Source organism: Pecten maximus, chromosome 2 (assembly GCF_902652985.1).
Source record: "Pecten maximus chromosome 2, xPecMax1.1, whole genome shotgun sequence".
Taxonomy (NCBI): domain Eukaryota; kingdom Metazoa; phylum Mollusca; class Bivalvia; order Pectinida; family Pectinidae; genus Pecten; species Pecten maximus.
The window spans coordinates 20403827-20545577 of NC_047016.1; the positions used below are offsets into that span (position 1 = coordinate 20403827).

Genomic DNA, 141751 nt, shown 5'->3' on the forward strand with positions numbered 1-141751 from the left:
CACGACTGATTTACTGTTATATTACACCGTTACATGACTGATATACTGTTATATTACACTGTTACACGACTGATTTACTGTTATAATACACTGTTACACGACTGATTTACTGTTATATTACACCGTTACACGACTGATTTACTGTTATATTACACTGTGACATGACTGATTCACTGTTATATTACACCATTACACGACTGATTTACTGTTATATTACACTGTTATACGACTGATTTACTGTTATATTACACTGTGACATGACTGATTTACTGTTATATTACACTGTTACACGACTGATTTACTGTTATATTACACTGTTACACGACTGATTTACTGTTATATTACACTGTTACACGGCTGATTTACTGGTATATTACACTGTTACACGACTGATTTACTGTTATATTACACTGTTACACGACTGATTTACTGTTATATTACACTGTTACACGACTGATTTACTGTTATATTACACTGTTACACGACTGATTTACTGTTATATTACACTCTGACACGACTGATTTACTGTTATATTACACTGTGACACGACTGATTTACTGGTATATTACACCGTTACACGACTGATTTACTGTTATATTACACTGTTACACGACTGATTTACTGGTATATTACACTGTTACACGACTGATATACTGTTATATTACACTGTTACACGACTGATTTACTGTTATATTACACTGTGACATGACTGATTTACTGTTATATTACACTGTTACACGACTGATTTACTGTTATATAACACTGTTATACGACTGATTTACTGTTATATTACACTGTGACATGACTGATTTACTGTTATATTACACTGTTACACGACTGATTTACTGTTATATTACACTGTTACACGACTGATTTACTGTTATATTACACTGTTACACGACTGATTTACTGGTATATTACACTGTTACACGACTGATTTACTGTTATATTACACTGTTACACGACTGATATACTGTTATATTACACTGTTACACGACTGATATACTGTTATATTACACTGTTACACGACTGATTTACTGTTATATTACACTGTTACACGACTGATTTACTGTTATATTACACTGTTACACGACTGATTTACTGTTATATTACACTGTTACACGACTGATTTACTGTTATATTACACCGTTACACGACTGATTTACTGTTATATTACACTGTTACACGACTGATATACTGTTATATTACACCGTTACACGACTGATTTACTGTTATATTACACTGTTACACGACTGATATACTGTTATATTACACTGTTACACGACTGATATACTGTTATATTACACTGTTACATGACTGATATACTGTTATATTACACCGTTACACGACTGATTTACTGTTATATTACACTGTTACACGACTGATTTACTGTTATATTACACTGTTACACGACTGATATACTGTTATATTACACCGTTACACGACTGATTTACTGTTATATTACACTCTGACACGACTGATTTACTGGTATATTACACTGTTACACGACTGATATACTGTTATATTACACTGTTACACGACTGATATACTGTTATATTACACTGTTACACGACTGATTTACTGTTATATTACACTGTTACACGACTGATTTACTGTTATATTACACTGTTACAGGACTGATTTACTGTTATATTACACTGTTACACGACTGATTTACTGTTATATTACACTGTTACACGACTGATATACTGTTATATTACACCGTTACACGACTGATTTACTGTTATATTACACTGTTACACGACTGATTTACTGTTATATTACACTGTTACATGACTGATTTACTGTTATATTACACTGTTACACGACTGATTTACTGTTATATTACACTGTTACACGACTGATTTACTGTTATATTATACTGTTACACGACTGATTTACTGGTATATTACACTGTTACACGACTGATTTACTGTTATATTACACTCTGACACGACTGATTTACTGTTATATTACACTGTTACATGACTGATTTACTGTTATATTACACCGTTACACGACTGATATACTGTTATATTACACTGTTACACGACTGATATACTGTTATATTACACTGTTACATGACTGATATACTGTTATATTACACTGTTACACGACTGATATACTGTTATATTACACCGTTACACGACTGATATACTGTTATATTACACTGTTACACGACTGATATACTGTTATATTACACTGTTACATGACTGATATACTGTTATATTACACTGTTACACGACTGATATACTGTTATATTACACTGTTACACGACTGATTTACTGTTATATTACACTGTTACACGACTGATTTACTGTTATATTACACTGTTACACGACTGATATACGTTATATTACACTGTTACACGACTGATATACTGTTATATTATACTGTTAAAAGAGGATGAGGGAATAATCGTTGCATGATCCCACACACTGTCTTCCTTTCAGCTCCGACTGCTTCTGGAACATAAGTGATGGTGGTTCGGGACGTGGAGTCATCCTGACGGTGGAATTCGCTTACTTTGGTGCCTCCTGTTTGGAGAACTTAGTAATTACAGGTAATGTTGTTGTTAGAATTATGACAGAAGTATATATTTCTGTCATCTTCCAAAAGATTGTACAAAAGACTAACAAGACTTAAGCGAAACAGATTGAGAGTTAGAGTAGAGCCAAAATGAATTAAACTGCACCGTACAGCTGCTGTATCTTGTGACCCGTCGGTGATGTTAGGAACAACATAAACCTGTTTTGTCCTGTGACTCGTCCGTGATTTAGGGACACCCTACAGCTGTTGTGTCATGTGACTCGAAAGTGACGCTAGGAACACCATACAGGTGCTGTCCTGTGACTCGCCAACGATGTTATTGACACCATATAGGTGTTGTGTCTTGTGACTCGTCAGTGATGTTAGGGACACCATATAGGTGTTCTGTTAAGTGACATGTCAGTGATGTTAGGGACACCATACAGCGGTTTCATACTTCTGCTGTCCTTTGACTCAACATTGATGTTAAGGACACCACACAGCTGCCCTTTGACTCAGCATTGATGTTAAAGACACCATACAGCTGTCCTTTGACTCAACATTGATGTTAAGGACACCACACAGCTGTCCTTTGACTCTGCATTAATGTTAAGGACACCACACAGCTGTCCTTTGACTCAACATTGATGTTAAGGACACCATACAGCTGTCCTTTGACTCAACATTGATGTTTAGGACACCATACAGCTGTCCTTTGACTGACTCAACATTAATGTTAAGGACACCATTCAGCTGTCCTTTGACTCTGCATTGATGTTAAGGACACCATACAGCTGTCCTTTGACTCGTCACTGATGTCAGAGACACCATACCGCTGTTGTGTCCTGTGACTCGTCGACGATGTTAAGGATATCATACAGCTGTCCTTTGACTCGTCACTGATGTTAGGGACACCATACAGCTGTCCTTTGACTCGTCACTGATGTTAGGGACACCATACAGCTGTCATTTGACTCAGCATTGATGTTAGGGACACCATACGGCGGTTGTGTCCTGTGACTCAGTAAAGCTAATGGCCTAAAGTGTTGATACGAAACAACCAAAACAAAACTCAAAATTCAAACAAGGTGCCGACATCTACATGGAGAGGTACTCAAGGTAATACTATGTTTTATTAAGATATCGCGATCTCGCCTTAGAAATACTGCAGAAACCAAGTAATATCTGTGCAGATGTTTTGACAATACAGAATAAAGAGGGCAAACTCGGTTATTGCATTTAAAAATGTGAACGGTAAGCAATATCAATATTTGTATCTCGATATACAAGAATCAGAAGATGTTTGCTACATAGTGTATTTCGGTAGGGAGTCATGCTGTATTGATCAAACGTTAATTGGTTGTTTATCTAAACACGGATTAGATGTTCTCTCAATAAAAATGTAATATATTTTCCATTTCAATCCTATTAATTTGACTGACGTAGAAACACTTACCAGGAAACAAATGTATCTTTTAAATATCCACTGTTATTGTTTAGTCTTCTTAATCATCCTCGACACAGAAAAAAATGGGTTATAGAAAACTCTGTGTCCGTTATCCACTACTCCGTCTGCTCATCGAACTACGTGGTCCTCCTACAACGTTTGTTAGATAAGACATCTTGTTTTAATGCAGTTGTAATCCTACTTTTCGTACCTTAATTGAAATTCCTTTACAGACGATTGCTGTATTCTATAGCGTATGTTGTGTGTCCGCCATTCAGTTAATGCTGTAAAGATTTGAGTACGGTTATATGAATAGTTTATTCCTTGGAAGGTTTCCTTGGCCTCATCAGTATGGCTTGCATACCATTTCTCAAATGGTGATTATGTTTATTTTATTAGTTCGGGCCATTAAGAATATTTTGATTTGGTTTGATCGTCCATTGTCCGCCAACCAATCTGAAACGTTTCATTTGAACGCCGTTTCTTCAAAAGTGCAAGTTGCATAGTCACGAAAAAGTGTACATGTTTCATGCACAGTATAAAATGCGCATATTTTAAAACAATTTTTATCCTTTTCATTGTCGTGGAGTTCTGTCCTGAACCGGCTGAGACATATTGGAATGCTTTTCTATGAACGCAACTTCAGCTAACTGACAAATCCTCATTTCGGATCACTGCTGTTGAAAGGACTAAAACCTCGTTACATCATTCCTTATGCTTCCAAAATTACTGTTTGTTTGTTTTTTGTAGTCGACGATAACATTCCTTATCACCTACCTCGGACGTTGGATATATATTTTCTTACTTCATGATTTTGCTGTATCATATTTCACACGAAGAAATACATTTCCCTTTGCGGAATGAGAGATTAAGTTATACAGAGCGACCGGGATTGTAATATCAATACTCGTCGAGGTTTTAGTGTTGATATCCGTTTTCCTCTTTGTATTTTGATTGGTTCCGTATACCTGTTTATTGCTTTCGTTATCATTAATTTCCTGTTAAATTGATTGGTTGTGTATACCTGTTTATTGCAATCGTTTTCGTTAATTTCCTGTTAAATCGATTGGTTCCGTAAACCTGTTTATTGCTGTAGTCATCGTTAATTTCCTGTAAAATTAATGTGTTGTGTATACCTGTTTATTGCTGTCGTTATCGTTAATTTCCAGTTAAATCGATTGGTTGTGTTTACCTGTTTATTGCTGTCGTTATCGTTAATTTCCTGTTAAATTGATTGGTTGTGTTTACCTGTTTATTGCTGTAGTCATCGTTAATTTCCTGTAAAATTAATTTGTTGTGTATACCTGTTTATTGCTGTCGTTATCGTTAATTTCCAGTTAAATCGATTGGTTGTGTATACCTGTTTATTGCTGTCGTTAATTTCCTGTTAAATTAATTGGTTGTGTAAACCTGTTTATTGCTGTCGGTATCATTAATTTCCTGTTAAATTGATTGGTTGTGTATACCTGTTTATTGCTGTCGTTAATTTCCTGTTAAATTAATTGGTTGTGTAAACCTGTTTATTGCTGTCGTAATCGTTAATTTCCTGTTAAATTGATTGGTTGTGTATACCAGGTTATTGCTGTCGTTTTCGTTAATTTTCTATTAAATTAATTGGTTGTGTATACCTGTTTATTAGCTCACCTGCCCGAAGGGCAAGTGAGCTTATGCCATGGTGCGGCGCCCGTCGTCCATCCGTCCGTCATTCCGGCCGTCCGTCCGGCGTCAACGTTTTGATTTTTAGCACCTTCTTCTCAATAACCAAGAGGCCCAGGCACTTTATATTAGGCCTGTAGCATGCTGGGGTGAAGGGTTACCAAGTTTGATAAAATAAATAACCTTGACCTTCATTCAAGGTCACATGGGTGAAATAGGCTATAATCTTCAAACAACATCTTCTCAATAACCAAGATGCCTAGGGAATTGATATTGGGCCTGTAGCATGCTGGGGTGAAGGGCTACCAAGTTTGTTTAAATAAATGACCTTGACCTTCATTCAAGGTCACATGGGTCAAATAGGTTTTGAACTTCAAACGACTTCTTCTCAATAACCAAGAGGCCCAGGGAATTGATATTGGGCCTGTAGCATGCTGGGTTGAAGGGCTACCAAGTTTGTTCAAATAAATGACCTTGACCTTCATTCAGGGTAACATGGGTCAAATAAGCTATAATCTTCAAACAATTTCTCAATAACCAAGAGACCCAGGGACTTGATATTGGGCCTTTAGTATGCTTGGATGAAGGGCTACCAAGTTTTTTTTAAATAAATGACCTTGACCTTCATTCAAGATCACATGGGTCAAATAAGCTATAATCTTCAAACGACTTCTTCTCAATAACCAAGAGGTCCAGGGACTTGATATTAGGCCTGTAGCATGCTTGTGTGAAGGGCTACCAAGTTAGTTTAAGTAGATGACCTTGACCTTCATTCAAGGTCACATGGGTCAAATGGGTTATAATATTAAAATGACTTCCTCTTAATAACCAAGAGGCCCAGGGACACGATATTGGGCCTGTAGCATGCTTGGGGTGAAGGGCTACCAAGATTGTTCAAATAGATAACCTTAACCTTCATTCAAGGTCACATTGTTCAAATAGGTTAAAATCTTTAAAAGACTTTTTCTCAATAACCAAGAGGCCCAGGGACTTTATATTGGGCCTGTCTGTAGCAAGACAAGAGCTAAGAGGCCAATAGTATGCTGAAATGAAGGACTAAAAAATATATTGACATGAATAAACCTAGCTTACTCTGATATTTGAATTAAGTTGTTATGAGCATAGTATCTGTAGAAATGACCTCAATCAACTGCTAGTTTGCTGTAGAGCCAGGTGAGCGATACAGGGCCATTGGGCCTCTTGTTCCTGTCGTTATCGTTAATTTCCTGTTTAATCAATTGGTTGTGTATACCTGTTTATTGCTGTCGTTATCGTTAATATCCTGTTAAATTAATTGGTTATGTATACCTGTTTATTGCAATCGTTATCGTTAATTTCCTGTTAAATTAATTTGTTGTGTATACCTCTTTATTGCTGTCGTTATCGTTAATTTCCTGTCAAATTATTGAGTCAAAATTATTTTTGTAGGTGATGATTCTTTGCAAACAATTGTGTGCTCTGGAACTTTGGACTTTTCACCCATGGTCATTAAAAATAGTTCTTTCCACATCCAATTAAATACTAGCCAAACATTGATCGAACACGGCTTTTCTATAAGTTATATTCTGGATGCGCCGTGTAAGGGAGCAGTGACTATGATAAAGCCAGAACTACCTATAATGACGATCTCCTCGCCTGGATATCCTTCATCTTATCCCGGGTAAGGCCACTTAATGTTATGTCTTTATGCACAGGTTTCTAGCTGTGAAAGCGAGACTTCAACACTTTACATTTGGCTACATTAATTTTATGTAGAAAACTGTTGTAAAAATTGCCTCGGGCGATGCGAGATGTCATTGATATCGAAAGATATAGAACGTTCATTAATGTAATATGCTAATTATAACAACATTCTTGAGTTATTTTTCATACCAAGTTGTTATTTAAAGACTTAATTGAATATAGTCCCCAGTTCTTTTACCAAAAAATGAAGATAAAGCAACACATGAATCAACAAAGTTTATCAATTCTTAACTACTTAGGGACATAGCTTGGTTAATTTTACTCGCACATACATTTTTTTATAAAAAGAATAAACTTTATATACTAAGGATAAAAAAAAAAAACAGTTTAGCAAAGCTAATCTTCCACAGAGTCCTCTGTTAGTAAAACTGGTTTGTAAAAGACAAGGTAGTATCACCGCAAATGACTGTTCCTAAAATGACAATCACTATTCCTACATTACTATTTAGATACTATTGCATGAAGACATAATTACTGACCTAACTAAAAAACAATTATTAATATCACAGTTGTCAAAGATCATCCAATTAAAAATAACAGACACATAGCTTTTGGTATAATTTGGTCACAGCTTTATATTATGAGGATACCGACCCTAACTAGGGTATATTGGATGCTTCCAATGATATGTGCAATAAATTTAGAAAACCAACAGATCCTTGGAACAGACAAATGAAGCTCCTTTTAAAGTGCGAACTGCGAACACATTATTAAAGAATGTGCGAACTGCACAAATAATTGAAGATAACTTGCGGAATACAAGCACATATAAATTCTTTGCGAAATGCAATTGAAAATAACTAATCAACAATCCAATCGATTATGATAAATACCAATAAGACATAGACATGATAAACCCTTTCAATTGTATTTCCACAGAGTTGGAAGAAGCGGTGGTTATGTCTGTAAGTGGCACATTGAAGCTGAAACCAACGACACAGGAATTCTTATCAAATACGCATTTACTGCACTTCAAGCTGGTGATAATCTGGCTCTGTACGAAGGTACGTATTCTTATTAGGTCATCTTACCCGAAAGGCATGGCAGCAATCTTGAAAAACACATTTAAAAGTTCTTCCCAAGTGCCATTGGGGCCATTGAGTTGGAATTTTGTTAAGAAAGAGGAGCCAAAGTTTTGTTTTTTCTCAGCCTCGTAAAAACTTCGACATGGCTGCCACGGCGGCCATTTTGTTACATGATAGCGCAATCATGGTTTGCCTGAAAAACACATATTTCAAACTTCTTTTTAAGTTTAGCCGGTGGGATTAAGTTCTAACTTACCTGAAATTATACTGAAATGGTTCTGATTAAGTGTTGATATTTTTTGTGTCGGTTCAAAAACCGAGGTGGCCCGCCATGGCAGCCATCTTGAAAAGCACATTTTAAACTTCTTCTGCAGTTCCACCGGTATCATTGAGCTGGAAATCAGTGAGGATGTAAAGGAAGGAGAGGAAACAAAGTTTTGTTATTTTTCAACCTACAATGTTGTTTGAACTTTGACGTTGCAGCCACGGCCGCAATTTTGTAATGTGTTTACACAACCATGGTTCAAACTTCTTCTCAGGTTCGACCAGTTGTATTCAGCTCTTACTTACATGTCGGGTCAGTTCAAAATTCAGGATGGTCACCATGGCCAGTAGTGCCACTTTACTTGCTACAGACAATGTGTACTACAGTAGTAATATCACCGGATATTAACCATTATGTTGAACCGGGTTTTTGTACGTATGGGTTTTTACTGTGGGTGATATGGGAAAAAGTGCTCCGGCTATACATTGTCTTTATTCCAGTAGGTGTCTCCCGGAGAAACAGCTCTATTAATGTGATATATCATAACAACATGACTGTCTGGTACATTTTGCAAATATTATTCAATCCCAGTTTAGTTTGAGATCGCTCGGGAACCCATAGCGATATAATATGAACAGATCGTACTCATTAAAAGCATGAATTCAAAAGAGTGCACAGTTTACGTAGAATTAGCCCCATAGTAATACATTCGTATATTGTAATATCTTATAAGTAATTTATCTTTAATATCGAGTTTTGAATAAAAGGGATACATACAATATAGTCGCCAGACACTGTTACAAACCAGTGTAAGGGGGTTATCCATCCTGCTTCGTCTGTAATTTGTCGTCCGTAAACAATTCTTGTTATTACTATTTAATTTCTTGAGAAGTACTGGTGGAGTATTTCACATACTTTTCATGTAGGTTTACCATTTTCTCTGATCTGGAAAACAAAATAGCAGACTGAAAGTCATTTGGATGTTGACTGTTGAAAGCTATTTTGGATGTTGACTGTTTAGTTATAGTTTTTTTCTTGAGAAGTAGTGGAAGATATTTTCCACCGTTTTCCCTAGTTGTAGCCATTCACTTTTGAATCTGATCGGGAGAACATAATGACCTTCAGGCAACCATCCTTGATTTTGACAATTTTGAATTTTTCACAGAAAGTTTGTTGGATTTCATAATATATAGGTTCCACTTGTTATCAAATGATTTATTGGAAATGAGGGAAAGTAGGACAAATACAAGTCTTTCATAGGACCATTAAAGTTCATTCAATAGCGAGAGCCAAATCATTCTGGCATCTCTTGTAATTTTAGACGAGGGAATGCAACTGAAAACACCAACTTAGCATATTAAGGTTGGAAAGTTCTGAACTGTGTGTCACTGTTTCAAGTGAATTCAGTAAAATTCTAAGGGATCCAGAATAACTAACCATTTGCTGTCACTGATGTCATTAACAATCAATTTAATTACTTATCTAGGTCAACTTACTTCTTGTTACAATCACATTTGAGCGTCATATGTAACTGAGCGAATTACGGGTGAAATGAAGTGGTCAGTTGTTTGAAAACATCAAATGTGTTTTGTTTTCAATGTGTAGGGATTTGTAATAAAAAAAATGAATAAAAATGAATAAAAATAAGTGATCTGAACATTAAGTTATCTTATACCTTTGTAATCCCCTTCTTTTATGTTTGTTTGAAGGATGTGATAACAGTGGAGTACAGAAATCCATACCCAACAACGACATCAGATTTCGACGAAATGGGAATAGTGGCGTGTTATCGTTTATCGGTTCAGCATATATCGAGTTTACTGTGACATCGTCTACTGGTGATTCAGGACTGCAAATGTTTATGACAGCACAAAAACCTAGCGGTAATGTATCAAGAAAATTTGTACCAATCGTCTAACTACAAACAAGTACTACCCAACTACAGATAATATCACAAAATAAAGGGAGTTTCTACAAACCATTTTACGATAACCAAGTACTACCAAACTACAGATAACATCACATAAACCAATCATATAACTACAAACAAAGGAAGGCAAGTTCCAAACTTGATACTCTCGTCATGTTCATTTCTCTTTCCCATTACAATTGAGATGTAACATACTTTGTTATTAAACGGAAAATAAATTATTGTGGAGATCGTTTTGACCTTGCATTGATTACGAACCATGAAGATTTTGGTTATATTTCTTTCCTTTACAGACAACACGGAAGCATGTAGTTCCAATGGTACAGTTGTAGTAGCCACTAAGGATGTCCAATATTTTACCAGTGCAGACTTTCCTAATCAATATAAAAAGTAAGTCACACCAACAGAGAGTGTTGTTAAAGAATGACTTTTTGAATATTTATGTTTTGAAATGAAATATTATTTTAAATTGAGACTTTTATGTTACTATTAAAACACTTGCATTGGCCTCCAAGACATATTATTATCAATATCTATCTAATCTACTTTTCTTAATATCTTTAATTAATAAAATAAATAAATAATGAAAATATTCTAAAACATTAATTTCTCATCATTTATACATAACCCAATATAAAGTATCTATCAACCAAACCAGACGTAAAGAATACTTGGATCAAGATGAAATGAATAACTGAAGATTTAATATTCCTATTAAAGGTATCATCTTCTTTTATATTTAATCACATCGATATTCTATTATACGGTGATTTCCTGAAACGTTAGGTTTTGAAATACCAGTATGGTATTCATCGGGAAAAATACATTTGAGTAAAGAAGTTACTTCAATGCATCAGCATTGTATACCTTTATCACCCACATATCATGTTCAGTGCTCTGTCACTGGGTCATTGACGCAAATATTTTCGGACGGAATAATATATGTATTAGCTTCAGTTTCCAAGGTTCTTCTGATAATTTCTCATTAGTATTGCTCTGTTACAATCTTGTTTGGAACATAACTTTTGAAAAGTTGAAGTTATCATCATAAAAACCTAAACCATATATACATCACTCACAGGAAATGTTCTGTGCTCTTCAATTAAGTAAAAAATAATGTTACCATTAAGAAAACTAAATGTAAGTAAAACCAAATATCTGGTAATATTCTGCTATGTAATGATATTCTGATAAGAATGATATTTACAACAGATATCTTTTAGCATCTTGAACATCTTTGTTGACAGAAACGACAAATGCAAATGGTATATTTCTGGTGGAAATTCCGGAGAAACTGTGATTTTAACTATCGAGTTCTACGACATAGAACATGGACAGCAGTTGTGGCTACGATTACTTAGAGATTGAAGGTATATTCAATATTTATATATTTAACAACGCATACTCTGTTCCTTAACCATGTGAAAATCGCACATTTGATTTATATAGATCCTGTTAATGGACAGAATCGAGATACAACTGGCCTTAACTTGCGTAGTGATATGTTTAAAAAGGATTGTGGAGTTTTACTATAGCATTTATAGGAAAATGTTATTTTTTTGTGTATTTTGTCCATTTACAATTGGAAATAATTAAACTTCCGTGGTTAACTTTGAGAAGCTTGTTAAGTTTCTATAATATGCATATTTTTAGAGTTGCCTTCCCCATGAGATGAGGGGCAGGGGCGAAAAGGGTCAAATATTAAAAATCTTTGGCGCCGTGTATGTATGAAACAACTACTTTTTGTAAGAAGAGTCTCGGGGTGCTTTACCTCTTGTCTTCACATTTACCTCTTCCGGAGGTGATGAAGTTTACTGTAGTTAGTAAAAAATATCTGTATCAATACAGAAACTCGCATTTCCGTTAAAGCGAATGATATCAAATATTTGTGTGCGTTATCACGAAACAGATACCAATTCAGCAAATTTCGCGGTAGCGCTTTAGGAAGGAATAAATAGAAATAGAAAGTTGGTGCTGACGCAAACTGCGCTTAATCAGCTTAAGGTTATTTCGTAATGAAAATCGTTTATTTCAACGCATTAGAAAAGCAAAGAAAACGCTATGAGGTAAGTAGTACCCAAGGTGTATTTTACATTCAATGCATATCAATCATATATGTTATCTACGCAGGTCCAGCAACTACTACCAGAAAAATATGTGGCCAACAGTTTTCTAATCCTCTCATCACATTTAACGATACCAGTTTCAACATCACTTTCTCTTCCGATGATGAGGGGGTACACAATGGATTTGTGTTTAGCGTGGTCCTAGACAAGCCATGCACTGTTGATACTCCAACGATGCTTACAGCCGACACAAATGTGAAAAGTTTCAACTCTATATATTATCCTAACAACTACACGTGGTAAGTTCAGATTGAAAACACTTGTACCTGTGTTGTGTTACACCAAACCTAGACGTTTGTGTTAAAAGACATATTTTGTCAGCTATATATGTGAAATTGCGTTCAGTCGGTTCCTACCTGCTATGCACTGGGATCGTTCTTTGAATGATGAACGTGCAAACAGGATACCAATTTAACCCGAATTTAACTACTAAAGGGGACACTAGGAAATCAGTAGAACCCAAAAGCAGAAATATCGTTCAAACAAACGAGATATATTGACATGAATTCATCACACATCGTCATATATTTCTATTATTCTGTGATTACTATTTTACAGGTCAATGATAAAGTAACCTTCGAATTACAAAAGATTGTACTACACCGGAAACAATAATTTAGAGAACTAATGAGAAATCTATTTCTGTTATTTCACCATTGTCAGTCTTATATTGTTTTATAATCGCGAAGGAACAGACAGACGGGTAACTACACATGTGAATGGCACATTGAGGCTAGTGACGGTATTGCTGGGATTCTATTGTACCTAGACTTAGGCGGACTAAGTAGTGGAACCACTCTAAATGTTTACCAAGGTAAGATAACATTAATACAAACTTCTTAGACCTTCAGGTTAATCTTGACCTATCTGTCTACTCACTTTGGTAGTAGTGTACAGTAAAAATGTAAAAAACTGAAAAATAAAGCAAACATAGCCAGTTATTCCTATAAATTATTTATACAGAAGGTTAAGTTATTTTTTCTCTGATTCTCCAGCCTGTGAAAATCATCATAACCATTTCAGAAAACCCTTAAAAGTTGTGCGTCATGCGTCCGTAAACAATTTACATTTTCGACTTCTCCGAAACCCCTAAACCAAATTCAATGAAATTTGGCAGGACGCTTCAAAATTGTGAATTATATGGTCCCAATCCCCAGGGCCCTGAGGCGCGGCCTGAAAAGTGTCAAATTGACTAAAACTTCAAAAATCTTCTCCTCTACTCTATGATATGTTGGAATCAAATGCTCTTCATAGATGGAAGGGTCTTAAGTTTCTTTATAGAGGGAAATCACATTTTTGACTATGATTTGTTTGATTTCTATTGGAATTCATTCTAACTTTGTTAACATTATCAGCATTGGATGACAGCTTAATGGTATACATATGTTGGCCCTGACTGACCCCAGGGGCTGATGGGTGGGGCCAAAAAGGGTCAATTAAATTAACTGAAATATTTCATATATCAGGTGACCGTTAAGGCCCATGGGCCTCTTGTTTGTATATATCATAAAACAGGAGATATTTGTTTTGCCAAAAAAAAATCGCCCATGGTCAGGCTATTTACTGTGGTCTGCTACCTTATTAAGATCAGTATTGTGCTAGCGATTGCTACCTCAAATCTTTATAGATGGAATTTTAATCGATACCGTTATATGCTTTGTATGTATTACTGCAATGAACTAAAAGTGAATGATATCTGTTCAAGAGGTTTAATGATGTGCAGATTACTTCATGCGTATATATTTTTTTTGAGAGGAACAATACAATAATATGACCGTTAGCCATTTTTAGCTCACCTGCCCGAAGGGCATGCGAGCTTATGACGTGGTGCGGCGTCCGTCCGTCCGTCCGTCCGTCCGGCGTCAACTTTTTCATTTAAACAACTTCTTCTCAATAACCAAGAGGCCCAGGAACTTCATATTGGGCCTGTAGCATGCTGAGGTGAAGGGCTACCAAGTTAGTTAAAATAAATGACCTTGACCTTCATTCAAAGTCACATGGGTCAAATAGGCTATAAACTTCAAACGACTTCTTCTCAATAACAAAGAGGCCCAGAGACTTGATATTGGGCCTGTAGCATGCTGGGGTGAGGGGCTACCAAGTTAGTTCAAATAAATGACCTTGACCTTCATTCAAGGTCACATGGGTCAAATAGGTTATTAGCATGCTGGGGTGAAGGGCTATCAAATAAGTTCAAATGAATGACCTTGACCTTCATTCAAAGTCACATGGGTCAAATAGGCTAAGATCTTTAAAAGACTTCTCAATTACCAAGAGGCCCAGGGACTTGATATTGGGCCTGTCTGTAGCAGGCTTAGAGCTAAGAGCCTTGATATTGGGCCTTTCTGTAGCATGCTTAGAGCCAAGAGTCACAAAGACCCGATCTTAGGCCAATAGTATGCTGGAATGAAGGACTAGAAAATATATTGACATGAATAAACCTAGCTTACTCTGATATTTGAATAAAGTTGTTTTTAGCATAATACCTGTAGAAATGACCTCATTCAACTGCAAATTTGCTGTAGAGCACGGTGAGCAATACAGGCCCATTGGGCCTCTTGTTTTTATTTTCAAAGATTCGTTTTAGATGATATTTTATTCTCCACTTGATTGACTTCACATGTCATCCAGATAAGACAGACATGACGTCATGTTTCACTTTTTACAAAACTGTACGCCATTACTTAAATTATAAAAAAAACTTTTGGTTTTTGCATTTACGAATGTTTACCTATTATAAGCATGCTTCCTTTACGTGCCACCGTGCGACGTACCCAGGAAATCTATGTGAAGCGAGATCAACGTGATCATCCCTAGTACATTACCATGCTTAAGAAGTTTGAACATTTCATGCATAATACGTCTAATATTGGTTAACTATTGATTGCATCGAACATATTGCTTGTCATGATGTAGAAATTAAGCATGTCTACAACCATGTACTACTGGAAGGTCAAATTTATATAGCGCACGTACGGTTTCGGGCAATGATAATATTAACTATGATACGTTTCTTTCATTTTTCATTTCTCCTATTTTCTACACTCCTTCTCCCCGTCCCCCCTAAAAAAGATATTTTCAGGTTTTTATAGTGTGCGTAGGCAATTATATTAGTTTGTTTTAATATGTTTAATTTGTTACTTTCTCTATCAGGATGTGACAATAATGGAGTTAAACTCTATCCCCCGTCTGACGTAGATCCGGATGTGGCAACGCCGCCAGTTCAGAGAGAAGTTGGCACCGGAAATTCAACATTCGTAGAGTTTTCTGTCGGATCGGCAGGAGGACTAGGTTTTCAGATACAGTATTTATCGGTAGCCGCTACTGGTACGTTTATGTTGTTTAGTAAAGCTTTGCCCTCATTGAAAATAGAGAGAGTAATCTTAACTTAACAGGTCTTGGAATTTACGAATATGAATGAAGATTTGCAGAATGACCACAGGGGAAATTCGACCTTCCTCTCCCCAAGACCCCATTAAGTGTAAACATCTCCCCCAAAGAGTAGCTAACACAATACAGTGGATAGTGATATTTTATTGAAATCCGCAATTCATTTATACCAGCACTCCCATCACATCTCAAGACCCTACTCCCAGAACGGCTGGGTGTATCTGATGTAAACGGACTGTAAACGGACAACCAATATTGTATATTTACATTCCTAATGTGGTTTGCTGATATGAACATACCAAGTGAAAACAACAAACATATGACCATGAATACACTATGAAAACCGTATGAAAACAGTGTCTCTCGTGCAAATCACCTGATTATTCGGGTCATATTAATACGCCATCAAAAAAATAGTCCGCCTTTCAATTATGAAAATATTGTGTTTTTGTTGCAATTTGTTCACATAAAATAAATATGATTTGAATTGAATGATTGTATTTAATATTATTTTTACTTTAATACTTCTTTCTTTTTGTTTTATACAAAATTAAACAAAAAAGACCGGAAAATGCGGAACGACATTAAAACAATGGCGTGGTGCATAGGCGGGATCTCCCAGCTGTTCTAATAATTTGGCGTTTCGTCGTATACATGACAAAATTTTCTTTTTAATAAAATTTCTCGTTTTCTCGATATACATTTTTAAAATCAAGGTTATGTAAATATATGAATTGAATAGATTTTTTAATTTTCATTGCAGCTATGAATACCAGTAGCTAGCTACATATCCTCCGAGGCGCGCTACCGCGCGCCACGGGATATGTAGCTAGCTACTGGTATTCATAGCCGCAATGAAAATTTAAAAAAATCTATTCAATCCATATGTACATCAAACGCTGTCTCGATGAAAGATATAGTGTTGGTTTTTAAACATGTAATTCCAGAATAAGTTGTGTATATAGCTGACTTCTCGTTGTATTACTAAATGTATGCAAAGAAATTAAAATCTTCTGTTTACGTCATTCTAGATAATTCGGCAGCGTGCACTGCGTCAGCATCCTCTCCGGCGACTTTAGAGGCAAACGACACGCTTCAGTACCTGACCAGTTCTAATTTCCCAGATGTTTACCCATCGTAAGCTATATTGACATCTATATAAACACTACAGTAAAATGTTGATGTTTTCATATATACTTCCAATGGTATATATAATATGACATACAATACTTAAAACAGAAATACGAAAGGATGTAACGATATTACTTTGTAATTTATCGATATCAAAAAATGTACACTCTATTTACAACAATTGCGAAACGGGCTATATTAACATACACCAATTATTCTTATTGGCCCGGATGGAAGAGAGCGACGCGTCTTACTGTGAGAGGAAACCAGAGAACCGGGACAATTCCACGTCGTTCTATTGTTTACTTTCGCTCATCATTTTCATTGTTTTACAGATCATTGGAATGTCACTGGAACATAACAGATGGCGGTACCAACAGAGGGGTGATTTTGACAGTAGAGTTTAACCACTTTGCTACCTCGTGTCAGGATTATCTAATGATCAGTGGAGGTAAGCGGAGACAAGAAGTTGTGTAATTTGCAAAGCAATACTGGCTAATGATTGGTCAAAAATTGATGATTTGTCCGATTTCGACGAAATTTGTTATGCAGAGGTATTAAGTGATGCTGAACATCACTATATGGGTTTTGTCACCATGACAACCAAGCTGAAGCACAAAGTGGTTTGGATTGGTCGAAATAAAAACCAAATTTGGTGTACAGGGGTATCAGGGGATACCATTCTTTACTGTATAGACTTTGTTGCCATGGCAACCATGCTAAAGCAAAAGCATGGCCTCTGATTTGTTGAAATTTAGATACTGTCCTTAATTCACCTTAATTTGATTTTAGGTGAATTAGAGGTGCCATCTAAATATTGACCCTTGATTGGTATGGAGATTCAGCATGAAAAAAAGGAATGGTATATGTCGAGGAAAACTAGGTTTTACATCAAATATTGAATTCACTGGAACTGAAACTGAAACACTGCGCGGGGTATCAGTTTGCATTTTCAATTTATTGTAAACTTATGACGCCATAATGTAAACTTACAAAGAAAGAAAAGTATATAACAGTCGTGTGAGTATAAAATGACGTAATAGTACGATCTTACATCAGGATATGTATATATATAACATTGATAATGTGTAGTGACGTAGTAATACGATCTTAAATCAGGATACATAACCATGATAATGTATAGTGACGTTATAATACGTTCTTACAAAATGATATATACACTTGAAAGTCGTGTGACTATATAGTGACGTAATTGTATGATCTTACCTAAGGATATATATATAGTAGAAATAATGAAATCAACACGACATTTTCGCTAACGTTTTCAGGCCTTGCTGAATATTTCTACTATTTACACAATGCACAACGTCCTTTAAAGTTTTCATATATACATTGTAACCCTGATAATGTATATTGACGTTATAATACGATATTGCATTAGGATATATAACAACCTTGAGCATTTATAGTGACGTAATTTTAAGAGCTTACATAGGAATTTTTATCTCGCCACTCAATTTAATGAATAGTTGCATAATAATATAAAGGAAATAAGTATATAAATAACATCTGTATTAATCTGTAAGTTTAATAATTTAATGTTGTCTTTCAGGTTCCGATACGACAGGCACTAAAGTGTGTAGCGACAATTTCAATACTTCAGCGATGGTTTTCAAAAACACATCTTTTCAATTAATGTTTAATTCTGATGAATTTAGCAACGCTAGTGGATTTGTATTAAGTTATATCCTTGATGCGCCGTGTAAGGGAGCAGTGACTATGATAAAGCCAGAACTTCCTATAATGACGATCTCCTCGCCTGGATATCCTTCATTTTATCCCGGGTAAGGCCACTCAATGTTATGTCCTTATGTTAAGGTCACTAGCTGTGAAAGCGAACCTTCTAGTTTATATATGTGCTAATATAGCAAAAAGTAAAAATTGACAAAGTTCACTTTAATATAGCGAAAAACCCGAATTTGAAATTGTATTTAAAAGTTATAATAGTAAAAGTCAAAGACAAATAAAATGTATTGTTTATTGATGTTACCAATCATTTTATAGCTCCCTTGTACCCAAACGTTTTTTGGAATAAAATGTGGTACGGCGTTTAGGTACCTCGACATAGTTTTTCGATGCTTATTTTGTGCACGTCTTCATGTTAGGCTTATATCATCGTCTATACTGTATCACCATATATTTCGCTTTAATCTTATTCAGAATCATTTCAGCAGTCTTGAACTTCACTAAGATCAGTTTGGAACCGATAGTGTACAAAAGATATAGAACTTTCAGATGCACTCAGAGCCGAGTCATCGGTATACATATCTGTACCTCATTTTAGCTAAAGATGAGAATAAAAAACATCAGGGGATCTAATGTAGAACCCTATGGAAAACGATGAGTAATTTGATTAATATTAGAAATATATTTAGATACTTAAACTTTTTGAAACCATTGCCAGAGATAGGATTGAAACCAATTCAAAGATAATTTGTTACAATGATATAGGGTTAACGTTTGAATTAAAACCTCACGATCTACCATGTCAAACTTTTTTTTTAATCTATAAAAGTGACACCATTGACAGTTCCATTGTCAATTTGCTTTGCCCATTTATTGGCAATACTGAGTAAGGAACCCTGATTGTAAGGAAAACAAAAAATCATTGTCATTATTATATTCATAAAAACTATTGTGAACATATTTCTTTTGAAGCTTTTTGATAAAACTGGTAAAATGTATACTGGACTTTAATTAAGAACATCATACATTGACCACTTTTATGAACTGGAATCACTTTTGAAATGTTCAATAAATTTTGAAATTTACCTGCGGTGACATTCAAACGTAATAAAAATGTCAGCGAAGATCAAAATTGAGAGCTTGCTACCTTCAACAATCCTACATGTAGAATGGGTGGCGGCTGATGCCGTGAATAAATGTTATTAATACCGCAACTCGAGACTTCAGATAGCCGATATAGGGGGTGTCCTAGTTGGATATAGTATATCAGTTTAAATGCAAGGAGTCATCTACTTCGTTTCATTTCCGCCTCGGTATAGTCTTGATTTCCGAATTAAAACCCCATTTCAATTGTATATCCACAGAGTTGGAAGAAGCGGTGGTTATGTCTGTAAGTGGCACATTGAAGCTGAAACCAACGACACAGGAATTTTAATCAAATACGCATTTGATGCACTTCAAGCTGGTGATAATCTGGCTCTGTACGAAGGTACGTATTCTTATTAGGTCATCTTACCCGAAAGGCATGGCAGCAATCTTGAAAAACACATTTAAAAGTTCTTCCCAAGTTCCATTGGGGCCATTGAGCTGGAATTTTGTGAGGATGTTAAGAAAGAGGAGCCAAAGTTTTGTTTTTTCTCAGCCTCGTAAAAACTTCGACATGGCTGCCACGGCGGCCATTTTGTTACATGATAGCGCAATCATGGTTTGCCTGAAAAACACATATTTCAAACTTCTTTTTAAGTTTAGCCGGTGGGATTAAGTTCTAACTTACCTGAAATTATACTGAAATGGTCCTGATTAAGTGTTGATATTTTTTGTGTCGGTTCAAAAACTGAGGTGGCCCGCCATGACAGCCATCTTGAAAAGCACATTTTAAGGGGAGCAAACAAAGTTTTGTTATTTTTCAACCTACAATGTAGTTTGAACTTTGACGTTGCAGCCACGGCCGCAATTTTGTAATGTGTTTACACAACCATGGTTCAAACTTCTTCTCAGGTTCGACCAGTTGTATTCAGCTCTTACTTACCTGTCGGGTCAGTTCAAAATTCAGGATGGTCACCATGGCCAGCAGTGCCACTTTACTTGCTACAGACAATGTGTACTACAGTAGTATAAGGGTCTTTATAGTCAGATGACCGTTAAGGTCCATAGGCCCATATCACCGGATATTAACCATTATGTTGAACCGGGTGTTAGTACGTATGGGTTTTTACTGTGGGTGATATGGGAAAAAGTGCTCCGGCTATACATTGTCTTTATTCCAGTAGGTGTCTCCCGGAGAAACAGCTCTATTAATGTGATATATCATAACAACATGACTGTCTGGTACATTTTGCAAATATTATTCAATCCCATTTTAGTTTGAGCTCGCTCGGGAACCCATAGCGATATAATATGAACAGATCATACTCATTAAAAGCATGAATTCAAAACAGAGTGCACAGTTTACGTAGAATTAGCCCCATAGTAATACATCCGTATATTGTAATATCTTATAAGTAATTTATCTTTAATATCGAGTTTTGAATAAAAGGGATACATACAATATAGTCGCCAGACACTGTTACAAACCAGTGTAAGTGGGGTTATCCATCCTGCTTCGTCTGTAATCTGTCGTCCGTAAACAATTCTTGTTATTACTATTTAATTTCTTGAGAAGTACTGGTGGAGTATTCCACATACTTTTCATGTAGGTTTACCATTTTCTCTGATCTGGAAAACAAAATAGCAGACTGAAAGTCATTTGGATGTTGACTGTTGAAAGCTATTTTGGATGTTGACTGTTTAGTTATAGTTTTTTTTCTTGAGACGTAGTGGAAGATATTTTCCACCGTTTTCCCTAGTTGTAGCCATTCACTTTTGAATCTGATCGGGAGAACATAATGACCTTCAGGCAACCATCCTTGATTTTGACAATTTTGAATTTTTCACAGAAAGTTTGTTGGATTTCATAATATATAGGTTCCACTTGTTATCAAATGATTTATTGGAAATGAGGGAAAGTAGGACAAATACAAGTCTTTCATAGGACCATTAACGTTCATTCAATAGCGAGAGCCAAAATCATTCTGGCATCTCTTGTAATTTTAGACGAGGGAATGCAACTGAAAACACCCACTTAGCATATTAAGGTTGGAAAGTTCTGAACTGTGTGTCACTGTTTCAAGTGAATTCAGTAAAATTCTAAGGGATCCAGAATAACTAACCATTTGCTGTCACTGATGTCATTAACAATCAATTTAATTACTTATCTAGGTCAACTTACTTCTTGTTACAATCACATTTGAGCGTCATATGTAACTGAGCGAATTACGGGTGAAATGAAGTGGTCAGTTGTTTGAAAACATCAAATGTGTTTTGTTTTCAATGTGTAGGGATTTGTAATAAAAAAAATGAATAAAAATGAATAAAAATAAGTGATCTGAACATTAAGTTATCTTATACCTTTGTAATCCCCTTCTTTTATGTTTGTTTGAAGGATGTGATAACAGTGGAGTACAGAAATCCATACCCAACAACGACATCAGATTTCGACGAAATGGGAATAGTGGCGTGTTATCGTTTATCGGTTCAGCATATATCGAGTTTACTGTGACATCGTCTACTGGTGATTCAGGACTGCAAATGTTTATGACAGCACAAAAACCTAGCGGTAATGTATCAAGAAAATTTGTACCAATCGTCTAACTACAAACAAGTACTACCCAACTACAGATAATATCACAAAATAAAGGGAGTTTCTACAAACCATTTTACGATAACCAAGTACTACCAAACTACAGATAACATCACATAAACCAATCATATAACTACAAACAAAGGAAGGCAAGTTCCAAACTTGATACTCTCGTCATGTTCATTTCTCTTTCCCATTACAATTGAGATGTAACATACTATGTTATTAAACGGAAAATAAATTATTGTGGAGATCGTTTTGACCTTGCATTGATTACGAACCATGAAGATTTTGGTTATATTTCTTTCCTTTACAGACAACACGGAAGCATGTAGTTCCAATGGTACAGTTGTAGTAGCCACTAAGGATGTCCAATATTTTACCAGTGCAGACTTTCCTAATCAATATAAAAAGTAAGTCACACTAACAGAGAGTGTTGTTAAAGAATGACTTTTTGAATATTTATGTTTTGAAATGAAATATTATTTTAAATTGAGACTTTTATGTTACTATTAAAACACTTGCATTGGCCTCCAAGACATATTATTATCAATATCTATCTAATCTACTTTTCTTAATATCTTTAATTAATAAAATAAATAAATAATGAAAATATTCTAAAACATTAATTTCTCATCATTTATACATAACCCAATATAAAGTATCTATCAACCAAACCAGACGTAAAGAATACTTGGATCAAGATGAAATGAATAACTGAAGATTTAATATTCCTATTAAAGGTATCATCTTCTTTTATATTCAATCACATCGATATTCTATTATACGGTGATTTCCTGAAACGTTAGGTTTTGAAATACCAGTATGGTATTCATCGGGAAAAATACATTTGAGTAAAGAAGTTACTTCAATGCATCAGCATTGTATACCTTTATCACCCACATATCATGTCCAGTGCTCTGTCACTGGGTCATTGACGCAAATATTTTCGGACGGAATAATATATGTATTAGCTTCAGTTTCCAAGGTTCTTCTGATAATTTCTCATTAGTATTGCTCTGTTACAATCTTGTTTGGAACATAACTTTTGAAAAGTTGAAGTTATCATCATAAAAACCTAAACCATATATACATCACTCACAGGAAATGTTCTGTGCACTTTAATTAGGCTATTGCAATATTGATTTTTAAGACAAAGGTCAATTAAGTAAAAAATAATGTTACCAGTAAGAAAACTAAATGTAAGTAAAACCAAATATCTGGTAATATTCTGCTATGTAATGATATTCTGATAAGAATGATATTTACAACAGATATCTTTTAGCATCTTGAACATCTTTGTTGACAGAAACGACAAATGCAAATGGTATATTTCTGGTGGAAATTCCGGAGAAACTGTGATTTTAACTATCGAGTTCTACGACATAGAACATGACAGCAGTTGTGGCTACGATTACTTAGAGATTGAAGGTATATTCAATATTTATATATTTAACAACGACATACTCTGTTCCTTAACCATGTGAAAATCGCACATTTGATTTATATAGATCCTGTTAATAGACAGAATCGAGATACAACTGGCCTTAACTTGCGTAGTGATATGTTTAAAAAGGATTGTGGAGTTTTACTATAGCATTTATAGGAAAATGTTATTTTTTTGTGTATTTTGTCCATTTACAATTGGAAATAATTAAACTTCCGTGGTTAACTTTGAGAAGCTTGTTAAGTTTCTATAATATGCATATTTTTAGAGTTGCCTTCCCCATGAGATGAGGGGCAGGGGCGAAAAGGGTCAAATATTAAAAATCTTTGGCGCCGTGTATGTATGAAACAACTACTTTTTGTAAGAAGAGTCTCGGGGTGCTTTACCTCTTGTCTTCACATTTACTCTTCCGGAGGTGATGAAGTTTACTGTAGTTAGTAAAAAATATCTGTATCAATACAGAAACTCGCATTTCCGTTAAAGCGAATGATATCAAATATTTGTGTGCGTTATCACGAAACAGATACCAATTCAGCAAATTTCGCGGTAGCGCTTTAGGAAGGAATAAATAGAAATAGAAAGTTGGTGCTGACGCAAACTGCGCTTAATCAGCTTAAGGTTATTTCGTAATGAAAATCGTTTATTTCAACGCATTAGAAAAGCAAAGAAAACGCTATGAGGTAAGTAGTACCCAAGGTGTATTTTACATTCAATGCATATCAATCATATATGTTATCTACGCAGGTCCAGCAACTACTACCAGAAAAATATGTGGCCAACAGTTTTCTAATCCTCTCATCACATTTAACGATACCAGTTTCAACATCACTTTCTCTTCCGATGATGAGGGGGTACACAATGGATTTGTGTTTAGCGTGGTCCTAGACAAGCCATGCACTGTTGATACTCCAACGATGCTTACAGCCGACACAAATGTGAAAAGTTTCAACTCTATATATTATCCTAACAACTACACGTGGTAAGTTCAGATTGAAAACACTTGTACCTGTGTTGTGTTACACCAAACCTAGACGTTTGTGTTAAAAGACATATTTTGTCAGCTATATATGTGAAATTGCGTTCAGTCGGTTCCTACCTGCTATGCACTGGGATCGTTCTTTGAATGATGAACGTGCAAACAGGATACCAATTTAACCCGAATTTAACTACTAAAGGGGACACTAGGAAATCAGTAGAACCCAAAAGCAGAAATATCGTTCAAACAAACGAGATATATTGACATGAATTCATCACACATCGTCATATATTTCTATTATTCTGTGATTACTATTTTACAGGTCAATGATAAAGTAACCTTCGAATTACAAAAGATTGTACTACACCGGAAACAATAATTTAGAGAACTAATGAGAAATCTATTTCTGTTATTTCACCATTGTCAGTCTTATATTGTTTTATAATCGCGAAGGAACATCAGTCTGGCTTTACACCCAATGACTCTACTGTAAATCAATTATTGTCTATCTACCATACCATTGTTAAATGTCTTGATCAAAACAAAGAAATTAGATACATATTTTGCGATATTAGTAAGGCATTTGACAGGGTTTGGCATGATGGTCTGGTTTACAAGCTGGAGTTATATGGTATTAAAGGTAATCTTTTAAACTGGTTTAAAAATTTTTTATTACACAGAAAACAGAGAGTTCAAACTGAATGTTTTGTATCGACATTTGACCCTGTTCAAGCTGGGGTTCCTCAAGGCTCAGTCCTCGGACCACTGATGTTTTTAATCTATATTAATGATATTGTTGACTGTGTTTCTAATAAGATAAAACTGTTTGCAGATGACACCTCTCTGTATGGTATATGTGATAATAACCCCATTGAAATAGCTCAAAGTCTCACTAATGATCTAATTAATATCAAACAATGGGCTAATAAATGGGATATTAAATTTAATCCTGCTAAGACAGAATCAGTTATATTTTCTAGAAAAAATAATAAAGATCACCCTGCTGTAAATTTTTATGATGAACCAGTTACTGAAAATAAATTACATACACACCTTGGTCTAACACTCAGTGATGATGCCAAGTGGAACCAACACATTTCTAATATATATGATAAAGCTTCAAAAAGAATAAACATTTTAAGATTATTAAAAACTAAAATTGATAGGAAGTCTCTAACAACCATATATACATCCTACATTAGGCCAATTATTGAATATGCTGATGTTGTTTGGGATAACTGTTCACAAATACAAAAAAATCTCTTAGAATCAATTCAATTAGATGCTGCTAGATTAATTACTGGTTTACGCAAAGGTACTTCACATGAAAAACTATATACAGAATTAGGGTGGGAATCATTGAGTTGCAGAAGGCAAAAACACAAACTTATCTTAATGTTCAAAATATTAAATAATGAAACCCCAGATTACTTAAGAGAAATTATTGAACCATATATTCATGATGAAACCTTATTTAGATATTCACTCCGTACAGTTCGATTATTTGACCCCCCTTTATGTCGTACAGTAACTTATTTTGAAAGTTTTTTCCCATCCGTGTTAAATGAAATGAATAGACTCGCTCCTGAAATCAGTAATATTCACTCCACTAATCAATTTAAAAAACTTTTAAATAACAATCACCATATTATATCCACTACAACTGATGTATTTAAATATTCCGGCCGGCGTGATATAAACATTATTCTATGCCAATTAAGAAACAACGTAAGTAATCTAAATTACGACCGTTTTAATGATCATCTAATTGAATCTCCAATGTGTCAATGCAATCAATCTGTTGAAACTATATCACATTATTTCTTTGAATGTAATTTATATCAAAATCCTCGTCTAGTACTTATACAACATTTAAATCATCCACATCATAATCATTTATGTACCAATGTCATTGTCAATGGATGTACTCTTTGTAATAATATTCAAAATTTTAGCATCTTGACACATGTCTCAAATTTCATCCTGCAATCAAAGAGATTTTGAAATCATGTCTGATGTATAATGATCTAATATTTTTAATATTTCTTTTTAACCCCTGGTGACTCCAATTATACAGCAATATAATTAAATAATTAAATAGACATCTAAATACATGTTTAGAATATGTAATATGAAATTGAGTGAACAATGTCTATTTATTATTGATTACCAAATATACTTGATTAATGTAATAATGAACTCTGGGCAGTCTATTAACAACTTATCTTCTGTTAATCTATTTTATCTATAACCTTATTTGTTTGTGCTTATATGTAAGTGAGGTAATTCCTATAAAGGTCTTTTTGAAACAATCATTTTATTTTCAAGAGTTGGTGTAACTCTACTAACTTAATATGTTTCTATGGGTTGAAATTGAATTTTGATCCTCTTCAGTGGATGGCTTGTGTGTTAAACATATGGACTTTATGGCCTGTATCTGTTGGGGGAATAAACTCAATATCATCATATAGATACACCTAATTTACAAAATACACTCTGTTTGAATATTCATTTAGTAAATAATAAAGCAATTAGCTAAACTAAATATCCTAAGGGTTACTATTTAATGTTAAAATTAATAAATCCTTGTAATTATTAAGGAATTACCTCCCCTGATACCCTCACCAACCTTCCATATATGTATATAGGTCTGTGTTTGTTTACCATCTATTAAATATAAGGAAAGGACTAAGATAGGCTATGCCTGATGTCCAATCCTATTGACTTAACATCATGTCAATAAAATATGTTGAAATTGAAATTGAAACAAACGAGATATATTGACATGAATTCATCACACATCGTCATATATTTCTATTATTCTGTGATTACTATTTTACAGGTCAATGATAAAGTAACCTTCGAATTACAAAAGATTGTACTACACCGGAAACAATAATTTAGAGAACTAATGAGAAATCTATTTCTGTTATTTCACCATTGTCAGTCTTATATTGTTTTATAATCGCGAAGGAACAGACAGACGGGTAACTACACATGTGAATGGCACATTGAGGCTAATGACGGTATTGCTGGGATTCTATTGTACCTAGACTTAGGCGGACTAAGTAGTGGAACCACTCTAAATGTTTACCAAGGTAAGATGACATTAATACAAACTTCTTAGACCTTCAGGTTAATCTTGACCTATCTGTCTACTCACTTTGGTAGTAGTGTACAGTAAAAATGTAAAAAAATGAAAAATAAAGCAAACATAACCAGTTATTCCTATATATTATTTATACAGAAGGTTAAGTTATTTTTTCTCTGATTTTCCAGCCTGTGAAAATCATCATAACCATTTCAGAAAACCCTTAAAATTTGTGCGTCATGCGTCCGTAAACAATTTAGATTTTCGACTTCTTCTCCGAAACCCCTAAACCAAATTCAATGAAATTTGGCAGGACGCTTCAAAATTGTGAATTATATGGTCCCAATCCCCAGGGGCCTGAGGGGCGGGGCTGAAAAGTGTCAAATTGACTAAAACTTCAAAAATCTTCTCCTCTACTCTATGATATGTTGGAATCAAATGCTCTTCATAGATGGAAGGGTCTTAAGTTTCTTTATAGAGGGAAATCACATTTTTGACTATAATTTGTTTGATTTCTATTGGAATTCATTCTAACTTTGTTAACATTATCAGCATTGGATGACAGCTTAATGGTATACATATGTTGGCCCTGACTGACCCCAGGGGCTGATGGGTGGGGCCAAAAAGGGTCAATTAAATTAACTGAAATATTTCATATATCAGGTGACCGTTAAAGCCCATGGGCCTCTTGTTTGTATATATCATAAAACAGGAGATATTTGTTTTGCCAAAAAAAAATCGCCCATGGTCAGGCTATTTACTGTGGTCTGCTACCTTATTAAGATCAGTATTGTGCTAGGCGATTGCTACCTCAAATCTTTATAGATGGAATTTTAATCGATACCGTTATATGCTTTGTATGTATTACTGCAATGAACTAAAAGTGAATGATATCTGTTCAAGAGGTTTAATGATGTGCAGATTACTTCATGCGTTTATATTTGTTTTGAGAGGAACAATACAATAATATGACCGTTAGCCATTTTTAGCTCACCTGCCCGAAGGGCATGTGAGCTGATGCCGTGGTGCGGCGTCCGTCCGTCCGTCCGTCCGGCGTCAACTTTTTCATTTAAACAACTTCTTCTCAATAACCAAGAGGCTTAGGAACTTCATATTGGGCCTGTAGCATGCTGGGGTGAAGGGCTACCAAGTTTGTTCAAATAAATGACCTTGACCTTCATTCAAGGTCACATGGGTCAAATAGACTATAATCTTCAAACGACTTTTTCTCAATAACCAAGAGGCCCAGAGACTTGGTATTGGGCCTGTAGCATGCTGGAGTGAAGGGCTATCAAATAAGTTCAAATGAATGACCTTGACCTTCATTCAAAGTCACATGGGTCAAATAGGCTAAGATCTTTAAAAGACTTCTCAATTACCAAGAGGCCCAGGGACTTGATATTGGGCCTGTCTGTAGCAGGCTTAGAGCTAAGAGCCTTGATATTGGGCCTTTCTGTAGCATGCTTAGAGCCAAGAGTCACAAAGACCCGATCTTAGGCCAATAGTATGCTGGAATGAAGGACTAGAAAATATATTGACATGAATAAACCTAGCTTACTCTGATATTTGAATAAAGTTGTTTTTAGCATAATACCTGTATAAATGACCTCATTCAACTGCAAATTTGCTGTAGAGCCAGGTGAGCGATACAGGCCCATTGGGCCTCTTGTTTTTATTTTCAAAGATTCGTTTTAGATGATATTTTATTCTCCACTTGATTGACTTCACATGTCATCCAGATAAGACAGACATGACGTCATGTTTCACTTTTTACAAAACTCTACGCCATTACTTAAATTATAAAAAAACTTTTGGTTTTTGCATTTACGATGTTTACCTATTATAAGCATGCTTCCTTTACGTGCCACCGTGCGACGTACCCAGGAAATCTATGTGAAGCGAGATCAACGTGATCATCCCTAGTACATTACCATGCTTAAGAAGTTTGAACATTTCATGCATAATACGTCTAACATTGGTTAACTATTGATTGCATCGAACATATTGCTTGTCATGATGTAGAAATTAAGCATGTCTACAACCATGTACTACTGGAAGGTCAAATTTATATAGCGCACGTACGGTTTCGGGCAATGATAATATTAACTATGATACGTTTCTTTCATTTTTCATTTCTCCTATTTTCTACACTCCTTCTCCCCGTCCCCCCTAAAAAAGATATTTTCAGGTTTTTATAGTGTGTGTAGGCAATTATATTAGTTTTTTTAATATGTTTAATTTGTTACTTTCTCTATCAGGATGTGACAATAATGGAGTTAAACTCTATCCCCCGTCTGACGTAGATCCGGATGTGGCAACGCCGCCAGTTCAGAGAGAAGTTGGCACCGGGAATTCAACATTCGTAGAGTTTTCTGTCGGATCGGCAGGAGGACTAGGTTTTCAGATACAGTATTTATCGGTAGCCGCTACTGGTACGTTTATGTTGTTTAGTAAAGCTTTGCCCTCATTGAAAATAGATAGAGTAATCTTAACTTAACAGGTCTTGGAATTTACGAATATGAATGAAGATTTGCAGAATGACCACAGGGGAAATTCGACCTTCCTCTCCCCAAGACCCCATTAAGTGTAAACATCTCCCCCAAAGAGTAGCTAACACAATACAGTGGATAGTGATATTTTATTGAAAATCCGCAATTCATTTATACCAGCACTCCCATCACATCTCAAGACCCTACTCCCAGAACGGCTGGGTGTATCTGGTGTAAACGGACTGTAAACAGACAACCAATATTGTATATTTACATTCCTAATGTGGTTTGCTGATATGAACATACCAAGTGAAAACAACAAACATATGACCATGAATACACTATGAAAACCGTATGAAAACAGTGTCTCTCGTGCAAATCACCTGATTATTCGGGTCATATTAATACGCCATCAAAAAAATAGTCCGCCTTTCAATTATGAAAATATTGTGTTTTTGTTGCAATTTGTTCACATAAAATAAATATGATTTGAATTGAATGATTGTATTTAATATTATTTTTACTTTAATACTTCTTTCTTTTTGTTTTATACAAAATTAAGCAAAAAAGACCGGAAAATGCGGAACGACATTAAAACAATGGCGTGGTGCATAGGCGGGATCTCCCAGCTGTTCTAATAATTTGGCGTTTCGTCGTATACATGACAAAATTTTCTTTTTAATAAAATTTCTCGTTTTCTCGATATACATTTTTAAAATCAAGGTTATGTAAATATATGAATTGAATAGATTTTTTAATTTTCATTGCGGCTATGAATACCAGTAGCTAGCTACATATCCTCGGGATATGTAGCTAGCTACTGGTATTCATAGCCGCAATGAAAATTTAAAAAAATCTATTCAATCCATATGTACATCAAACGCTGTCTCGATGAAAGATATAGTGTTGGTTTTTAAACATGTAATTCCAGAATAAGTTGTGTATATAGCTGACTTCTCGTTGTATAACTAAATGTATGCAAAGAAATTAAAATCTTCTGTTTACGTCATTCTAGATAATTCGGCAGCGTGCACTGCGTCAGCATCCTCTCCGGCGACTTTAGAGGCAAACGACACGCTTCAGTACCTGACCAGTTCTAATTTCCCAGATGTTTACCCATCGTAAGCTATATTGACATCTATATAAACACTACAGTAAAATGTTGATGTTTTCATATATACTTCCAATGGTATACAGTCGAATCTGTATTAAGCGACCACTCAAGGGAAGTTGAAAACGGTCTCTTAATGGAGAGTGGTCTCTTAATAGAGATGGTATCTTAAATTTAATAAATGTTCATAAGCTTTTTATTTGCTTTATAAATTGGCAATAATGATTTATAATATATATGAAAAATGAACCACCACTTTGAATAAAACAAAACAATTTTTTTTTTTTTTTTTTTTTGTGTATTTTTTTTTAATAATTATTACTGTGCTAATTTTTCATCACTATGTATTTTTTGAAATTCTTTCAGCATAGCAAAATACATAGATTTAACATGAGAAATATATTTCATTGGTTAATTAGATTACTTTCAAATTATTTATATATATTTTTTTAATTCCTGAAATCTTGGTCCGGATTTCCGCTCCGATTATTATTTACGTTCCTGCATTTCCTACTTTAAAAACGGCGACTTTTTCACTGGCAAATATCTGTTTTAATGTCTCAAAAAGATAACAAATCATGATTTAACAGTAAGTTAACTGTTTATGCATTCCTTTATTGTTATATTTCGCATGCAAATTGATATATCGTATATAAAACGTCTGAAAATCGTCAGAATTCCAGACGGTCACTTTGCCTCATCTCCCGTCCTTTTGCACGAAAAGTAAAAATACTTGGGTGTTATTAAGGCGAAAATGGTAATGTAAGGCATTTTGGAGACTTCTGGTCGCTTATTGGAGAGTTATTTTTATCACGGGAACGAAAAATTGTGGTCGCTGGTCGCGTAAAGAGAGGGTCGCTTAATAGAGTTAAAATATATAGCGAAAACGCTCGGGAGGAATTGAAATGGTCGCTTAGAACAGAGGGTCGCTAAATAGAGATGGTCGCTTGGACAGATTCGACTGTATGTAATATGACATACAATACTTAAAACAGAAATACGAAAGGATGTAACGATATTACTTTGTAATTTATCGATATCAAAAAATGTACACTCTATTTACAACAATTGCGAAACGGGCTATATTAACATACACCAATTATTCTTATTGGCCCGGATGGAAGAGAGCGACGCGTCTTACTGTGAGAGGAAACCAGAGAACCGGGACAATTCCACGCCGTTCTATTGTTTACTTTCGCTCATCATTTTCATTGTTTTACAGATCATTGGAATGTCACTGGAACATAACAGATGGCGGTACCAACAGAGGGGTGATTTTGACAGTAGAGTTTAACCACTTTGCTACCTCGTGTCAGGATTATCTAATGATCAGTGGAGGTAAGTGGAGACAAGAAGTTGTGTAATTTGCAAAGCAATACTGGCTAATGATTGGTCAAAAATTGATGATTTGTCCGATTTCGACGAAATTTGTTATGCAGAGGTATTAAGTGATGCTGAACATCACTATATGGGTTTTGTCACCATGGCAACCAAGCTGAAGCACAAAGTGGTTTGGATTGGTCGAAATAAAGACCAAATTTGGTGTACAGGGGTATTAGGGGATACCATACTTTACTGTATAGACTTTGTTGCCATGGCAACCATGCTCAAGCAAAAGCATGGCCTCTGATTTGTTGAAATTTAGATACTGTCCTTAATTCACCTTAATTTGATTTTAGGTGAATTAGAGGTGCCATCTAAATATTGACCCTTGATTGGTATGGAGATTCAGCATGGAAAAAGGAATGGTATATGTCGAGGAAAACTGTAGGTTTTACATCAAATATTGAATTCACTGGAACTGAAACTGAAACACTGCGCGGGGTATCAGTTTGCATTTTCAATTTATCGTGAACTTATGACGCCATAATGTAAACTTACAAAGAAAGAAAAGGTATATAACAGTCGTGTGAGTATAAAATGACGTAATAGTACGATCTTACATCAAGATATGTATATATATAACATTGATAATGTGTAGTGACGTAGTAATGCGATCTTAAATCAGGATACATAACCATGCTAATGTATAGTGACGTTATAATACGTTCTTACAAAATGATATATAAACTTGAAAGTCGTGTGACTATATAGTGACGTAATTGTATGATCTTACCTAAGGATGTATATATAATAGAAATAATGAAATCAACATGACATTTTCGCTAACGTTTTCAGGCCTTGCTGAATATTTCTACTATTTACACAACGTCCTTTAAAGTTTTCATATATGCGCGACGAAAGCGCTAACGGAGAGTTGTTTTTTAGTCCCCTGCCGTTTGAAAAACGGGGGGACTATAGAATTACCGTCCGTCCGTCCGTCCGTCCGTCCGTCTGTCTGTCCGTCTGTCTGTCTGTCACGCAGTAGTTGTCCGGACAACTCCTTCTAAAGTACTGCTCCGATTTTAATGAAACTTGGTATACATGATCAGTATAACATGTAGTTGTGCATCCCACATTTTTTTTTTTTCGAAAAACCAATTTTCAAAATGGCCGCCGACTTCTCATTGGTTGAGACTTGTCCGGACAACTCCTCCTAAAGTACTACTCCGATTTTAACGAAACTTGGTATACATGATCAGTATAACATGTAGTTGTGCATCCCACATTTTTTTTTCAAAAACTCATTTTCAAAATGGCTGCCGGCTTCTCATTGGTTGAGGCTTGTCCGGACAACTCCTCCTAAAGTACTACTCCGATTTTAACGAAACTTGGTATACATGATCAGTATAACATGTAGTTGTGCATCCCACATTTTTTTTTTTCAAAACTTCATTTTTCAAAATGGCTGCCGGCTTCTCATTAGGTTGAGGATTTGTCCGGACAACTCCTCCTAAAGTACTACTCCGATTTTAACGAAACTTGGTATACATGATCAGTATAACATGTAGTTGTGCATCCCACATTTCTTTTTTCAAAAATTCATTTTTCAAAATGGCTGCCGGCTTCTCATTGGTTGAGGCTCCGGACAACTCCTCCTAAAGTACTACTCCGATTTTAACGAAACTTGGTATACATGATCAGTATAACATGTAGTTGTGCATCCCACATTTTTTTTTTTTCAAAAATTCATTTTTCAAAATGGCTGCCGGCTTCTCATTGGTTGAGGCTCCGGACAACTCCTCCTAAAGTACTACTCCGATTTTAACGAAACTTGGTATACATGATCAGTATAACATGTAGTTGTGCATCCCACATTTCTTTTTTCAAAAATTCATTTTTCAAAATGGCTGCCGGCTTCTCATTGGTTGAGGCTCCGGACAACTCCTCCTAAAGTACTACTCCGATTTTAACGAAACTTGGTATACATGATCAGTATAACATGTAGTTGTGCATCCCACATGTTTTTTCTTCAAAAATTCATTTTTCAAAATGGCTGCCGGCTTCTCATTGGTTGAGGCTTGTCCGGACAACTCCTCCTAAAGTACTACTCCGATTTTAACGAAACTTGGTATACATGATCAGTATAACATGTAGTTGTGCATCCCATATTTTTTTCTTCAAAAAACCAATTTTCAAAATGGCCGCCGACTTCTCATTGGTTGAGACTTGTTCGGACAACTCCTCCTAAAGTACTACTCCGATTTTAACGAAACTTGGTATACATGATCAGTATAACATGTAGTTGTGCATCCCACATTTTTTTTTTCAAAAATTCATTTTTCAAAATGGCTGACGGCTTCTCATTGGTTGAGGCTTGTCCGGACAACTCCTCCTAAAGTACTACTCCGATTTTAACGAAACCTGGTATACATGATCAGTACAACATGTAGTTGTGCATCCCACATTTCTTTTTCAAAAAAAAAAAAACAATTTTCAAAATGGCCGGCGACTTCTCATTGGTTGAGGCGTGTCCAGACAATCCTAAAGTACTACTCCGATTTTATTGAAACTTGGTATACGTGATCAGTATAACACGTAGCTTAAAAAATGGAAAATAAATAGTTGCACTCCTGGTTCAGGCAGGGAACTTTGTATTGCTGTTGCAATACTATCCATCCTTGTTTTATTTTACTTTTATAATTCGAGTAATATGAACAGTATAATCCAGATAACACTGGATTCTCACATAAATGTATGGAGGATAGGAATTACTTGTAATGGTTATATGGGGCAAAGAAGTAATTCAAAAAAAAAAAAAAAATAAAAAAAAATAACAAATACAATCACATAATATATATAAGAAGTACTGGAAATACAATAAAATACAATAAGAATAATGTTTTAGTAACTGGAGAAACCACAATGAACCCTTCGGCAAACGTGGGCCGAAGGCGGATACTAGCGTGACTGCATCATGTTCAACACTAGAACGCTATGCGACCAACGGCAGAGATATTTTGAATTCCCCCGCACGTGAACATGATGCAGTCACGCTAGTATCCGCCTTCGGCCCACGTTTGCCGAAGGGTTCATTGTGGTTTCTCCAGTTACTAAAACATTATTCTTATTGATAGATCACGCAAACACGTTCCATCCAACAATCAAATTCACTGCAGAGGTCTCCACGGAAACTAACACATTTCTAGACACCAGTTCAACCTTACTTGACGGAAAAATAAACACAGACCTCTATTCCAAACCAACGGACACGCACCAGTATCTCCGCCCTGTCCAGCTGTCATCCCTCGCACACAACGAAGAGCATTCCCTATTCCCAAGCTCTACGTATCCGACGGATAGTGTCCGATGATACAGTCTTCGAACGTCGATGCTCAGAACTTAAATCACACCTTCTTGCTAGAGGATATAAATCTACTTTGATAGATCAGGAACTAGAAAAAGTCAGGGTACTTGACAGAGCCAGCCTTCTAGAATACAAAGTCAGAACTCCGACACAAAGGGTCCCTTGTGTTGTCACGTTCCATCCTAACTTGCCGTCAATTTCTTCCTTATTTTACATAATCATTGGCGCATCATTGAGTCGCCAGCTGCACTCAAACGGATCTTTCCAGAACCACCGTTATTGGCCTATCGTAGACCAAAAAATGTAAGAGATCTGGTGGTGAGCAGCAAATTACATTCATCTGTCGTTACAACAGGCTCCTTCAACACATGCAGCAAAAAAACGTGCAAATTGTGCCCATACACTGAGTCCACAGACACGTTTAAATGTGTAATAAACAACCGTGTTTATCACATTTTACAAACACTGAAATGCACATCAGCCAATGTTGTATATCTCCTCTCCTGCAAAAAATGCAAAATGCAGTATGTTGGAGAAACCAGCACAAAGCTCAACATCAGAATCAACAATCACCGTTGCTCCATCAAGCAAAACAGACCAGACTTTCCTGTGGCAAGGCATTTCAGTTTACCTAGTTACAGTTGGAAGGATATGCAGGTGGTCGCCATTGATCACTGTCCTACCTGGAATGAAACGAAGCGTCGTTCCAGAGAAAGATACTGGATTACCAATCTCCAAACCTGCTACCCTCGGGGTTTGAACGAACGTTAAAGACGTCTTCTGGATGTACTCTCCATCTGACCATTATATTTGACTATTCATGTAGTTAATTATTCAATTTGTTAAAATTTTCATAATTGCTGTACTTTTTGGGGCATCTATTCATTGTTGCTCTTTGAGACTCACATTTAGTCGCCTCCCGCCGTATTTTTTTCACACCACTCTCTATAATTCTAATGATCTGAAACATGTTTTTCTAAAGTTTTTCAGACTTTGTACACGATATTTAATCAATCACTGTAGAGACGATAATGCAATATTTTTTATTCTGAAATCTGATATCAATGCAATGTCGTCCACTAGCAGTATTTAGGGACGAATCGTCTTTGAACTCTTCGATATACTTTCACGTGCGGGGGAATTCAAAATATCTCTGCCGTTGGTCGCATAGCGTTCTAGTGTTGAACATGATGCAGTCACGTTAGTATCCGCCTTCGGCCCACGTTTGCCGAAGGGTTCATTGTGGTTTCTCCAGTTACTAAAACCTTATTCTTAATGTATTTTATTGTATTTCCAGTACTTCTTATATATATCATGTGATTGTATTTGTAATATTTTGTGTTTTGATAAAGGGACGGATTGCCTCGAAAATTTAACAAGCCTTATTGTTCACACTGTTTGAATTACTTCTTTGCCCCATATATATATATATATATACATTGTAACCCTGATAATGTATATTGACGTTATAATACGATATTGCATTAGGATATATAACAACCTTGAGCATTTATAGTGACGTAATTTTAAGAGCTTACATAGGAATTTTTATCTCGCCACTCATGTTAATTAATAGTTGCATAATAATATAAAGGAAATAAGTATATAAATAACATCTGTATTAATCTGTTTGTTTAATAATTTAATGTTGTCTTTCAGGTTCCGATACGACAGGCACTAAAGTGTGTAGCGACAATTTCAATACTTCAGCGATGGTTTTCAACAACACATCTTTTCAATTAATGTTTAATTCTGATGAATTTAGCAACGCTAGTGGATTTGTATTAAGTTATATCCTTGATGCGCCGTGTAAGGGAGCAGTGACTATGATAAAGCCAGAACTTCCTATAATGACGATCTCCTCGCCTGGATATCCTTCATTTTATCCCGGGTAAGGCCACTCAATGTTATGTCCTTATGTTAAGGTCACTAGCTGTGAAAGCGAATCTTCTAGTTTATATATGTGCTAATATAGCAAAAGGTAAACATTGACAAAGTTCACTTTAATATAGCGAAAAACCCCAATTTGAAATTGTACTTAAAAGTTATAATAGTAAAAGTCAAAGACAAATAAACTGCATTGTTTATTGATGTTACCAATCATTTTATAGCTCCCTTGAACCCAAACGTTTTTTGGAATAAAATGTGGTACGGCGTTTAGGTACCTCGACATAGTTTTTCGATGCTTATTTTGTGCACGTCTTCATGTTAGGCTTATATCATCGTCTATACTGTATCACCATATATTTCGCTTTAATCTTATTCAGAATCATTTCAGAATCATTTTAGCAGTCTTGAACTTCACTAAGATCAGTTTGTAACCGATAGTGTACAAAAGATATAGAACTTTCAGATGCACTCAGAGCCGAGTCATCGCTATACATATCTATACCTCATTTTAGCTAAAGAGGAGAATAAAAAACATCAGGGGATCTAATGTAGAACCCTATGGAAAACGATGAGTAATTTGATTAATATTAGAAATATATTTAGATACTTCAACTTTTTGAAACCATTGCCAGAGATAGGATTGAAACCAATTCAAAGATAATTTGTTACAATGATATAGGGTTAACGTTTGAATTAAAACCTCACGATCTACCATGTCAAACTTTGTTTTTTAATCTATTAAAGTAACACCATTGACAGTTCCATTGTCAATTTGCTTTGCCCACTTATTGGCAATACTGAGTAAGGAACCCTGATTGTAAGGAAAACAGAAAATCATTGTCATTATAATATGCATAAAAACTATTGTGAACATATTTCTTTTGAAGCTTTTTGATAAAACTGGTAAAATGTATACTGGACTTTAATTAAGAACATCATACATTGATCCACTTTTATGAACTGGAATCACTTTTGAAATGTTCAATAAATTTTGAAATTTACCTGCGGTGACATTCAAACCTAATAAAAATGTCAGCGAAGATCAAAATTGAGAGCTTGCTACCTTCAACAATCCTACATGTAGAATGGGTGGCGGCTGATGCCGTGAATAAATGTTATCAATACCGCAACTCGAGACTTCAGATAGCCGATATAGGGGGTGTCCTAGTTGGATATAGTATATCAGTTTAAATGCAAGGAATCATCTACTTCGTTTCATTTCCGCCTCGGTATAGTCTTGATTTCCGAATTAAAACCCCATTTCAATTGTTTATCCACAGAGTTGGAAGAAGCGGTGGTTATGTCTGTAAGTGGCACATTGAAGCTGAAACCAACGACACAGGAATTCTAATCAAATACGCATTTGATGCACTTCAAGCTGGTGATAATCTCGCTATGTACGAAGGTACGTATTCTTATTTATTTTACTGTTCATGTATACAATTAAACTTTACATTACATCATTAATATCGAGTTTTGAATAAAAAGGGATACATACACTATAGTCGCCAAATTCTGCTACAAACCAGTGTAAGGGGGTACCCGTCCGCTTTTAAAATCACCCCGCTGCGTCTGTAATCTGTCGTCCGTAAACAATTCTTGTTATCACTATTTCATTTCTTGAAAAGTACTGATGGGGTATATAGGTTCCTCTTGTCTCTGACCTGCAAAACGAAATGGCAGACTGAAAGCCATTTTGGGTGTTGACTGTTGAAGTTTGTTATAGCTATTTCTTTTGTATCAGATAAGGAAATCAAAATGACCTACAGGAAACCATCCTACATTTTAACAATAATACATTTCTCAGACAGTTCTTATTAGATCTTTCTTGGATTTTACAATATATAGGTTTCACTTACTATCAAACGATTTAAGGGAAAAGGATGAAAGTAGAGAAATATGTCTTTCAAGCTCATTCAATAGCTAGCGCCAAGATCCTTTCGGGATCTCTTGTAATTCATATAAAGGAACACAACTGAAAACACGAACTTAAGCATATTTTGGTTGGATATTTCAGATTTGTGTGTCACTGTTTCGAATTGAGATCAGTAAAATCCAGAATTAAACTACCATGTGATGCTCATACTAGTGATGGCATTATAAATCAACTTAATGACTTGTCTGAGTCTGCCTTCTTTTTTGTCAATTACAATCGAACGTCAAATGTAACTGAGCGAATTGCAGGTGAAGTGTATTGGTCATTTGCTTGAAAACATGTCAGTTGTTAACCCATCAAATATGTTTTGTGTTCAATGAGTTGATATTTGTAATCATAAAAAAGAGATCTGAACATTAAGTTATCTTTTACCTAGTAGCCCCTTGTTTTGTTTGTTTGAAGGATGTGATAACAGTGGAGTACAGAAATCCATACCCAACAACGACATCAGATTTCGACGAAATGGGAATAGTGGCGTGTTATCGTTTATCGGTTCAGCATATATCGAGTTTAATGTGACATCGTCTACTGGTGATTCAGGACTGCAAATGTTTATGACAGCACAAAAACCTAGCGGTAATGTATCAAGAAAGTTTGTACCAATCATCTAATCACAAACAAGAACAAATCAACGATAGATAATACAAAAATGTATCTGGAGTTTGTATACTGTAAAAGTGGAAATGTTCGCGGCGTGGAAATTTTCGCTTATTTCGCGACCATTAATTCTCCGCGAAATTGTCCACACGTGAACATAATAAAAGATTGACACGCGAATAATTCAACCAAATAAACTAAATACCATAAAATCCTAAATGCAAGTTCCTAGTGGTATACCATTTGTCGGCATTCAAACGCCATATCATCCGTGATGTGTACCGTTGTCATAGTCGGTCAAGAGACATGCATGGCTATACTAATTTAACTAATGTGTAAAATGATAGCATTGTATTTAATTCAATGTTTATTTATCATCATTTTTTCTTAATTTCGTGATAATTATGATCGTTACTACATTAACGTTACTGTACAGATTAATCCCGGAGCTGCTTGGCCATTTTGTAGCTATAGGCCCCAAAGTAGCGCAGGTTTCATTTGTTACACAAAAGACAAAATAACTTAATATAGAAACGCAAAGCCTTTGCTTGGTAGTATGTATTATTTGAATCAGAAACTATCGATACATTATTTTAATAAATGACCGGTTTAATATATTGAAAATATAGTATTCATAAGCTGTTGTGTTTCAAAAGGGCTACTGTAGAAATAGGTATATGTTGGAGATTTAGGTCAGAACATAAATATGTCTGCTTTTAAATTGCCATGTCGGATTTAGATATCTACCAAAATTATCTCATACCTACAAAATTAACCATCGGTAATTGCGTATCACGTCACTCAGCATGACCGGCCGTTGATCCTCGCTTAGCGTGAGGGAGCAGGTTTACAGATAATCCATAATTGAAAATAATTAAGAGCTGTTCAGGCGCAATTAAATAGTCAAAATACTAAGTTAACACTGTATTTGACAATGCATGCCTAATTTCTTAATTAGTTTGCCATACATTACGAGTACTGATATCGTATACATATATCGCTTTACATTGTTGGGCCTAAAGTTGCAATCAGCTGTCTCGTGCGTGGTGTATTTTTCAACGCAAAAAAACATAATATACGCTAAAATATGTGACATATATGCTTTTTGTGTCACAAACGTGCTGCAATGATCACACCTTGAACAAATTAACATGTTGATCAAAGTATTGGCAATCTTGCTGGGCCGATCGGAGCGCGCTTTCAATGGAGTTTCCTGCAGAAATAAATCTTACTTTACGTACATGCCCAATGACATCGCAGCGCGAAAATATAGTTTCATCATGACTGACAGCGCGAAATATCCACACCGCGAACAGTTTGAAAGCTGACTAAGCAAACATTTCAACGCGCGAAAATATCCACTTTTACAGTAAATCATTTTACCATAACCAAGTACTACCCAACTACAGATAACATCACAAAAACAATCATCTAACTATAAACAAAGGATGGCAAGTACCAAACTTGATTATCTCGTGATGTTCATTTCTCTTTCCCATTACAATCCAGATGTGAAATACTATGTTATTAAGCTGAAAATAAACTATGATTGAGGTCGTTTTAACCATGCATTGATTATGAACCGTTAACCTTTTTTATTTCTTTTCTTCACAGACAACACGGAAGCATGTAGTTCCAGTGGTACAGTGGTAGTAGCCACTAAGGATGTCCAATATTTTACCAGTACAGATTTTCCTAATCAATATAAAAAGTAAGTCACACCAACAGAGAGTGTTGTTAAAGGACTTTTTAAATATTTATGCTTTGAAATGAAATATTATTTAAAATTGAGACATTCATGTAACTATTGAAATCATTCACCTCGAAGACATATTATAAATAACTATCTGATCTATCTATCTAAATATCTATATTTAATAAAATAAACACATTATGAAAAGATTCTTAAACATTGATTTATCATCATTTATACGTATACCAACAACATTATTTATCAACCAACCCAGACGTAATGAATACTGCGATCAAGATGAAATGTATAACTGAAGATTTAGTTATCCTATTATAGGTATCATCCTGTTTTTTATTACATTTTTACCAGTGAAATATCAAAAATTATTCATTCTATAAAAGTGATATCATATTTTTCATCATATTTTTATCACTTTTGCTGATTTGACCAATCAAATTAATGATTAGAAAATACCAAAATAATTGACCAATCAGAAAGCCCGACATATATGTCAGCACATGGACAGGGGGAACTATTTTCTTTGTTTACAAATTATCGCTGTAGGCTTAGTTAGCATACGGGGTACGTTTTTCGTTGATAATAAATGTAATAAACAGAATATCTCGTGCAGCACGAGTGAAACATATCAAAATATTAGCCACACGAGTGAACTATATTTGGTATTACTGAAGACACTGTTAGATATCCTCTTTATATACGTAGATTCACTTAAAGGATAGCTAGGATTTAAAATACCAGTATGCTATTCATAGGAACAAATAAATAAAGAAGTTATTTCACAGATGATGTCTAGTGCTCGGTCATTGGGTCATGTCATTGCGACTAATAATTTCGGATGGATTAATATATGTATTAGTTTCAGTTCCTCTGGTTCTTTTAATGATTTCTCGTTAGTGTTGCTCTATTACAATCTTGTTTGGGTCATACTTTTTGAACAGTTAAAGATATCTTCGTGAAACTTAAAACATATATACATCACTCACAGGAAATGTTCTGTGTACTATACTTAGGCTTTTGCAATCTGCAGTCGATTAACCAAAAAAATAGTCAATGTTACTGGTGAGCAAACTAAAAATAATGAAAACCAAATATCTTGACATATTCTGATGATATTCTTATTTGTAATATTATTCTGATATGTAATGATATTCTGATTAGTAATGATATTAACACCAGATATCTATTAGCATCTTGAACATCTTTATTGACAGAAACGAAGACTGCAAGTGGTATATTACTGGTGGAAATTCCGGAGAAACTGTTATTTTAACGATCGAGTTCTACGACATAGAGCGTGACAGCAGTTGTGGCTACGATTACTTAAAGATTGAAGGTATAATTGTATTTATAACAAAGACATACTATGTTCCTTAACAACGTGAAATTCGCAAATTCGATACATAGATCATGTAAAGGGACATATAGATAAAACTGACATTTATCTACTTGGTGATATGTTTACATACCGACTTTAGATGACCTAATTGAAAGGAAGGTTGTTGCTATATGAAAGATCATTGCATCGTTCGAAATCGATATAGATGTATTTAATATGATAATGAGATCAGGCTTTGGTCGGTAAACAGAAAAATGATATTTTAAAGTTTTTATGTGACCTGAGAAATCCCGGGTGATTTATTCTAATGACCCTTTTCCGTCGATGGACGTCGCCCGCTGTACATGTACCTCTGTAAACAATTGATTTTTGCGGCTTCTCAGGAACCCCTTAACTTATTTCAATGCATTTTGTGGTAACATTACATACATAGTCCACCAAATTTGTGAAATATATTACCGATTACCCATGGGCTCTGTGGGGCAGGGTCACAAATGGCACAATTGGCAAAACTTTGGTTATCTTCCAAAGACCCAGATATAGTGGAAGCAACTACTGAGTGAAATGTATTAGTTCATGTCTTCAAATTTGTCAAAAAGGATTGGGGAGCTTTACTACATTGTATATAGGGAAATGTTATTTTTGGTTCTTCGTAGTTAACCTTGAGACGATAGTTAAGTTCGATTCTATGCTCTGTTTTGAAAGTGGTCTTCCAAAGGCGCTCAGGGACAGGGTCAAAGGTGTTCAAAATAAAAAACCTTCAGTGCAATATGTGCTTGAAACAAATAGTTATTGTTAAAAGGGTCTCGAGGTGATTTATCAAGTTTGTGAATTGCTCATTTTGATACCGAAACTCGTATGAACCTAAAAGCGTACGATACAAAATAGGATGCGTGTGTTATAACGAAACAGACACCAATTCAGAAAAAAAATCTGCGGAAGCGCTGTGGGTAGGAGTGAATAGAAGAAACATTACTCGCATTAAATTCATTGCAATATTTATCAGATCATCTACACAAATAATTACAACCTAAAATTCTCTCGACGTTGAAATAGCGGAATAGCCCATAGAACGTGCTCTTTTTCACGAGTTTAACTCCTGGAACGGAGACTTTGAAAGAAAGTCCCTGAAACACAGCTATCATAAGAAGTATTTTTCATGAATCAGATCAGTTTTTAAAAGAACAGTTCAATAACGCTTAAAATATTGTCATTATTGTAAATGACCCAATAATGTTGATGTTTGTATAGATGGACATTTATACAGCATGAGAACACGAATGTATGCATTATAAAACTCTTAAAATCTAAAACGCGGTACAATACAGTGCCTACTTTTTTTTTTATAAATTCTCGTCGAAACGAGAGTCAAGTGTGACTTTTTAACATTATTCGTACGTTTGCACTCAATTTGGTTATTACTATGTTTACAAAATGACACCGCAGACCGAAATAGGATCAACGTTTGACGTACTAAATGACGCGGACAACTATATCTGCTACGGATGTATTGAGATAAACTTTCTGTTTGGAAACAAATATGTCACACCTTATCATATTCTGAATACTGAAACAACGGTATTATTCCCTCCATTTTAAATGTAATCAGTAAATCTAAAAATTATTATTAGTTTTCATTTTTAATTCGTGATAATTGTGTGGAGTATGTTGACTTTGACCTGTTGCTATTCTCTTGTTGCCTTGTTGCTGACCCAAACTGAACTCCTTGAGCTGGAGATGATATCGTAATAAACGTTGTTTTCTCTTTTGAAAAGAATCTATTTCAACGCATCAGAAAAGAAGAGAAATGCCATAAGGTAAGTAGTACTCAACTTGCATTTTTGTTCAATGTTTATCATCAATATATGTTATTTCCGCAGGTCCAGCAACTAAAACCGAAACAATATGTGGCCAACAGTTTTCTAATCCTCTCATCACATTTAACGATACCAGTTTCAACATCACTTTCTCTTCCGATGATGAGGGGGTACACAATGGATTTGTGTTTAGCGTGGTCCTAGACAAACCATGCACAGCCGATACTCCAACGATGCTTACAGCGGACATAAATGTGAAAAGTTTCAACTCTATATATTATCCTGACAGCTACACATGGTAAGTAAAGGTTGGCCGGGGGTCTCATACATCAGACTGTGACATAAGATATCAGAGATGCCTTTCTATTGCTGTTGTTTGAGACAAACCAATTCTGATCAAAGATTTATTTCGGAAGAAGTACTTGGCAATCTAGCCGTAAAAACGGGAAGCTTTTGAATAAGATAATTCGTGATTTCAGGAGGATAAATTGTTGACTTTTTTATCTTCCGCTTAAAAAATACATTGAATTTCAACATTTCTCTATTTTCTAGTAACGATAGCATAACATATTCGCGACACCAACTCGACTATAATGTCCTAATGTATTTTGCTGTTTTTGGTTTGATGTATTTGTAATTCAAACGCTGATAAGGTATATGTTCACAATTCTTATTAATATTTCTGCTTATTACTATTTGTATATAGTGTTATTCTATCCGATATTGTTGCAGAAAATAATGTATTCCGGCGGTAAATGTGACTTGATGTATCTACATTTGTGCTGCATTATCACTATGTAAACATAGCAGGTGCCGTGTTGAGTTATCTAAGCAATGAACAGTGGTTTCAATGTTGTTTTAGTAAATAGGACAGCAAGATGTATGGGGGCAAATGCATTTGCCCACCAAACAGCTTAATGTCATTCGACTATAATAAAATTATAACCACTGAGCAATACTTTTATTTACATTGTCTTCCCATTTCGAACCAAAATGAACAAATCATGTCACATGACTCGCTGGGTGTTATAGCCCGAGGCACTGGGTGTTATAGGTGGTAAATACCTCTTAGCATTGTGTCAATGGGAAAATGCGGGGCAAAAGTAGATATAGATCTGTGAGGGGGCGTGAGAGTAATGCAAGCAAACAATGCAAGTAGCACTAACAGAAACTATAGAAAACGGAACGTCGTAGCTTTAATTACTCCCTGAAAATCACCACATGAACTCGCTTTTTGTTTCAAATAATCCTGTTTGAAAATTGAAAAAGTAAGAGCATATTTAAAAGCATTTAATCAAACATTGTCCGCCATATAGGCCCTGTGATTGTCGGAAACAATGTCCACTATCGTTTCGGTACCGTCAGAAATGTAAGTATTGTTATCAAGAGACATAATATCCTGAAAGAGAATATTCAGTCCTCTATAAACAATGTAGTCGACAAACAATAACGTGCATTAGGGTTTCCATATGACGTAATAAACAACGGTTTCATTTATAATAATGAGAGTGAGCAGGCGTTTTGGGTGCTTCCGGCCATTTATCACGATAGAGGCTTGTGGGGATGAATATAATTTTTTGGATAAACAGCGGTAAAGGGTTGTAATGTAAGCATTAGTATTAAACTGCATTCCGTGGTTCGGGTTTTGGACCATATTTATGAACATCCACTGTATGACAGGAAAATTAATCATTAACAGAACATCCGCGCGGTGCATGTTCTTTTCTTGTGATGCAGTGGGCGTTCGTAGGTGCAAAGTAAAACAACTAAAATTCCAAACAAACGAGAGCGATATATTTGTGACTAAACTGACTATTTTCATATATTAAGTCAACCCCGATATCAAAATATGTAGTTTCAAGGTGTTGTTTGTCGTATCCCTAGGTGGCATTCCACAAGCGTCAATGCTGATAACGGCATCATTCTATTTTACTCACAAACGTTCTGTTATAATGTAACTAACTATATGACATACTTAACATTCCTAATTTACAATCGTGAAGGAACAGACAGACAGGAAACTACAAATGTGAATGGCACATTGAGGCTGGTGACGGCGCGGCTGGGATCTTACTTGACGTAGACATGGGAGGACTAAGTATCGGCACACATCTAAACATACATGAAGGTGAGAACGGGTGTGGTGCTCGATTGGACGTCCTTGCTGTTCCGCTTATTTTGATAAATGAATTTGCATTTTTCCTGTCGATTGTTACGCTATGTTTTTCGATGTTGAAATGAAACATTGATTTTACAGAATATATAATAATTCTATTCTTCTGCAACACGAAATAGCGAGATTGTATAAGACCTGATATTCTTTGATATTATCAGGATGCGGCAACACTGGAACGAGGCTCTATCCGGCTGCAAATGCACAAGTTACAACAGCAGAGCGGATACAGATCGCCACAGGGAACTCTACATTCATTGAATTCATTGTCGGATCAGCAGGAGGTCAAGGGTTTCAGATAAAATATCTGTCAATTACTGCTACTGGTACGTTGTAGCAACATTTATAGCGCCTCTCAAAACTTGTGTTGTCACCCCATCGTCAGCATTGGTTTCTTTATGATAAGGTGTTGGTGTAAGTGTTGATAAGCATCAGTAAACTACTTTATGATTCCTACTAGGGCACTGATATTTCGTTTTTAAGGTGATACTCTATAACCTTCTTAGAATATTCAATACATCAAAATATGTTTGATTATTCCCTGATAAAATTGCAGGTGACAAACCCACCACATTAAGCTACTGTGTGGTTTAGTGATGAACAATGTGAGACGAACTTTTGTTTACTTGGCAGTATTCTTGTTTTGTTAGTATTAATGTTCTTGATAGCATTTTCTGTCACTTCTTTGTACGTCTATCTTCACGCTGCCTGTGTGACCTTGCAAAACAGTGAGTTACAACAAGTATTTATATACCATTGTATGAAGGTTAACAAAGGAGAGCTGATGCTAACACCAGAGAATAATTATCATACATACGATGGTATTCAGGTTAACACTTTGGTATACCAAGTTAACCCAGCAAAACAGGTGTTTACTCCAGTGAACAAGTTTCTATATATCATGGTATGAAGGTTGACACATGATAGCAAAACAGGTCAAACAAATACTACAATGTCAAGATATAATAGCAGATTAAATTTCTACTTTAATTTATATTGTATTTTTGAATACAATGTACAAATATTTATTTTGTCATATTTTAGATAATAGCGTAGCATGTTCTGGTATCGCTGTCGGCAAATTAAACGCAACAGACTCTTTACAATACATTACAAGCAGTGATTTCCCTCAACTGTATCCTAGGTAAGTGATTTTTTTTTAAAACTGAATGCAATGTTGTACTAGGAGAGTGGCGTGTTCGTTACATTCATTGATATGTTTATATCACGAATCCATGTTGTGCGTGATTCATTCACTGATTTAATTATGATACGAATCCACGTCCGCGTGTTACATTCAGTATTTAATTTTAATAAGAATCTGCGCCGTACGGGTTATATGCAGTGATATGATTAGATAACGAATCCGTGTTGTACTAGTTCCAGACAGTGATATAATCATATGACGAGTCTGTGTCGTGCGGGTTATATTGATTGATATAAGTATATTATAAAACCATGTCGTGCGTATTACATTCATATTATATAACGAATCAGTGTCGTGCGTGTTATGTTCAGAGATAAAATTATAGTAGGATTTAATGTAGGGCACGTTTCATTCCGTAATATAATTATACTAAATCTCGGTGTCAAGCTATTACAATCAGTGAGGTAATTATTGTTTTCATATTGATGATCATCGCCATGACATTAAAACATTAGCGCCATACTTTATCATCACATACATCAATAATTCATCACCATTATATACACTACTTCTTTACCAACACTTTAGGATTTAATGTATCCTCATAATACTTTATCATCATCACAACATCATTACAATCATGTTGATTGAAACTGTATGTATTTTGAAACTCAAAATGACATTACTAATGGGATTCTTCTGCTTCCAGAGACTTATCCTGCAAATGGGAAATCAACGATGGAGCCTCTGGTAGGGGTGTTTTCCTTAACCTCCTTCTGTACCACATTGAGTGTGCGAATGACAAACTGGATTTAACAGGTGAGAATTACATAATCAAATGTTTCTATCAACTGTATGTTATAATACATCAAATTTTGATATTTACTAAATAAGACTAAATGAAAAGCTAATTCAAATGTTGAATTCCACTACCTCGTTTGTCATATCCCGTCCTTATTTCGTGAAATCGAACTTTATCTTATAGATGGCGATGGGACGACAACAACAAAGTGTAGCGACGAGCTCATTTTGTCTCCTGAGAATTTTACAAGTAGTAGTTTTGTTTTGGATTTCCTTTCCAACGCTGCTGTACAAAAACATGGATTTGTTTTAAGTTACATACTAGGCCCGCCATGCACTGGAAATGAAATCCGGCTGGTGGCAAGTGAAAACATCCAGGAATTTTCCTCCCCTTTGTATCCAGTCAATTATCCAAGGTAAGCGTTTATAGAATAACCACATGTGTGTGACAGAGTGAAAATAAAACAACAACTTATACAGTATATAACATAGTAACACAAATGACAAAGGAATACACTTTATGGCTTGTGCCCTAACCGGGCCTCGAATTCACGATCTACGGCACCCAATCGCCTGGCTAGATATACACATAGCTCATACCATTGTGCAGCATCCGCGTTCTTTAAATGAACGTTTCAATGGCACAATAATGACTAGCCTAATGCCCTAACATTATAATGGTGACAAATCATCTATCAGATAATATAAATACAAAATGTACTTGGATCGCAAGTATATGCATACATAGATTCGAATCGTACACATAACACATTTATTCATCGCTCAGCACAAAACAACTACGACATGAAATTCTTTATAAATTTATAGATATAATTGAAAATAGAAATCAACTCTAATTTCATGATTTTTAAAAGTTAGGTGAATTTTCCATGTGTTCGGGTAATTTCATTTGGAACATGACAAGCCAGTCAATGATGGATGGCCTTGTAACTGGGGGTATAGTGTTCGCAGATTCCTTATATCGGCTCCTTGGTGATTTAATGTTATGTTTCAGTGCAATTCCTATCGGACCATATATATGTATCTGGCGCATTGAATCATCTGACAACGTCGCAAAGATACTGTTAACCGTCGAAATACAGAATTTGACTGACGGGAATACTTTGGAGATTTTAGAAGGTAATAGTTTACAGAAAATTGTCGTTAATGATTTTTTTGAAATATTCGTGAACTCCTACACAATTTGAAACGATTCAATGTTGATGGCTGAATACCCTTTCTCTTGTTACTTTTTAAAGTGAAAATAATGATTTATAAATTTAGCAATTTATCACGGCTTGTTTGATCTCAGGTAGCCTTGGGGTTACTAGACTGACCTCACCGTTGGAGACAGGAGTGTCTCCAGGAATGTCTGCAGTGGTCCGATTCTCTGTTACGACTTCCGGAAGTAGTGGGTTCATCATAAAATACATGGAACAGCGACCTATCGGTACGTTTTAACTACAACCACTTTAGCAAAACCACAAGTAGTAAGAAGGGAACATATGCCGAGATATCGTTCACAATTTTGCTCAGTCCCATATCAAGTAACTGTACGACTAGACGAAATGATGGGCCTTTCCTTATTTTGATTTCCTTCCAGGATTTAATAACTTTGGCCTCTATCATCACTGGATCACTGGAAAAGGTCGAAACGTCTCCCTGATGTAAACGCACTTATCGTGTCTCACCTTAATATGAGCGTGTTACCCATGTTGTACATATTAACGCAATTTTCTGTAATTTGTTATAAGATAGTACATTGTTTATGAAAACTTAATTAGCGTATTCATTATTTAAAGCGATGATTCCAGCGCAAAAGGCGCTTAATAAGATTACTGCATTTACTGTAATGTTATACTGTATTTATCCTGAGCATGTTTAAAAGTGTTATTCGCTGTGTGTCTTCACTACATTTTCTTCCAGATTTTCGGTTCATATCATAGCAAAACTATGCCACGTGATTAAATATACTTTGATTTATTACACTATACAATTGATACAGATACTACACAGGCCTGCAGCGCTTCAAACCTCCAGATTACTGCCACGTCAAGCCCAGGTTATCTTACAAGTCCAAACTTTCCAGATTTGTATCCAAAGTAAGTTCATTCATGATCAATATAGTTATGTCCATACCAAATCAGCGTTCATCGATCTGCTACGATAGTCCTGTTAAGTGGTACTGTCATCACTTATCACTCGATATCCCTTTGCATAACGTTCTTATCGAGGTATGTATTACGTACTCAACAAAGGAATTGGTAAGAGTTATTTTGATTTTACTTTTACTATGTCGCTGATAAAAACATGAATTTTACCAGGTAAGTAACTGTTTTGTTAAAAGAATTGTGAAAATACACCGCATGATACCGTCTTCATGCAACTTGTTAATATTCGTTTTTGTATCTAAATATTCGCGAGTGGTTTATTTTCCCATTATAGTCGGTGTCGAATACAGCAAAATTTAATTCCCCGTGAAGATTACCAACTCAACAGTATTCATTTATGGCTGTATGAGGAAAACACTTCCTAATATGTAGTATATTGGTTGAGTGTTTTTTTTCAGAAATGAATTGTTTGTCTTTAATTAGTGTAATGAGTCTTAATTATTTCATTAGTTCATTTAAATCTCTTGTCAGTAATCAGCAATGTACGTGGAATATCGATGACGGTGGCACGCACAGGGGAGTCATCCTTCAGCTCCTTCTTTATGAGATCCAGAATTCAACAAATTGTCAAAAAGATGAGCTTGCAATACGAGCAGGTTTGTTTATACGATCAAAGGTTTCATTAGCAGAGAGTGAAAAAGTAATAATTAGGCAATTTGTGCTGTTTCACATTTTCTCGAATGAAATGCAAATTTTAAAAATAAGAGTATATGCCGATTCAGAAGTTACCTTTTTTCTAAAGAAAATGAAGATTTCTTTATAATGACGATACATGTCCTTGGAGCCATGGGTTATAAAACAATATGAACCCGGACAAGAAATTCTGAAGATATACATGGTCTTCCAAAACGTCATTTGAAAAGATTTTCAAAAGCATGAAATGAAGATTTTTGCTGTCATAATGTAAGGTATGAGATATATATTTAATTAGGCTGCAAGAAGCTCATCACCGGAAAGATAGGTGACATGAACTTGTGAAATATACTGCAGAATAGTTTCAATTTCATTTTGAGGTCGTTTAACTGGTGTTGTCCAGTATCCTTGGATTCGGAGGTGAATTTCATTTCCAGAATAACTACGATCATTTAACTTGCATACGAATGGCAACTACCTTGAATTTACATCCAAACTAGCAATACTTACTCAATTATTATTTTACCTGTAATAATCATTCAGAAATATTATTGTCTGAATTTGAAATTTCTATTTGTAGGGCCAACAAAAGACGAGACAAAGGTTTGCTTCGACACATTAGTAACAACAACTCAAAATTTTACTGATAGCAGTTTTGAAATTTACTTCAAGACTGATTCAACTGTCACAAAACATGGATTTCAACTACGGCATATCGTGGGTGCCCCCTGCAATGATTCTGTTATTGAACTCAACTCCGTCTCGGAATTAAAGCAATTTGTATCTCCTGAATATCCTGCGTATCCAGGGTAAGTTAAAAGGTTTATACAGATTTGGAAAACTTATTATTTAATTTTGTTTGTTATTTTATATACATTTATGCATTGTTGATGTCATTTGTGTCCTTCTGTTCCGTACTGTTTGTACACTGACATATCTTTCTTCAGATCATTGTACACGGGACCGTACACGTGCTACTTTGTTATTACACCCCAGAACGGTGCTGACGGAAACCTCATGTCCCTTAACCTATCTGGAATCGACGCTGCTGACAATATAGTGATATATGATGGTAAGTTAAATTTATTCACAGTACTTAAGATTGTTATGATTTATCATATCCTCCTATCATATCTGATTTTGTTTGATTTAAACCGAACGAACAAAGTATTATTCTACCGATCATTACTTGTATCTGGTACATTCCTTTCAAACTAAAGCTCCGCCAAGAAGTGAAGTACTCGCCCCGACGAAGTCCTATTGAGCTATTGCTCTATCACAATCATTGGCGTCCGTAGAGGGCTAGGTTTAAATATTTGATTTTGTTTGATTTAAACCGAACGAACAAAGTATTATTCTACCGATCATTACTTGTATCTGGTACATTCCTTTCAAACTAAAGCTCCGCCAAGAAGTGAAGTACTCGCCCCGACGAAGTCCTATTGAGCTATTGCTCTATCCCAATCATTGGCGTCCGTAGAGGCTAGGTTTAAATTTTAATTAACCAGTTTGTGTCATTATTTATGACAATACAATTTAGGTATTTGACATGTGTGTTCCTTGTGACAAGACTTTTCTATTGATAATACATTTGCGACGGCAGTCATCGATAAACCTTTTAAAAGCTTTGACATTTGCCTTAGTATGTTAACTGTAGGGGGTAGTTCTTTTCATATTTGACTTGTGTGTTCCATGTGACAAAGCTTTCTATTGATACCGCATTAACGGACCTATTACCCTTGACCATGACATTTGACATAATTTAAAATAAAATGTCTTCTGACAACTCTTGCATAATCTTATACTTGATGTATTACTGGAAGTATTGTGTATTGAACAATACAGTTGTTATTGTTACAGGAAATAAATATATATCATTCAATCATGTCTCTGTTCTAATTCTACAATCAGGAAGGAATAGTTCTGGGATTAAGCTTTTCCCAAGCAACCGCAAGAAACGTTCAACTGGTATCACAAACCAGGTCTTGGTACGCAATTCTGGATCTAGTGCATTCATAGAATTTACTGTAAATAGCCCGATGGGATCAACTGGATTTGTTGTGGACTATGTCTCACATCCCGTAACAAGTAGGTGTGATTGTTTATTTAACGTGATGGTATAGGGAAATCACGTGTTTCCGTTAAATAGGCAGAACATTATTGGATTCATATATGTAATATCTTGTAACACCAGTATAAGAAAGCACATGAATGTATTGATTGCTTTTGTTAAATATTACCATAACAATGACAGTTTAAAAAATGTCGATGGAGATCAGAAATATTTCAAGTAACAAATTTCTGAGTTTGAGTAGACTGTAGAAAGATTAAACTCATTTGTATGTAAAACAAGTAGATCATAGTCATGGTCAAAGTCACTGTTACTATTTTTAACGGGGCCGGTACGGGACATTTATTGCTTTAGCAATATCCAGCATGCTTGCTATTTCATGTTATGTGAAGTGTATTAGAGTAATTTTGTAAATTAGATATAGCGCGCTATATGATATTTGATCAGAATCATTGTCAGGACAAATATTTAACGAAGAAGATAATGTGGTTTATTACTGTCCAGATAATACCGGAGCATGCAGCACTTCTACTACTCAACTGGTTGCAACTTCTACAATACAGTATATTACCAGCACCAACTTCCCGGCCATTTATCGCAGGTAAACACTTTCAGTCGAAAAAAATGTTGTAAACCTTCACAATAAAATAACATCTGTTTTAACATACATTGGTATTTACAACTGACAAAACTACTCCTGATCAGATTACAACGAAAATTTGGGTAATCAATTGTTAAAAGCCGCCTGTCTGTTTGCCTACCAACAGTCATTAATGCGATTATCATTAGGTTTGATTTGACAGCATATCAAGCAGCAGGCAATCATCAACGAATGATGACTTGTTGTGTCGTCCTAAGGTCAATATCATAGTATCTAGTCAATTATAGATAAATGCGTCAATCTATTCATATGTTTGATATGCGAAGAGAAAACGTTAATACAGACATAGCGTCTTTCTGTCAATGTTCGTGTGAACAACCCGTTTGTCGGTCGGATATTTCATAATGCATCGTTGACGCTCACTGTTTTGTATTTTTCAGTGACCAAAACTGCACTTGGCATATATCAAATGCTAACTCGGGAATCAATGTTTTGTTCACGCTCATCACCTACCAGATTCAGGAACAGGGTTCTTCATGTGATGGAGATAGGCTCAACATTCAACAGGGTTGGTACTCACAGTAGTTTATACACAAAGTAGTTGATCTTGCAGGTGAGTTCATTCTACAGAAAGAAAGCCCCTCAATCATATGTTTGTGATTAGTTCAATTCAATCAGTAAAAATTCTATATTTTTATTTCTTATTTGTATGTGTGGATCTCTCACCATAGTCGGTTTACACTCGAAGAGAAATTCTGGTGGTTGTTGATAAAAACATTATTATACCTCAAGTTTAAAACCGTGCCTGTGACTTGCTGTAACGCATCAGGTGGCTAGGAAATAAAACATCATATATCCCTGAGCCGCGTGAGCCAGGGAAAAAAATCATAGCTTCCTGGGGAGCGGGTCACAATGGCGACCCTCGCATTCTTTTGCGAGGCGAGAAGTTGTTTCCCAGTTGTTTACAAATGGCAGTCGAGCATAAACGCAAATCTTTTCGTGCAGTCGGAGAAGAAGAGATATATAAAATGCTGCAAAACATGATTGCTCAGAACACAAAAATATCAACAAATGCATCTAAAAGAAACTGTCAATAACACCCAGACTTGGAATCGTATCAATTGAGCGACTTCGATCACGGGGGTTTGTAATAAAAGTTGTATTTCATATCTTCAGGTTGTTTTTGAGTTTCATCATTACTGGTTAATTTTTGGTATAATAAACGATTTATTGCCCTGGATGCAGGGTCATATGAAGGTTTATTTACCATCAACTATCATATTACCCTGCGTCCAGGGCGATAAAAGCATAGTAGAGTGTTATCAATAAAACATAAAATCAGTGTTTAATACTATGATGTTTATCAGTGTTGGGCCAAGCTATGGAGCTGATATAGTAACAGGAAACACCTCAAAAGAAATACCCACCTATCAGGGTGTTTTACTTCAACCTTTATATATACAAAAATAACATCTTACGAAATCATTGCAATTGAATATCATATTTTAAGTTTGTTGTTAGTCTTCATTGTGTTATGCTTTTTCATTTGTAACTTATTACAGGCCCAGGAAGGACTCCTAACATCAGGTGCAGTAACGCCCTATCACTGACACCCGAAGTGTTTAAAAGTAGCAGTTTTGATATAGAATTCCTATCTGACAATACCACGACCACGAACGAACATGGCTTTCTCTTCAGTTATATTTTGGATATCCCGTGCAAAGGTGGACCGACACAGCTTTCGGCCGATATCACGTTAAGGAATTTCAGCTCTCCGGAATACCCAAACTATTATCCAAGGTACATGACTCTTATATGTGTAGCTGCATTTTCGGAAATCTTATCATGTTATTCTTTTGTGTAATTGCTTTGTCATTAAACGTGACCGGTAATTTCCTTTTACCCCATAACAAAACAGTCATTACAATAAAAATGTATTGAGTAGATTACATGTAATGCTTCATTTTAGATATATAATTCCCATTGATAATAATCTTGCAGCACTGCCTTTATCGGGAATTACACATGTGAGTGGGTGATACAAGCACAGGAACCTGGGGCTGGTATTCTTTTACTATTAACCATTGACGGACTGAACGCTGGTGATACGGTACTAGTATATTCAGGTAATCTCTTTGACATACAACATAAACGTGTCACAGTAATGCCGTAGTGTTTTAAGGTCTGTGTGTACTCCTTAAATAGTTATGATCTGATATCACGTCTGTATTCCGCAGTAGTTGTTTACTACTGAACGATCCGACTAAGTTTCAACTAAGGGTATGTTTACACAAGGGTATGTATACATACTGTTACGAAGTTGTTTTTCCATTCAATAACAACCATAACAAAAAATTGGTACGTAATTATAAAGATGTCGTATGCTTCATATGTCTACGCAGAATGAAAGATTAATGCTATGCTTCTTCCGGAGACATTGGATATATTTCGGGAATGGTATAAAACACTGTAATTGTAGAGTATTTCAGAATGTATTGTATAGTACTTGTGGGGATCTTTAGATGCTTAACTATACGCCCGTCAAAATTTGACGTGAGTTTAATGGTATGGCGTTGTCCTTCTGTCCGTCCGTCCGTCTATTCTTCCTGTGTATTTGTTGTTTTTTTCCCGAAGATCTTCTACCTCTTTGCCACTTAGAAGGCCTTATAATCATAATATGAAGATGTGTTTCCCGAAAAGAATTTTGGCTTAATCGTTTTTGCAAAAGTTACTGCCCTTTGTTTATTTAGTATTTGTTTTTGTCTCTAGATCTCGTACATCATTAGACTGATCTCTTTGAATCTTGGTATATCATATTTTCACGATAAGAGTTTTAATCAATTGATTTTGCAAAAAGTTTGTTCATTTCAGTAGTTGATCTTAGGCAATCTTCTCCTACATTTTTGACTGATCTCATTGAAAAAAAAAGTTTTTATAATCATGATATGATCTCGTGTCCGGAGATTTACTTTTTTTCGACTTATCTCTTTGAAACTTGGTATGAATTATTTTACCATTATTAGCTCACCTGGCCCGAAGGGCCGGTGAACTTATGCTATGGCGCGGCGTCCGTCGTCCGTCCGGCGTCCGTCATCCGTCGTCTGTCAACTTTAAATTGCTACTAGTCCTAAAGTATTGAATGAATTTTCACCAAAGTTGGTCAGGAACATCCTTTGGGGAAGGGAAACAGATTTTGTAGTAATTGTTACTCATTGTTACTCTGAACCCCCAGGGGCCTGAAGGGCTGGGCCAAATAGGGGGAAAAGGGGTTAATCGTTTAGATCGCTACTAGTCATAAAGTTATGAATGAATTTGAACCAAATTTGGTCAGGAATATCATTGAAGGAAGGGGAACAGTTTGTATAAATTTTTACTCGGAACTCCCAGGGGCCTGAGGGGCGCGGCCAAATAGGGGAAATAGGGGTTAATCATTTAAATCGCTACTTGCCATACATTTATGAATGCATTTGAACCAAATTTGGCCAGGAAAATCCATGGGGGAAGGGGGAAAGTGTTTGTATAAATATTGACTATGACCCCTCAGAGGCCTGAGGGACGGGGCCAAATAGGGGAAATAAAGATTAGTTATTAAATCGCTACTAGTCATAAAGTTTCAAATGGATTTTCATCAAATTTGGACAGGAACATCCTTGGGGGAAGGGGAACAGTTTGTATATTTTTTTACTCTGAACCCACAGGGGCCTGAGGGGCGGGGCCAAATAGGGAAAATAGGGGTTGATCCTTTAATCGCTATTCATCATAAAGTACGAATGATTTGAACCAAATTTCGTCTAGAATACCCTTGCGGTAAGGGGGAAAGATTTGGTATAAATATTGACTGTGACCCCCAAGGGGCCTGAAATGTGGGACCAAATAGTGGAAATAGAGATTAGTCTTTAAATCGCTAATAATCATACAGTTCTAAATGGAAATCAACCAAATTTGGTCAGGAACATCGTTCGGGGAAGGGGAAAGAGTTTGGGTAAAATTCTACTCTGACCCCAACGGGGCCAAAGGGGTAGGGCCCAATAGGGGAAATAGAGGAAATTTCTTTAAATCACTAGTAGTCATAAAGTTATGAATGGATTTGAACCCAATTTGGTCAGAAACATCCTTGGAGAAAGGGGAACAGATATTGCATAAATGGTTACTCTGACCCTCCATCCAATAACCATGTATAGCATCGCTGAACGTTAAGGGATAAACACAATTCTGATGTAAAAAAAAATAGGCCCAAGGGTCTTTCCCCACCCTAAGGGACTTAGTTTCTTTAAACACAATCATGTCGTAAAAATAATCCATAGGGTCTTTCAATCCCTTAGAGAGTATATATATTAACAAATTGATCATGAAAATTATTTTTGACATTTGGTCAAATCCAACCAGGTGAGCGATACAGGCTCCACGGGTCTCTTGTATGGGGTTCTTTTCACGAAAAGAATTTGTATTCGACCATTTTTTGCAAAAGTTATTGCCCTTTGTTTATTTCTAGTACTGTATACCTGAATCTTGTCCGGAGATCACATCTGATCTACATTTTGCGACAGGTTTCTTTGAATCTTGGTAGGCTTTATCATTATGATATTAGGTTGTTTTTCAATGAGTTTAAGACTTAATTTATTATTTTCCGCATTCTTTTTGAAATTGAAACATTGACTTTGTAGAGAAAACTAAGATTTATAGTATGCCAGCAAAACACTCTTTAGTAAAAATCAAATATTTTATTGCAAGATATTATAAAACACTTTATGGCATTCGATGATAACACTATAAGGCAGTACTCTTGTTTTTTGTCGAGAAAGTAATTGGTTTTTGTTTTGTTTAATATATTAAATAAGGAAATTTAACTTGCATTACGATGTATATAATCAATGTAAAATGCCATCAAACACTAGGATGTAGATCGTTGAAGGCTAAACCACATTGGTCCATTTTTCGATCAGTATTGATATAATAGCTGGTAAAATAAGCCAATTCACTTTATAAAGGCAGTTACAAAGAACTTGGTGGGTTTTTTTTAAAGAAAGTTTGTATTCACATATATGTCTTTGTACATCCCTTTAAGTTGGACATTTAGTTTATTACCACTCTGTTTATACTATGAGCAGGGACCAACGATACCGGGACACGGCTTTATCCGACAACAATCAATCTGCAAGCAAATACCAGTGCCTCCACATTTCATTTTGCTCCGGGCAGTTCAGCTTTCGTATCTTTCACAGCAACAACTACTGCCAACATGGGATTCAATGCTCTTTATATGGCGATAAAACCCAGTAGTGAGTATATTTACCAACTAAACATAATATGAGATGTCTGTTCAGTTTTATTGAAGAATATCAAGTAATTAGTTCCTATGCATTTCCTGATATGCGATTAATGTAAATCTGGTGTTGGCTTTTCCTCCTCTGTATTTGATCTATGCTGTTCTTTACTTTTTCCCCAATATATCACGATTCACGAATCTGACAACCATCATTGGACGGACAGAAAAGACGAGATAAATCTGATATATCTCAATGAATATCGTTAGAGAGAAAAGTATTAGTGAAGCTTGTTTTTTATCATACAGAACGTTTCATGCTGCATATTTAACTAAACAAACTTGGACAAATTAATAAATGATATGATTAGCATGTATCTTGTAGCATTAAGACAAATTACTAGATTGAGATTGGACCAATTAATTTGAGAAAACTGCAGGTAAAGCGGTCTGTATAATGATGAAGCCTTATCTATACTGACGAATTTACTAAGATCAAATGATATTCATTATTCAATTAGTTACTTGATGCAGGTTTTTTTGCTTACAATTACACACTGACTGTAGATTTTGGTGTTGTCAGTTGGTTACTGACTGTAGATTTTGTTTTGGTGTCGAATACAGATTTCGGTGTTGAAAGTTAGTTACTTTATACAGGATTTGATGTTGACATTTGTTTACTGAAAATTGATTTTGGTGATGAAGGTTAGTTACTTAATGCAGATTTTGGTATTGAAGGTTAGTTACTTGATACAGGTTTTGTTGTTGAATGGTAGTTACTTTATACAGATTTCGGTGTTGAAGGTTAGTTATTTGATGCAGATTTTGGTGGTGAAGGCTAGTTACTCTATACAGGCTTTGGTGTTGAAGGTTAGTTATTTGATACAGATTTTGGTGTTGAAAGTTATTTACTTAATACAGATTTTGTTGTTGATAATTGTTTTCTGAAAACAGATTTTGCTGTTATTAATTAATTATCAAATTTAGGTTTTGGTGTTGTCAATTAGGTTTTGCTGGCAGATTTTTGTGGTGAAAATTAGCTTCTAAAACTAGATTATGTTGTTGACAATTACACACTAACCGTATATTTTAGCGTTGTCAATTATTTACTATATATTTTGGTATTGTTATTGGTGATTCTTTTTTATAGATACGTCCGTTGCCTGTTCTAACAACGGTTTACAGCCATTGGTCGCCACAACAGGTGTTCAGTACATCACATCACCAAGTTTTCCTGATATATACACTTCGTGAGTGACACCTACTATTGTTTGATATGCATTAAGTATATATATTAAATACAATACTTAACCCCTACAGTATAATCATTATACATTGAATTAGAAAACGTTTAATTATACCCCCGCAACGAAGTTAGGGGGGGGGGGGGGGGGGGGGGGTATATGGAATCAGGTTGTCTGTCCGTCCGTCCGTCCGTCCGTCTGTAGACGCATTTTGTCTGGACAAATCCTCCTAAACCGATGGGCCAATTCCGATGAAACTTCACACAAATATTAATGATCATGTGTAGATGTGCATGCCACTTTATTTTTCTCAAAATTATGGTTGCTATGGCAACTGGTCACTATAATCAGGTTTTCCAATAAGAACCATAACTTTAAGTTTGTCCGGACAACTCCTCCTAAACCGAAGGGCCAATTTCAATGAAACTTCACACAAATATAGAGGGCCATGTATAGATGTGTATGCCAATTTATTTTTCACAAAATTATGGTTGCCATGGCAACCTGCCACTATAAACAGGTTTTCCGATAAGAACCGCAACTTTCAGTTTGTCCAGTCAACTCCTCCTAAACCGAAGGGCCAATTTCAATGAAACTTCACACAAATATAGAGGACCATGTGTAGATGTGCATGCCACTTTCTTTTTCTCAAAATTATGGTTGCTATGGCAACTGGTCACTATAAACAGGTTTTCCGATAAGAACCATAACTTTAAGTTAGTCCGGACAAGTCCTCCTAAACTAAATGGCCAATTTCAATGAAACTTCACACAAATATAGAGGACCATGTGTAGATGTGCATGCCACTTTCTTTTTCTCAAAATTATGGTTGCTATGGCAACTGGTCACTATAAACAGCTTTTCTGATAAGAACCATAACTTCAAGTTTGTCCGGACAACTCCTCCTAAACCGAAGGGCCGATTTCAATGAAACTTCACACAAATATAGAGGACCATGTGTAGATGTGCATGCCACTTTTTTTTTCAAAATTATGGTTGGTATGGCAACTGGTCAAAATATTACTGGGTTATCTTAGTTAGCCACTAATTAACAGTTCCAATTCATCATTGACTCGTGCAGATTGCGGGGGTATTAGTTAGCCATCCTGGCGACAGTTTTAGTTTTGTAGAGAATTAATATTTGATAAAGTTAAAGATTTATTCATTTTTTTTTAACTTTTTTCACCCATCGACGGAGTCTTTGGTAAATGCACTTGACAAACACCTGTTAAATGAGATAAAAGGATCACCATCCATTACGACAGAATGGTCATGTATTGGTATTAGTCTCTTGAGAAACGTTTCTCTCTTATTACGACATATCAAGTGATGGTTCCTAGCAGTAATTACTCAAATTTTTGTTTAAATTTGTAATAAAGCTTATAATTTTTATACATTTGTTACTTTCAGAGTTTTATCTGTATCGACGTTGTAGAAATATCAATTGTTTGTCAGTTTTACTCAGTACTGTCTTTTAATTGATTCTATTAATTTAACCAGCAGATGCGATTTTTTAAGTCATTGAGTCAAACATATATGCCTGATAGAACACGTATTATGTTAAGAAGTATAGGTTTTCTGCAAATATACATAATGTCATTTGTGTTTTTAGATTGTTAACAAAATTAGATTTGTTTTACTTTTAGTGGTCTCTCGTGTCGCTGGACAATATCGACTGGAGGCGTGAATGCGGATGTTATCATGACAGTTACTGTGCTCCACACAGAGAGCGATGTGTGTTCCAACGATACTCTTGTGGTCAAAGGTATGCGTGTTTCCTGCATACATGCATAATAATTATCCAGCCCCATAAGTCCAAAATAGCATGTAAGGGTAGATACGAAGCTCAGAGGTTATCGGACCAAGAACCAGAATACCATGTTCAGGTGGGTAGGAAGCATAAAAATTGTCGGTCCAAGGCCCAGATTATCGCATTAATATTGGTAGGAAGCATACAGATTATCGGACCAAGAACCAGAATATCATGCTCCGGTGGGTAAGAAGCATACAGAATGTCGGTCCAAGGCCCGAAATATCGCGTTCAGGTGAATACAAAGCATGGATATTGTCAGTGTAAGGCCGAAAATGTAGTGGTGTATACAGCTCTACTTTGTGTTCAGCGATATATCATATTTAAAGTCTGTTTGGTATCTGCAAATGTTCAATACTTATGTTAATGCACCGATACAGGAAGGCAAACGACAGCATAACTTTAAGGAATTAATTCTTTGATATTTTATGACATTCCAGGAGCAGGTGCTAGTGCGAAAATTTTATGCAGTGAGCAGGTATCAACGACTGCTATAGAGTACCACTACAGGAACTTCGATATTCAATTCATAACTAATAATGGCGATAACAACAGAGGCTTTGTGATCAGCTATATTCTCGGTCCAGAAAAAAACAGTAAGTAATGGTATAAGCTTGACTCAGCAAACCGACAGTAAACCCAATCAAACATTATTTAATGTATATATTTAATTCAATGGTGTCAAAAATAAGGAGGGAAAACTTTCAGCTGTATTTCAGAAAGTTAATTAATTAATGGAATTACCACGACCTATAGTTCAAGCGATATAAGAATATCCGCGAATAATGCATAAAATGCATTGTTGATCAGTTAAATTTGTTTTCATTTCCCTTTTAACCGTTTTTACAGTAATTGATCAAGTGTTTGTTATTTTGCTTTCTAGAGTATATCTGGAGTGAGATGCTTGCAATAGCGATAGCGGCTTCAGTTGGTCCAGCAGTGCTCTTTTTGGTACTCGCTATCGTGATAATAGCCTACCTCAAACGAAATATGACTGTTCGTAAACATCAATCGCCAACCAGTTTGCGTTCATATACAAACGGTGGATTTATAAATAGTCGTGCGTCCGCAAATGGCCTCACTAATGGAGATTTACACATTGTCAAAACAGAGCAGGAAACAGCGCCACCCTGGATAAAAATGTTTCGGTCACCATCGCCAAGTCCGTACAGCCGCTATGATCGTCCGCATAGTAAATAACGTTGTCATCTGAATTTGATATTAAAACAATCAGGATTTCCTGCAGGAAATACAAATACGTCATTATACTCTGTTGGTGCCTATGGATTAATCTGTATAGTCTTAACTGCACCAATACTTTCGCCCACTTACAGAATATTGTTGAAATCCAATGTTTACCACGAACATTCATTTACTCATATCGTATATGATAAATATAAACGTACAAAACAAAATATATAAAAAATATTATTATCAAAATATGTAATCATGGAATGATATTCTGACAATATCATTAAGAAAAGCATGCAAAATTTTGTGTGTCGATTTTTAAAAACTATTTAACTTGAGTTATAAGGATCATGCTGTGAAACGTTTACTACCATACCACACGTGTTCACGAATGATAAGATGCAGTAGTGAATATGAGATTAAGGACGTGTTAATGAATGGTAAAACAAAGTAAGTGTTAACGGATGGTGAAACAAAAAAAAAAAGTGTTAACGAAGGATTATATTAAGGACGTGTTAATGGATGGCGAAACAACGGAAGTGTTAACGGAGGATAAGACAAAGGAAGTGTTAACGAATGGTGAAACAAAAGAAGTGCTAACGGACGATAAGATGCAATAGTTTTAACGAAGGATGCGATTAAGGACGTGTTAACGGACAAAGGGATAAAGGACGTGAAAACAGACGATGAGACCAAGGAAGTAAAAACGGACGATGAGATAAAGAGCATGCTAACAGACGATGAGACAAATGAAGTAAAAACAGACGATGGGATGAAGGACGTGCTAACGGACGATGAGACAAATGAAGTAAAAACAGACGATGGGATGAAGGACGTGCTAATGGACGATGATAATAAGGGCGTGATTGTAACCTGCTAACGAACGACGAGATTAGAAAATTATAATAAACAAATGGAGGATTTCATTTCACTGTGACATTTTGTATGTTGGAAGTAAGGTAACACTTGCTCCAAATTGTTTATTGACTGACTTTATTATGTAAGGAGATCGAGTAGGAGATGTGTTCATAATTTATAAAGTGTTTGATTTTACAAATGCTTTCTTCGCATTACGTTTTCGCTCCCTAGAGAGCTTAAGTCTGTGTGTTCTCCGGCATAATTTGTAAGCATTTTGAAAAGTAAACAACGTTAGCCGTTGTTAGCATTGACTGGCTTTTGAAAAGGTTCAGGCAATAATATTATAAAGTGCAGTGATTTACACCAACATCAAAATATGGTGATTTTATTTAAGTTATGTTCTATACAAAAGGTTCAGTACATCTGGCTACAACTATATACTGTATTTTATATCAATAACAGTAAAATGTTATTTTGTAAACCTTATGAACGGAGTGAGTGCTGTTCATTTTATATAAATACCATATAGTCGCAGGTTTATATGTTCGTTTCGTTTCTGTTTGATTGCATAAGGTATCATTAATCATAACGCACACCTTCTTTAAGAGACCAACCAACCAATTGTTTTCCCATAGACTTTAGTGTTAACGTTTTGGATTATTTCATTCAAATTCTTGAATTGAATATGACGATTATGGTTTATAACAAAAGTTTAGGGTCTGATATAACACCTAATCAAAAAAAAAAGTTGGGTCCTTCAGCTCAAATTTTCTCCAGGGTAGCCATTTTGAAAATAGGTGAATTTCGCAGTAAAAATTCTCAAAAATCGTAAATGTTTACCTGTTTACTATTATTACGTGAACTTTTGGGAAAAAAACCAATCGGACTTACGAAATTTATATCAACATTTCTGATTGATAGTTACCTATCAGTCTACATATCTATTTTCTCACTTCATAACATACTGGCCAATCAGTGGCTGCCAGACATTTTATCCTTGGCTCAACGTTCTATACACAGGGGCTGTTTCAAAAATATATTTTTTCAATTGGTTGGTTGTTCCCTATAGCATCTTTCACATTTTTCAAATATAACTTTTCTGGAACAGGATAGAACCATAGGATATGCTACCAAAATATGCAGTGCCTGACTGCAAGTCTTAGGCTGGTAGGTTGATTCTTCTATTGGTACCGGATATGAAATTCTTAAGAGAAAACCACATTAAAATTGAGTTAATTTTGAAATGTAAATTTTAATATCTTGATAAGCTTTGAATTTAAAGTGATGGCTTTTGGTTAATAGCCAAGTATAGAAATCGTGCTACTCAGAAATATAAACAAATAAGATATAGAATAAAGATCAGGGGCAGATAACTCAATGTTATCTCCTCCACCCCCTAATTTCTGGTCTTTTTGTAAAATAAATGAAGAAAAAAAGGCCGGACGAGAAAAAAAATTAGGAGTAGAGCCATTATTTAGATAAAAGAGTCGAAACACAGACACAGAACACGGAACCGGGCAAGTGACAACAAAAAATAATCAGATATATCACCAAACACTGAACTGGGGTAGTGGCAACAGAACAACCAAACACATCACCGAATACCGAATCGGGGTAGTGACAACCGAACAACCAGACACACACACACACATTGAACCGGGGTAGCGCCAGCAGTACAACCAGCATGCCACCGTACCCCGAGCCACGATATATACCGCTACCATTGAAATATAGAATGTACGTCCGTATCTGTCCGGTCTATTGTCCTCCTTGTAACACTACATGTGTCATATTTTCATCATCAATCCCCCCTGAATCTCAATTTCTCTCTAAATTCTTCTACAATGCCTCCAAGATGAGAATCCCGTCCGAAAATGTGCTAGTCGGTCCCATCATCTGGTTTCCAGGGACGCTACATGGCACAAAATATCATATGCGGTAGCTCGCTAAAGAGACCAACCAACCAATTGTTTTCCCATAGACTTTAGTGTTAACGTTTTGGATTATTTCATTCAAATTCTTGAATTGAATATGACGATTATGGTTTATAACAAAAGTTTAGGGTCTGATATAACACCTAATCAAAAAAAAAAGTTGGGTCCTTCAGCTCAAATTTTCTCCAGGGTAGCCATTTTGAAAATAGGTGAATTTCGCAGTAAAAATTCTCAAAAATCGTAAATGTTTACCTGTTTACTATTATTACGTGAACTTTTGGGAAAAAAACCAATCGGACTTACGAAATTTATATCAACATTTCTGATTGATAGTTACCTATCAGTCTACATATCTATTTTCTCACTTCATAACATACTGGCCAATCAGTGGCTGCCAGACATTTTATCCTTGGCTCAACGTTCTATACACAGGGGCTGTTTCAAAAATATATTTTTTCAATTGGTTGGTTGTTCCCTATAGCATCTTTCACATTTTTCAAATATAACTTTTCTGGAACAGGATAGAACCATAGGATATGCTATCAAAATATGCAGTGCCTGACTGCAAGTCTTAGGCTGGTAGGTTGATTCTTCTATTGGTACCGGATATGAAATTCTTAAGAGAAAACCACATTAAAATTGAGTTAATTTTGAAATGTAAATTTTAATATCTTGATAAGCTTTGAATTTAAAGTGATGGCTTTTGGTTAATAGCCAAGTATAGAAATCGTGCTACTCAGAAATATAAACAAATAAGATATAGAATAAAGATCAGGGGCAGATAACTCAATGTTATCTCCTCCACCCCCTAATTTCTGGTCTTTTTGTAAAATAAAATGAAGAAAAAAAGGCCGGACGAGAAAAAAAATTAGGAGTAGAGCCATTATTTAGATAAAAGAGTCGAAACACAGACACAGAACACGGAACCGGGCAAGTGACAACAAAAAATAATCAGATATATCACCAAACACTGAACTGGGGTAGTGGCAACAGAACAACCAAACACATCACCGAATACCGAATCGGGGTAGTGACAACCGAACAACCAGACACACACCCACACATTGAACCGGGGTAGCGCCAGCAGTACAACCAGCATGCCACCGTACCCCGAGCCACGATATATACCGCTACCATTGAAATATAGAATGTACGTCCGTATCTGTCCGGTCTATTGTCCTCCTTGTAACACTACATGTGTCATATTTTCATCATCAATCCCCCCTGAATCTCAATTTCTCTCTAAATTCTTCTACAATGCCTCCAAGATGAGAATCCCGTCCGAAAATGTGCTAGTCGGTCCCATCATCTGGTTTCCAGGGACGCTACATGGCACAAAATATCATATGCGGTAGCTCGCTAAAGAGACCAACCAACCAATTGTTTTCCCATAGACTTTAGTGTTAACGTTTTGGATTATTTCATTCAAATTCTTGAATTGAATATGACGATTATGGTTTATAACAAAAGTTTAGGGTCTGATATAACACCTAATCAAAAAAAAAGTTGGGTCCTTCAGCTCAAATTTTCTCCAGGGTAGCCATTTTGAAAATAGGTGAATTTCGCAGTAAAAATTCTCAAAAATCGTAAATGTTTACCTGTTTACTATTATTACGTGAACTTTTGGGAAAAAAACCAATCGGACTTACGAAATTTATATCAACATTTCTGATTGATAGTTACCTATCAGTCTACATATCTATTTTCTCACTTCATAACATACTGGCCAATCAGTGGCTGCCAGACATTTTATCCTTGGCTCAACGTTCTATACACAGGGGCTGTTTCAAAAATATATTTTTTCAATTGGTTGGTTGTTCCCTATAGCATCTTTCACATTTTTCAAATATAACTTTTCTGGAACAGGATAGAACCATAGGATATGCTATCCAAAATATGCAGTGCCTGACTGCAAGTCTTAGGCTGGTAGGTTGATTCTTCTATTGGTACCGGATATGAAATTCTTAAGAGAAAACCACATTAAAATTGAGTTAATTTTGAAATGTAAATTTTAATATCTTGATAAGCTTTGAATTTAAAGTGATGGCTTTTGGTTAATAGCCAAGTATAGAAATCGTGCTACTCAGAAATATAAACAAATAAGATATAGAATAAAGATCAGGGGCAGATAACTCAATGTTATCTCCTCCACCCCCTAATTTCTGGTCTTTTTGTAAAATAAATGAAGAAAAAAAGGCCGGACGAGAAAAAAAATTAGGAGTAGAGCCATTATTTAGATAAAAGAGTCGAAACACAGACACAGAACACGGAACCGGGCAAGTGACAACAAAAAATAATCAGATATATCACCAAACACTGAACTGGGGTAGTGGCAACAGAACAACCAAACACATCACCGAATACCGAATCGGGGTAGTGACAACCGAACAACCAGACACACACACACACATTGAACCGGGGTAGCGCCAGCAGTACAACCAGCATGCCACCGTACCCCGAGCCACGATATATACCGCTACCATTGAAATATAGAATGTACTGTCCGTATCTGTCCGGTCTATTGTCCTCCTTGTAACACTACATGTGTCATATTTTCATCATCAATCCCCCCTGAATCTCAATTTCTCTCTAAATTCTTCTACAATGCCTCCAAGATGAGAATCCCGTCCGAAAATGTGCTAGTCGGTCCCATCATCTGGTTTCCAGGGACGCTACATGGCACAAAATATCATATGCGGTAGCTCGCTAAAGAGACCAACCAACCAATTGTTTTCCCATAGACTTTAGTGTTAACGTTTTGGATTATTTCATTCAAATTCTTGAATTGAATATGACGATTATGGTTTATAACAAAAGTTTAGGGTCTGATATAACACCTAATCAAAAAAGAAAGTTGGGTCCTTCAGCTCAAATTTTCTCCAGGGTAGCCATTTTGTAAATAGGTGAATTTCGCAGCAAAAATTCTCAAAAATCGTAAGTATTTACCTGTTTACTATTATTACGTGAACTTTTGGGAAAAAAACCAATCGGACTTACGAAATTTATATCAACATTTCTGATTGATAGTTACCTATCAGTCTACATATCTATTTTCTCACTTCATAACATACTGGCCAATCAGTGGCTGCCAGACATTTTATCCTTGGCTCAACGTTCTATACACAGGGGCTGTTTCAAAAATATATTTTTTCAATTGGTTGGTTGTTCCCTATAGCATCTTTCACATTTTTCAAATATAACTTTTCTGGAACAGGATAGAACCATAGGATATGCTATCCAAAATATGCAGTGCCTGACTGCAAGTCTTAGGGCTGGTAGGTTGATTCTTCTATTGGTACCGGATATGAAATTCTTAAGAGAAAACCACATTAAAATTGAGTTAATTTTGAAATGTAAATTTTAATATGTTGATAAGCTTTGAATTTAAAGTGATGGCTTTTGGTTAATAGCCAAGTATAGAAATCGTGCTACTCAGAAATATAAACAAATAAGATATAGAATAAAGATCAGGGGCAGATAACTCAATGCTATCTCATCCACCCCCTAATTTCTGGTCTTTTTGTAAAAAAAAAAAATGAAGAAAAAAGGCCGAACGAGAAAACAAATTAGGAGTAGAGCCATTATTTAGATAAAAGAGTCGAAACACAGACACAGAACACGAAACCGGGCAAGTGACAACAAAAAATAATCAGATATATCACCAAACACTGAACTGGGGTAGTGACAGCAGAACAACCAAACACATCACCGAATACCGAATCGGGGTAGTGACAACAGAACAACCAGACACACACACACACATTGAACCGGGGTAGCGCCAGCAGTACAACCAGCATGCCACCGTACCCCGAGCCACGATATATACCGCTACCATTGAAATATAGAATGTATGTCCGTATCTGTCCGGTCTATGGTCCTCCTTGTAACACTACATGTGTCATATTTTCATCATCAATCCCCCATGAATCTCAATTTCTCTCTAAATTCTTCTACAATGCCTCCAAGATGAGAATCCCGTCCGAAAATGTGCTAGTCGGTCCCATCATCTGGTTTCCAGGGACGCTACATGGCACAAAATGTCATATGCGGTAGCTCGCTAAAGAGACCAACCAACCAATTGTTTTCCCATAGACTTTAGTGTTAACGTTTTGGATTATTTCATTCAAATTCTTGAATTGAATATGACGATTATGGTTTATAACAAAAGTTTAGGGTCTGATATAACACCTAATCAAAAAAAAAGTTGGGTCCTTCAGCTCAAATTTTCTCCAGGGTAGCCATTTTGAAAATAGGTGAATTTCGCAGTAAAAATTCTCAAAAATCGTAAATGTTTACCTGTTTACTATTATTACGTGAACTTTTGGGAAAAAAACCAATCGGACTTACGAAATTCTATATCAACATTTCTTATTGATAGTTACCTATCAGTCTACATATCTATTTTCTCACTTTATAACATACTGGCCAATCAGTGGCTGCCAGACATTTTATCCTTGACTCAACGTTCTATACACAGGGGCTGTTTCAAAAATATAGTTTTTCAATTGGTTGGTTGTTCCCTATAGCATCTTTCACATTTTTCAAATATAACTTTTCTGGAACAGGATAGAACCATAGGATATGCTATCAAAATATGCAGTGCCTGACTGCAAGTCTTAGGCTGGTAGGTTGATTCTTCTATTGGTACCGGATATGAAATTCTTAAGAGAAAACCACATTAAAATTGAGTTAATTTTGAAATGTAAATTTTAATATGTTGATAAGCTTTGAATTTAAAGTGATGGCTTTTGGTTAATAGCCAAGTATAGAAATCGTGCTACTCAGAAATATAAACAAATAAGATATAGAATAAAGATCAGGGGCAGATAACTCAATGCTATCTCATCCACCCCCTAATTTCTGGTCTTTTTGTAAAAATAAATGAAGAAAAAAAGGCCGAACGAGAAAACAAATTAGGAGTAGAGCCATTATTTAGATAAAAGAGTCGAAACACAGACACAGAACACGAAACCGGGCAAGTGACAACAAAAAATAATCAGATATATCACCAAACACTGAACTGGGGTAGTGACAGCAGAACAACCAAACACATCACCGAATACCGAATCGGGGTAGTGACAACAGACCAACCAGACACACACCCACACATTGAACCGGGGTAGCGCCAGCGGTATAACCAGCATCCCACCGTACTCCGAGCCACGACATATACCGCTACCATTGAAATATAGAATTTACGTCCGTATCTGTCCGGTCTATGGTCCTCCTTGTAACACTACATGTGTCATATTTTCATCATCAATCCCCCCTGAATCTCAATTTCTCTCTAAATTCTTCTACAATGCCTCCAAGATGAGAATCCCGTCCGAAAATGTGCTAGTCGGTCCCATCATCTGGTTTCCAGGGACGCTACATGGCACAAAATGTCATATGCGGTAGCTCGCTAAAGAGACCAACCAACCAATTGTTTTCCCATAGACTTTAGTGTTAACGTTTTGGATTATTTCATTCAAATTCTTGAATTGAATATGACGATTATGGTTTATAACAAAAGTTTAGGGTCTGATATAACACCTAATCAAAAAAAAAAGTTGGGTCCTTCAGCTCAAATTTTCTCCAGGGTAGCCATTTTGAAAATAGGTGAATTTCGCAGTAAAAATTCTCAAAAATCGTAAATGTTTACCTGTTTACTATTATTACGTGAACTTTTGGGAAAAAAACCAATCGGACTTACGAAATTTATATCAACATTTCTGATTGATAGTTACCTATCAGTCTACATATCTATTTTCTCACTTCATAACATACTGGCCAATCAGTGGCTGCCAGACATTTTATCCTTGGCTCAACGTTCTATACACAGGGGCTGTTTCAAAAATATATTTTTTCAATTGGTTGGTTGTTCCCTTAATCAGTTTTGGATGTGTCTTCAAAAGCATGATATTGTTCTTTTACCACGGGAAAATATTGTTGGAAATGTGTGTATCAATGAAGACATTATAAATCTGATTATGTGCGATTTGAACTGCATTTGCGATTAAAGGGGAATATTTGTATATGTTGAGTACATTAACTTCATGATGTTATTTGTACTATCTTTCATACATTTTGTATTCACGTATCCTGTATTGAACTAATCGTTCCGTAGAATATGTCAGCTGACCCCAATTTCTCCCTACTTAAAATTTGATAGGGGCCATACAATGCAGTTCCCCTATATTAATGATAGGGTCCGTCCATATGTCCGTCCGTATTTACTCAACACCCTAGTGGTGTTCATTCACCGATTCATTGCGTCAACATATTCGTCGTCTATAGAAGACGAATTTTAAATTGTAAAGGCGAACTTTTTGAACCTTAACATTGTGTTCACCTGTGTTGTGCAGATGTACAATAGGGGTTTTAAAATACCCTAACGCTCAGGTCAAGGATAAAGTAACTGTGAAATAACTGAGAATGTCATGTCGCAAAATACAAAATACAATATCTCACATAATGATACACTGAAATCAGATGTACAATAGGGAGTTTAAATGGCATTATGTCAAGTTTAAGAACGATGTTGCTGACCTAAAATTAATTTAGAAAATTACATTATTGAAATCTCATTCACGATGCGCCAAACCTTCTGAAATTTCACATGATGGTACACTGCGAAACGCGCTTGAAGGTTTTAAATAGTCAATCATGTCAAGGCCAAGGTCAAGGTCACTGTTACTAAACAGAGAATGTATACTTTCAAAAATCAACGTCCCCTACAGAAGGTCAAACTGTCAAATGCAGGCATGCAACAGGGGTTTAAACCTCCCTAAGTTCAAGTTCAGTGTCGCTGTTAAAATAAGAACTAGGTGTATACTATAACAGTGAAAAATACATCATTTAAGGCCCTTACAGAATTTTGAATTTTCTGATATTTCACATGGCCATGAACTGTGAAATACAATTGAATATGAAGGGTTCACAGCCTTTCTATGGCCAAGGTTACTCTTACTAAAAATACAGCTGAGTTTATGCTCTCATAAATGCATCACATGAGACCCTTACGGAGCGCGAAATTTTTTGACAATTCACATGAGAAAACACGGTGATATGCAAATAAGGGTTTTAAAAGTTCCTATGGTCAAGGTCATTTTATTAAATTTGGTTGAACATCACGTGCATCACTTCTGAAAAAAAGGTTAGTAAGATACCTCATTGATTCCCTTTGCCATAATATCATATAATGTTCTTATTAGTATATTTGAAGCATATATATCAAAGAAGTAATGTATTGCAGGGCCCACAACAACTCGTCAGTGATCCAGTTGTATTTATTTTCACATTCCGGACACACCTTCTTAGTTCTTTATAATAATATGTATGTCGAATGCTGGTATTTTTTAATGTGTGAATCTTGATGTCGAGACGGTCTGTAATTGGAATATATGGCTTAGCCTTAGGTCAACATGCAGGTTTTTGTATAAAGGTCATATTTTGAATTTGAGGTTAACCCATATAATGAAATGAGAAAACATATGAATAATGGAACACCTAAATATTGATTTCCACCGTTCCGACTAACAGTTAAAATGTTTTAGAAATAAAGAAATCGAATAAAAGTCAATTTGTTTGGAAAATTACTGTTGAATAACATTAACTTAATTTGTAAAACCTGCAATAGTTTCCCTCTTTTGATGTCAGATGAAGTCTTTACATGTCTTTAGCCATATCATGGTACTCGACCTTATTAGACACATGCCTTTAGTCACATGATGCGTCAGTGACCAAAAAAGACTTCTTACGTCACCTTGAAGTATTGGTCTCCAGCAATCTAAACACGAGTCTTTACAGTACCGTGGGTACATAAGGCATTGATCTCCAACAGTATAAACACGTGTCTTTAGTCACATCAGATACTGGTATCCAACAATATAAACATGTGTCTTTAGTAATGTCAGACATAGGTCTCCAACAATTTAAACACGTCTTAAGTCACATCAGACATGGACCTCCAATAATATAAACACGTGTCTTTAGTCACATCAGATACTGGTATCCAATAATATAAACACGTGTCTTTAGTAACGTCAGACAGGTCTCCCAACATTATAAACATGTCTTTTGTAACGTCAGACATTGGTCTCCAACAAAATAAACACATGTTTTTAGTCACGTCAGACATTGGTCTCCAACAATTGAAACACATATTTTAAGTCACGTCAGAGATTGGTCTCCAACAATATAAACATGTGTCTTTAGTAACGTCAGACATGGATTTCCAACATTATAAACACATGATTTTAGTCACGTCAGACATGGATCTCCAACATTATAAACACGTATCTTTAGTCACGTCAGACATTGGCCTCTAACAATATAAAAACGTTACAAATCCATGTTAGAATAGTGGAATCGTGCTTGTTCCGTGTCTGTGTAAACTTAGATTATCTGAGATTATACTAGATCTATATGTTTTGAATTTTCAATATATCTTTCCCTTGGAGGCCGGAAAGACAAACAAGAACTTAGACATAATATTTTTTTTTTATTTTCAAATACAATTACTCACTACTTGTGGGTTATCTAGGTGTGCAGCAGTTAATTAATAAAGCTTATTATCAAGTCTGGTAATGCCTACCTACTGACAGAACTGTCCGCTTAATTCAGTTAAATAACATCGAATCCAATAACACAAAAACAGATGAAAACATAAAAAGGGAACAGTGTCACCTAGCCTCAATACAGAGCACCGCTTCATTCGACGTCAAAGATAACACCATACAGAGATACCTAACAAGTAAAGTTGATTTGTAAACATTACAGATGATACTAACTGTGGAACGTACAAAACGTCTGTCACAGTAGCTCATGTTTACATCGTAGACATATCGCTCACAGTAGTGTGCATCGTATAATATGCACTCTATATGACCGCATTTTATTTGCAAGGTTGGAATACAGTATGATAAAGAGCACGACACGGACAGAGGAGAAGAACAAACAACTATAAAATCGAGAGAACGGATAAAAATACACACTGGAAGGATGTATACAATATCAATTATACTGTGGATTGAAAATGATAGAGCACATGTCAACAACTGTGTAGAAACAAAATGAGAAATAAAAACGTGTATATATATTGTAATCCCAACGGCGTTACCGCTCAAGTTTAAATAGAGTATAAATAAATATAAATCCGTGTCCTTATATGTTACAGTTAAATGATTGATTAGAATAATGAATATATGATGTACTTGTACTATGACATGTATGACGATTATCAGATATATGAAAAGTGAGTTTATGCTTCCCATTTCCAAAGAACATCTGCTTTTGAAAGTCCTTTTTGTGGTCTCTTGTTTGCTACAACTGTTTCATTTGTAGCCAGAGTAGGAGCTTGTCTACGAGGAGTTGGTGGAAGCGATGGGAAATTTTTCGGTTTCTCGCCTGTTGAAACTAACACTTGATTAGGTGTCTGCATAGCATCTTGTTTAAACGGTGGTGGCGTTGTTAGTGCAGGCGTAGCTGGTTTAACAACGGGCCTTGTTTGATGAGGGGCATTTTGGTTTAAAAGATTGTCTCGCAACAGTTGTACTAAAACGTCGGTGATGTCCTTGTTCAATGTTGGTTCAGTAGGGAGTATCTGTGGTTGTATTTCTAACAAAATTGGTTTATTGACTACATCAATAGTAGGGCTTGGTTGCGATGCCGCAACTGCTGCCAAAAGATTTTCAGCCATAAGGCTATTTGCCATTGGACTGTCTGGCATTGACATTCTATTTGCTGCTAGACTGTTAATAAGATCTATTGCATTCGATGCCCCGATAGAGTTTTCAATACCTGCTACACCTATTACTGGTGGTTGCCTTTCGGTTTCATTCACTATCTGTATCGGTGGTCCCTGAGGCAAACTATTAAGTAATAAATTGTCAAAATTGTTTAAGGGAACAATGCGTAAAGATGAATCTTGCGATGGCTTTGTCGGTGTTATCGCAATCGTTGGTCTTACATTTTCAACAACTGTAGGTGGTTGTTGCGCATTCATCTGAGCTAATAGTTCTTCGATGGTTTTTTCGATAGCGTTACGATTTTCTGATGGGCTTACTAAAGCAACTGGTCTGGCCCCATTGCCGGGATTAACTGGAGTTTCAGGAATCGTTTTCCAAACACTTCCAGAAATACCAATTATTCGATTTGTCTCTTGATTGTTGCCCCCAGTTATAGTATTCAGGCTACTGCGTTCGCTTTTTAATATTGCATTTTGAGCTATTGTCGACTGAAGGTCGTTTATACTTCCACTTATTGAATTCGTAGCTATGGCTCGTCGATTACTTGCAGCTGTTATTCCTGTATTAACTCTAGATCGCTCAAGGATATCCGCTGATGGTTGAATGCCAACTGCCGTTCGTGGAAGGGAATTCACAGGACTTTGAATTTCTATAGCTGTCCGTTGTCGTTCATTTCCTGGACGTTGAACACCGACGCCAATTGATGTCCTTTGCCGACCAGCTTCATCCACACCGACAGCTATTCTCGGGTTGGTCGTTCCTTGAACTCCAACTGATAATCGTTGTCGGTCATTTCCTGAACGTTGAACACTTATTGCTGTTCTTTGGCGATCACTATTTTTAACGCCTATCGATGGATTCTGACGATCGGTTACCGAACTTTGAATGCCTACAGATGTTCGTTGACGTCCATTACCTGAACGTTGTACACCAATCGTTTGTCGGTCGTTTCCAGCGCGTTGAACGCCGATCACTGTTCTTTGTCGATCACTACTTTGAACGCCTATTGATGGTCTTTGGCGGTCGACCTCTTGAATTCCAACTGGTGTCCGTTGTCGGTCGTTTCCAGCGCGTTGAACGCTAATCACTGTTCTTTGCCGATCACTATTTTGAACGCCTATCGATGGTCTTTGGCGGTCGACCTCTTGAATTCCAACTAGTGTCCGTTGTCGGTCGTTTCCAGCGCGTTGAACGCCGATCACTGTTCTTTGCCGATCACTACTTTGAACGCCTATTGATGGTCTTTGGCGGTCGACCTCTTGAATTCCAACTGGTGTCCGTTGTCGGTCGTTTCCAGTGCGTGAAATACCAATGGATGGTCTTTGCCTGTCATTGCTTTGAACTCCTATGGATGGTCTTTGGCGGTCTACCTCCAAACTTTGAATTCCCACTGGTGTCCGTTCTCCTGTTTGTGTGCGTTGACGGTCACTTCCAGCGCGTTGAACACCGATCGATACTCTTTGTCGATCACTACCTTGAACGCCGATCGATGGTCTTTGACGATCGACCTCTTGAATGCCAACAGGTGTCCGTTCTACTGATGTTCGTTGGCGGTCGTTTCCAGCGCGTTGAATACCAACTGTTGTTCTCTGCCTATCACTGCTTTGAACTCCTATGGATGGTCTTTGACGATCAACCTCTAAACCCTGAATCCCCACTGACGTCCGTTGACGATCGTTACTTAAACGTTGGACGCCAATTACAGTTCTTTGACGATCAGCATTTGCAACTCCAATCGCTGTTCTTTGCCTATCAATTGATTGCCCTTGAACTCCTATTCCTGGCCGTGGACGGCTGCTTCTTCCATTTTGTACTGATAGAGTTGATACTCCTACTGGCATCCGTTGACGGTCATTACCGACAGTTTGACCATTTAATATTGCCCTTTGACGATCAGCATTTAGAACACCAACTGCTGGTCGTTGACGGTCGCTGCCTACAGCCTGAACTCCTACAATTGTACGCTGTCGACTTGCACCTACGCTTTGAACCCCTGTAGCTCGGCGGTCGGGTCCGGTCCCTGTACTTTGGACTGAAATTGGCGTTCGCTGACGATTATTTCCTGTGCCAAGTATACTTGCTGCTATTCTTTGACGATCACGACTTTCAGCCCCTACACCCACTCTTTGGCGATCACTACCTACATTTTGAACTCCAATCGCTGTTCGCTGGCGCTCATTTCCTGCATCATTCACGCCTACTGCTGTTCGTCGTCTGGTTGGTGCTATGTTTTGAATTCCTACAGGGTTACGTTGACGATCCCTTCCAGGACCCTGAATGCCAATCACACTGCGTTGACGATCATTTCCTGATACACCTGAATTTTGAACACCTATAGTGGTTCGTTGTGCCCCTTCTGCAGGATTTTGTCGGTCTGTGCCAGATCCTTGAAGTCCAATTGCTGTCCTTGAACGAGAACCACTTCTTTGGACACCTCTTTGTCCTTCCGCCATGCGGTTCCTATTATTAAAAGAATCTACTGCAATGTTTCGTCTTAGATTCGAATTTCTTGACAAACGAGTTGCTTCAGAACTTTGAAATCTACCACCGTTAGCTAGCCTTGCATCAGCCTGGGCACGTCCACGACCTCTTTCAGTGGTCTGAATGTTGGTCGCCACTCCTGAATTTCCACGGGAACGCCCTGTATCTGATATACGCCGTCGCAAGGTTTCCACTAATCCCGGTTCTCGAGAGCGTATGAGTGCCGGGTCTCTGATCTGTGTTTGCAGTACGTCTCTCTGAAATGGGTCATTTGTGCCCAATTGATCTCTTGTAAGAAGAAGCTCCGCTTCATTTCTTAACTGCTCTCTTGCCATTGAACGAATTCTGTTTTGTGAATCTAGCGATCCGGGGTCTGGTAACTGTTCAGATAAAATCATCGCATCTAGTGCCCTTTCCTGTGGTGTTCGTGTGTCCTCCATAGGTCTTCCTCGAAATCTTTCCTGAACTCCCACAGTTCGTGTACCCCTTGGAATCGAAGCTCTTCCTCCTCTTAGTCTCCGATCTTGTATCTCGATGATATCGAAAGGATTCGCAGTTGGAGGCAGAGGACTGACGTCGACAAGGGTATCAACCGGAAATTGATTTGATCGATTAGGAATACTTCCTGCGCGATCTACAGCGATTGATCTTTCTCTTCCATTTCTACTTAAAGAGCGATCTCTTGTATTTCTAAGGCGATCTATTGAGCCAATCGCATTATCCCTGTTATTGATTGCAGCCACTGGGCGATCTCGAGAAGTAGATGGACGGTCTCGCCTGACGTTTCGCATTCGCTGTCTTTGTCGGGCTATACGGTTTTCATTTCGAATATCGTTTGATCCTGTGTTAAATGATAAGGGATTATCAGTGACTGTAGAACGCCGTGGTTCCTGTGGTCTTTGTCTACCGTTTCCACTTCGTGTTAAGCCAGACATCATTCCGAATAACGAATTAATCATACCTCCAAGTCCACCGCCATTTCCTCCGTCACTATCACTCGTGTCAATCATTTGAAGCAATTTTCTAGATGTAAATTTAGAATTTTCCTCGGTATTAATTTCTTCATTTCCGGGTTTCGACTGAGTTTTACTGTCTTTGTTTTTTCTGGTCTGTTTTGTTGATGGAGACATGTTTTGTTTTGTTCTTTTCGTTCCCGACTGCATCTTACCAGATGGAGCACCAGTTGCGGTACTAGGAGTTGTTATTATTTGTTCAGTATTTGGATTGTTATAGGGTACATTTGAGGGGTTTTTATTTGGCGTAGCATCGTTTTTTTTATCTGTTGTAGCAACTTTTTTAGCTGATATATCAGCTTGATTGACCGGGACATTTTGTGTTTTATCTTTGAGATTTTCAAGGGAAGTTTGTTTCCCTGTCAAAACTGCAGCTCCAGACTGGCTGGATGATAGCTGGAGATCGTTCATATCAGGGGGGCTGAATACAGGTGGCGTCCCCGGGGAAACTGAATTTGCTAATTTTCTCGCGTCCTTTCCTTTTGTTAATATAGAAGAGCTAAGACGTGCACCGCCATCTTTTGGGTTTGAGGTTTTCACTTTCTTCATGATTTTCCCAGATTGTGTTCCAACAATCCTGTTATCGTCCTTCAAATCAGCGGATTTGGTTTTAACTACCGCTTTCATCAGTGGAACCGTCTGATCTGTATCTTTAATCACAGACTTTGTTTGTTTTGCATTAGATTTTAAAGTGCTTTTGTCCGAAGCTGTCTTTAGCTCGTCTAGAACTTTAGCTTTTCCGATGATATTCTTACGACCTTTGACTACCCGTGTGAATGAATCGCTTAGAACTGTACCCGTTACAATCGGAATTGGCGCTTTATTACTATTTGTATTTTTTCCAACGGGTTTCACCTTTTCAACTTGTGTAATTGGTAGTATTTGGGCTTTCGCGTTCGATTTTTGATCTTGTGGATGATTTACAGGTTTCTTTGAATTTACTTTAATTAACGGCTCTGTATGCATTGAAGATGACTTTAACAGTTTATCTCCCTCGCTGGATACCACTTTTTTCACTACCTTTTTATTTGGACTTATTATAGCATCACTTAATACCTCGATTTTAGGATCGCTTACAACTGTTGTTTTCACATCCTTTTTACGATTACGGACTTTCATTCCACCTTCTGGATTATTTTGTCCTGTCTTGGTCACTAGGCTGCTTTGATCTTTCGCATTCTTCAAAAGAGATTTGCCCTGTATAGATGACGTTCCCACGAGTGGAGCACCTTGCAATGTATCTGTTTGACCTACGGTCTCAATCTGGACTATGTTCGAGCTGACCCGGTGTGCTGAATCTGGTGCGACACTGTCAGAAGATATTTTTTCGGAAGTTACTACATGTGTTGATTCTGGAGCGAGGATATCAGGAGATGTTTTGTCGGAAGTTACTGGATGTGTTGAATCTGGAGAGATGATATTAGACGAAGTTTGGAGCGCATCTGTTGCTGGGTCAGTTCTGTTGAGCTCACGGACAATACTCCGTAAAATAGGGTATGTTTCCCCGTCGCCACATTGATCTCCTCTGAAGTCGTCCAATGCAAGTGCCCATACCATTATCCCGCCAAACTTATAATTCTTGAACCACTTCACCTTGAAAGTAAAAGGATTTAAATCAAATAAGCATGTAGTTTAAAAAGCAAAAACCAAATACATAGGATAGTAACAATTGTTTATCAGGTATGTAGGAATATTGAGAAAATAAAAGCTTTAGAAAAATGTTTCTATTGTATGCTGTTTTTCATACTGAAAGCCCCTTTAACAAAACACTTCGTGATTTAATTTCGTTTAGCCTAGTTACCTTCTCTTTAATGCTTTGCTCATTATCAAAGCCGATCCACTGATCTCCAAGTACGAGATGAGGAACTTTTTGTACGTCATCCCAGGTCACTACTGCTCCATATTTTTGCATCTTGCAAATCTATAAAAGAATACACGAATCAAATCAAAAGTGAACAGATTCAAAAAGACAATATTTAACACATAGCATTAATGGTTTCTGTGTATTTACGGCTAACTATTTACGGATATAACTTCCTTTTTTTTAAATTGTTTTTGTAGCAGTCTTTATAAAGTTTTTATTGACTTTAAAAGAACCTTCGGAAAGATTTTTTCTTGTACACAGAATACTAGAATACTCAGAAATGTTCTTTTTTACATGTCGTTGTAAAGGTTGAAGTTTGCCACTACGTGGAAGATTGGTCTCGTATTGACGACGGTATCGTGGTTAAATTGTGCTGAATCTTATTAACATATCATATAATACTTGTTTTGTATCATGATTTAAAGTAAACTATTTGTTTCTTTTCTTCGGTTTCCCCAGAGTATCCGCCTGTTAACACTAATAAAATTTACGATCTTTGAATACAAGACAATATGAATAAGGATTCGGAATGAATACAAAGCGTACCTCATAATACGCCAAGAATCCAGTTTCTTTCGTATAAGAACCGATGACACTTCCACCGCTAGCAAGATCGCCGACTGCTTTCTTGCTGGCATCGCTTAGAGTATACCCTCGACCAAACTGTGGAAACCCGAGGATGAGTTTACTGGCTTTTGCGCCCATGCGAATCCAATAGTTCATCGTCCAAGCCTACAGAAGATGTAATCATGGTTAATACATTGTAGGCAGTGGATATTTCAGGAACAATGGTATATATGTTGTAAAGAACGTCAGGTACAGGGTGTGTTAGACAGGGTATGTAAACAATGATAACCATATTGTATGGCCAGCGACGTTCTAGTACGGATTATGACTATACAGCGGGGTCGTCCATGAGTATTGTACATATATCGGGGTCAAAATGAGAGGAGCGTTCAGAAATCGACGTGATAGTAATTTACATAACGCGTGCAATGGTAACAGTATTTTACAGAAACCGTAGCCATGTTAACGATATTGTAGGGAAATTTGTTTTCATAGTTTTCTATAATAAGCGTTGATATGGTAAGAGTCGTCGCCATGGTGAGAGTATTGTAAGAAAACGAGACGCATTTACAGTTTTGTACAGAAAATAAGGCCGCAATAACAGTATTGTACAGGAAAAAAATGAGCATGTAAAGTTTTGTACAGAAAGCGGGGCCATGAACAGTCAATATTGCTGACGGTTCGTAATCTACTTAGATTAGAACTGATGATTTGTTAAAAGGGGATATTTAATTGGAAATATTAGCAAATGATATAAAACGAACCACGCTTTGTACAAGTTCAAATATGCTAAAATAAATTAACGATTTCCGTAATCTAGTCAAAACTATCCGAATTTGCGGTATGCCAACATGAATACAAACCGCTTTGGTTCGAGGACAAAGTTCAAAGTTTTTTCTTGATATGTTGTCTGAAATCCATTGTCTGAAAATAACAGTAAATGATCACTAACTACTGAAAATAAACATCAAACTCTCACCACATTTAGTTTGGACTGGTATTCGGTAGTATCTTCGTTTCGTTTGAAGAGGGCGCTATGGTGACCAATAGTTTTCTCCCAACTTCCATGGTAGTTGTATGTCATCACGTTTATCATATCACAGTACCTGAAAACAGAAGTGGACAGATACACAATATATACTTTAAATGATTGAATATGCACTGAGATAGTATTATCTTTTTACAATCAAACTTCTGTAAAAGTGGATATTTTCGCGTGTGGAATTTTTCGCTTAGCCAGCTTCCAAAGTGTTCGCGGTGTGGATATTTTCGCGCCGTCAAGATATTTTTGCGCTAACTTGTATCTTTTATATTTAGTATTTTTATGTGTTAATATATTCGCGTGTGGAAATTTTCGCGGAGATTTACTGATAGCGAAATAAGCGAAAATTTCCACACCGCGAATATTTCCACTTTTACAGTATACTACTATACTGATAAGCGTGGCGGTTCTCCTAAACCTATCTATGCTGCCACGTTGACACACTCTCTTACATCACACTGTTCTCGTAGCAATCACACTGTCAGTCTATTTCCCTATTCGATTCGAAGATCGATATTTCCCCCGTTATGCCGAGTTTTAAACATGTGAACATGATATTGTTTGAATTCAATCTTAATGTACATTAAATATGTCGCCGAAATAATAAAAATAATTATACAACTGCTAACAGTTCTGTTTTGTTCGGTACACATATCTTATTCCCACATCTAATAAGTATCATTATGTTTATGCTTAGCCCAGATTAGAATATAGTCTAAATCATACAGCTAAGGGTAAAGTTAATATTAATAATAGTGGCTAAATACGTCGAATTGGGGCTAAACGTGAATAGACATCTTCATCGTTGTCAACGTTTAGCTGTATCATGTAAAGGATGTAAACTTCACTCACAACGACACGTCGGGCACCTTGTACCCATAGTCGATCTTATCCTGGCTGGCTGGCACTGCAATAGACAGCAGGAGTTTATCCCGTCCAACAGCTCGCTCCTCCTTTTCAAATACAGTACTGACCTCCTACAATCCAATCAAACTATAAGACGCATGTTTTTTTTCGATGAAAATTGTAACAAAAACACAATTTAATATAGTAGCATTGCAATGTTGGATAAGTGCAAACTACCTGCTTAAAAATTAACTGACCACACCCTGTCGATCACCAGTCAACTTATTTTACGTCTCTGGAAACCAACACTTATCAACCAATATTATTTCTAAAACAACACTTATCAACCAATTTTAATTCTAAAACAACACTTATCAACCAATTTTAATTCTAAAACAACGCTTATTAACCAACTTTAATTCTAAAACAACACTTATCAACCAATTTTAATTCTAAAACAACGCTTATTAACCAACTTTAATTCTAAAACGACAGTTAAATCATTTTACTTCTGAAACAACACTTACCAACACATTTTGCTTCCGATTCAATACTTTTCAACCCATTTAATTTTTGCAACAACACTTATAAACCAATTTTATTCTGAAACAACACTTATCAACTTATTCTAATTCTGAAACCATGACTTATCAACCCACTTTACCTCTGAAACAACATTTATTAACCCATTTCACTTCTGAAAAAAACATTTATCAATCCATTTTACCTCTGAAAGAACACTTATCATCACATTTCAATTCTGAAACAACATTAATAAACCAATTTTATTCTGAAACAACACTTATCAACCAATTCTGATTCTGAAACCAACACTTATCAACTCATTTTACTTCTGACAAGTTACCTTTCAACCCTTATATTTATATTAATGTGCCCCAACAATACTGCATGGCTCTCTTTCATACTATTCTGTAAACTACTTTCCCAGCTAACTATTGTGACCATTTGTTATTACGCTGTTTATAACTCTTCAATTTGGAGGGGAAAATAACAATCGAAGGATTTAATTCCACTTTGGCGCCGTTCTTAATTATCTTATAATTAATGATTACACTTTTTAAACCAAACCCTGTGACGTGTTGATGTAGAGGACATACCTTCAGTAGAAGAGAAAGATTATCTCTATCATAGGGAGAACCTCCTCTGCTCCCGGGGAATTCCCAGTCAATATCGAGGCCATCAAAATACCTCTTTCGGAGGAAAGTTACTGTACTCGTAGCGAATTCTTTTCTCCCTGTTTGGGTTGCTGCCATATCTGAGAAAGGTTTCCCGCCTGCATTCCATCCACCAACCGAAAGTAATACTTTCAACTTTGGATTAACTTTCTTCAGGTCGGTCACATGTTCATATCTAAAATACAGACATTAATTATTGTAATCGCCCTAAATGTAAGCATTTAATTATCAGTTTTGTATTATGGAGAATCACGTAAGATATTATCCAAGAGCACTAACGACCTCTGAAAATATTTACTGTACCGTTCCCGTGTACTGGTCAGCGGGCTGATCCCAGTTTTATTACTGTTCTGTCAAATTTTTTTTTTTTCAGTATATGTGAAAGTATAACTTTGTTATTGGAAACTGAAAGACGAGGAAATTTATAATTTCCGCGAACTTTTCTGAAACTTGGCTAGATATGCTACCAATGGCAATATACTATCATTTTATATAGAATAGGTAAGCGTGTAAATACTAGCAGACATGTATACAATACAGGTACATTATGTACGTAAAAGATTTATACTTAGATGACAGGTGCCCCATATATCAGTGTTGGAAGTTTTAGAAGGGGGAGAGAAAAGACAGCTAACATTAAATTCTGAGATTTTTGTCCCCTAAACAAAGTGTTCGGTTAATAATACAATAAACATAGGTGTGAAATAACAGGTGTCCGAAGAGTTAATAATCGCCATGCCGTGTATGGCCGAGCACCTGGAGGTTGTTTATGCCTCGCTGGACACGTCACGTCCGTACATACTTTATGTGTAATTAACGACCATCTTACGACAAACACGTTCAACAATATAATGATCACATGGGTGATATACGTCCAGAAACATCACGATCGGTCACCTGGACAAGTTTAGGAAAGTCCAAAACAAGTAACACAACAATGGCCCGAGATCTCTTTGATGATCAAACTTCGGGTACGTTTAATTTAACTTTGTTGATATTTGTATAAGGAATAAACAAGATAGAGTATACACCATTAATGAATAATTCATTCATTCATTCATACATCGGTATATACAGAATGTGAGGTTATATTCACTTTGAATTTTTGTTCACTCCGACTAAGATATCAAATCACACAAGCTTAGGTAATGTTTGAGTTAGGATCCTAAATACAAACGCATGTTTATTTTAGTCGTATGAAAAAGGTTTAAAGACGAGAAAATAAATCCAAAGCGGTCTTGAAAGCCGACTACGACGATACATCGACTGTCTATATATTTTAGCGTGGCATGCACAGCGCAGTATGACTGGTCGACAGTTCTGTGAACAATATTAACTATAATTGTTTCATTGAAAAATCATTCAAAAATATCTCTACGTGAAATAAGAGAAGCGTTTTCAGTCTCGTATTCCCGTATGTTTTAATTACTTTCCATTTTTCAAATTAAATAACTGAACTTGAGAATTGTCTTCACTTTATAGAAGTCATTGTCCAATGCTTGTGCTCATTGTAGAAAAGTTAATTGTATGTTACCATAAATATAAATTTTTGATAACAATAGACTTTATTCAATCTCACAGAAATTATCTCTGTAAGAATATGTCTTACAGATTAGAAATGTTCACCATTACAACAATGAGACAATTTATTACTTAAAACCTTTGAAGGCTAAATATTTTATTATCTTACTTTTTTTTATGTAAACAATGCTTCCTTTGTCTTCATGTATTCTTGTGTTATATATGTATTGATGTTTTTTGGAATAAATATAAAAAGATTTCTGGATGAAAACATCAACAACTATAACCTATAATTGTTGACAAATCAGACTGTCGTTTTAAAACAGATCTAAGATAAATAGCTGACTTCTGTTCCACAGTCGATACAGTGTCCCAGGCTCAGTTACACCCGGGACAAAGACACTAGGCCACATCAATCAATTAATCACAGTCGATACAGTGTCCCAGGCTCAGTTACACCCGGGACAAGGACACTAGGCCACATCAATCAATTAATCACAGTCGATACAGTGTCCCAGGCTCAGTTACACCCGGGACAAAGACACTAGGCCACATCAATCAATTAATCACAGTCGATACAGTGTCCCAGGCTCAGTTACACCCGGGACAAAGACACTAGGCCACATCAATCAATTAATCACAGTCGATACAGTGTCCCAGGCTCAGTTACACCCGGGACAAGGACACTAGGCCACATCAATCAATTAATCACAGTCGATACAGTGTCCCAGGCTCAGTTACACCCGGGACAAGGACACTAGGCCACATCAATCAATTAATCACAGTCGATACAGTGTCCCAGGCTCAGTTACTACCGGGACAAGGACACTAGGCCACATCAATAAATTAATCACAGTCGATACATCGTCGATAATTTTCAAGTGTCACACCTTGTTAATAAAGTGGGAGTATAGGGCTAACATTTTTATAGATACTAACCTGACACAGACGCCTGTTGTCTTATAACAGTATGTTTTCTGTATACACTGTATTATACAGTATGTTTTCTGTATACACTGTAATATACAGTATGTTTTCTGTATACACTGTAATATACAGTATGTTTTCTGTATACACTGTATTATACAGTATGTTTTCCGTATACAATGTAATATACAGTATGTTTTCCGTATACACTTTAATATACAGTATGTTTTCTCTATACACTGTATTATACAGTATGTTTTCCGTATACAATGTAATATACAGTATGCTTTCCGTATACACTGTAATATACAGTATGTTTTCTGTATGCACTGTAATATACAGTATGCTTTATGTATACACTGTAATATACAGTATGTTTTCTGTATACACTGAAATATAGAGTATGTTTTCTGTATACATTGTATTATACAGTAGGTTCTCTGTATACACTGTAAAATACAGTATGTTTTCTGTATACACTGTACTATACAGTATGTTTTCTGTATACACTGTAATATACAGTATCTTTTCCGTGTACACTGTAATATACAGTATGTGTTCTGTATACACTGTATTATACAGTATGTTTTCTGTATACACTGTAATATACAGAATGTTTTCTGTATACACTGTAATATACAGTATCTTTTCTGTATACACTGTAATATACAGTAAGTTTTCTGTATACACTGTAATATACAGTATATTTTCCGTATACACTGTAATATACAGTATGTTTTCTGTATACACTGTAATATACATTATGTTTTCTGTATACACTGTAATATACAGTATGTGTTCTGTATACACTGTATTATACAGTATGTTTTCTGTATACACTGTAATATACAGAATGTTTTCTGTATACACTGTAATATACAGTATCTTTTCTGTATACACTGTAATATACAGTAAGTTTTCTGTATACACTGTAATATACAGTATATTTTCCGTATACACTGTAATATACAGTATGTTTTCTGTATACACTGTAATATACATTATGTTTTCTGTATACACTGTAATATACAGTATCTTTTCTGTATACACTGTAATATACAGTATCTTTTCTGTATACACTGTAATATACAGTAAGTTTTCTGTATACACTGTAATATACAGTATATTTTCCGTATACACTGTAATATACAGTATGTTTTCTGTATACACTGTTTTATACAGTACGTTGTCTGTATACACTGTAATAGAATAATGTTTTCTGTATACACTGTAATATACAGTATGTTTTCTGTATACACTGTAATATACAGTATGTTTTCTGCATACACTGTGATATACAGTATGTTTTCTGTATACACTGTAATATACAGTATGTTTTCTGTATACACTTTAATATACAGTATGTTTTCTGTATAAACTGTAATACACAGTATCTTTTCTGTATACACTGTAATATATAGTATCTTTTCTGTATACACTGTAATATATAGTATCTTTTCTATATACACTGTAATATATAGTATCTTTTCTGTATACACTGTAATATATAGTATCTTTTCTGTATACACTGTATTATTCAGTATGTTTTCTATATACACTGTAATATACAGTATCTTTTCTGTATACACTGTAATATATAGTATCTTTTCTATATACACTGTAATATATAGTATCTTTTCTGTATACACTGTATTATTCAGTATGTTTTCTATATACACTGTAATATACAGTATCTTTTCTGTATACACTGTAATATATAGTATGTTTTCTGTATACACTGTAATATATAGTATCTTTTCTGTATACACTGTAATATAAGTATCTTTTCTGTATATACTGTATTATTCAGTATGTTTTCTATATACACTGTAATATATAGTATCTTTTCTGTATAGCCTGTAATATACAGTATCTTTTCAATATTCATTATAACATGCCAAATGTTTTTTGCATCCATTGTAATATACAGTATGTTTTATGTATACACTGTAATATATAGTATCTTTTCTGTACACTGTTATATATACAGAACGTTGTCTGTATACACTGTAATAGAATAATGTTTTCTGTATACACTGCAGTATCTACAGTTTGTTTTCTGTATACACTGTAGTATACATTATGTATTCTGTACACTGTAATATATACAGTATTTTTTCTGTATAGACTGTAATATACAGTATGTTTTCTGGATACACTAATAAACAGTATCTTTTCTGTATACACTGTAATATACAGTATCTTTTCTGTATACACTGTAATATACAGTATCTTTTCTGTATCCACTGTAATATACAGTATGTTTTCCGTATACATTATAACATACAGTATGTTTTCCGTATACACTGTAATATACATATATATGTACAGTATGTTTTCTCTATACACTGTTATACACAGTATGCTTTCTGTAATAATTTACAATTTGGCTTTTTCCTGTAATTCATTGTACTATACAGTATGTATTCTGTGCACTGTAATATATACAGTATTTTTGTTTTTGCAAAACGTTGTTATACTCTGTATGTTTACAATATGCATCCTGTTAAGATGAATACAGTTCTCTGTAATACACTTTGTGGCCATATATGCATGCATGAGGCGTTTCCATGGCGACAGCTTACAATGTATTGATATACTGATATTCGTTAACTAATTAACGACAATGCTGTCAACTGAATACATCTTTGAAATGTCGAACGTTAAAGCCACTCTATGGTTTTGTTTATATAAAGATATAAAGCTTATAATCAACTTTATAATCCCTTATGAATGTGTCTTCATGTAACTCCCTCTAAATCTAGACAGTTACGTCAATAATTCATAACGAAAGTATGTACATGTAATAAGTTTCTAAAAATAGAACGTGAATCAACCGTGCGCGAGCCGAGTTATATCGCCAAAATAAAAAACAGAAAAGGCATAAGTTTGTTTATTTTCTTGCGAGAAGTTTCACAGCTATTTTATCAAAATTTACATGCTACGAAAACAAAGGGAAGCTTTCAGAATAGATATCAAAGTTTCTGATGCAGATTTAATTGACACATTGAATTATATAAATAATAAATTATATCAATGCTTCATCATTCCATCTAAAACAGGAACAATATCAATTTACTTAAAAAGCGTTAATATTTGCCACCAGGTACAGTATTATTGTTAGCCACATAGCTGTTCATCGTACCTCCAAAACTTGTTTTTATAAAATGTAAATAATTTGCAAGGAGGTTGTACAAGGCCATGGAGTTACAGCAGATCTGTTCATCAAGCTGAATTATCTGATATGCCACTCGCCTAAGGTAAATGACACAAGACATTATCCAGCTTGTTTTATGTGTTTCTTTATAGGAGTGGGGGTGGTAAGTGTGTCACTGCGTCCATCACAACTGTGGATACCATAGCTACACTACGTAGTATGTCACTCCGTCCGTCACAACTGTGGTTACCATAGCTACACTACGTAGTGCGTCACTCCGTCCGTCCGACACAACTGTGGATACCATAGCTACACTACGTAGTATGTCACTCCGTCCGTCTGTCACAACTGTGGATACCATAGCTACACTACATAGTATGTCACTCCGCCCGTCACAACTGTGGTTACCATAGCTACACTACATAGTATGTCACTCCGTCCGTCCGTCACAACTGTGGATACCATAGCTACACTACATAGTATGTCACTCCGTCCGTCCGTCACAACTGTGGATACCATAGCTACACTACGTAGTGCGTCACTCCGTCCGTCACAACTGTGGTTACCATAGCTAAACTCCATAGTGTGTCACTCCGTCCGTCCGTCACAACTGTGGATACCATAGCTACACTATGTAGTATGTCACTCCGTCCGTCACAACTGTGGTTACCATAGCTACACTACGTAGTATGTCACTCCGTCCGTCCGTCACAACTGTGGATACCATAGCTACACTACATAGTATGTCACTCCGTCCGTCCGTCACAACTGTGGATACCATAGCTACACTACATAGTATGTCACTCCGTCCGTCCGTCACAACTGTGGATACCATAGCTACACTACGTAGTATGTCACTCCGTCCGTCACAACTGTGGTTACCATAGCTACACTACGTAGTATGTCACTCCGTCCGTCCGTCACAACTGTGGATACCATAGCTACACTACATAGTATGTCACTCCGTCCGTCACAACTGTGGTTACCATAGCTACACTACACAGTATGTCACTCCGTCCGTCCGTCACAACTGTGGATACCATAGCTACACTACGTAGTGCGTCACTCCGTCCGTCCGTCACAACTGTGGATACCATAGCTACACTACGTAGTGCGTCACTCCGTCCGTCACAACTGTGGTTACCATAGCTACACTACGTAGTATGTCACTCCGTCCGTCCGTCACAACTGTGGATACCATAGCTACCCTACGTAGTGTGTCACTCCGTCCGTCCGTCACAACTGTGGATACCATAGCTACACTACGTAGTGCGTCACTCCGTCCGTCCGTCACAACTGTGGATACCAAAGCTACACTACGTAGTATGTCACTCCGTCCATCACAACTGTGGATACCAAACCTACACTACGTAGTGTGTCACTCCGTCCATCACAACTGTGTAAACCATAGCTACACTACGTAGTATGTCACTCCGTCCATCACAACTGTGGATACCAAACCTACACTACGTAGTGTGTTACTCCGTCCATCACAACTGTGGTTACCATAGCTACACTACGTAGTGTGTCACTCCGTCCATGACAACTGTGGATACCATAGCTAAACTCCATAGTGTGTCACTCCGTCCATGACAACTGTGGATACCAAACCTACACTACGTAGTGTGTCACTCCGTCCATGACAACTGTGGATACCATAGCTACACTACGTAGTGCGTCACTACGTCCGACACAACTGTGGATAACATAGCTACACTACGTAGTATGTCACTCCGTCCGACACAACTGTGGATACCATAGCTACACTACGTATTGTGTCACTGCGTCCATCACAACTGTGGATGCCATAGCTAAACTACGTAATGTGTCACTCCGTCCATCACAACTGTGGATACCATAGCTACACTACGTATTGTGTCATTCCGTCCGTCACAACTGTGGATACCAAACCTACACTACGTAGTGTGTCACTCCGTCCGTCACAACTGTGGATACCATAGCTACACTACGTAGTGCGTCACTCCGTCCGTCCGACACAACTGTGGATACCAAACCTACACTACGTAGTGTGTCACTCCGTCCGACACAACTGTGGATACCAAACCTACACTACGTAGTGTGTCACTCCGTCCATCACAACTGTGGTTACCATAGCTACACTACGTAGTGTGTCACTCCGTCCGACACAACTGTGGATACCATAGCTAGTGTACACTACGTAGTGTGTCACTTCGTCCATCGCAGCTGTGGATACCATAGCTACACTACGTAGTGTGCGTCATTTGAAGTTTTAAGCATACGTGTCTTGCGCAGTTGGTTGTCAACACGTTATGTAGCCACATTTATCAATTGTTCTGTCTATCTTAATTCCATTGTTAAGCAATTTCTTCATTTTGGTGCACTCTCCAATAAACGTTACTGAACAGTAATTCTGCAATTTCTGGGCACTCTCCAATAAACGTTACTGTACAGTAATTTCACAATTTCTGGGCACTCTCCAATAAACGTTACTGTACAGTAATTCCACAATTTTTGGGCACTCTCCAATAATCGATGCCGTTCAGTAAGGCCGTCATTTCTAGGCACTCTCAAATTATCGTTTCTGTACAGTAATTCCGTCATTTCTAGGCACTCTCCAAAAATCGTTGTTGTTCAGTAACTCCGGCATTTCTGGGCACTCTCAAATAACCGCTGACACAGACTGATTCCGTCGTTTCTTGCACTATCCGATAATTGTTAATTTAAAGTAATTACGTCATGTTTGGGTACTATCGAATAGTCGTTGACACAGACTGATTTCGTCATTTCTGGGCACTCTCCATTAATCATTATTGCACAGTAATATTCTGTCATTTCGGGGCACTTTAAATAATCGTTAATACAGAGTAATTTCTTCATTTCGGGGCATTCTCAACAAATCGTTACTGTAATTTTAGAAAAGTAACTCCGTAATTTCCTGGCACTCTCCGATATTCGTAATTGTACAGTAATATTCCATCATTTCTGGGCACTTTCCAATAACGATTGACACTGACTAATCCCATCGTTTCTTGACACACTCCGATAATCGTTAATATAGAGTAATTCAATCAGTCATGGACGCACTCCGATAATCGTTAATATAGAGTAATTCAATCAGTCATGGACGCACTCCGATAATCGTTAATATAGAGTAATTCAATCAGTCATGGACGCACTCCGATAATCGTTAATATAGAGTAATTCAATCAGTCATGGACGCACTCCGATAATCGTTAATATAGAGTAATTCAATCAGTCATGGACGCACTCCGATAATCGTTAATATAGAGTAATTCAATCAGTCATGGACGCACTCCGATAATCGTTAATATAGAGTAATTCCATCAGTGATGGACACACTCCGATAATCGTTAATATAGAGTAATTCAATCAGTCATGGACGCACTCCGATAATCGTTAATATAGAGTAATTCAATCAGCCATGGACGCACTCCGGTAATCGTTAATATAGAGTAATTCCATCAGTGATGGACACACTCCGATAATCGTTAATATAGAGTAATTCAATCAGTCATGGACGCACTCCGATAATCGTTAATATAGAGTAATTCAATCAGTGATGGACACACTCCGATAATCGTTAATATAGAGTAATTCAATCAGTCATGGACGCACTCCGATAATCGTTAATATAGAGTAATTCCATCGTTCGTTTCTGGACACTCTCCGATAATAGTAACTGTACATAATTTAATCCGTCATTTTGTCACTCTCCAATAATCGTTACCGCAGAGTTATATTCCATCAATTTTCTAGTGATAAATACTGTTTGCATTACTTTTGACCCCCTTTTCCATATGAGCTTTGCTGCTAGATATCACCATCATACAAATGTATACAGTGGTTTTACCGTGCCTGGACACAGGGACTTGAGAATCTGTTACAGTCTACATGTATTTAGACCTCTCCTAGTGTGTATAGCACATTTCCAGACGTTTTGGGGGGCTAGATTAAAATTCGGCAAAAATGACACCCCCGGTCTTCATTAGCTGTATATAATCATCACCGAGGATGTCATTTTTACCTAGCCCCTAAAACGTCTGAAAATGTGCTATACACACTAGGGGAGGTCCAAATACATGAATACTGTAACAAATTCTCAAGTCCCTGTGTTCCTGGACGTTACCAATGTCATCTCCTACAAACACACAGGAACCACGGTAAGAGCCCTAACAAAGGACGTGCTATTTCCTGTATTACAACGATGACGTGAAGACGTGTAGCGAAATAATTCGGTCATTAAACGTTCTACTGGTGTCAGTGTGACATCCTAAAGTAACCAGACATTTTCATACTCTAGATCTTACAAGTAGACCACGATGGGCCCTTGGGTCCCTTTCTTATTTTTCGAGTATATCGTAATTGATATAGGTCGTTGTAGCTTGTCCGATTTATAGGTCGGTTATACATGAATAGGTCGAATATAATAAACTGACTATTAGTTAAAGTTTAACTTATCTAATTAATAGGTCGAGTCGGACTTTTCTGACTAATAAATTTTAGACTAAGTATAACTTATCCGACTTATAGCCCGAGTATAACCTATCTGAATAAGGGTGGAATCAAACAGTTCTGATTTATGGGTGGAGTATACATAGCTCATTTCACTTACGTCTCGAGTATATATATTTTTTTTATTATTGTTATTACTTATGAGTCGATTATAGTTAATCTGACTTGTAGGTCGAGTATAAATTATCTGACTTATAGGTCTCTTGACGTACATACTGAATATTCCAATGATACACAATCTGGGAATTAGAAGTTACAAAAGATTAGTCAGCTTACCTCAGCTATGTGCGAGATAACATTTAAAGCTACATATAATGTATCGTGTACATATATGCACTATATAAAAGTACAAGATTGGTATGTTTTCTCGCTTTGTGACCTTTAAATTAAAAGATCATGGGCCGATTGACATAAGCCTATAAAAAGTCACTACTGTATAATTAGTAATATTCGCGAGCGATATAATTTCGCTGTATTCGCGGTCATTACAGGTAGATATCCAGCAAATGTTTACATTTCGGTGCTGCGCTAAATTTAATACCCGATAAATAAGTCACAGCTATAAAGTACCTTGTGATTTGTCATTACGGTAGAAATGTATTTAATCTAAAGTTTAAATAAGGATTAGTAATGTCAGTATAACTATCGTGAGATAATGTATAAATATTGGGCACCAGGTGAAAAATAAAAAAAAAAGTATTTATGTAACTAGTTTACAGTTATAATACGTACAAGCCTTTCTTCCACGGAACCGTTTCATCGTTCCACTCTCGAGCCACTATCCGGTTCCCGGCGAGTTTTGCGAATGCAAAAATGACGTGCGTGCACAGAAAGGGGTCGATATCCTTAGGTAGGAACTTTCCGACGTCGGGTCGGTACTGGGACCAGTTTGTGTAGTAGCAGACCTTCTTATAAGTCACACGATCCGCACATGCACAGTATATCAGAAAAAGTGTCACTGTAAAAATAAAAGGAGGAAATATATACATGAGTTTGCAATCAATATCGAGTACAGATAAGCATTAGATGTTCCAACAAGAAAACTTAATTCTAATTAATAGCATGTAAAAATATATACATAATTGTCCTTTGCTGTAGTTAAAGATGACCGCAGCTTCTTTGTAGACTTTATCAACCCATTCTCAAGAGCTAACTGAACAAAGCAAGAGTAATCGTAAGATTGAATAAAAGTATTATAAAAAAAATAGTGATATTCCTCAAAAATCGAGATTATCATGCATTTTTCGGCATAGCCGTATAATTTTCTTTTGGTCCCGGATATGACGCGACAGGTGGCGTTACTGGTCAGGATGAAGTATGTGATTGGTCAATGTAGCGGTAAGTGCAAAATGCAGATATGCAGTTAAAAAAGAAACAAAGATAAGATTGAATGCAGGCTGAATAAGTAGATTATCGTTTTAAATGACACATTAATAAAATCATATTCCTGACTCAAATGCAGTTTTATTATTACCAAAAATGATTAAAACTGATATAATTTTGCTATTCGTGCTAAAACGCTTTAGTTCGTTAATGTTTTTCACTATCAGTTTTACGTTATATTCATCGGCATTAAAACTATGCCGTTTATCTTCTTTTTTATATTTCTTGTTTCAAAATAAGAACGCCACTGTGGTAGCTAGAATCATCCTGTTTATTTCACAAAACTACTACATTTTGTAATTGTTAAAATTCATCGAAACATGAAATATTTACCGAGTTGTAGATTGAAAAGACTTAAGTTGTAAGTCATTAGAAGGAGCACTTAAGGCATTATAATCATTCCTCAAAATGTTTCTTACCCGAGATAAAATCCACGTAATGTAAAGGGTGTATGACGTCCCTACTACATTGGATCAATATTTTAGATACACACTAATACGTTTACACTAATTGAGATAAACACAAAACTTTAAAATCCAGATCCTCTGCATCCCCTAATGACCATAGCCACTGGATCATGAACAGTGTGTTGAGATACCCGATATGTGATCATACTGTATACCAAGATTCGTTAAAATTGAACTTTTCGAGCAACGGAACTTCACGCTAAACTTGAAGGTGAAATGTTGACGATGTGGAAGTGGATCTACTCAGGGTAAGTTTAAATGTGGATGACGTTATCATATTTTCTGTCAGATATCGATTATTTTAATACTTTTTGTGTTAATTTCAGAATTCATCTTGCAAAAAAAATCGCTTTATATAACAAAACAGTTATAGACTCTTGTTTAGGTTAATACAAGGCATTGTTAACCTAGACAAAGTCAATAACTGTATAAAATCAACCATCGGTTTGGAGTTTTTCCATCACACCCTCAGGATAGGCGAAGGTTCTATTTCTCGAGGTAAGTATAAACATGAATGACGTCATTATGATAGGATGTTGTGTAGATAATGTATTCAAGCTTAGTACAAATGTGTACGATGTTATCACATTTCGATATAGTGCTGATGGTGTACTCTAAGATAAGCATAAAAAAATGGCGTCGTTCTAGTCATCATAGGACAACGTCATCTCTTTATATTGATGCCTCCCGGAAAGAATATCTTGGTAGGGGGGCAAGCGCCTGTGACAGTTTCTCTGTATACACTTCTCCTCGTGATCAAAAACCAGTTACCCCCCCCCCCCCCCCCCCCCCCCCCCAAAAAAAATAAACAAAAAAAAATTAAAAAAACAAAACAAAACAAAAAAACATTGGTTTACTTGTAGCCAACGCAGTCGCTACCTTCTACAAAATCAAAATATATCAGAAATGAAAGCCATGATTCGTTATGGCTTACTTAAATGCTTTTAACTGACTTTGCATTTTAACATTTTGTTTCGTTGAATTTATTTTAATGGAAAGAGAAATTATATCATGAATATAATAAAGATTTCGTATATGAATTTTATGAATTTAAGTTATTCATTTTTGTGTTCTTGAGATGACGAATGAATATTAGTTGACACCGCTGTAGTGGAAAATCTGCACACACCGCTTACTCCACTGATTAATTCGCTAAATTATGCCGACGAGAAGGTCATTCTGTGTTATAAAATTACTTTTCGGTGTCAAATCTCAAATTACAGTTATAAATGTTTTGTGACAAGTTCGTGTAATACTATTAATAATATACGCTAGATTCTGTATAATTCCACAGAATGTTTGTCACGATCAGTTTTACCCTCAGGAAAATGCTTACCTGTAGAAATTATTACCTAACAATTGTAATTTGTAAAATATATTATGTTAAAGATAAAAATATGTTTTAATTAAAGTAATTTATGAGTCGCTTAGATACACTCGCATTGTTTTAATTGTACTTTGTGTCCATGGTAAGTTAATGGATTCAGTTTAAAGAATTACATTTCTTGGCTTTCTCAAAAGTGATCCGGCGCAACACAGAAAACACCTTTTCATCTTAAACTACTATAACATACACAAAGAAAAAAAATATATTCAATAACATAAATGGCAGGGATGAGATCTGTAATACATGTAGTTTGTGTATCTGGTACCCAATCGATTTATTTAAAACAATAAAATACGTTTAAATAAATGTGTAATAACACCTAACAAGCCTTATTCACCTAAGCATACTAATAATCGCACGCGAGAAATCACTGGAGCAATTTTCGTAATATACAATGTATATTCGTAACTAATCGTAAAATAGAATATTTATGGAAACTTACCTGTCAAAATGGATTTCAGGTCCATGATATAAATTAATCGAAAAATTAAACTCCTCTATAACAACACACACTGGAGTCACGTATCGCCTATTTCCGTAGCATTCTGAAGACATAAACGACCACCGTTAACATCCTGACCCGTCGTCCACTACGCAGTGCGTTCGATAACAACACCTATCGCTATCGTAACACAGCCGACAGCGAGACAAAGCATTGGGCCTGCACCGAATTATGATCGATCTCGTTTGTCACAGTATATTGCGTCTTGCTTGTCTCGTGTGCATAGATGACCATTAAATATCAGTACCCTCGTAGTTCCTGTTCGTCAGAATCTACCTGTCAGATGACCGACGTTTACGACCAGCGAGCATTCTAGCCGGCTGCACTGACCACGTTTACGAATAAACATGGCGTAATTATCCTATTAATGCTAACGTGTTAACCAAGATGTTGTCGGAAACATTATTTTCCATATTACAACCAAATTTCTTTGTAAATATTTTTTTCTGTGTATAACATCTACTCATAATGTTATACCAAGCATACAAATAATTTTGACATTAAGGCAGAGGAAACAACCTCGTTAAATATTACCGTAACACCACAATAGTAATTGTGAACTATAGGATATATGCGAAACAACAGGCAACGCTAGAACACGTTCGTACTAACAAAGGCCTAATCTGTTTATGATAAATAATCTAAACGTGCTACATTTGTATATTTCCCACCAAGAGTAATTATGATCGATTGAAAGCAAATACAGTCTGTTGTATAAAATATATAAAATATATCAAAATGTTATATAGTTTAGCTATTACACGCCAAAACGTTTAAGCTTCTCTTTTTATCTTTTTAATTCTAAGTCAATAAAAAGTTAATAACGTTCCCGAGAGTTGTGCTCAAACCTTCACAAAACCAGTAAATCATTGGGATCGAATAACAGATTTACAATATTTTGGGAATACCTAATCATAATGAAAAAATGAATATTTTTATCAAATACAACAACCATACAATGTAAAAATATACTAACTTTTTCATTGATATTACATGCGGGTTTGTAAAACTCAAAAATTGTATTATGATTATTATTATTATGTATTAAAGAGTACGATTTATGTCGTTATCTTATTAAAGCCACCAGTTCTTTATAATATGTTGTATAGTAGTGCATGTTTGATATCATTTTAGTCTATCTAGATGTTGATTAATGCTATATTGGCACAGCCTGAATTTTGTACATTGAAAAAGACTTTTCGTAAAGAAATAGAGGATGTTTCCCGATTAATGTATCATCTATTTCACGAGTATGAACGAATATCTATATTTCCACGACTGCGAAGCATGAGTGGAAAATTTCGATTTATTACATTTTTACCAGTGAAATATCAAAAATTATTCATTCTATAAAAGTGATATTTTTCACTGGTGAAAAATATCACTTTTGCTGATTTGACCAATCAAATTAATGATTAGAAAATACCAAAATAATTGACCAATCAGAAAGCCCGACATATATGTCAGCACCTGGACAGGGGAAACTACTTTTTTTGTTTACAAATTATCGCTGTAGGCCTAGTTAGCATACGGGGTAGGTTTTTCGTTGATAAAAAATGTAATAAACAGAATATCTAACAGTGTCTTCAGTAATACCAAATATATTTCACTCGTGTGGCTAATATTTTGATATTTTTCACTCGTGCTGCGCACTCGTGAAAAATATCAAAATATTAGCCCCACTCGGGAAATATATTTGGTATTACTGAAGACACTGTTAGCTGCGCACTCGTGAAAAATATCAAAATATTAGCCCCACTCGTACTGAAGACACTGTTAGATATCCTCTATATATTCTGTAATACGCTCTAGTTAAATAATGACATACTTACCGAGTGCCGTTAATGTTTGGGTTGAAATAGGAAGTTTATAGTAATAGTTTAATCTCTGCCTTTAATGTGACAGAACTGACATTTAAGATCCTAAACATAACCGTAAAAAGAACGCACATTTATGATCCTAAAAATTAGCCTCAGCATTATCGTGAAGGGAAGTGATGTTTTAAATCCTAAACATTACCGTGAAGGGAGCAGATGTTTAAAATCCTAAACATTACCGTGAAGGGAGCTGATGTTTAAAATCCTAAACATTACCTTGACGGGAACTGATATTTAAAATCCTAAACATTACCGTGAAGGGAGCTGATGTTTGAAATCCTAAACATTACCTTGACGGGAACTGACATTTAAGACACTAAAAATTACCGTGAAGGGAACTGACATTTAAGATACTAACATTGACATAGTTCAAAAGTGTATTCCTCTTCACATTAGTGTAGTAAAAGAGCCTACCGTACTATGCTGACGTTACAGTGTTTAGGGGACATGCTACCTATGTTTAACCTTATACACAGTGGGTGGTCCCCAGGTGTACGGTCAGTATTGTACGTCACAGGACCATCTGTTGACCAGCTCTCTTTTCAACACAATAAATAAGTTTTATTTCACCAAAAATCGGATGGTATCTGTGAGAGAATACCACCATGTATGCACGTCATTCTGAAGGGCAAAGTTTGCATGTTCTCAAGATTAAAGGGTGTGAGGGTGTGTGTATTGGTGAGTGAGAACATAAAGAACTGATTGGGACCTGGAAATCGATAATTCGAAATACCGAGGTAGGTCAACAGCCCGGCGATATAGCAGTCAGACCGGGGATATAGTAGTCAGACCTAGGATATAGTAGTCAGACCGGGGATATAGTAGTCAGAACGGGGATATAGTAGTCAGAACGGGGATACAGCAATCAGACCGGGGGTATAGCAATCAGACCGCTGAATAGTCAGACCGGGATATATAAGAGTTAAGAAGAATTTGACACAAAGATAAAATGGCTGATTGTAATGATAAGTCATCGTTAATTGTCTCGGGTCACAGGTCATCGCTGTCTTGGTTTACACATCATCGCTGTCTCGGTCACAGGTCAACGCTGTCTCGGTTTACAGGTCATCGCTGTCTCGGTTTACTTGTCATCGGTATCTCGGTTTACAGGTCATCACTGTCTCGGTTTACAGGTCATCACTGTCTCGGTTTTCAGGTCATCGCTGTCTCGGTTAACTTGTCATCGCTGTCTCGTTTTACATGTCATCGCTGTCTCGGTTTACAGGTCATCGCTGTATCGGCTTTCAGGTCATCGCTGTTTCGGTTTACAGGTCATCGCTGTTTCGGTTTACATGTCATCGCTGTCTCGGTTAACTTGTCATAGCTGTCTCGGTTTACAGGTCATCGCGGTCTCGGTTTACATGTCATCGCTGTCTCGGTCACGAGTCACCGCTATCTCGGTTTACTTGTCATCGCTGTCTCGGTTTACAGGTAATCGCTGTCTCGGTTTACAGGTCATCGCTGTATCGGCTTTCAGGTCATCGCTGTTTCGGTTTACAGGTCATCGCTGTTTCGGTTTACATGTCATCGCTGTCTCGGTTTACAGGTCATCGCGGTCTCGGCTTTCAGGTCATCGCTGTTTTGGTTTACATGTCATCGCTGTTTCGGTTTACATGTCATCGCTGTCTCGGTTTACAGGTCATCGCTGTCTCGGTTTACATGTCATCGCTATCTCGGTATACAGGTCATCGTTGTCTTGGTTTTCAGGTTATCGCTGTTTCGGTTACAGGCCATCGCTGTATGGGTTAACTTGTCATCGCTGTCTTGGTTTACATGTCCTCCATGTCTCGGTCACGAGTCATCGCTGTCTCAGTTTTCAGGTCATCACTGTCTCGGTTTACAGGTCATCGCTGTCTCGGTTTACAGGTCATCACTGTCTCGGTCACGAGTCACCGCTGTCTCGGTTTACTTGTCATCGCTGTCTCGGTTTACAGGTTATCGCTGTCTTGGCTTTCAGGTTATCGCTGTTTCGGTTACAGGCCATCGCTATCTCGGTTTACTTGTCATCGCTGTCTCGGTTTACAGGTCATCACTTTCTCGGTTTACAGGTCATCGCTGTCTCAGTTTACTTGTCATCGCTGTCTCGGTTTAGTTGTCATCGCTGTCTCGGTTTACAGGTCATCACTGTCTCGGTGACGAGTCATCACTGTCTCGGTTTTCAGGTCATCGCTGTCTCGGTTAACTTGTCATCGCTGTCCTGGTCACGGGTCATCACTGTCTCGGTTTTCAGGTCATCGCTGTCTCGGTTAACTTGTCATCGCTATCTCGGTTTACAGGTCATCACTGTCTCGGTTTTCACGTCATCACTGTCTCGGTTAACTTGTCATTGCTGTCTTGGTTTACAGGTCATCCCTGTCTCGGTCACGATTCATCGCTGTCTAAGTTTTCAGGTCATCGCTGTCTCGGTTTATTTGTCATTGCTGTCTCGGTTTACAGGTCATCACTGTCTCGGTTTACAGGTCATCGCTTTCTCGTTTTACATGGCATCGCTATCTCGGTTTACAGGTCATCACTGTCTCGGTCACGAGTCATCGCTGTCTCGGTTTACAGTTCATCGCTATCTCGATTCATATGTCATCGCTGTCCCGGTTTACAGGTCATCACTGTCTCGGTTTACTTGCTATCGCCGTCTCGGTTTACAGGTCATTGCTTTCTCGTTTTACATGTCATCGCTGTCTCGGTCACGAGTCATCGCTGTTTCGGTTTACAGGTCATCGTTGTCTCGGTTTACAGGTTATCGCTGTCTCGGTTTACAGGTTATCGCTGTCTCGGTTTACAGGTCATCGCGGTCTCGGCTTTCAGGTCATCGCTGTTTCGGTTTACATGTCATCGCTGTTTCGGTTTACATGTCATCGCTGTTTCGGTTTTCATGTCATCGCTGTTTCGGTTTACATGTCATCGCTGTTTCGGTTTTCATGTCATCGCTGTTTCGGTTTTCAGGTCACTTCACATTTAAAATGACTGAAAATAAGCTAGGTTAGCTTCGTGAACTTTGCCGTTTTATACGATAAACACACACACACGTCTAATACAGTGTTAATTTACAAAGGTACATCCTATAGTAAAGTAAAGGACATCTGGTGGTAAGGAGTTTGTGTGAAATGCGATCGTTTTCCGACATTCTCTTACGCGAGCGGTGACCAAGAAACCAAATTGGACTATATGTTAAAGTCATATATTACAGAAACGTACAACATGTACGTTTAGAGTGTGGAAAATGAATTTGATTTTTCTGTGTGTTTGTTCGTTTTACAAAGACAGCATAAATGGGGGTTTTTTTAAGAAGTGTTGATACGTCAAACATGAAAACACAAAAATATGCAATATACATGGATTTGTTGTTTCGAAAGTTTTATTTGATGAAAATCTAAGATAAACGAAAAATATCCATCAGCGTACAAGTTAAACATTCTGTTACGTTAATTCTAGGTCATTTATATACGTATATATGGCAAGGAGATTTTTATGTAAAGTGTTTCTTTAGTATTAAAACCAACATATGGGAGTTACTTCCCCTCACATTATATAAACGGATGCAAACAAGTTGTCGATTAAGTCCATTATTAAAATACAAAACAACAAAACAACAAAATCAAAAACATAAAAACACACGCAAAAACACACAACGGTGTACCTTAAATTATATGTTAATTTGCGTATCTAAATCTAGAAAGCTTGAAATACGCTGGCTATGGACTAGTCATGCAACTAATGTCAGTTATGGCTCGTCACCAACTTATATAAATGTTGGAAACAATTTGAGACAAAGCTCTAACATACATTTGTACATATAGGCTACAGTCAATAAATAAAGTTCGTTAAAAATGACTTTTACAAATTAAACATTAGGTTAACTGTCCTGTAGACGACAGGAATATAATCTGATAGTGATGTGTATGTCCCATGTGTATCAGGTAGGTAACTGAATCGTCCACACTTTAACCTGTTGCTGGTAATAATGCACTATATGTCCTTCAAATGTACATTAAACAAGTCTGGAACAAAACAGCTGGTAAACTTATGACGACGATTCCCGTTGGATTTCGATGACCTTCTCCATTTCCTCCGTGACACCTTTGACCCGACCATTTACCACTAATAAACCGTCGTCCGTGACGATTGCGTTCATACTTTCTACGTCGATGTTCTGTAAAGAAAATATGTAAATATTATCATCAAAGACACGAGAAATGACTATTAATGTATCGTTTTAAAATGTTATTCGCGAGGAAAGATTATTTCAATACCACTTTGTTGAATACAGTACGTAAATAATTATAGGACTTCCAATTTAAAAAACACAATCACATCTACATACCTCTGGGATTAGGAACTCTCGAGTCATCTCCCTTGAAACACATCCGTTACCGCCTGGTTTCTCGTGCTTTGCCGAAATGACGAGTCTGTTATTATTGATTTTAAGCTTCACGTGCTCTTGTTCAAAGTCTCGCATATTCATTTTCAAAGAGAATGCTTTATCGTCAAACTTCAACTGCAGAAAAATAATAAAAAGATATTAATGATAATGATAAAAAGGCAGAGTACATAAAGTGATGTAACTTATCTAGTGTTTACATGTTATAATTATATAGTATGTCGGTATCTGTATGTGTGTCAGAGTATTGTACATGTTATAATTTTATAGTATGTCGGTATCCTGTATGTGTGTCAGAGTATTGTACATGTTATAATTATATAGTATGTCGGTATCCGGTATGTGTGTCAGAGTATTGTACATGTTATAATTATATAGTATGTCGGTATCCTGTATGTGTGTCAGAGTATTGTACTTGTTATAATCATATAGTATGTCGGTATCAGGTATGTGTGTCAGAGTATTGTACATGTTATAATTATATAGTATGTCGGTATCCTGTATGTGTGTCAGAGTATTGTACATGTTATAATTATATAGTATGTCGGTATCCGGTATGTGTGTCAGAGTATTGTACATGTTATAATTATATAGTATGTCGGTATCCTGTACGTGTGTCAGAGTATTGTACATGTTATAATTATATAGTATGTCGGTATCCGGTATGTGTGTCAGAGTATTGTACATGTTATAATTATATAGTATGTCGGTATCCTGTATGTGTGTCAGAGTATTGTACATGTTTAGACAAGGTAACGGTAGGTATCGTGTTTGGTATAGAAACTCTGATGTACCAGTCATTTTACAAACTATAATAGAGGACGGACATTACCTCGACTGCCTCAGACCTCGATAAGACATGTCTCCCCCGGCGCGGGATGCCTTCGACAATCTCGTCAAATGCATGTCTCGTCATCTGATTCATCTCCTCCAAAATGGAACGGAAATGTTTGTCAAATGCATGTCTTCGGTTTAAATGTAGATCACATGGGGTCTTGTTCGCCCGCATACCGAACCAAGAATGTACGGGGTAGTTGGACTGACATCGTAATGGCTGGCGAACCAGTGTCTGCAGTTGGCGACAGAGCCGGGGCACAACACTGTTAGCTCGATACATGTTTATCAATTAAGACTGGAGACCGAGCTACACTATATTTTATATACTGGTTATGATGTAAGTATCGCACGACATTTCGTGTAGCCTCTAGAATGATCTGATGAAATAACTGAGTTGTTCTATTTTTAGATTTCACTGACTGGTTACCTTGATATCTTTTAAAATGTGGGCTTGTCATTGTGTTCAGTGGATGTTACAAAAACACCTGTACAAGTAAATGTAGTAGCAAACAGATACATGTAGATCAATCCAAACATTTTCAGAGTTAAATGGTAAACGATAGCAATTCATATTATATATTACTTGATGTACAAACAAAACTATATAAATATCACCATATTCTATACAGATATCACCATAAACTCTATAGATGTAACCATAAACTATAGATGTCACCATATACTCTTTAGATGTCACCATATACTCTAAAGATGTCACTATAAACTCTATAGATGTCACCATAAACTCTAAAGATGTCACCATATACCCTTTAGATGTCACCATAAACTCTATAGATGTCACCATATACTCTAAAGATGTCACTATAAACTCTATAAATGTCACCATAAACTCTATAGATGTCACTATAAACTCTATAGATGTCACCATCAACTCTAAAGATGTCACCATAAACTCTATAGATGTCACCATAAACTATATAGATGTCACCATAAACTCTATAGATGTCACCATATACTCTTAAGATGTCACTATAAACTCTATATGTCACCATAAACTCTATAGATGTCACTATAAACTATATAGATGACACCATAAACTCTATAGATGTCACCATATACTCTTAAGATGACACTATAAACTATATATATGTCACCATAAACTCTATAGATGTCACCATATACTCTTTAGATGTCACCATAAACTCTATAGATGTCACCATATACTCTTTAGATGTCACCATAAACTCTATAGATGTCACTATAAACTCTATAGATGTCGCCATATACTCTAAAGATGTCACCATAAACTCTATAGATGTCACCATAAACTCTATAGATGTCACCATATACTCTTAAGATGTCACTATAAACTATATAGATGTCACCATCAACTCTAAAGATGTCACCATAAACTCTATAGATGTCACCATAAACTATATAGATGTCACCATAAACTCTATAGATGTCACCATAAACTCTATAGATGTCACCATAAACTCTATATATATCACCCATTACTATAAAGATATCAACATAAACTCTATATATATCACACATTACTATAAAGATATCACCATAAACTCTATATATATCACCCATTACTATAAAGATATCAACATAAACTCTATATATATCACACATTACTATAAAGATATCACCATAAACTCTTTATATATCACACATTACTATAAAGATATCAACATAAACTCTATATATTATATATCACACATTACTATAAAGATATCAACATAAACTCTATATATATCACCCATTACTATAAAGATATCAACATAAACTCTATATATATCACACATTACTATAAAGATATCACCATAAACTCTTTATATATCACACATTACTATAAAGATATCACCATAAACTCTATATATACCACCCACTACTATAAAGATATCAACATAAACTCTATATATATCACACATTACTATAAAGATATCACCATTTACTAAATAGATATCCATTACTATACAATGTATATATATTACCAAATACTATACAGATATCACCATAAACTCTATATATATCACCCATTACTATAAATATATCACCATAAACTCTTTAGATATGACCATATACTTCCTTCGTCATTAGTGTTACTGTGTTATATATCTATTTATTAGCACAATGTATCAACAACACTTATATTTGAATTTCCTGTCGTAGTTGTACCGAGAGAAATATTAACCATATGCTATATAGATATACCATATATTATACAAATATCACCGAATACTATATAGATATCACCGTATACTATATAAATATCACCATATGATATATAGATATCACCATATGCTATACAAATATCACCATATGTGTTAGCATTGTTGAGTACATATTATTTATTTGTTGTATCATGGTGACAAAAAATAATTTCAACTGTCAAAATCCTATATGTTCTCCTTTCGGGCATTTCGTTTGTTCAATCGGACCAAAAATAGATGGACAAATAGGGACCAAATGGAATCTATGTAGCGGTGTCAAATCATTTGAAAGTAATGCACCATAGCTATGACGTAAGTCTAATGCACCATAGCTGTGACGTAAGTCTAATGCACCATAGCTGTGACGTAAGTCTAATGCACCATAGCTGTGACGTAAGTCTAATGCACCATAGCTGTGACGTAAGTCTAATGCACCATAGCTGTGACGTAAGTCTAATGCACCATAGCTGTGACGTAAGTCTAATGCACCATAGATATGACGTAAGTCTAATGCATCATAGCTGTGAGGTAAGTCTAATGTACCATAGCTGTGACGTAAGTCTAATGCATCATAGCTGTGACGTAAGTCTAATGCATCATAGCTGTGAGGTAAGTCTAATGCACCATAGCTGTGACGTAAGTCTAATGCATCATAGCTGTGACGTAAGTCTAATGCACCATAGCTGTGACGTAAGTCTAATGCACCATAGCTGTGACGTAAGTCTAATGCATCATAGCTGTGAGGTAAGTCTAATGCACCATAGCTGTGACGTAAGTCTAATGCATCATAGCTGTGAGGTAAGTCTAATGCACCATAGCTGTGACGTAAGTCTAATGCACCATAGCTGTGACGTAAGTCTAATGCACCATAGCTGTGACGTAAGTCTAATGCACCATAGATGTGACGTAAGTCTAATGCACCATAGCTGTGACGTAAGTCTAATGCACCATAGCTGTGACGTAAGTCTAATGCACCATAGCTGTGACGTAAGTCTAATGCACCATAGCTGTGACGTAAGTCTAATGCACCATAGCTGTGACGTAAGTCTAATGCACCATAGATATGACGTAAGTCTAATGCACCATAGCTGTGACGTAAATCTAATGCACCATAGCTGTGACGTAAGTCTAATGCACCATAGCTGTGACGTAAGTCTAATGCATCATAGCTGTGACGTAAGTCTAATGCACCATAGCTGTGACGTAAGTCTAATGCACCATAGCTGTGACGTAAGTCTAATGCATCATAGCTGTGACGTAAGTCTAATGCATCATAGCTGTGACGTAAGTCTAATGCACCATAGCTGTGACGTAAGTCTAATGCACCATAGCTGTGACGTAAGTCTAATGCACCATAGATGTGACGTAAGTCTAATGCACCATAGATGTGACGTAAGTCTAATGCACCATAGCTGTGACGTAAGTCTAATGCATCATAGCTGTGACGTAAGTCTAATGCATCATAGCTGTGACGTAAGTCTAATGCATCATAGCTGTGAGGTAAGTCTAATGCACCATAGCTGTGACGTAAGTCTAATGCATCATAGCTGTGACGTAAGTCTAATGCACCATAGCTGTGACGTAAGTCTAATGCATCATAGCTGTGACGTAAGTCTAATGTACCATAGCTGTGACGTAAGTCTAATGCACCATACGTTTATTGTATAATTTGGTTAATTGTTCTATATCAGCTATTTAATTGCATTTGTAAAAGTCTAATACATGTATATTTAAATTGCACTAAAAATTCAGTGCATACTATTTTCTAGCTTATTAAGCATTATTTGTCATTGCAAATGGTGTACTCATTGTAAAAGTAAAATGTAAATTATAATCCTTTATTTCGCTATTGTATGATTAACGTTTCATACATCTTGAATGTTAGGGGTACTTATACTCTTATAGGGGTTGTTTCCCGTCTCTTGTATACTGTACTTGTATAGTCTCGGGTGCGTGTCGAAGTTTATCATAAGTTTATGTTTGATGTATTTTACAGGGTTTATCCCGCCGGGTTACAATAAAAATGCCAAAGAAACCTACCCTGGAGGTCTAGTTATTGCAAGAAATACGAGAACTGTTACATCTACATGAGAAGTTAGTGAGCTATCCCTCCAGCTTTTCCCAAGAAATAGTGATTGTTCACGGACGGACGAAGGGCGATTTGATAGCCCACCATCTGATGACTCAACGGGGTGCTAAATATTTCTTAAAATTCTCAGACATATGGAAGTTTTTCATAATAAAAAAAAAGGCCCTTCTGAGAAAATTGGGAAAAGATTGGCTGTTGATACAAACTAATTTGTAAGTCAATGGAGAATCACTGAAGATTTCATATTTCACATTCCCAAAATTTAACTAAACGTTTTAAACCCAAAAATACACTTACAATTTACCTAAACTATAGGATGTGTTGATATGTCCGTATAACCATGTTCCGGGTTTCGTAGGAATACCACTGATACACTGACAACCTGACCTTAACACAAGACTTTAAAGTACAGATTCTCAGCAACCCTAATTCCCATAGTCACTGGACCATTAAATCACACCTATTTGAAATATCCGTATATTTCAGCAGACAAGCTATCTATTTATCTTGATGTAACAATAGGAGTACTTGACGTATATACATCAAGTTGAGAGTGTGGCAAAACGTCATGAAATTGGAGTGCACTTGACAGACATTGTAACAAGGAAGTAAACATAGATGTTTAACACTTTATATTAAGTGCATAATTTATCAGAAAACAATACAATCTTTATCTTGGTGTATTCGTACTTACAATACAGATATCCGCTTGAGTAGGCATATTCACTTTAAAATTACTGTCACTTTACCACGTACATTGATTTCATTCAAAAGAGGCAAATGGGCTTTAACGGTCACTTTGACCCCGTCCATCAACTTCCGGGGGTCATATGTGCATATATGTTCGCATCAAGTTTGAATTATTTTCAATGAAAATTCAACAAACACTGCTCAAATTTGTGTTTTCCCTACATAAACTCTGGTAAATTTTACTCTCTCCACGGGGGCAAACGTGATACCCCAGGGTGCTTCACCACAGTTGTGATGACGTTCCATTAGACCCTTCCTTCTCACTTGGAGTATTTGATCCATCCATATCAGAGTCTTGGAAGGAAGAATTATAGTCATTTTGCCCATTTTGGCTTCGTCCATCAAGCACTGAGGGTAAGTCAGGGCTAATTTGTGAATACACCCCAACTAGGTTGGATTTATTGTCAATTATATGGCAATTCAACAAATGATACCCAAAAAAACGATTTCCCTAAATAAACCACAGTAAATTATACATTCTCTCTTGACTGCAGCATGATTTGGTTGGGGTTGACCAGCCTCTGGAAAGTTATCGGCCAGACTCGTCATTGTCCATGATCTCTATCACATAGTCAATGCGATATGGCAGCTTGTCCTGCTCCAGGCCATGCGTTTCTCTCTTGCTTCACTAGATTTGTCTCCCACTACTACCAGGAGTATCGGAAGGGCGTGTACCATCAATACCACAACTATTAGGCAAAATCTCCTTCCGCATACATGTATATGGTCTCATCTTTTCATCTCTGTTGTGGAATTTGGAATGGAGGCCACTTTTTACAGGGACATGTCTCGATGATTCGTTTTTGGGTTTACACGGCGATAGATGACATGGTTTTGTTGTATTGATCATGTATTTAGCATATCTTCTTTTATTAGGTACAGCAATTATGGGTTATGGTGATCAGTTGACAACGTCACTGTATGATGTCACATCGTATTCCTCACACGTGTTGTGATATTCGTGCGTACGTTCTCAGGCTGTCTCCACTCACGTGTATTATTGTTATGAGATTTCTTCCGTCGGCGTGATTCCACCACTTCATGTTATCGCCATCTTTTCATTGTCTATCTTATATTATGCGTTATGGCAGTTTGTCTGACCAGCATCGTCTCAAATGTATAGGTTAGTCTCCATAAGCGAAGCACATCGTATAGGTTACATCAATACCAACGTTGGCAAGGTTCTGTTATACGCTTATGGTCTCATTTTTCATCTCGTGGGAATTGAAATGAGCACTTTAGGCACATGTCTCGATGATTGTTTTTGGTTTAATGGCATACATGACTGTTTTTTTGTAGATCATCTGGTAACAGATATCCTAATTAGTCCTTATGGGTCCTTGTCAAATTGACAGTCACTTTGTCAACGATCATCAACACGTTTAGTTAGAATGGGGTATTAATTAGTTTTCACCTACACGTTATCGTTGGTAGGTTTACTTCGGCAGATTGGATGGAAGTGGTCATTACGTGTGAAGTTTTATGTCAACGCGATTGGAGTGGTGCGGGTGTTCTCCGTGGTTAGTTATGTAACCGGGTAGGGTGTCCTGCTAGGTGTCTTCAGCGAGGTAGCACTATCAACTCGGCGTCAGGTCCGCGCTATCACCAGGAGGCATGCAAACACGAGGATACTGCAGCCTCCAAAAAAACACATACACATACAGGTACCACACGCATTTGTTGCTCATACACAAGGGAGTTAATCCAAAAACGATCATACGATCAGTTTTACCTGTCTTCAAGGTAGACCGCAAGTTAGAGGAGAATGAATTAAGGATTAAAAAAACAAAACAAAACACACACATACACACACACACACACACACACACACAAATGTTTTCTTCCAAATTAAAATTTCTCCCTATACTGCCTCACCTTCGGCTTTTAACTGAGCTTTCGCCCTGGTGAGGAAGGCTTCAGGTTATGTCCCCTAGCCGAGACATACCTTTAAAAGTCCTGCTTAACTGAACTTAACCGAAGGAGACGACCGGTCCGCTCCGCTCAGTATAACATGACCGGTTTATGTGTCTGTGAGAAAGGCTTTGTCTCTTGGCCGCGACATAACATGGTCTAGAAGAATGGTAGTTACTACTCCTACTTATCGCTCGGCATTTTAGGAAGTGGGACAACTGGTTCGTCCGTTTTCGGTATAATGTGACCGGGTGGCGTGTCCTGCTAGGTGTCTTCGGGAGTATGCTTCAGTGAGGTAGCACTATAGAATCGACACCTGTATTGCGGTATCAAAAGAAGACGGACATATCGCAGCCTTCCAAAACATAAACACTTAACAAGTATACATCCAGCCATGACAATACTTTTTGATAGGACGTTTACCAATACTAACTCAAATCCGCAGTATGTTTCAGTGAGGTAGCGCTATAAAATCGGCACCACTCTATCACAGGGACGCAAACATACCATAGCCTCCGGAAAAATGGATTTCGTTTGCACACGGAGCGAATGACCATGGCTGTTGATAGGACGGTTAATGGTACAAAACAAAGCCAAACCAATACTCTTATAACAATCAGTAATGTGAAAGGAGGGAAAGCAAATGTCTTACTTTGGCGGTGGTAAATTGGGTTCGTCACCTGCCATATTCGGCTTCTTTGGAAGAGAGAGCATGGTGTAAAAATATCGGCCGAGGTAAACAATACTTAAACATATGGATGCATCGGAGTTTTGTTCCTTTGGAGTCAACAATGTAGAGGTAGTTGAAATTGAATTCAAGATGACTTTCTGACTTGTTTGGCAGTCTATAAATGTATTACGAAATTGTTGTGTCACTTTAATCATAACTGTTTACATCTAAATATCTTTTGTTAGACAGGCTTTCTTTAAACGATAACTTCAGTTAATGTTCAAATAGGAGTACATGTGTAACGTGATGAGATACACTTGACATAATAAGGAAGTACTTGTATACTAATACCCTACATTGTCGGGGGAAAAAACCTCTTAAACGTCCTCTTTCGCAGGAATTTTGCACAGCAGCCGCCTCTTATACACTTTGTTCTCATTCCCTAGGAGTGGTAGTAACACGATAGATGGTTTTGTTTTAGCTACAGCAAGACATTTAGTCCAGCTGTAGATAGTCAACCAACGAGAACCGACGTGAAGCAGAGCGAAATAAATCCAAACTCGCATATCATTCTTGCTGTAGTTTTATTACTGAATGACAGGCAATAAACATCTAAAAGACAAACAATACGAACTATTTAGAAAACAATTCAACAATATAGAACATAAATGACATAAAATATTTATAGACGTGCATTTAAGAATGGAACATGATGTAATACACATTATTACGTAATGCGTTTGATTTTCCTTAACTATACGCGTAAGGTATGTTATGAACTATTGCACGGCTAAAATGACTAATGCACGGTACCGTGCGAACTATTTAACACCTATGACGCTTTAGAATATAACTTCCGGTCACTCGATTTGTAGCTCTTCTGCTTCTGAAAGATCTTCTACCTCTTCCGTCTCGAAGCTGGAATATTTATCTTCCAAGATGACGGCCACCATGTTTAAGTGTGCGAGTGATGAGTTTCACTAGAGGAGGATTTATGGCACATGCATGTGCAGGTTTGTGTCACAGTGTTTGAGAAAGCTTAAAACCTTGTTTGTTTTGGGTTATGTTCTTCCGGTTTACTCGATTTACATATAATAGAATGCGATCTTCTGAGAAAGCTTGTCTTCCGAGAAGAATGCAAATCGAGTTGACCTCTGACGACAGTCATGGTGACTTCTAGGCCTTTGACAGGACAGTCGAGATTTCAGTGATTCGAAGTGTGTTTTGTGATTTAGTGGCCTCGTGCAATAGAACATCGGTCGATTACCATGTATCATGGGTGTCTGTGCAATAGTCTAGAATATTTGACTAGAGGTACTGGTAATCGACCGATGTTCTATTGCACGAGGCCACTAAATGGCCTCAAAATAATATAGATAGTACAACATACAATATACATGTATAGGACGAGTATCAGTATTGTTTTAACTATATGATATGAAACATAAGTATTAGATAGATATACATGCAATTATAGAGAAGGTACAACGTAAATTGTAAACAAACACTGCATCTAAACGTATCTACAAGTTGTACTGAAACGTAGTTTTCCGTCCTATCGGAAATCTTTTTTTCGGAAGATGGCCTTTTATGAGTGCGTCATATCCCATTAATGAAATACTACAATTTTTACTTCATTTTTGTTTTCATTTTAAGCCTTCCTTTTTTTACCACAGCATTTACTACGATTACACATACAATCTTATAGGTAATATCATACTACATGTATATGCATAAAGACACATTATTGTATTTTCCTACAAAAAATGAATGTAAAATTAATTGCCTTCAATCTATGATTTCACTATACGGTTAGAGCTTCACAGAAAAGTTTTGCCGTAAATGGTCATTTACAGTGAGAAAGTATTTTTTGTCTGCAGGACAAAAAGCCCCAAATCAAAAATATACAAACGAAACAATAATTTTACCTAAAATTCTATAACCCAAGGGTAAGATGTAGATTTGGCAGTAAGACTAGTACTCTATAGAGGTACTGTATCGACGACGTACGTCATTCAAATCTTTGTAAAACCCGGGTTAGTCCTATCCTCAAAACGAACCCCAGTTAAAAATATTTCTCAAATGGCATCATGAACTTTTCCTTGAATTTTAACCCGCATCTCGTATTCGTTTTTTCATTACTTTTTCCAATGTCTGTCACGGAAATTGTGGCGATGAGACATGAAAATAACGTTCGGATGTAACTAACTAGAAATGGAAATTAACAGCTAGGAAATTGAAATCATTACGCTTATCGTAAAACTTAGTTGTAAAATGCCCTGCTGATTATATTCTAAGTGAACGACAAGGTATATTCTGCAATTAAAGCCTTACCTTGATTCTGTTTCTTAGGAAGCGGTGCCCTAAAACCTCTTATGACATTTAAAGAACGGCTAGTATCTCTCCTCATATGCCCTAATGACTTATGTTTGAAGTGTCGTTATAAGAATGTAATAACTACATGTAACTAGTTTCCCATCATGCAATAATTTCTGATACGGCCAACAGTCCTGTAAAAATCTCGATGGGTCAATCTGATCAACATACCATTCTCAAACGCACTGTTTGGACCATCATTGAATGCATTCGTTACAGCTAGCAGTAGAATATAATTATACCCTCGTTTGTATGCTAATTCATTGTAGAAACTCAGTATCAGTCTGGAATATAAAGCTGAATGGCGGAAACACCGTATTCTAACGTTAATGTACTCTACTGCTGTTACAGGTATCTGATTCTGATCACTATAATAGAAATCAATAAGGTGTGACACCGGAAGTGGAGGTGAGCTTCGATTCACTTAGAATTTAAGTTCAATCCGATTAAAATATCAAATACAAGTAAACTTCAGTAACGTACATTTTTTGTGTACTTTGGTTTAGAATCCTTAAATATCAATGAATTTTGTTCCTTTGTCGTATGATACTGGTGTTAAGACGATAAGATGGATCAAAAGCGGTCGTGATAGCCGTCGATACATGACCGTTGAACGGAAGTAGTCTGTATATTTAGAGGGGTATGCATGGGGGCAATCTGATTGGTCGACAACCCTATAAACAAAACTACATTTTTAACTGTAATTGTTGACCAATCAAGACTACTTCCGTTCCACAGTCAATGCATCGTAGATCTTCAAGTGTTTCAACTTGTTGATACAGTATGAGTAGGGTTTGATATTCTAAACCAACTATAACTGCGTTTATCAGGTCTTTATAATATTGTCCCCTCTGCTTAAGATCTCAGCAGAACCTAGTTAAGTATTTACCTAATTGATTGTCATTTATTCTCAGAGTTACAATTTAAGCACGATAACGTGTGTTTCTAATACAGAAGAGTGGTGCGTTTCTATATATACTTTATGTATAAACATTTCGTATTCCCTAATACGTTATTATCCATGTATTCCCTCATGCGGTTGTGTTAATGAACTTCATTGACTTTCAGCTTTGGTTTCCTACTGAAGTAACATATTAGTTAAGGGTTGTTTGTTTACAATGGAGAGGGAATTTAATAAATTGCGTGAAGGTATTTGACACACCTAGACTATTGTTACTTACACCTGAGTGGTGTTGATAGCCCTATGTTAACCATACGTCAGAAGCTTCCGCCCCAAAACTTATATTCACTACACCTACAAGGTGCTCGTTTTCTTATTGACACAATAGACATATGTACATCGTGTTCTATTGTTGTGTCTCATCATCCTGGAACATCTATTAACTATGGGACGTCACTGTTAATTACTACAAAGCTCGCGCATCCTGGTGGGTACAATTGGATGCATATGTGTCACCGATTAAAAGGCCAACCGGAAGAATATGCACTTGAAACACATCTACACATATATATATACAGTGTCTTCTCCGCGACTACAATATTCGGATCGTCAGTGTAATCACACACAAACTGACCTCTCAGTGAATAAAATAGTCTGATCGTCAGTGTAACCACACACAGACTGACTTCTCAGTGACTACAATATTCGGATCGTCAGTGTAACCACACACAGACTGACTTCTCAGTGACTACAATAGTCGGATCGTCAGTGTAACCACACACAGACTGACTTCTCAGTGACTACAATATTCGGATCGTCAGTGTAATCACACGAACTGATTTCTCAGTGACTACAATATTCGGATCGTCAGTGTAATCACACACAGACTGACTTCTCAGTGACTACAATATTCGGATCGTCAGTGTAATCACACACAGACTGACTTCTCAGTGACTACAATATTCAGATCGTCAGTGTAATCACACGAACTGATTTCTCAGTGACTACAATATTCGGATCGTCAGTGTAATCACACACAGACTGACTTCTCAGTGACTACAATAGTCTGATCGTCAGTGTAATCACACGAACTGACTTCTCAGTGACTACAGTATTAGGATCGTCAGTGTAATCCGCCATATATTCCAGCGAGTTCAAAGTTCCTAACCAAAGTATTATAAAACAAGAAAATATATTTCCAGTGACTAAAATGTTCGGGTTTGCAGTGATGTGTTGTATATGGCTTTGGTGGATCCAGCCTTCATCAGGAGGTATGTATACGCTCCCAAGTTATTAAACCAACGTTTCCAGTATCTTCTTTTTATAATACTACACTATTATACAACCTACATGTCCCGATAATAAAGGCTTTTTACTCTTTCACATTGACCGTGTAACTCGATTCCTCGCATCAGATTTCATGTAATATGATTTATTTACCTATTTGAATGAAATGATGAGATGCAGTCTTCAAGTCTCTTCAACCCTGTAGGTAGTTTAATGTTGTTATTTTATTTCAATCCAGAGCCATGTGCTTACGATGTACATCTAATAGAGAACAACACTGGATTATATATCACATGGACTACACTAGGACTAAACTGTGGCGATACCTGGCTTCGAATAGATTCCGTTGGTGATATTGCGCTTAAGTCCTCGCCTATGCTGGTACAGCAGGGTTCTCATCCGCATGTTATATGTAGGAGTACAAGTTGTGATACTGTCAATGATATCACCGTCATTCAAGGTAGGACATATTTTCTAAAAAAAAAAAAAATAACAGTGGCGTAATGGATACACTATCTTGTTCCTCGTTATACCCTACGTGTTACCCCTTGTTCCTCGTTATACCCTACGTGTTACCCCTTGTCCCTCGTTATACCCTACGTGTTACCTCTTGTTCCTCGTTATACCCAACGTGTTACCTCTTGTTCCTCGTTATACCCTACGTGTTACCTCTTGTTCCTCGTTATACCCTACGTGTTACCTCTTGTTCCTCGTTATACCCTACGTGTTACCTCTTGTTCCTCGTTATACCCTACGTGTTACCTCCTGTTCCTCGTTATACCCTACGTGTTACCTCCTGTTCCTCGTTATACCCTACGTGTTACCTCTTGTTTCTCGTTATACCCTACGTGTTACATCTTGTTCATCGTTATACCCTACGTGTTACCTCTTGTTCCTCGTTATACCCTACGTGTTACCCATTGTTCCTCGTTATACCCTACGTGTTACCTCTTGTCCCTCGTTATACCCTACGTGTTACCTCTTGTTCCTCGGTATACCCTACGTGTGACCTCCTGTTCCTCGTTATACCCTACGTGTTACCTCTTGTTCCTCGTTATACCCTACGTGTTACCTCTTGTTTCTCGTTATACCCTACGTGTTACCTCTTGTTCCTCGTTATACCCTACGTGTTACCTCTTGTTCCTCGTTATACCCTACGTGTTACCCATTGTTCCTCGTTATACCCTACGTGTTACCTCTTGTCCCTCGTTATACCTTACGTGTTAGCCCTTGTTCCTCGTTATACCCTACGTGTTACCCATTGTTCCTCGTTATACCCTACGTGTTACCCATTGTTCCTCGTTATACCCTACGTGTTACCTCTTGTCCCTCGTTATACCTTACGTGTTAGCCCTTGTTCATCGTTATACCCTACGTGTTAGCCCTTGTTCCTCGTTATACCCTACGTGTTACATCTTGTTCCTCGTTATACCCTAAGTGTGACCTCTTGTTCCTCGTTATACCCTACGTGTGACCTCTTGTTCCTCGTTATACCCTACGTGTGACCTCTTGTTCCTCGTTATACCCTACGTGTTACCTCTTGTTCCTCGTTATACCCTGCGTGTGACCTCCTGTTCCTCGTTATACCCTACGTGTGACCTCTTGTTCCTCGTTATACCCTACCTGTGACCTCCTGTTCCTCGTTATACCCTACGTGTTACCTCTTGTTCCTCGTATTATTCTATGTGTAACCTCTTGTTCCTCGTTTTAGTTCTCTATTTCAATTTGTTGTTGTTTCCTGTTTATTTCTCTTGTTATTTTTTACTATCCATATCTTTGTTGTTGTTTACTATCCATACCCCTTATTGTTGTTTACTATCCATACCCCTTATTCTTGTTTACTATCCATACGCCATGTTGTTGTTTACTATCCATACCTATTGTTGTTTATTGTTGTTTACTATTGATTCCCCTTGTTTTGTTTACTATCCACACCTATTGTTGTTGTTTACTATCCATACCTATTGTTGTTTATTGTTGTTTACTAGTGATTCCCCTTGTTGTTGTTTACTATCCATACCCCTTGTTATTGTTTACTATCCATACCCCTTGTTGTTGTTTACTATCCATACCCCTTGTTGTTGTTTACTATCCATACCCCTTGTTATTGTTTACTATCCATACCTCTTGTTGTTGTTTACTATCCATACACCTTGTTATTGTTTACTATCCATACCACTTGTTGTTGTTTACTATCCATACCCCTTATATTTGTTTACTATCCATACCCCTTGTTGTTGTTTACTCTCCATACCCCTTGTTGTTGTTTACTATCCATTCCCCTTGTTATTGTTTACTATCCATACCTTTTGTTGTTGTTTACTATCCATACCCCTTGTTATTGTTTACTATCCATACCTTTTGTTGTTGTTTACTATCCATACCCCTTGTTATTGTTTACTATCCATACCCCTTTTTGTTGTTTACTATCCATTCCCCTTGTTATTGTTTACTATCCATACATTTTGTTGTTGTTTACTATCCATACCCCTTGTTGTTGTTTACTATCCATACCCCTTGTTATTGTTTACTATCCATTCCCCTTGTTGTTGTTTACTATCCATACCTCTTGTTGTTGTTTACTATCCATACCCCTCGTTGTTGTTTACTCTCCATACCTATTGTTGTTTATTGTTGTTTACTATTGATTCCCCTTGTTGTTGTTTACTATCCATACCCCTTGTTATTGTTTACTCTCCATACCCCTTGTTGTTGTTTACTATCCATTCCCCTTGTTATTGTTTACTATCCATACCTTTTGTTGTTGTTTACTATCCATACCCCTTGTTATTGTTTACTCTCCATACCTTTTGTTGTTGTTTACTATCCATACCCCTTGTTATTGTTTACTATCCATACCCCTTGTTGTTGTTTACTATCCATTCCCCTAGTTATTGTTTACTATCCATACCTTTTGTTGTTGTTTACTATCCATACCCCTTGTTGTTGTTTACTATCCATACCCCTTGTTATTGTTTACTATCCATTCCCCTTGTTGTTGTTTACTATCCATACCTCTTGTTGTTGTTTACTATCCATACCCCTTGTTGTTGTTTACTCTCCATACCTATTGTTGTTTATTGTTGTTTACTATTGATTCCCCTTGTTGTTGTTTACTATCCATACCCCTTGTTATTGTTTACTATCCATACACCTTGTTTTTGTTTACTATCCATAAGCCTTGTTATTGTCTACTATCCATACCTCTTGTTGTTGTTTACTATCCATATCCCTTGTTTTTGTTTACTATACTATCCATACCCCTTGTTAATGTTTTCATATCCATTCCCCTTGTTGTTTGTTGTTGTTAACTATCCATTTTCCTTGTTGTTGTTTACTATCCATACCCCTTGTTTTTGTTTACTATACTATCCATACCCCTTGTTAATGTTTTCATATCCATTCCCCTTGTTGTTTGTTGTTGTTTACTATTCATTCCCCTTGTTATTGTTTACTATCTATACTCCTTGTTATTGTTTACTATCCATACCTTTTGTTGTTGTTTACTATCCATACCTCTTGTTATTGTCTACTATCCATACCCCTTGTTGTTGTTTACTATCTATACCCCTTGTTGTTTTTACTATCCATACCTCTTGTTGTTGTTTGTTGTTGTTTACTATCCATTCCCGTTGTTGTTGTTTACTATCCATTCCCGTTGTTGTTGTTGTTTACTATCCATTCCCCTTGTTATTGTTTACTATCTATACCCCTTGTTGTTTACTATCCATACTTTTTGTTGTTGTTGACTATCCATACCTATTGTTGTTTACTATCCATACTTTTTGTTGTTGTTTACTATCCATACCTCTTGTTATTGTCTACTATCCATACCCCTTGTTGTTGTTTACTATCCATTCCACTTGTTGTTTAAATTATAAGCGTAGGAAGGTTATCGTTAACCAACGGTTATTGATTTATTTTTTCCAGTATTTGTACTCAACAATCACACATTGTATTATGCTATAATCTATGGACTATGGGTTGTATCGTTTTCGGCTTTGGTTGTCTGACGACAATATTGTTTCATGCTTGGAAACATGCAAGTAATGATCATAAAATTGATTGTTGTATACAAATTTTTCGTTAAGTGACAACTACCACGACGACTCGGCTAACAACCTCAGAGCCTCTGACACAGACACCTGTAGATAGTGGAGAGGTAGAGGAGACCCCTACATCCTTAGTGACGATATCTGTAGTCTGTTCAGTCGTGGTGCTGGCGATTTTGGTTGGCGTACTTGTAGTGTTTGTAGTCAAAAGACGTCGGACACATCACAGTTTGTATAAATATATCATAAATGGGCATGTTGAGTTCATGTGATGGTGACTCGAGAATTGTCTATGTTGATGTGGGAATTAAAACTACATTATTTACAATTCGCATTCAAAGTAACAACACATACCTGTACTTGGGTAAACATTCCAAAACATATATCGTAAATGTAAAAAAACTTAAATAGCAAAATGACACAAGCATTTTTAAAGTTGCATTGAGCATCATAATGTGTATATCTGATAAGTTGAATATTTAAAGTCCTTCATTCCTACTGTCATTACATCAAACCAGTCGTCATTTGCTAATGCCCACAGGAAAAGAGGTAGTCCCGTTGGTGAACAGGGAAAGGACGCTGAGACGAGAGGACATTGAACACAGAGGTTGGTATTCTTACACGTGTATTGATAACATTGTTTATTACATTTTTACCAGTGAAATATCAAAAATTATTTATTCTATAAAAGTGATATTTTTCATCACTACTAGTGAAAAATATCACTTTTGCTGATTTGACCAATCAAATTAATGATTAAAAAATACCAAAATAATTGACCAATCAGAAAGCCCGACATATATGTCAGCACCTGGACAGGGGGAACTACTTTTTTTAGGGAACTGTAGGCCTAGTTAGCATATACGGGGTAGGTTTTTCGTTGATAAAAAATGTAATAAACAGAATATCTAACGGTGTTTTCAGTAATACCAAATATATTTCACTCGTGTGGCTAATATTTTGATATTTTTCACTCGTGCTGCGCACTCGTGAAAAATATCAAAATATTAACCCCACTCGTGAAATATATTGGGTATTACTGAAGACACTGTTAGATATCCTCTATATATTGTTGTATTGTATCTCTATTGTATTCTTGGTTTGTTACAACTGGGCCAATGATCTCAAATCATGAATAAAATTTGAAACTTGAAACATTAACCATCACAAGGTATGGTATGTATAAACAGGACGAATATGTCCGAACAATAAACAGACTCTGTAGTAGTGTCATCCGGAAGCTGAGCAATAACAAACTCCACAAAAGTGATTTTACTATAAAGTAAACAGGAGAAAAATCAGGATATGTGATGTATAATACCAAAAGATAAAAGTTCACAATCCTTAAACAAGATTTCCCCATGTCTTAAACAATCAAAAACCACTAGAAATGAGAAAATATTTTTGCATCTGATGATTTTTATTGGTGGCAGTTAATTTGGACGAACATGAAAATGAAGATGGAAACTACGCCGAAATAGGCGCGGTCAGCCACCTACAAAGTGACATGAATACAGCGATGGTACATCCACAGGACCCAGAAGATCGTCCTGTTGTAGGAGATATGTATGCAGTCGTGCAGAAACCGACAAAGAGTAAGACAATCCTGAAATACTTGATAAAAATTATATAAACACAATAAGCTTGCCTGTCTTATACATGCATGTACTTTATATAATGAACTCCATAAGTAACTGTCTAATATATTCTGTAGATAAACTCCATACGTAACTGTCTGATATATACCTTAGATAAACTCCATACGTAACTGTCTGATATATTCTGTAGATAAACTCCATACGTAACTGTCTGATATATTATGTAGATAAACTCCATACGTAACTGTCTAATATATACAGTAGATAAACTCCATACGTAACTGTCTGATATATTCTGTAGATAAACTCCATACGTAACTGTCTGATATATTCTGTAGATAAACTCCATACGTAACTGTCTGATATATTCTGTAGATAAACTCCATACGTAACTGTCTGATATATTCTGTAGATAAACTCCATACGTAACTGTCTAATATATTCTGTAGATAAACTCCATACGTAACTGTCTGATATATACAGTAGATAAACTCCATACGTAACTGTCTGATATATACCGTAGATAAACTCCATACGTAACTGTCTAATATATTCTGTAGATAAACTCCATACGTAACTGTCTGATATATACCGTAGATAAACTCTATAAGTAACTGTCTGATATATACCGTAGATAAACTCCATACGTAACTGTCTGATATATTCTGTAGATAAACTCCATACGTAACTGTCTGATATGTTCTGTAGATAAACTCCATACGTAACTGTCTGATATATACCGTAGATAAACTCCATACGTAACTGTCTGATATATACCTTAGATAAACTCCATACGTAACTGTCTGATATATACCTTAGATAAACTCCATACGTAACTGTCTGATGTATTCTGTAGATAAACTCCATACGTAACTGTCTGATATATTCTGTAGATAAACTCCATACGTAACTGTCTGATATATACAGTAGATAAACTCCATACGTAACTGTCTGATATATACCGTAGATAAACTCCATAAGTAACTGTCTGATATATTCTGTAGATAAACTCCATACGTAACTGTCTGATATATACAGTAGATAAACTCCATACGTAACTGTCTGATATATTCTGTAGATAAACTCCATAAGTAACTGTCTGATATATACAGTAGATAAACTCCATAAGTAACTGTCTGATATATTATGTAGATAAACTCCATACGTAACTGTCTAATATATTCTGTAGATAAACTCCATACGTAACTGTCTGATGTATACCGTAGATAAACTCCATACGTAACTGTCTGATGTATTCTGTAGATAAACTCCATACGTAACTGTCTGATATATTCTGTAGATAAACTCCATACGTAACTGTCTGATATATACCGTAGATAAACTCCATACGTAACTGTCTGATGTATTCTGTAGATAAACTCCATACGTAACTGTCTGATATATTCTGTAGATAAACTCCATACGTAACTGTCTGATATATTCTGTAGATAAACTCCATACGTAACTGTCTGATATATTCTGTAGATACACTCCATACGTAACTGTCTGATATATTCTGTAGATATAATCCATACGTAACTGTCTGATATACAGTAGATAAACTCCATACGTAACTGTCTGATATATTCTGTAGATAAACTCCATACGTAACTGTCTGATGTATTCTGTAGATAAACTCCATACGTAACTGTCTGATATATACCGTAGATAAACTCCATACGTAACTGTCTGATATATTCTGTAGATAAACTCCATACGTAACTGTCTGATATATTCTGTAGATAAACTCCATACGTAACTGTCTGATATATTCTGTAGATAAACTCCATACGTAACTGTCTGATATAGTCTTTAGATAAACTCCATACGTAACTGTCTGATGTATTCTGTAGATAAACTCCATACGTAACTGTCTGATATATACCGTAGATAAACTCCATACGTAACTGTCTGATATATTCTGTAGATAAACTCCATACGTAACTGTCTGATATATTCTGTAGATAAACTCCATAAGTAACTGTCTGATATATTCTGTAGATAAACTCCATACGTAACTGTCTGATATATTCTGTAGATAAACTCCATAAGTAACTGTCTGATATATTCTGTAGATAAACTCCATAAGTAACTGTCTGATATATTCTGTAGATAAACTCCATACGTAACTGTCTGATATATTCTGTAGATAAACTCCATACGTAACTGTCTGATATATTCTGTAGATAAACTCCATACGTAACTGTCTGATATATACAGTAGATAAACTCCATACGTAACTGTCTGATATATTCTGTAGATAAACTCCATACGTAACTGTCTGATATATTCTGTAGATAAAATTCCATACGTAACTGTCTGATATATTCTGTAGATAAACTCCATACGTAGCTGTCTGATATATTCTGTAGATAAACTCCATACGTAACTGTCTAATATATTCTGTAGATAAACTCCATACGTAACTGTCTGATATATACCGTATATAAACTCCATACGTAACTGTCTGATATATACCGTAGATAAACTCCATACGTAACTGTCTAATATATTATGTAGATAAACTCCATACGTAACTGTCTGATATATTCTGTAGATAAACTCCATACGTAACTGTCTGATATATACCGTAGATAAACTCCATATGTAACTGTCTGATATATTCTGTAGATAAACTCCATAAGTAACTGTCTGATATATACAGTATATAAACTCCATACGTAACTGTCTGATATATTCTGTAGATAAACTCCATTCTTACTGTCTGTTATATATACCGTAGATAAACTCCATACGTAATTATCCGATATACGATGTAGTTTTTCCTGGAAAATAAGACTTTCCTGTATTATAGATGGGATAAGGAAGCGGTAACAATATCTGAGAGGTCCACACACGTGAACAGCGCCACACACTTGATATTGAAGTCCCGGTTGAGGATGATAATGGACTCTTAACTTGTCCTTCCGCACACCAATCTGATTATCGGCACAAATAATAATAATTGTTAATGTTTGAGATATTCGGATCCGTATCATGCAGACAATGCCGTCATTGTTGATTATTATGTTTGTATGTTTACTGTTGGTCACTCCGATCCTCGAGTTGAGGATATGGTGTTTCTTGAATTTGACCGATATTAAGTTTTAGCATATTTAATGTCAAATAAAGAGTCAAAGGGACTGTACAAGGTATTACAAATTATAAAACGTCCTTAATTATATTGTCAGTATACATTTTAGCTACAATTCTCTATTGTCTTATTATCTCCTGAATAACTACGGACAACGTCTCGTAAAATGACCTCCCGTATATATTATAATATTTTAAAGAATATGAATTATAATATCTCCACTCAAAAAACTTTTTTAAATCACGAACTTGACAGTGGTACTAGATCCATACAATAGCGGGAATTGACAGTGGTACTGGGTTCGATGAATGTAAATTGACAGTGGTGCTGGGTTCGACGAATGTAAATTGACAGTGGTGCTGGAATCACACCATAGAAAATGACATTGGCACTGGGTTCATACAATAAAACAATAAAGATTGACAATGGAGCTGGATTCATACACTAGAAAATAACGTTAGTGCTAGGTTCGAACTAAATAAGTACCAGTCATATTTGTCGTTAACAGTTGAGTTTATTCACCGTAAGACAATGACCACAGTCATCTGTAAATAAACAATGTTACAATCAATTACATAAGTTCAAACAATAGATGTGCACATCGTTAACACAAAGGAATGGGGAACATTAAACAGAATGAAACAGATCAACATGATAACGTACCTATCAGTCCATACATCTAATCTGTGTATTACAGATCTAGCACATGTCATATGTTTCAATAGGGCGGATGTTATCTTCATCCTCATAATAACCGAAACCGGCACGCTAGTGCGATCCGGAAAATAAGACAATACAGTCAAAGGGCGATAATCCTCTATCTCCCCCCAAGTCTTTGAGGAAAAGAACACTGAGTGAAAAGGTAAACAAAGACTGAAAAATTAACAGGCATTCTTTGCCTTGTAATTATTACTTAAGGTCATAATCAGAATGCCACTTGGGTGGGTAAACGTGACGCGTGGAACGTCGTAATGGTTTGACAGTCACTGCTGAATCTGGTTCAGGATTAGGACACAGTTTAATATTGTCATCACGTTGTCTAGAGGCGTCATGGCCATTGCTGGGTGTATCCTCATGAGGAATATCACTTATATCCGGTGGTGCATCCAAATTGCTTGGAGAGACTGCCGAGGTTGGGGGGTCCGCAGATGGAAAAGGGTCCGAAACGGTTGGGGGAGCTGACGGTGGTGTTTCATGGACCAATGGGAGGTCCGATGAGATGGTTCGGGTGGCTGGGAGCGTTTGCACAGGCGTGAACTTCCTTAAGAATTTTCTGTTCCGTAATGTCATCCTTCCAGAACCATCAACCCGGATGATATATTGATCAAACTGGCGAACCTCAACAACTTTGCCAGTCTTATCCCATTTCTTCGGGTAAGGGCCTGCTTAGTTTTGTAGCCTTACGTGATCACCAATCACGAGGGGTGGCAGGCGTCTCGTGTGTTCTGACCATTTCTCTGCTTCTCTCATATGGCGGTTACGAAGGGCTTCCTCTCGCGCGACCGAAGTTTCCTGCCAGGTCTGATGAGGGCGATATCGTCCTGGTGGGATCGGGATGAAATCCCTTATCTGATGGCCAAATATGCACATTGCTGGGGAGAGTTTATGGTCGCAGTCTGGTGTATTCCTGTACTGTAAGATAGCGCGTTGAAACATATCGGTGTCTAGGTCACCGTTGGGCGAGGTGCTGTCAGCGATCAGGCGTTTCACTGTTTTCACTCCAACCTCTGCACGACAGTTGCTGTGTGGGAAGGCAACCGCAGATAATCGGTGGTGGACACCCCAATCTTTGAAGTATTGTCTAGTCGCGGGTTGCAGTAAATTCAGGGCCGCCGTCAGATGCTAGTTCATCTGGTATGCCGTAGGTTGCAAATGTCCTTCTAAGACATGCGATTAGTCCAGCCGCACCTCCAGAAGCTCTTTCAACTATTGGCCAGTTGGAGTAGCGGTCAATGATGACAAGGTAATTCACACCTCTGTGTGTGAAATAATCTGCGCATATGCACTGAAAGGGATAGTCAGCTGACATCAATGGATATGGAGGAGCACTTGGATTCGAAGGGGCAATGCGATTGCAGTGATACATTAAAGTCTCACCGTGTTGATTGCACGTGTAATGCCCGGCCAGAAGACTGAGCTTTCAGCCCTTGCAATCATTTAAGACACTCCCTGGTGAGCAGAGCGAAGGGTGGAAAGTACCTCGTGCCGGAGTGATTGTGGAACCACGACACGGTACTTGTAGAGGATCACACCATCAAGCGAGTGGAGATCTGACTGAAACTGGTGAAAGGTGCGCAGGTTTGGTGGAAAGGAATGGCGGGATTCTGGGAGACCATTTTCTATCAAACTCAATAGCTTGGTCATAGATTCATCACTGGCTGTGGCCATCCGAACTCTATCCAATGTGACTGCCTGTGTGCCAAGTGAGGAGAGGGTGGAATCTGCTGTAGCGACTAGGGTATCTTCGAAGTCATCAGGAGACTCGAATGTCCGGATCACACTAAGGCCAGTAGATGAGGATCGGTTATCATCCGGTAGGGATAGTAAGTCCGGTTCACCACAAGGATGTCTAGATAGGCAATCTGCAGCGCAGTGTTTTGCACCAGGTATGTGTACAACGCGGAATCTGTAACGTAACGTTTTTTCCTTCAGGTTTCTTAGTCTACAGTTTGGGATGTCCTCTAATGAGCGATTGCCAAGGACACGAAGTAGGGGTTTATGATCGACCGCAACGACGAGGTTCTCACAGCCAAGAACAAAGTAACGCGCCTTGTCCAGTGCATCCGCGACTGCCAGTGCTTCCCCTTCGATAGGAGCATATCGGGATTCAGCAGAATGTGTGAACCTGCTTCCGACCAATGTCACTTTCCATCCAGTTTTGCAGCAGAATGGCTTGGAGCCTGGGCAGCTGCAATGCTTCTGAAAAAGCCAGAAGCCAATTCCAGATTTCGACCAATCCGTAGCCAGACATGTTGGTTTCTTGCAGTCAAATATACGAACCCCGTTTTCAATATCTTGGATGATTTTGGTCTTTGAGGTCTGGAATAACCCCTCAAGCTCATCGGTCCATTGGAAAGGTGTTCCATGTTGAAGGAGTTTACGAAATGGGAGCTTTTGTTCTGCCATGCTGAATGCATACGAGACTTGGTTTACAAGGCCAAACCAGGATCTAATATCTGTAATGTTGCATGGGGTCGGAAAATGCTGAATGGCTTCTAAGTACTTGGAGCAAGGACGGACGCTGTCGGAGGTGATCTCAAAACCGGCAAACTCCACGCAGTCCTGGCCAAAGACAAATTTCTCTGGGTTGAGGGTGATGCCTTTTTTGCCACAGCGATCTAGCCATTCCACTGTCTGGAAGAAGCACTTCTCTATTGTGTCAGCCCAAAGGAGAACGTCATCAACGCATTTGGTCTTGTTCTGGATATCAGCCACGATTGCTTCATAGCGTCTGGTGTAACCATCCCCGGAGGCAATGTAACCCTGTGGAGCAGTTTTATATCTATATCTACCCCATGGTGTAATGAACGTGGAAAGGTGTCGGTCATCGGGTTGGAGGGAGACGCTGTGGTAGCCGTTCCATGCATCCAAGACTGTTTTCTTTACCCCGTGTGGCACCATCCTAGCCAGGTGAAACGGAGATGGTGTGTGGTGCGTTTCACGTGTGGCGTGAGCGTTGAGAGCTTGGGAATCAACAGTACGTTGAGGAGATCCGTTCTTTTTGGCGCAGATGACCATCCTATGACACCAGGTTACAGGTTCACCGATCGGGACCGGCTCAAGTACGCCTAGGCGTACGTCTTGATCTAAGGCAGCCTTCACTTCTTCCCGCCAATGTAGAGGAACTGGAACTGGGGTGTGATGTGCAACCGGCTCTGCTTCAGCATCCACGAGAAGTCTCAGTGGGGGGCCTGACATTAATGGAAGGGGCTGGTGGTCACATGTATTGAATGTGCTGCTCTGGTAGTAGTCCAACAAAAAGTCCTTCAACTTCTGACAACAATCATCCTCTAGGGGAAAGGGTAGATGATCGGGTGGTGGTGGCGGTAGCTCTCGTTGAGGGCACTGACACGTTTCAGTCTCAGGTTTAGGCACGGGGCCAGTCTTTTCAGTCTTGCCAAGGACGCTGATATGGTGATGTTCACCCAACGAGGGGAATGTGGTTGAGATAATACCAAGGGAGGTACAAGCCTCCCTGCTCAGGAAGAATTTGTCAGATTCATCAGTGACGTAGGTCATTTGTCGTGTCTTTATACACCTCCCTTGTGTATTCGTTCCCGCGATCCGTAGAACTGTAGCTCCAATGATCTTGATGCCCTTGTTGTTGGCTGCATGCATCTTCATAGTGACTGGTATGAGATCCGTTTTTGTAAGTCCAAGGCGGTGTATCACCTTCATTCCAGCTAGACAGCTTTGACATCCGGCATCGGCCATAGCAGAAATACCTGTAGCCCTCGAGTTGTGTTTCAAATGGAATCCTAAGGAATCGTAGTCGTCTGCGACAACCCTGATGGAAAGGTTGATGTAGGGCTGTGATTTTGAGCATCCTCTCACCCATCTATCAGAGAGGTTGTCATATAGGTGATGATCGAGACCGATACTAATCCGACGATTACCATTTATCGTCTCAGAGATTACACATAAGCTCTGAAACAGTTTGTCATCTGAACAACAGGCGTTTGATGCAGATTCGTTCTGGTTGGGTGTATTTACTTTTATTTTAGAGCGACATACGGACTCCAGGTGGTGTTCCTTATTGCATTGGGTGCACCGGTGGCCATATGCAGTACAGATAGTCTTACGTTCACGTGCGGGGGCTCGAACACCGTGACCTGTCTTACCACAATATGAGCACTTATCATGTTTGTTTGACAAACGTCTCACCTGCTTGTATGAGCTTGTGTATCTAATAACCGTGACGCGGAGCGTTTGCCAGCCTCCTTGGCCTCAATAAACTGAATTACCTCCTCCAGTGACATGTCTTGGTTTTTATCACCGAGCAAGTCTAACTGTATATCAGGATCAGCAAGACCTCTGGCCAAAACGTCACGTACGATGACGTCTGTATAATGAGCATCATGTTGGCAATTTTTACATTTTATTACAAAATTACAGACACCCGCTTGTCCACGGAGACGGGCACTAAAGTTGCGAATTGGTTCGTCTCTATCCTGCCTCATGTTGTGTAGGGCAATCCTTGCAACCATGTTATTTTCTCGTCGAACTGCTAGCTTTTTGATAGCTTCGAGTACATCAGCAGGTGCTTTCTCTGTTAGTCTGTCTGATGTAGAACGAGTTAGGTCCTTTCTGAGAGCCTCATTCAACATTCAAGGAGCTGAATAACTAAGTCTCGGCCCGTAATCTTTGTCGCCGCGACATATTCATCCCAGCGAGAATTGAAGTAGGCCCATTCCTCGTGTGTTCCTGCCGAAGATATGGTTGGCCTTCGAACTTTCTCCACTTTTGCTGCTGGCTAGGGGATTCTCGCATGGACCGCACTGTGTGCCGTAATGAGGGCAGCGACAATGGCGGCGTCGTAATCGCCCGTCTAATATGTGCAATTCTGTATTGGACACTTTACAGATGGCATGGTTCTGTAGAACTCTTGACTGTGGTCATAAATAAGTACCAGTCATATTTGTCGTTAACAGTCGAGTTTATTCACCGTAAGACAATGACCACAGTCATCTGTAAATAAACAATGTTACAATCAATTACATAAGTTCAAACAATAGATGTGCACATCGTTAACACAAAGGAATGGGGAACATTAAACAGAATGAAACAGATCAACCTAATAACGTACCTATCAGTCCATACATCTAATCTGTGTATTACAGATCTAACACATGTCATATGTTTCAGTAGGGCGGATGGTATCTTCATCCTCATAATAACCGAAACCGGCACGCTAGTGCGATCCGGAAAATAAGACAATACAGTCAAAGGGCGATAATCCTCTACGAACAATATAATTTGACAGTGGCGCTGGTTACAATAGAAATTGACAGTCGTGTTTGATCCATACAATAGAAAATGAAATGTGGCGATGATATCACACAATAGATAATGAAAATGACTGGTGCTAAGTTCGTACAATATAAAATGACAGTGGTGCTGAAATCAATCAATAGACCATGAAAATGACAGTATCGCTGGGTTCGTACATTAGGAATTGGCAGTGATGCTGGAACCACACACTAGAACATTGCTGGATATTGAAAACTTAAACGCTAACCACATTACAAATTCACAAACTTTGACTATATCATAAGATCAATAATTTTCTATTACAAAATATTAATACCAGACAAAGATTCGTATTACCAATTAGTTGGTAATGTAATAATCCAGACCGTCTCGTTTATTTCATTTTCAGCTGCAAAGAATAATGTTGTTGATGATCCCAGATCAATGTATGCCCAGGTACAGAAACCGTCGGCGGGTAAGGAGTTTTTACACCATTGTAATATAAAGCGGAATCGTCGTGACTTCATTAAGTACACATTAACATGGCGTTCATGTTACTCACGAGACATATCTCAGCAAGTCAAATGTTAGCTAGCTTTTCCGATTTTCGTAATAGGAATATTGGTTTTCAAGAATTACTATTAGGGATAATAATATTTCGATCATGCATTGAAGCAAAGCGTTCACTTTTACTGGTTGTTCAAAGGGCATACAATGAAATAGTAAACTAATATCAAAGGCTGATCTTGGTTTTGTGTTGTAATGGTTTTTATACACAAACAATAGTAAGTGAAGGTGAAATCACAATGAAAATTTCTCAGAATATTTACAATATTACCTTTACAAAATTTCTGAAAACTGAAAGTTTATTTCGCCACAAAAGAAGTATTCTGAGGAATCAGCGATATATTTTTATGCTACAACTTAAATCTTATTGAACATCTAATACCTGAGGAGGAATTTTTTTGCATTTTCACTGACAATTTAAATGACACCTTTTACACAAATATATATGTCGTGTCACGTGAGTAATTTGTATGCTTAAATGTGTATATGACAGACATTTTACATAGTAAAGCCCTCCCTTTGTCATCGCTCTAAAATAGCACATAAAGTGTATATAGCAAAAGCAGAGGCTGTTCCCAGCTGCTATTCACCTCAATCCTAGCTTGTTGACCCTCCACGACAAAGTCTTCCCCCATATTGGTACCGCGCTAATCAATGTCAGGGAGTCACAGGAGATTACAATACTATCAGTATACTGTCAACGACAAAATAGTTTTCTTATGAGAACATACCAGCAATTTACAGATGTATTACCCAGGAAGTGTTTTAAACATGTCTTCGGTTACTGATTACCACTGAAAATACAAAACATATTGTTTTACAGCTGAAAAACGCCTGAAGCTACAAGAGGACGACAACAAACCTAATCAAGAGGCATGTTCTATTTTTATCAATTTATAAGTATACATGCAGTTGTTGATATGGTTTGATACACGTCATAATAACACAATGGGAACACTTTAAGTAAGGTTTGTTCTTCAGAGAACTTGACTTAAGTATATTTATCACGGAGGAAATTACGTAAATTGAGGCGTTGAATATGTACATGGGGATGTCTGTACTTTTATTTTCATAGGCAATCTTTTTTTTTAACTATTGACATATAAAACATAAGTAAGACAACATAGGAATATAAATTAAGTTTCCTTTATTTTCTATTTAGGTTTCGCGACATGAAAACAAAGACGGATTACTTTATATGGACGTGGACTTCAGTGACACACCTAAACACAGCGCCCAACCTTTAAGTATTCCCCAGAGTGACTGTGAATATGCAGATGTGGAGCATACATGACATGAATATACTGGTAGTATATACAACAGAGTTTGTACAGTACTACAAGTTTAGCCTATAGAAAGGTTAGACTTTTGTTACTGGGTCGATATAACATACACAATTGCAACCTTAAATTCCCGATGGATTTATCACTAGGATGACCTATATGCCGTTAGACATGTAAACTCCCAAATATAACACTTTCAGTGGTGTAATCTCGGATAAGATCTTTTCTTTCAGTCAGGTTATTTATATAATATCGTCCTTCATTCAGTTACGTAGCACTCCACATATCATCAATCAGTTCAGGGATTTAAACTCCCATTTATATATTCATTCGGAGATGTAAATCATCTTTGACCTATTCATTCGGCGATGTAAATCATCTTTGATCTATTCATTCGGCGATGTAAATTCTCTTTAATCTATTCATTCGGCGATGTAAATTCTCTTAAATCTATTCATTCGGCGATGTAAATTCTCTTTAATCTATTCATTCGGCGATGTAAATTCTCTTTAATCTATTCATTCGGCGATGTAAATTCTCTTTAATCTATTCATTCGGCGATGTAAATTCTCTTTAATCTATTCATTCGACGATGTAAATTCTCTTTAATCTATTCATTCGGCGATGTAAACTCGCCAAAACTATTCAGTGATATAATTCCCCAGTTATCTATTCATTCAGTAATGTAAACTTCCATATGTCATTTATCTATTCAGTAATGTAAACTCCAATATATCATTTATTTATTCAGTGTTGTAAATTCCCATTTATGCATTTATTCACTGATGTAAACCCCCTATATCTGTTCAGTAATGTCAACTTCCATATGTCATTTATCTATTCAGCGATGTAAACTCCCATTTATATATTTATTCAGCAATGTAGACTACCTATTTATGTATTCATTCATTGATATAAATTCCCATTTATAGATATGTATATTCCTTCTGTGATGTTGACTTCCCATATATGTATTCATTCAGTGATATAAATTCCCATTTATATATGCATTCAGCGATGTAAACTCGCATTTATCTATTCATTGTATATTTCAATGATGTTTTTTAACCAAGAGAAATTTTCTACACGTTATTTTACCTATTTTGATATTGTTTATTTACTATGTGTACTATTTTGATATTGTTTATTTTCTATGTGTGTTTGTTTTTTCCCATGATTGTATCATTGTACAAAATGCTCAAACTTTTAGCATGGAGTTGTAATGAAAATAAAAATGAATAAATACGATTTGGAAAACAAAACAAAAGATGTTGATGAGACAAGAACCATTTTGTAGTCTTTCTACTCGTCTTTCCTCTTAAATACCTGTTCTATTGACGTGTTCTCTTGAAATTAAGTACTTACCAAAAGTGAATCCTATATACATAAAATGGGAAAGTCTATGCTTGTGATTATTTACACTTCAAGATGAAGATTGTGAATATATATTTACATTCTGTGTTGCATTTGTCTATATGTCGTTAGTAAACCAAATTGTATTCATGAGACTGTATACTACAATTTACAGTGATTCGGTCAGTGGAGGAATATATTACAGCTCCAGGTGTTGTAGGTTTAACAATGGCCGCCAGTTACTTTCGGCCTAGAGATCTTTCGAATGCTAGCATTTATTAACAGAAGCCACAACAAAAAATAAAGCAATGTCACAAGTTATGAGAGTATAATTTTATAATACTAAAAATGTAGTCAACACGAAATTACTATAAGCGCCATTCTTGATCTATACGAAATTATCAAATTGTCAATGTCGTCACACTCACAGGGGCTCGTTTCCAAATTTTCAGAAATGAAAGACACGACAACATTAAAAGTCAAGTATTTATAAAAAAAAAAAATCTTGTAAAAAAAATCGGGAGTATCGACATAGTTTCCGGTTGTGTATGTATATGCCTACTGGATTTTAGTTTTGTGATTATTCACTGATAGTAAAGGCCTACCTTACAAAATCGAGCCCCTGTGAAGTTGAAAATCGTCTGCTAAGTTAGCGACACTGATGGGACCGGTTAGACTGGAATCTGTTTCCAACGAAATCTCCTTGGAATCGTTTTCAACTACTATCAAGACAACTTTCATTAAGAATTAAGAGCTGTTATTCTTCTGAAAATAACGTAAATCCAGTCAATACCAGAAACATAAGTGTTTCCAAGGAATCGAGTCTGTCCTGTGCAATGCCCGTTCAACGCCGCATCACTTCTAAATGTTAATCGTACATCATTGCGCATAAAAACGGTTTCGATTTTAAACAATCAGAAATTATGTAATTATGAACAATTTGACGGGCGACATTCTATTTATCTGTCACCCAAATTGTATTCATATCGACTGTATACTACAATTTGGTAACAGTTCAATGCTTAAATGTCCAGTAATTCCGAAGAAACAGATACGACGAACTGGTAGAATTCAAGATGACATACTGTCAGCCATTTCTATGGGGCGTCGTTTTACTATTTATTAACAAAACTGGATATCCATAATTCGAATTTTGGATATCCATAATTCATTTTTGGATATCCAAAATTCGAATTTATGATATCATTAAATAATTTTGGATATCCAAAATTAATATTGGATATCCAAAATTCGAATTATGGATATCCAAAAATGAATTATGGATATCCAAAATTCGAATTATGGATATCCTAAATTCAAAGCATTTTAAGATATCATAAATTCGAATTATGGATATCCAAAATTCATTTATGGATATCCAAATATCATTTCTTGATATCATTAAATCGAATTTTTGATATCTTAAAATGCTTTGAATTTAGGATATCCATAATTCGAATTTTGGATATCCATAAATCGGGGAAATGTTAATATTTTACTGTCTAATGATTTCTCCCTGCTACATCCTGTTCCCGCGGGCGCGTTTTTTCGTAGGATCGGAAGTCCTCGGACTTCACTATACGAATCAATGCGAATCCAAGATGGAGCGAATGGTGTCAAGTGCTTTAAGAGCATTAGACAGTGAAATCGACAGCGAACCTATAGCTAGCAGTAGCAACACCCTAAGTAGTAACTTTTGGTAAATGTTGTATGCAAGGGCCTAACTGTCTGGGGAAGTTTGTCCTTTGGAACTCCTCTGCTGTATTCTATTTCGTAAACGTTGTTTCCGGTCCATTACGCGTATTTACAAGTTCGTAACAAGGGTCGGTTTTGACCGGTAGTAGTGCCGGGAGCAATCCAATTTGATAACACTGAGCATTTTTGGATATCACAAAATCGAATTATGGATATCCAAAAATACATGGAATTTAGGATATCCATAATTCGAATTTTGGATATCCAAAAATGAATAATGGATATCCTAAATTCGAATTATGGATATCCAAAAATGAATTAAGGATATCCAAAATTCGAATTATGGATATCCTAAATTCAAAACATTTTAAGATATCCTAAATTCGAATTATGGATATCCAGAAATGAATTATGGATATCCTAAATTCGAATTATAGATATCCAGTTTTGTTAATAAATAGTAAAACGGCGCCCCATACATTTCGTTTCTCAGTTGAGTTCCAAAAGTGGGCCAAGAAGCAAGTACTATAGCTTGTATGTGCTATTTGTAACATCTGTAATCCAACGTTTACAAATAGGCATTTTAGTCCAAACATGGACATGCGCAAGAATATAGTGATTGACAATATTTTTCTGTCATAGAAGAATGAAAAGAATTTTTCGACCAATCACATTTGAGTATTTACCATGAAAACAAAGAAAAATTAATTATATGTGATTGGTCGAAAAATTCTTTTCATTCTTCTATGAAAGAAATTCCGAGAATGGCGCGAAAAATGTGACGTCACAATACGACAATTGACGTTGCGTATTGATTTGAGAAAAAGAATCCCATTTAAAACCAGTAAAATTGTACATAAAACATGTTTTAAATTAGAAAATCATTTTCAAAAATTAATTATAAGCGTTGATGTCAATTTTTTTTTAGTTTCATCGGGGTATGAAACAAATTCTGTTTGCAAACTTCTGTAAGAATCCGCTCCGCCAACCAATCAGAAAGCCGCATTCTGCGTACAATCAATGGAAAATTAATTATCAATAATGCATATTCTAACACGATTCGTTTGCGCGTGTTTTGATTGGTTACGGACCGTGTTCTTATCTGCGATAGAAACATGATCAATCGTGTTTAGCCACGCCCCGTTTCTAGTCAAAACAATATGGCATCAAGTTCGTCTCCGCAACATTTATGATTGATGACTCATGGGATTTGGATGGAAGTGAAGAAATCGAAAATGATGAATTAGTTGAATATATTAAACAAACATAGTACTGAAAATATTGCTCTTACCGTCATTTATTGGTTTAAACATCATTCCGTCCGTGTGTAGGCAACGAGATATCTACAGTAGCCAAGTAAAATCCAAAATGAAATGAACAAGTGCACAAAATTTCACATAACGGTTGGGCCTATAGAAACACATCTACACTGATTTTATCAAAACATACATATCGCTATGCATACTGCAGATTAAATCCAAATATGTCGTTAAATGTTCGGTAACAGGACTTTCACAACAATCCAAACATACCGCTTCATCAACATACATTGTAGATCGAAGTTTCGTCAGTATGGGCGTGGCCAAGTGACCGACTTTGAAAGCTTCTTTCTGATTCGGAGGTCACAGAGTACTAACAGCTTACTTGTAGCGATGTAAAACAATGTTTGTACACGTATATATTTGACATTCTACCATGTTTGCTATGCAACGCCAGTTTTGATTGGTTTAAAACTATGTATTATTTTCCAATAACCCACGCTCGTGAGGCACAGCTGTTACAATTTTATATATCTATATTCACCCGTTTTATAAAAGGTTACTATAGCCGAGTGGGCTAATGGGTTAGTCTTTCAATATATTTTTATCACGACGCGAGTTCGAATCCTACGGAGGCCTCCCCCCCCCCCCCCCCCCTCCCCCCCCCTCCCCCTCAACAAATAATGCAATACTCAAGAAATAAATTACAAGGTTTTCTCAGGGTTTCTTTGCTGTTTTTCTATTAGAAAGAGGTCGATCTCAGAACTAAACAGTACATGGTAGAATAGAAATAATCAACTTTGACTCGTGTATTGTTGCAGGATATACAACTCGAACTCGGATATTTTGCAATTTCAATTAATAACTCAGGCCTGTGGCCTTCGTTATTAATTTAATTGCAAAATATCCTCGTCCTCGTTGTATATCCTGCAACAATACACGAATCATCGTTAATTATTTCTTAAGTAAACATGTTAGAATGGGGATAGGCCTAGTACGTTGTTTTGAGTGGCTATACTGGCGATTAGAACATGACATTTGGTTTAAACTCTCGACCTATCGGTCTCGAGTTCAAACCAAATGTCATGTTCTAATCGCCAGTATAGCCACTCAAAACAACGTACTATCCCCTAATTAATCCAACTTCATCTAATGGCCAAGTATGGGAATACCTCAAACAAGTGAGTTTTATGCTGACAAGGTCATTGTTATTAAATATTTGTTAGTACTCTAACGACTTCATGTAATATGAATTTTGATCAAATTTAATATTTTGGTCAAGTATATGAGAACATCTCAAACGAGTTGACCCCAAATGTTATAGTTGGATATTTTGGCGGGCACACTTGGCACGCGATCGAGGGATTTGTACTGCTTCCGATGCCTTATTATTGGAAAATAAATCATCG

General features: G+C 36.6%; 4 protein-coding genes across 4 annotated transcripts; 2 read left to right on the forward strand and 2 right to left on the reverse strand.

The window, feature by feature from the left end:
* Nucleotides 1-11925: 11925 nt before the first annotated feature.
* Nucleotides 11926-66222, forward strand: LOC117341933 (cubilin-like). Its single transcript, XM_033903812.1, has 43 exons — nt 11926-11965; nt 12726-12960; nt 13411-13535; nt 15875-16048; nt 17143-17248; nt 17578-17693; nt 18816-19047; nt 20314-20438; nt 22431-22604; nt 22945-23041; nt 23938-24059; nt 24820-25054; nt 28025-28149; nt 30401-30574; nt 31647-31752; nt 32965-33080; nt 38089-38320; nt 39600-39724; nt 40658-40831; nt 42467-42563; nt 43778-43899; nt 45783-46017; nt 47723-47847; nt 48054-48218; nt 48937-49036; nt 49749-49858; nt 50025-50256; nt 50856-50980; nt 51153-51290; nt 51846-51942; nt 52483-52607; nt 53225-53453; nt 53592-53716; nt 54556-54732; nt 55220-55316; nt 55757-55884; nt 56879-57116; nt 57318-57442; nt 60425-60595; nt 61730-61829; nt 63470-63588; nt 64074-64229; nt 64517-66222. The coding sequence occupies exons 1-43, from the start codon at nt 11926-11928 to the stop codon at nt 64831-64833; spliced, it is 6486 nt and encodes a 2161-aa protein (XP_033759703.1). The 3' UTR covers nt 64834-66222.
* Nucleotides 66223-76084: 9862 nt separating this feature from the next.
* Nucleotides 76085-100363, reverse strand: LOC117321389. The gene is made up of 8 exons (XM_033875834.1): nt 100156-100363; nt 97209-97434; nt 86279-86531; nt 85167-85291; nt 84252-84378; nt 83252-83437; nt 82643-82762; nt 76085-82434 (listed from the first exon to the last, which is right to left on the reverse strand). The coding sequence occupies exons 1-8, from the start codon at nt 100178-100180 to the stop codon at nt 76861-76863; spliced, it is 6636 nt and encodes a 2211-aa protein (XP_033731725.1). The 5' UTR covers nt 100181-100363; the 3' UTR covers nt 76085-76860.
* A 5048-nt stretch (nt 100364-105411) lies between these two features.
* LOC117321403 (alpha-crystallin A chain-like) lies at nt 105412-107601 on the reverse strand. Its single transcript, XM_033875838.1, has 3 exons — nt 107300-107601; nt 106411-106584; nt 105412-106239 (listed from the first exon to the last, which is right to left on the reverse strand). Exons 1-3 carry the CDS (start codon nt 107582-107584, stop codon nt 106111-106113), a joined length of 588 nt encoding a protein of 195 aa, XP_033731729.1. The 5' UTR covers nt 107585-107601; the 3' UTR covers nt 105412-106110.
* Nucleotides 107602-118564: 10963 nt separating this feature from the next.
* LOC117321415 lies at nt 118565-137494 on the forward strand. Its single transcript, XM_033875842.1, has 8 exons — nt 118565-119455; nt 119710-119931; nt 123563-123751; nt 124065-124130; nt 124957-125118; nt 134595-134660; nt 135576-135625; nt 135915-137494. Exons 1-8 carry the CDS (start codon nt 119395-119397, stop codon nt 136044-136046), a joined length of 948 nt encoding a protein of 315 aa, XP_033731733.1. The 5' UTR covers nt 118565-119394; the 3' UTR covers nt 136047-137494.
* Nucleotides 137495-141751: the final 4257 nt, after the last annotated feature.

Excerpts from the sequence above, each read along its gene's own strand:
- LOC117341933 (XM_033903812.1), top strand. The coding sequence starts at position 11,926 with ATGGACAGCAGTTGTGGCTACGATTACTTAGAGATTGAAG. Across the intron at positions 39,725-40,657 it reads TAATCTCGCTATGTACGAAG|GATGTGATAACAGTGGAGTA; the intron begins GTACGTATTCTT and ends GTTTGTTTGAAG. Across the intron at positions 51,943-52,482 it reads TTTCCAGATTTGTATCCAAA|TAATCAGCAATGTACGTGGA; the intron begins GTAAGTTCATTC and ends ATCTCTTGTCAG.
- LOC117321389 (XM_033875834.1), bottom strand. The coding sequence starts at position 100,180 with ATGGACCTGAAATCCATTTTGACAG. Across the intron at positions 83,438-84,251 it reads ACCAGTCCAAACTAAATGTG|GCTTGGACGATGAACTATTG; the intron begins GTGAGAGTTTGA and ends CATCTTCTGTAG. Across the intron at positions 82,763-83,251 it reads GATTCTTGGCGTATTATGAG|ATTTGCAAGATGCAAAAATA; the intron begins GTACGCTTTGTA and ends ATTCTTTTATAG.
- LOC117321403 (XM_033875838.1), bottom strand. The coding sequence starts at position 107,584 with ATGTATCGAGCTAACAGTGTTGTGCCCCGGCTCTGTCGCCAACTGCAG. Across the intron at positions 106,585-107,299 it reads CGAGGTCTGAGGCAGTCGAG|TTGAAGTTTGACGATAAAGC; the intron begins GTAATGTCCGTC and ends ATTTTTCTGCAG. Across the intron at positions 106,240-106,410 it reads GAGAGTTCCTAATCCCAGAG|AACATCGACGTAGAAAGTAT; the intron begins GTATGTAGATGT and ends TTTTCTTTACAG.
- LOC117321415 (XM_033875842.1), top strand. The coding sequence starts at position 119,395 with ATGTTCGGGTTTGCAGTGATGTGTTGTATATGGCTTTGGTGGATCCAG. Across the intron at positions 119,932-123,562 it reads TGATATCACCGTCATTCAAG|TGACAACTACCACGACGACT; the intron begins GTAGGACATATT and ends TTTTTCGTTAAG. Across the intron at positions 134,661-135,575 it reads GGTACAGAAACCGTCGGCGG|CTGAAAAACGCCTGAAGCTA; the intron begins GTAAGGAGTTTT and ends ATTGTTTTACAG.